Here is a 131,985-nt window from a genome sequence, read left to right as displayed (position 1 = left end):
GCTGGCTGTTACAGGCCCATCCAGGTCCACCAGAGCACAGATCCCATCCCGGTGCCATCAGAGCACAGCTGTGCCCATGGAAGCTGCTCTTTGCAGCACCTTTTAATCCTTTTTGGGTTTCTGCTGTCATATGGAGAGGAATTAGCCTCTCAGCCGGGCACTCTATGGCTGCCTTTCCTCCTCATCCATTTGGGATGGAGCTAAATTCCCATTGGCATTATATTTCTTAATTAGCACAATCACTCAAATTACAGTGGCTTCCCTGCAAGCCACAACGTGTTCAGGACTGTGGCAGGTCTTCATAAATTGTATAAGAAATGTCAGCTATCTTAGCAGTTATAGCTTACAGCTCCCAAGTAGCTTTTTATAGAGAAAAAGACGTGCTAAAAATATAGGTACCAGTCGTGATATTGAAACTCTTTTCTCAGTGCAACTTCCTTTGCCCTTTCATTAGTTTCAAGGGACTGGCTGTCACCTCCTAAAGGAGAAAGGTGTTAACACCAATTCAGAAATGAAGGAAGGGAAGCGATGGGTGTACACATATGTATATGTCTGCATATAATATACGCATATACACGTCTATATATAGTATATGTATATATATTACCCACTGGACTGGGGACAAGGAAAACAAAATTACCTAACTGATGAGAAACAAATGCTATATGAACAGTACTGTACATGTAGTATGCGATATAGATGGTAAGGTTGTGTCACAAGGAAGACAAACAATAAATATTTCTGGCTTTTATTTACAACAGAAGGAGAATGACACAGTCACACCTTAACACCAAATGCTTCACAGATTCAGACTTGTTGAGGTTGGAGGCACGTCTGGAAGTCATCTGGCTGAATCTCCCTGCTCAAGCTGTGTGACTCAAGAGCATGCCCAGGACCACGTCCAGGTGGTTTTTGAAGATCCCCACCGATGGAGACCCCACAGCCTCTCTGTGCCAGTGCTCCATCACCTACACAGCACAGGAGCGCTTCCCGATGCTCAGATGGAGCCTGCTCATGGAAGTGGTGGAGTCACCATCCCTGGAGGTCTTTAAAAGATGTTTTGATGTAGAGCTTAGTGATGTGGTTTAGTGGAGGGCTGGTTAGTGTTAGGTCAGAGGTTGGACTCGGTGACCTTGGTGGTCTCTTCCAACAGAGATGGTTGTGTGGTTCTGTGAAGTATGCCTCTGGCTCTCTTCTGGTGAGGACCCAGCACCGGACCCAGCGCTCCAGGTGTGGGCTAACTGGTGAACTGGTGCTTCTGAATCTATCTGTAACTGTGGAAAACACTGAGGACAAGACATTACAATAACCTTTTTTTTTTTCTTTTTTTAAACTGTAGGATTTAATAATGAGTACCCCAAAAGTGCTAGCAGTTAAGGAAGCCACCGAGCAATCAAAACCAATAGTCGATAAATCCTAACGACTGACGACGCAAGCTCCATAGGATTGGGGAAAAACCCAGCCCTGGGTTTTCACATTTCCGAAAAGCGAGTGGGCGGCCGCGAAGCCTACAGGGGCGGCCCACTCACCCGACAAGAACCCTAAATAAAACCGTGCGACCGCCGACTTTGGGGCAGAATAAGGACAAAAAAAAAAAAAACAAAACCACGGTGTTAATCAGGAGCTGACGAGCACCCTGCCCGCCCCAGAAACCGGATTTGGGGCGAGCGGAGGCACGGAGCGCCTCAGAGCGGGGCCTGCTCCGTGTGCGTGTGGGGACCCAAGCACGGAGCGGGGGCTCCCGGTGCCAAGCAGGGCCCGGCCCGGCCGCGGCCCCGTCCCCGTAGGCCCAGCCCGGTGGCAGTGGCGGCGGTGAGGGAGGGGAGCGGAGGGGGGGGGGGGGGCGGTCTCGCCGTGCCCCGTCCCGGCCCCGCCCCGCCCCCGGCCCCGCCCGCCGCCGCCGCCGCCATGTTGCGGCCGTTGGTGCCCGGTGCGGGGTGAGGCCTGCGCGGGGCCCCGGCGGCTGCTCGGTGGCCGGCGGAGGAGCCGCCTGAGCGGGTGAGTGCCGCCCGCCCGCCCGGCCGCGCTGGGGCCCGCCCTGCCCTTCCCTTCTTTTCCTCTTCCCCTCCCTGCCCTGCTCGCTCGCCCTCCGCCCAGCCCCGCGGCTGCCTCCCGGTGCTGCTGCCGCCCCGCGGGCAGGGCAGGGCGGCCCCACCGCCACCACCGCCACCACAGCCACCGGCAACCGTGGGGCCGCGGTGGCGGTGAGGAGAGGAGGAGGAGGAGGAGAGGAGAGGACAGACGGCTCCCGGCCGGCCTCCGCGGCCCGGCCCCGGCGGGCGAGCAAACTTCGGCGGGGCTCGCCCACGTGTGGGGCCGCGGGGCTGGGCCGCGGCGGGCTGACAGCGCGGCCGGGCTGGGGGAGGAACGGGAGGGAGGGAGAAAGGGAGAGGGAAAGGGGGGGGGGGCGGCCGCCTGCCTGCCTGCCCTTTGTGTCGGGTGGCGGGGCCTGAGCGCTGCCCCCCGGTGCCGGCTGCGGGTTGCAGCCCCCCGGCCGGAGCCTCCGCTGCCTGGCAGAGTTCGCCGAGCTTTGGGCTCGCTGCCTCTTGACAGCCCCTGGCCGGCCCCGCTGCCAGCTGGCGGCTGCTCCCCGCGCTTCCCCGCTCCTGACAGCCCAGCAGAACCCCTGGCAAGCGGTCCCGGCCTGCCTCCGCACCCGCTCCGGGGAAAAGCTGCTTTTTTCCGGGCCTGCCGTCGCAGCAAGAGGTGTTTTTCCGTTGTACCTAACTGTTGTCTTGTAGCTGTATGAATATTTATTGTCTCGAGACACCCAGCCTCGTGTAATTGCGTTTTTGTGCTCTTGTGTTAGGTGGCAAGCCTGAACTTCCTCCTCGAGCAGCATGCTACGCGCTGCTTGGAAGTCTGGAGAAGAGGAGCCGCTGCGGATCTCCCAAAGTCCGCAGGAATAACGCTGCTGGTGAAAGGTTTGTACAGGACGTGTGCGGGAGACACCGGGTACTCAGGTACCTCTGCGGAGTTGGGAAGCTTAAGCCAGAGCAGAAGGCCCTAGGCTTTGCCGTAGCGCCTGCAGCAAGTTCGCGGGGATGGCATGGAGACATCTAGGTTCCCTGCCTCCTGGAGAAACACGCTGTTCTGCGGTTGGCTTTGCACAGTGAAATACATGTGTTTTACTCCGTGAGTCCTTGTTATCTCCGTATGTTACTGATCTAACCCGTTGCTTTGGAAGTCTCAACCTCCATGTCTTTTATAGGCAACCAGAGAGAGAAACTTGGCTTCTGAGCTTTGTTTCTAAGGCAAGTCTTTAGCAATGGAAGGATAGAGTAAGGGTGGAAGTCTTTATTTTCTGCTTTCCTCACAAGCCAGTTCGTGGAAAGTTTGGGCAGAATTTCTTCAATATACTTGTCCCGTTTGTTATCTAAGAGCAGAAATAAGTGGTGTCTAATCAGAGTTTTAAATTTATGTCACTTATAATCTCTTCCATCGGCAAGATGTGTATGCAGTCTTCTCTAGAATTTGTGTCCAACTTTGCTTTTCTGAAGGAATTGTAGCTTTGACAAGTTTAAGATGCGGTTTTGTGTAGAAATGCTTGAATAGAGGCTTCTTCTCATAATAGTAAAGAACACGAACTTGTCTTTTATAGGCCTGAAGACGTACACGAAATCTGAAAATGCAGGGTTTCTTCCAAGAAAAGCTTATTTTGTAATGCTGCGGATACCTTGGATTCATTTTTGCCTCGTGTTTTAAAATACACATCCAGAGATGTGGATAGGTATTTGGGGGCGAGAAGAGAAGGGTCGAGTGATTGGCAAGCTGATTTTTCTGTATATAAAACTTGGGTGTTCCAGGTTACGGAACGAAATGTCTTCCTCGCGTAGGGATTTGTGTGCCAGGAATCTCAGCAGCTGAACGATGCCTAGCTCCTGCCCAACTGGCACAAGTTTTCCCACCCAAAGGAAAGGGAGGTTTCAGGTCTGTGCTCCTTGCCAACTGCAATAATCTGTGATGTTTCTAAACTCATTATCAAGTGCTGGTGATTTGAAGCATATGGGTAATCCTCTGGGCTTTGGGGACTTAAAGCACCGTTGCCCTACCTGGCTGAGGGATGGGACTTGTAAATTACTGCAGAGCCCTGTCTGGACATTCATATTTGTGGTTTAATTTAAGAATGAGAACAAGTTTAAGCTAAACCACAGCGAGCCACTTTTAAGCCAAGTAAATCTCCACAGAAGTGTGTTGGAGTAGATTAACCAAAGCAACACCTCCAGGGCTTGTCTGTAGGCACGGCTGAACTAATGCTCGAAGACCAGTATGCCTCGTTCTGTGCTGCGGTGATTTCTCCTGGCCCAGCTCTAGAAATAGAAATGCTGGTTCCCTCTACCAGCAGTCTGCCAGGAAGAGTTCTGTTTTGTTTGCTTTTAAATGTGGCATTTGATGAACTTTTTTAACCCAGTCACAAATAATAAAAGCAGCCTTCAATTAGCAGCTCCCAGCCTGTTGGGGGAGGTGTCAAACAGCTACTTTCTCTCCCTCTGCCTCATCCCAAGGTCCTTGTTCCTCCCTGCCTGCACCTCTGCTCTCAGCTCTTCCCCCTTCTTTTGGGCTCTTGCCACTCCTTCCGTCTCTCTCACTCGCTGCTGGCTTTGGCAGCACAGATGCAGCCCAAGTCAAGTGAGTGTGGCAGGACTGACTTTGCCTGTGGGTGCTCCTTGCCAAGCAGGAACTGGTGCTCTGCAAGTTTACTTGGTGCTCTTTGGGCCTTTTCCTCCCTGCATACAGCAGTTTGCTTTCAAATGAAACGTGTTAAATGATGGCTCATTAAATGTTTGGGAAGTCTATTTGTCGCACCAACATTTCGGTTAAATGTGGGGGCAAACCCCATACAGCAGTGAGCACAAATGCTCAAGCAATTCTGTGCTGTCAGTTTTCATCATGCATCTCATCAGAGCTTTATTATTGCTGTCGTAGGGCTCTGTGGCTGGTGTCTAAGCCCCACTCCCTTCTGGAGGGCTTGTGAAGAGAGCTGGCTGGGAACGTCACTTCTTGTTATGATTCGGATCTGATCCTTTACTTTGTCTTTGGGCAGTTTGGGCCTGGTGGCATCATTATCTAATTAAGGATTGCCCACTGTTTCAAATAACCCCTGCCTGGTTCGCAGTTTGCTTTGAGCGGCTGTACTGAAATATTTACTGAAGACTTGTATTATTTAAATTGCCCTGCGTAGGGAGTCATCTCAGTTTTCAGGCCTATTTCTCTTGGCCTACCTGTTTACCTCTAGGTTTTTGGCCTTGAAGGAGGATTGAATTCTTCAGAGTATTAGCTCTCAAAAAAAAGAAAAAAAAAAAAACAGTAATGTACTTCTGAATCTTTTAAGTTGAATTTCATGATGACAGTTGTTCTTGGAGGTATCAGGTTGAAACAACATCTTCCGTGTGGGCTCGGTTACATTCAAAAGGTTGTGTTTGGACCAGATGTGAAGGGGATGCCATCTCCCACTGGTTTGCTTGCAACACCGGGAGCAGCTCCGCAGACAACCTGGAGAGGAGAGGTGGTGTTGCAGGACTGTAGATGAACAGCTCCTGTCATTTGTCATCTGTCCCTGTGGCTTGAACAGGATGGAAACTGAGCTTTTGCTGATTGTCCAGGAGCAGTGCAGGTAGAAGAGGTTCATTCCCCACGATTGCCCTCCGAAGCAGCATGGCAGAAGGAGTGAAGATGACAAAAACTGAGAACTGATGCTAGTGGGAGACCCTTGGTGTGGTGAAAATTGCCTGGTGGCCGCAGTTTGAACTGATATTGGTCACTGATGGGCCAGGAGGAGCCAGAGTGGGGTTCCCTTTCCCTAGAGAGCTTGCTTGGCCTGCATATCTTTGTGCCAAGCAAGCTGTGTTTAAAAAAAGGTGGGTCCCGCAGAGCAAATATCTTTGTGTGTCAAAAGTCAATCTTGGAGTAGTTGAAATGGAAGTTGAAGTGTCTGCAGCAGATGTTTCTAGCCTTTGTACCATGCTGCGTTAGTGTTTTGGGTAGTTTGTGCTTTTTGTCACATAAGAGTCATTTGCATCAACATCTTACAAAGTTTGTCCTTGAGAGAAATAATATCTATTGCATTAAAGGGTAAATTTATTGGGGGAGATGTTTAATTCATCCTAAGTCCAGCCACATTCAGAGTACTGAACCATCACGATGACAGATGCACAAATAAAGTAACACACCCTTAATCTAGTCGCGTTCCATGAACTACCACGGCCACGCTTGAGGAGTTTGGTCATGTTCAGTGAGAACTACCATGGCTTGATTAACGAGTAGTGCAATTTATTAAAGCAACAGATGCACAGGTTCTTTGGATTGCTTGTGATAAATTCACTGTCTGCAAAGCACGTGCAAATACCAAGAGTGTGAGTAACACTATCTGGCTACAAACGCATGAAAAGATATAAAGTGACTCTGTAGAGATTTCTGTTTCCCAGAGAGGCGTGGTTACACCTTGGAGGCAAGTAGCTTTTGGGATGGAGGTGTGTTTTGGTATTAGAATGGACAAAGTTCATCAAAAGGACAGCATTTTGTCTAAAACACGGCAGGCAGTTGGCCCGAGGTAGCAAATATGCAGCTTATCGTTTCCGATGTACGTTCATGTTCCCATCTTATCACTGAGCCTGGCTATGGTGTCTCCACTCTGCTCCACCCTCTGTACATTTCCTCTTAGAGTCAGCACACCAGGTTCCTCTGGTGTGGTCAACACCTAAGGTTAGAGGCCTAGGGAACTTCTGTGGAGTGCAGCTACACTCTGCCCTAGAGTCTTCTTCAGTGCTGTACCTTTTCTTTAAAATGTGAATATAAGTTTAATTTCTAAGGCGCCTCTGGCAATTACACCTTAACAATGTATTTTGCTTTTAATTGTAGCTTTCATCATGGGGGACATGAAAACCCCAGACTTTGATGACCTCTTGGCTGCTTTTGACATCCCTGATCCAACAAGCCTTGATGCCAAGGAGACCATCCCGTCAGCTGGGGAGGAGAACGAGAATCACCTGAAGTCATCGGGAATCTGTATAGATGAAAATGTGTCCTTGTCCCACTCTTTGCCTCCCTCCGATGCTCCTGTTGTGAGTGTAATAGTGAAGAACACGAGTCGCCAGGAGTCCTTTGAAGCAGAGAAGGAGGGAAATCACCTGGGGACTGGTCTGCTGCACAACGGGTTTCGTGGCTCTGATCTGCCATCAGAGGCTCATGCTTTAGTGCATAATTATGGGAAGTTTGAGTCGACTTTTATCAATGGCGATAGCTCAAGAAGTTATGCTGAAAAATTGGACCAGTCCAAATCGGAGCCTTTGCCAACGTTTAGTCAGTTTAGCCCGATTTCCAGCCCTGAACCAGAGGATGCGTTCAAAGAGAACAGTATTGGTGATAAACTGAAACATGCCCAAACTCCATATTTTCCACCGCCTTCCATGTATATACCAACAGGAGCCTCAGTACTAGATCATTTTAGGAAGGTACCAGAGCCTGAATTAAGCATGTTTGATCAGTACTGTAAAAAGGATCAAAAGATGGAGATCCACTTCCAGCCAGATAGTAGGCTGGAAATGAGCAGGAGAGACCAAGACAAAGCAGCAGAGAGGTTTGTGGAGTCAAGCAAGGACTTGGTAGATACTAATAGCTTTCTTGGAGAAGGCTTGGTGTTTGGAGATCTCCCTCACAATAATTTAGGAGAAGATAAAGGGTCTGTGCCCGATCTGAACATGTCTTCGTCAGTACCACCTCGCCAGAGGTTAAAGCCAACTCATTCGAAGTTGTCATCCTGCGTGGCTGCGTTAGTAGCTCTTCAGGCCAAAAAGGTTGCCTGTATTCCCAAAGGCGATCAGCCGAATCTTACAAAGGAACCTGGTCCTTTTAAAGATGGGACAAAGGGAAGTCCAAAAATGCCCAAGTCGCCAAAGAGTCCGCGAAGCCCCTTAGAGGTGGTGAGGAAGGCCAGCAAGCAGCCCGAGAGTCCTCGAAGCGTGTGCAGCGACAGCAGTGGGAAAGGCTCGCCTTCCATGGCAGCCGGCTCTCCGCCAGCTATTCCCAAAGTTAGAATAAAGACTATCAAGACATCCTCTGGTGAGATCAAAAGAACTGTTACTAGAATTTTGCCAGAAAATGACGAGCTGGGTAAATCGTTAGAAGAGTCACCTGCAGAAACCTCATCTGCTGAAGAGTTTATCAAATCCTTCCCTTCCCCTGACACTAGTGCAGTTATGGAAAGTGAGGCTAGCAAGAACTCAACCAAAAATGGGGCTGCTTTGGCTATCCAGCTGTCAAACATAGCGAGTCCTTACGCAGATGGTATGAAAACAGATCTTGCTGCAAATAGCACCTCTGCCGTGTCTTTATCTCCTCTGCCAAACTGCAGCGGCGGTGCCATAAAAGTCGGTTTCACTGGGCAGCAGCTGAGCAAGAGGCAGCAGCAGAGTATCGTGGTGCAGCCATCCAGCGTGACCACCTCCAGCCTTCTTCCCAAAGCCGTGCACTTGGCAAATCTCAACCTAGTTCCGCACAGTGTTGCTGCTTCTGTTACGGCGAAGTCATCAGCGCAGAGGCGGAATCAGCCTCAGGTGACTCAAATGTCGGTGCCGCTGGTGCATCAAGTCAAGAAAGCTGCTCCTGTCGTTGTGGAGGCATTTAACAAAGTACTGCACAGTGCCAATCCGGTGCCAATATATACTCCCAACCTTAGCCCTCCACCTGACACCAGTATTAATTTACCTGCCTCTGGGTACTGTTGCCTGGAATGTGGGGATTCGTTTGCCTTAGAGAAAAGCCTGACTCAACACTATAGTAGGCGAAGTGTTCACATTGAAGTCATGTGCACTCAGTGTTCAACTATGCTACTTTTTTTTAATAAGTGTAGCTTGCTTAAACATGCAAGAGATCATAAGAGCAAAGGATTTATCATGCAGTGTTCTCAGCTGTTGATGAAACCGATCTCCTTAGACCAAATGTTTTCACCTTCTACAAGCTCTTCAGCATCTTTGGCTCCTCAGACTTTGCACTCGCCCTCTCCTTCACGTAAACCCAATGCTACTTCAGGAAACGGGGTAGGAATTTCTACAAACACTCAGCCCGCTTTGCCTCTGTACACGGACCCATTGCGACTAATCCGTCAAGGACTCAAGTGTTTAGAATGTAACAAGCAGGCGCAGGATTACGTTGCTTTAGCGGCTCATTACCAGAGAACCTCAGAAGATAATGAGAGACTGGTAAGTCATCATTTTAATGTTGTTAGTTAAATCTGAGTTTAAAGACACTGTCCTCTAGGGAAAGAAGTAGGTGGCGTAGTGGCAAATGAGTTGCTTTGTTTAAAAAAAAAAAAGTGCTTGCAGGGAACATTTGGGATATGTGTGGGCCCGGATGTGTGCATCTGAAGGGATGTCTTGGCATTGCTTGCTTACCTTCTTTTTACCCTTTGCCAGTAAAAAGTGGGGACTGTCTTTAATTATGGGGATGACAAGAAAATAGCTGGAGGGAGGCTATGGAGATCTTCTGAGCATCAAAGGAAGATGGTGTTGGAGATCAGAGATCACCAGCAAGCACATCAAGTGCTGAGAAGTGCCTTCAACAGGCTTTTGTGCTCTAGGCTTGGGTACAGGAAACCTGACAGAGCTTAATTTTACCTTTCCTAGAACTTGTGCCAAAATCTTTGCATTATACTTCGAACTTTTGGTGCTGTTTTTTAACTTTTAGACTGGTAAAGCGTATATTGGGATGGAACTAGCTGAGAGGCCAGCAGCCTCTACTGATGAAGAGGAAGGGGATGCTCTTCGTTACATATCATGATGATACACTTCGGTGTGTGTGTGTGTGTGTGTAGGGTTTTTTTGTTGTGGTTGCTGTTTGTTTTTAATTTATTTTAGAGGATATGGTCAATTCCGTTTAAGTATGAACTGTCCTAAAGTTGAACAGGAGGAGGAATCCTTTTTGCTTACTTCTTTGCATGAAATGAAAGCTTTCCACATCCGTCTGGCTGCCAGCTCCACTCCCAGTGCTCTGCTCCATGAGCTTCGTGAATGAGGACACCGTGCCACCCCGTGACCTTCTGGGGTCTGACCACCATTTTCTGCCATGGCCGTTGCAGTGTCTGCATGCTCCAGAGCCTCCCTTTACTTGTTAAATGTCCACCAGGAGCATTGAGGTTACTAGCATGGGCTTGCAGTGGCCCCGTTTAGATGCTTTGTTATCTTTCTCTTAAATTCATCAGCAGCAAAAAATAGATTATGGCTGAATGGTTGTGTCATGAAAAATAGCGAGGCCGGAAGGGATTGACGTGGCCACATAATCACATTTCTTACCTGAGGCAGACCAGTAAGCACTGCACTCTTATCAATGCCATAACTTGGTTTGGGACTATAATACATTTCTAGGAAATGTCAGCAGTCTGGAATGAAAAGCCTTCAGGTGAGGGGATACAGCGAGTGCTCCTAAGTGAGCTAAAATGTTAATCAGTGGCATTAAAAATGTATTTCCTATTTTTGTTGTGGGATTATCAATTCAAGAGCTCCTTAAAGAGAGAACAAATGTCTGATAGTATTTTTAGACTGTAATCAAATAATTTATTCTGTAACTTAACCAAGAAAAGTTTATGCCTCTCACTTTGAGAGGCATTGGTTTGCTAGACGTGAGATCTCTTTTTGAAGTGTTTTTCTGAATATAGCTGTTGAAAAACTAGAAAAAGAGGGGACATGAGAGCTCGCAAAGCCCTCTCCTCACTGTTTGGTCTTCCCTTGCTTATACTCAAAGGGCTGCGTCCATCCTCTGCAGTGTTGTGTTGGGAGGCCCTTTTCAGCACATCTCCTGTCCCTGCTCCCTATTACCCCCTGGTGCCCTGTGCCCTTCCCAGAATCACAGAATCATTCAGGGTGGAAAAGGTCTCTACGATCACCAAGTCCAACCTTGAGTCTAGTACTGACAAGCCCACCATAAACCACACTGTGAAGTTCTACAGCTACGTGTGTCTTGAAGGCCTCAGCGGGTGGTGACTCAGCCACGTCCCTGGGCAGCCCGTTCCAGAGCTGCACAGCCCCTTCAGTAAAGGCATTTCTCCTAATGCCCAACCTATCCCACAGAACATCCATTTCAGCAAAACTGTTACATTTCTAAAGGAAAAAAGAACTTGGGCCCGTAGGCCCATTACTGTTTGTGTCCAGGTTTAGCAGTAGCTCATGGAAGACGTCCCTCGGCCTTGTAGCAGTACCCAAGGTGTTTTGTGTCACCACTAAGGCCTTCAGCAATCAGTCTGAAATTAGCTGGTCTTGGAGGGGGTCCATACAGGAGATGGGTGCCACGCTCAACTTCTGAGTCATCACAGCAAAAAGGTGCCGACACGGTGTGCTTGGGGCAGGGAGGAGCTGAAGGTTTTACACACCATGGAATGGTTTGGGTTGGAAGGGACCCTAGAGGTCAGCTAATTCCAGCCCCCATGGGCAGGGATTCCACCAGCTCTGCATTTGTTACTGAGGTTTCTACTCTCACATAGTTCAGAGAAAAAAAAAAGAGGAACGTTGGTAGGAGCAGGAGATGACCTAACAGCTAGTTTCACAAGCACTTTCTTAGGTGGTAGAAGCAGCCACAAAATACTCCTGAGATACTTTCTCCCCTCTTGCAGGTAACATAGAAGCCTAAATCTGACATAATTTCCATATTGTGTGCTCCAGTGAATTCAGCACATAGTTGTGTGCCCGTGCTTGATCTGGAGCGTGCTCCTGTTGCGGGACGATGCCAACATGCAGAGGTGGTATAAACAGTTGTGGACAACCTCAGACGTGAACCACATCCCCATGTCTCAAGGGACTGATTATCTAGTGTTTGCTGTAATTTTAAGCATTTGAGCAAAAACTCTTGTGTACTCCTTTCGTCCCTGACGTTCTTCTCAGCCTACTGAGACGTTGGTTTAGAAACAGCTGTCTTTGGGATGGGGAAACATTGTCATCGTTTCTTAACGCTAGCAGAAATCACACTATAGTATTTTGTATTTTTTGGTGTTTTTCAGTATCTTGCTCTATGCCTTCCTCAGGATGCGTGGAGAAGAGCTTGTGTCTGAATTCTGGGACTGAGCGTCTTGCTATTTTCAAAGTAAAGCTGTGGCTCGGCTTACATGTTCTAAAGAGCTTCAGGAAACAGGAAAAAAAAATCCCTTTAACTTTGGTTGTAGCAGAGCAGGTCCCTGTTGTGTTGTTGCCTGAAGTGATTATTCAAGTACCTGCTTCCAGATTATCCCAGGAAAGGGAATTCTTGGGAAAGGTCAGTGGCTGAAGACAAAGGGTGGCAGTGGCATATTTGCTGTTCCCAGGTCTGTACTAAAAGATGGCGACCCCTGACAAATGGAAAGTAAGCTGGGTTGATGTTTGATTGGTGTTCTTTAGAGCTCTTGTGTGACACTAAATTTGGATTATTAACTATGACACATGCACGTCTAATGTGTGCACAATCTGAGAAACAAGAAAATAAGAAGCTTTCTAGCTTGGTATGGAAGAAGAATGTCACCTTGTTTGGAAGGCAGGGAAGATGTCTTATCCAACAGGGTTGTTTGAGAAAAGAAGTAGAAGGCTAATTTTTTCAGTATGATACTTTGCAGTTACCCAGTTTCAGGCTGCAGTGAAATAACTGAAGGATAAGTGAGCTGCAGCGAGAGGCAGGAGTGATTGGATTGGAGAGGGGATGCAGCTTAAGCTGGCTTCACTCCATGAGAAAACTTATCCTGTATCGGTACCTAAGACTTCTCACTTTAATTGGAATTTCTTACCGCGACTGTTTGAATTAGTTAGACATCTTCATGTTTCTTGTATCTGTTCAAAAGGAAACTCAGACAAATTGTGTGTTTATTCCTGCCAGTGGTTTGGAAAATACTGTCTTATCTTTCTGAATGGCCTTGGGTAAAGTCCGTATCAATGGGGCTGATAACAGGTAAACGAGTTCCCTAGGTGAGGCCAAAATGTGAGTGACATCGATGGATCCTGGTCGTTTTGGAGAAGGGAAGAGGAACGTGGATGTGGTCCCGGACAGTCGGGACAGGAGGAGATCAGGAGCAACTACAGGGATGAGAAGGCAATGATGCTGGGAGTGAGAAGGTGGAGCAGAAAGACCTTTAGAGAAATGATTGAGAGCTTGGCTGTAATATTACATTTTGGGCTTCCAGTGGCTACGTGGTTGCAGTTACTCAAAGTACAGCAGGGAAATCCGACTGGACTTCGTTTTGTATAGAATATGCGTAAGATGAAGGCAGCTAAATGGCAAGGTGGGCTCTCTGGCTTTTAGCGAGGATATAGGATTGTAAGTTACAAGTTAATCCATTTCAGAAATAGAACAGGACTTACTGGATGTGTGTTTTAACTGGATCGTATTAATGGATCTCAGTTATTTTTACCTTTTTTTTTTTTTTTTCTGGAGACTTGTGAGGCCATTTTTGCAATCATCACTTGATAGGATTTATTTACTCCTCGGTTGCAGAATCACAAGAAGAAAACAGTGTGTGAGCTTGAATATCTGGTAGGTTGGATTTTGATCACACAGGCTGCCGTGCTGCATGCAGGTATTATCTCCAGCCAGATGTTCCAGAGGTGGAAGCAGATGTCTTGTAACTTCAGGTCTGTTTGGTCTGACTACGTCAGTGTTATATTCTAGAGCAAGTTGTGTTTTTGAGGGGGGGAGTCTGATTAAATAGTTGCTAGATTATGCCAAATTAATCCGATATGCATGTTCTGCAATTTATTTTTGGATTGGAGAACTAGGTAGATCCTAATTGTCCAGATGTTCAGTGAAATGGCTGACAGGAGTGCTGTGTGGGGAACGGCTCTACTGAAGAAGTAAATTTAAGAGGTTGGAGCAGAATCAGGTAAAAGAGGAGGGAACTGCAACGGGGGACAGGTTGCCTGTAGCACTGCCCGAGGGGTGGCTGTATCCAGCTCTAACATCCTAGCTGATGTTTGTGTTAAGGACCTTGGAGGCTGGATGTGTCGGTAAAATTTGTGGAACCAACAGAGTTAGAAGTCATTGGGGGAAAAACTGGCTGTTTTACAGGAGTACCTAGATGGTTGTGAGGACTGCGTAGGAATGGGGTGAAGCAATAGAGAATCAGGATATGTGTTTGGTTGCAGGAAGGCTCTGAACAACCACTTTGTGCGAGGGATTCGAGTCAACCTGCAGCACCAGCCAGGGTCTTGTTAATGCTCCCTGTCGCTGCTAGCAATTACTTACCGGGAGGAACATGCATTGTTCCGCGTGTATCAGGGAGAAGCTGGAATAAATGAAGGCTGGACGACTGGGGAAGTGGAAAGATGATGTTACGAGGGGAAATTAAAAGACCTTTATGAGTTTAGCTTGGCAAAGAACTGAAGCGTTACGATGGGTCTCCTTCAGTACCGCACAAGACACAATATTAAGGTGAGGGTTGTGGCGCTTCCTTCCAGAAATCCAATCTTCAGAAATGAAGTGCTTCCCTTCAGGGATCAGCCCCTGTAGTTTGTCAGCATCAGACAGTTCTTGTAGCCTTTTCGGAACGGAGCTCAAATTCCAGATGAACAAAACCCGTGCAGATCCTCATGCTTTCATTATAGGTCTGCTTTTCCTCACAAAGCGGGTGTGTGAGGCTGCTCTGTGTTCGCTGTGATGTTTACAGAGTGGAGCTTTTTAAACCTACGGGCAACGCTGATGCGAGAACAGACTCATAGATTTACATGGAAAATGAGGAGCTGGTTTGTCATCATCAGAGGAATGAATTCTGGAAGAGGTTTCCCGTAGAAGTAGCGAACGAAGGTTACAAACTGGTTTTGAGGCCGAGCTTACTTGTTTTTTTTGGCAAGGACAGAACAGTGCACAATAATGTGCAAGAATTCGGAGTACTGTCTGACCCTCTTGGGCATAATTGTCCATCTAGTAGTAACCGGCGACATTTCCTACTTTGCTTTTTGTCTTTTTTTGATGTTACCATCCAAAATCCACAGAGGTAGCAAAGACTTGAAGTACAACACGTAAACTAAGGACCTCTGAATTTTCCTCCACCTCTGTGCTTTTGTTCTTCCCCCTCTCTTTCTTCTTCTGTTGTTCTTTATTTGTCCAGTAAGATTTTTCAGTGAGACATGACGTATCCTGTTTATGTACCACCTACACTAGAGTTACTTAAAAGCAATTTTATGGCTGCCTTTTCTGTTTCTTCTTCCTTCCCCCTCTTAAATCAATGTTTTATAATTTATTGGCTTAAACTTGCCAGAAGCTAGTAGGACCACATGCTGCACTGGTAATCTCCCAGCAGTAAAGTAGCAAGTAAGAAAGCAGCTATATCTCTGCTGTTTTTTTCCTTTTTTATTTTATTTTTTTTCCTGCATGTTCATGTTTTAATTTGGAAAACAAGATTAAAAATCAATAAATATTCTCGTGGCCCTGTAGAGTACTGCTTTCTTCCTCTCCCAAGCCAACTGCGATGAATGCAATTCCTAGGTACCAGCAAAAGGCTGACTTTGTTTGGTTTGTTTTTATATGGAGGTTTTCCCTCTGGATTTTATGGAAGCAAAGGGTTGGAGGATGTTATGGTGAAAGCACATGGAGGGAATGAGGCTGCTGGGAGTGCAGACAAAGAGATGAGTGGCAGGATAGGAGCCAGAGCCTGTACCCTGAGGCCAGAACAGCGCGCTGGGCTGAGGAGAGGCTGGGGAGGAAGGAGGCTCGGGTGCAGCTCTGTGGTCCACTTAAATCAGCGTGTGGGCTGCTGCCACACAGGGTGACAATCCCACCCTCGTTTGGTCCCACAGCCCCCAGGGGACGGAGGTCAGCACGCAGGGGAACCAGCATGAGAGCGAGGAGGGGATCGGGGGCAGAGGCAGTCCCTGGCAGGATGGTGCAGGGCAGCTGTGAGGCTGGAAGCTGAGGGCTTCTGGCACCAAGAGGGAAGGCTCCTTCTGCCTTGTTGTTCCTCCATGTGGGCACCAGTGATGCTGACAGTGTCCAGAGCAGAAGGGCTGGGTGGTGGTGGTGGTCTCAAACCCTGCTGGTGCAGGGAAGGGTGCGAGGAGGAGGAGGAGGTGGAGGTGTCCTTCTGGAGTGCCCATGCACCAATGCATGCAGCATGGGGAGTGTACATGAGGAGCTGCAGGTGTGTGTGCAGAAAAAATGGGAAGAACAGACGAGGCCCTGTACAGGCAGCTGGCAGCAGCCTCACACTCACAGGAGCAGGTCCACAAAACATCTGCAGCACCGGAGGGCATGAGCAGGCCAGGAGAGCCCTGGACATCAGTGCCAGCCTCCTGACCCGAGCGCAAGAGGTGCCAGTGCTCTGCTGCACCTCACGTTCACTGACAACGAGGGGCTTGTTGGATGTGTGAAAATCAAAAGCAGCCGTGGCTGTGGTGTCCACGAGGTTGTGGAGCTCAGGATTCTGAGGGCAGGGAGAAGGGTGAAGAAGTTCACAGATCTGGATTTCAGGGATGCAGACTTAAGCCTCCTCAAGGATCTGCTTGAAAGAGTCACAAAATTGTTTGGGCTGGAGGCACCTCAGGGTCCATCTGCCCCAACCCCTGCTCAAGCAGGGACACCTGGAACAAGTTGCCCAGGACCGCGTCCAGGCGGCTTTGGAAGATCTCCAAGGAGGGAGGCTCCACAGCCTCTCTGGGCAGCCCGTGCCAGTGCTCGGTCACCCACACAGTAAAAAAGTACTTCTGATGTTCATTCCATGTTCCAGTTTGTGCCTGGTGCCTCTTGTCCTGGCACTGGGCACCGCTAAGAGCCTGCCTCAGTCCCCTCTACACCCTGCAGCTATGTACAGACACGGGTAAGCTCCCCCTGACCCCCACTGCTCCAGGCTGAGCAGTCCCAGCCTCTCCCAGGAGAGGTGCTCAGCCCCTCTGTCATCTCCATGGCCCTTTGCTGGACTCTCTCCAGTCTGTCCAGCTCTCCCTTGCATCGAGGAGCCCAGCACAGGACCCAGGGCTCCTGGCACGGCCTCCCCAGAGCTGAGCAGGGCAGGATCCATCCCCTCCCTCCAGCCAAGACCGCTGCTTGCCGCCTTCCCAGCAAGGGCGAGCTGCTGGCTCCTGCTTGGCCAGGCTGGTGGCCTTCCCTCGTGGTAGACGAGGAGGGAGCAGTGTGTGCTGCCCAGTTTGGTGTCAGTGCAGCTGTTGTTGCTGTCCTCTTTAGGAACCTCCTAGGAAAGCCGTGAGGTATGGGCTGGATGAGCAGCCAGCGGGGCGGGCTGGAAGCTGGCTGCGGAGCCAGGCCTGGAGGGGTGGTGAGCAAGTGCAAAGGCTGGTTGGAGGCCAGTTAACAGCAGTGTGCAAGGGTCAGGGCTGGGTGCAGGCCTGTCGAACAGCTTCATTAACAGTCTGGGTGATGGGATGTGATGTACCCCTCAGCACCTCTGCAGGTGCCACCAAACTGCTGGCATCCAGAGGGACCTGGGCAGGCTGGAGATGTGGGAGGGCAGGAACCTGAGGAGGTTCACCAAGAGGTGCTAAGTCCTGCCCTGGGGACCACCACCAAAACCCAGCCCCAGGACATGCTGGGGCACCCAGCTGGGAAGCAGCCCAGCAGAAAAGGCCCTGGGGGGTCCTGAGGGACACCAAGGTGACCGTGAACCAGCAAGGTGCCCAAAGAGTAAAATGGTGTCCTGGGCTGGGTCAGGCAAAGCCCTGCAGGTGGAGGGAGGGGATCCTACAAACCTTCCTTCTGTGGAAGGGCTGGGATCTTGTAGTTGGGATTAGCAAATAGTTGGCTGGTGAAATAGGAAGGGAGCCAGTGAAAAAGCAACGTGGTGAAGATCACAGCAAAAATGGAGCGTGAGCTGCCATCCTCCTGTCTGTGATAGGACACGAAGCACGAGGAAATGCAGGGTGAGAAGAAAGAGGCAGAGCTGAGAGGCTAGATGGGCAGCAACCGATGGATGGGTGGAAATCTGCCCTGCTGGGTGGAGGGCAAGCAGAGGGCTTTAACGTTACTGTCATGAGAAAGGAGAAGGAAAAGTGCCATGTCGTCTTTGGGGACGTGCTGGTGACTTGACAGTGGGGATGTGAAAGCCCAGTGTCATTCAGTAAGGGGTTATTTTAGCAACTGGGAGTTCAGGTTTCGAGTCGCAATGCGAGAGGCAGAGTGGTTGGTTGGCGGCTCCGAAGAAAAGATGTGGAAACTGAAATTCTTAAAATGAGGGCTGACGGCAGGAGAAAAGCTCTGAGAACGTTCAGAATTAGGTTGGTTTGATGCAGCATCGTCTGCACATGGGGTACTGGTGTGAAACTTCATTTTGCATTGAAATTCCTTTGTTCCCTACAGCTGGCAATTCCTAGAGCTGCATACTTTGCTGCAAATACAAGAACGTATTTTGTGGTTATGGAAGAGCCTTAACTTCCAGGGAATCAGGTTTTACTTGAACGCCTTAGTTGACTGGGGCTTAATCACCCTGGTGTCTTGGGAATATTTAGGGGTGTGTGTGGAGGGGTCAGTCTTGGGAGGGTGTGAGAAGGACACTGGGTTTGGGAGCATTGGGTGCTGGACAAGGTGCAGGAGCACTGCTGAGAGGGATGCGACACAGAGCAGACGTGGTGGAGAGGGGGGTGAGACGGGGTGAGCAGAAGAGGGGAGAGATGGAGAAGTTCCGCATTGAATTGTAATTAAGTCCTTTAGGCTGACGGCCAAGCAGGTTCCCGTGGTGGCGTTGGCCCTCTGGGCTGACACGTTAAAACAGGCAGCTATAACCAAGGAAACAGAAGTATCTTTGTACTCCGCGAGAGTACGGAGTTAATGAGGTTAAAAGTGTCCACATTAGGGCTGGACTTGCGTGTTCCTTCAAAACTTGAATGCCTTGGTCTCAGGGTATCAGTTTGGATCCAGAATTTTCTTTTAATTAATAACTTCAGGTTTCTCTTGTAGCTTTTCAGATCTTTAAGTTGAACGGGCTAATGAAATGATACCTATTCATTCAAAGAAAGCCAGGGGGAAGGATGCAGTTTGTCTATCACAAAGACCGCAGAAGAAATCCTCTGCTGGCCGCTTCTGCTCGCAGAGGTAAAATTTTGCGTAGCACCGTGACAAACTTTAAGCCATCCGAGTGAAAAATCATCCTCCAGGTGTCTGGTTTGCTCAGAGACGCTGACTGCCGGGTGGGCTGGCAAGAAGCTGTGCCTGCAGGAGGTGTGGAGCTGAAGGTGAGGGCTGGAGCTGCGGGCTGCCGGAGCCGGCGTGCCACCCAGCCGTGCTGAAGGATGCAGCTCGCTGGCATGCAGCCCAGTGAGGCAGTAAGTGAAAGCTAATGCAAAGTTAACGGTTAACTCAAAGTGGTAATTCCCTTCTATTTTTTTTTTTTTTAATAGCAGAAACATCCTGCTAATCTACATTGTGCCGCTCAAACTGCCTGCAGTCCCTTGGCTGCCAGAAGTGTTGGTTGTCCCCTCAGTTCTGCTAAGGCAGGAAAATAAAAGCTATTGAAAGGCTGGATTTGGGAAGGACGGGGGCTTTGGGGCACCTCTGGTGGGGGATTTTTGATATGAATATGTAAAGGACAAGTGCACTTGTGTTCCAGAAATACCAGTTCTCTTCCCCTCTAACTGTTTCACTCTGAGTCCTTAATGACTTTTTTTTTTTTTAACACAGAGGTTGTTAGCCTTATGAAATTTTTCCTCTCTTGTAGCCTTGGTTCCATGCCTTGCAGTCAGCACAACCCCGTGTTTTCAGCTGAAGCTACGCAATGGTCGTGTCAAGGAGTCTGGGGGCTTCTCGTTAAATAGATGTGAATTTTGTCGGCATCCCTTAACCCTGTGTAGCAGCAGAGGGTCTGAACCCAATGTGAAGTGTCTCTGCTTGCACCACAGCTGGTTCCCTTTCGGTTTGTGTCAGAAGTAGTGAAAGCGAAGGGTTTCGTGCCCCGGGTTCAGCCTCCAGCGGGGTGTTAATGGGATGGTGCCCTGGCTGCTTGCAGGCTTTGTCTGTAGCCATCAGGAGGATTGCCCGCCGGGATTTTGTGGTGCTGCCAGTGTGTGAGAAGGGAGATGGCTCTGACTTTGATCCGGTGTGCTGTGCACAGCTGGGCTGGACAAAAACATGCTTATAAACGGACCAAATGCGAGGCAGTCATTTAGTCAATTGTTTTAATGAAGCAGAAGGGTCGTTGATGCTGTCTTTGTGCAGGCACTTCCCACAGCAAAACTGGGCTTTATCCTCAAGTTTCCTGCTTTATGAATACCTTTGTGGCTTCAGGATTGCAGTTAGCGCTCTGAAAGAGTTGGTCTAGCATGTTTTTTTAACCTTAACTCTACTTCAATGAGTATTTAGTTTTTATGTGTTTTTTTTTTTTTTTTCCCTTCTGAAGACGTTAATAAATAGAAATGGGAATAAAATTAAGTATTCTGAAGTGCCTGAGCTTCTGAGCACTTTTCTGTGTGTGTGATTGTGACTTCTGAAAGCAAAGCCTGAATGCTGGGTGGCAGGCGAACCAGAATTAAGTAAAACTTGTAATAAATAACTCTTGATTAAAGTGTAGGTTATGGGAGTATATGAGAAACGCAGACATTACACAACTCAAAATCATATCCTGGTAACACGCTTTAGAAATAACTGACTAATGAATGTCTCAAATTGCTGCCAGACTTCTTTGAAAAGTCATGGAAAACTAGGAGAGAGATAAAAATGTGACATCTGGAACCAAGTTAAAATTTCTCATACAAAGCAGAAGCGTTGCAAAAGAGAACGCCACTTGGGCTCCAAGATGAAGCCTTGGGGACGTGGGGAGCTGAAACGGGGCTGCCCCTTGGCTCCTGCACTGCCTCTGGGCAGCTAAATTGCAGGATTTCTGGCCTCAAGTCCTTTGCAGGCCTTAAGGAAAGGATGAGAATAAGCTTAAAGGCATTAGTTACCGGTTTTATTTTATTCGACTGGACCTTTTTCAGCATTACTGTGTACTTTGGAGTGAAGGAGGTGACCACCACGCATACAGGAGTGAACTGTGGGCATTATGTACAGGGGGGAGATGTTTTCTGTCTCATCCCATGCTGGTTTTTGCTTTTTTTTTTTTATTCATTCCTGACATCTAATTTTTTTTGATTGCTGCAGAACACTGCTGATAAACATCTCAGAAGTGTCTCCTTCCTGTAGTGGCAGTGGTTGGCTTGCAGGTTGTTGCTCTGTGTGTAAAGCTGACTGCTTTTCCCATGTACATCACATTGATTCAATGGCCAAACATAACCTGCTGTGTGCTTACCTGGATACTCAGTCCTCTGTGGTCTTTTTGCTGTTCTTCGTGGCCGGTTCTTATTTATAGTATGCTGAGTTAACCAGGCTATCATCAGCCTTCCTTGCCATTTCACTGTTTGTTCCCCTTCCCAGATATTTTGTGAGTATTTTGAAGAGCCCAAATTCCAGCAGACCTTTCCTAGAGCCCTTCCTCCATGAAAGAGCTGTTTATTTCTGTCTTCTGACCAGTGGTTTATCCATGCGTAAGTCATCTTCGTGTATGCCCTAGCAGCTAGTTCCCTTGAAAGGCTTTAGAGAAGGGCGTTGCAAAACTCTTTTTGGAAATCCAGGTAGACTAACCCATCTGGAGGGCACATCTTCCTTACCTCCCGTGGCTTTGGAGTCCTTTGGAGAACTTGGATGAAGCAGGGAGGGAGAAGCGGTGTTGGCTCTTCCCAAGTACAGTACCAGCAATGCTGGTTAAAGATGAGTTTTCGTTATTCTTACTAATTTGTCCGTGACTCATCGTTCTTCATTTTGTCTGTTTGCTCCCTAAATTCTCGTCTCTTCCATGAGACAATCTGAACTCGGAGGCTTGGTTGTTTTTTTGTTTTGTCCCCACTCTGCAGCATGGTGTCAGCGTGGGAATCCTTCCAGCTCCTGCCACGGCATCCGTAGTCGCAATAAATTCGTTTCTCCTTATCCTCCCCAGACTCTTGCTTTTTATTCCCTATCATGCATGTGCACTCTCTGGCAGCCTTCCTGCTGTTGCAGGGTCTGAGGAAGATAACCGTTAGTGTTGATGCCTCTTGCTAGCTGGCCCCCAAACATTTCTACCCTGTGTCAGCATATTTTGGGTTGTTGACGGCCTTTCATGTCGTGGGGAGGCTCACTGCTTCTGTGTGTAGCCTGCACATCCCCAGGCAGCACTGCCCAGCCACAAAGCCCCTTGAATGCTGCAGGCAGAGGGGTGATTTGGGCACGTTTCAGATCAAGCACAAGCACTCCAGGCAGTGAAGATTCAGGTTTTTCTGTGTGCTGGTTGCCCAGGGGCCAAGGGAGCCTTTGGGGGTGCCAGATAAGGCACATTGGGATGCAAGAGGTGAGCCCAAAACTGCCTCTTCACTTCCTTAAAATCAAAATTTCATCAGCCTCAACAAGGCAGATTTTTGGGTTTGTGGAGAAGGTATTTCTCGCTACAACATGAGGGCAAAGGTGCTTTCTGCTTGTGTTTGTGCTGAGTCTGCTTTAAATACTAGGTGGGGTCAAAGTTGAAGAGTCCTCTTCTGGCAACACCAAAAAGTGACATTTCTCACTGCAAATTGAAACCCGGTTAGAAAAAAGTCTGTAAAAGACAATAAAAAAAAAAAAAAAAAAGCTGAGACTGCCCTCAACATCAGTTTCTCCTTGTAGCTCTTCTTTGTCGATTTGAGAGCGCTTTGGAGAATTGAAGGTTGAGCTCAGCAGTTAAAATATTCCTTGCCTAGAGGTCCTGGGGGTATTTTAATTTCCCATTTTCCCATTGCCATTTATATTTTGTGGGTTCGGACCATGGCTGAGTAGTGCTGTTGTTCCTTGCTGAAATTAGGGCATTTTGGGAAGGGCTGAAATACCCTTGAATGTGGTTTAGGTTTGGGTGTCTGCGTGGGGATTCTACAAAACAGTTCCTTCCAGCCATTCTTCTCTTTCCTATGGAAATCTTTTCTGCTTTAAATTTATTTTGTAACATCTCAAATCACGTCTTTCGGATAGTTCGACAACTTCTGAAGTTTCCTCCTTCCTCAAGGGCCTAATTTTTTATTTTCCCCTCCAAAACAAAACAAAACAAAATTGGATTTGTTGTAGCTGTGCATTTTATTATAAACGATGTTCTCTGATACCTGCAGTACTTTTGACAATTCTCTAACTACATACTGGAGCATCAGAGATGTTCCATGAAGTAGCAATGGTGTAGAAAACGTAGCTGACCCTCACTGCATTTGGTTTTATTTTGCTTTTTGTCAGATTTAGAGAGACTTTGTCAAATCTCCCCCAGCTTTCTTCCCTGGTTGCCAGCAGCGAAGTCTGAAGGACTTAGGCTGGTCCAGTTATGTGTACACGTGCTATGTTAAAAGCTTCACTTGGCCACGAAGATGTACTCCCTTCTTCAGAGCCTTCTTTAACCGGAGTGGAAGAAATGATGCAGTTAAATTATCCAGTTTGATAATGCATAATTGGCTGCTTGCTGTAGCTCATTCTTGAGCTGGAGTTAGGAGCAGAGGAATAATTTTGCATGTGTTTATTAATGACAGAAGAGACTTTAAGCTCCTAGAGGGCTCAGATCAGAAGGTAGGTATCTCTTATGGCTGTTCACACGTACATACTGTTAGGGTACTGAACTCTGTGTCATGTACATGTAAATGATGCTTGTTCTGCAGAGCTGTATTGCTATCAGCTGAGGCCCTTCTAACAGCAGAAAGAAAAAACTGGATTTCGTAAGAGGCACAGAAACAGGGAGATAAAGCGTCTTTGCATCGTTTCCAATACAAGGTTATCAAGCAGCACCTATAAGGATATCATAGCACACGTGGCTCGTGTTCTTTAAAAGCTCAGAGTTGGTCCAGTTAGAAGAAATTTTGCAGGAGGCACAGATGTGGTTTTGGTAGGGAAGGCACGGCAGCACTGTGCTGTGTTCGGTGGCAAGCATTCAGAGCCAGAGTACAGGGGAGTTTGTCTGCGCTCTTGGTGATTTGGGTGCAGGACGTGGGCATGCTCAGGAAAGTGCTTTCCTTCTCAAATGTCTTAAAATGTCCTGAAATGAGGGCAGTAGCTGCATAGGTTTTCAGAGCTAAGAGCTGAAAGTTGGTGTTTTTGTTTCGTAGAAGGAAAAAGGGAAATAAATCACACGGGGCTTGGTTTTAGAACGGATACACACACTTGAAATGGCTAATTAGAAAAGTTGTTAGGTTTGTTGTGGAAAAAGATGACAAAGGCAGGGCACAGTGTGTCGTAGAGCTAATGCCAGGTAGGCAGGGGAATGTGCTGGAGCTTCCCCTAAGCCTGAAAGGTTTCTGGGATGAACTGGGGGAAGGGGGAAGCAAATAGAGAATAAATAAATAAATAACATAACCTTTCTTCCATCAGACTTGCCAAGTGTGCCAGATGATGCTGCCCAACCAGTGCAGCTACTGCGCCCACCAGAGGATCCACGCTCACAAGTCCCCGTACTGCTGCCCGGAGTGCGGGGCCGTCTGCCGCTCTGCCTACTTCCAGACTCACGTCAAGGAGAACTGCCTGCATTACTCCCGCAAAGTCGGCTTCAGGTTTGTGCCAGCTCCACACGTTCTGTGCTGGGGCAGCAAGAGGGAGGGGGAAGTCAGATTTAGGTCTTTGGAAATGTGTCTTGCTTGTGGCGGGAGCAAAAGGGGATGTGTCACAGGACCACGTGGTTCTCTCTGGGACAAAACACATTTGGAACGGGAAATGACTAAAAGAATTTAAGGGGAGGTTTCTGAGCACAGAAATGATTTTGAGGCAGCTTTAAGTTGAAAGATGCTTGTATTAACTTCAAGTTGCAGACGGTCCTCTCAGGATTGATATTTACAGCAAAAAGATTGCAGAACTTAATCCTCTAAATCTCTTTAAGGGTAGAACTTATATATATGTCAGTTATAATGGACTGAGGGATGTGTGCCTTCACAGGAAAGGTACAGATTATTTTATTGTATGTCCCTGAAACTCTGCAAATGCTTCTCATGAGCTGAGAGAAATGGAGGAAGGCTCCCAAGGTGGTGTGTGTGTGTGCTTGTGCTGTCTTTTCTCCAGCCAAATTGATTGCTTTAATAAAAGACATTACTTTTCCCTACAAGCCTTTCCTGCTTTGTATGTGTAGATCACCTCAGCTGCAACACAGCTCATGCTGAGATGCAGATGATTTGCTCAGGAGATGAATGATGGACTAGGTGACCTTTCAAGATTCCTTAAAGTCCTGTTTTTTCTCTGATTACTGTTAAATACTATGAAATTTAGAGTGCATAGGGCAATTTCTGCTCTTGGAGCTGTTCTTTTAAAATTACAAATTCAGGAAGCTTCCGCTGTGTGGCTTCTAAAATCACACTTAAGTTTTCAAGGGCGTTTTCTTTCAACCATGAAGACAAGAGATGTATCCAGCTGATTCTGAATTTAATTAGATAGTTTTTTCATGTGGGATCAGATCTGAGGGTGCACAGCCCACAATGAAGAATTAATTCAATTGCAAATTAAATGGCTCTGATACTGAGGCTGTTCGAAAAATGAATTAATTTGTGAGAAGGATGAAGGAAGAATGCTGGAAAAAGCAAACAAACTTTTCCCTGAGATGGAAAAATGTGAATGGGAGTAGACATCAGAAGACTATCTGTGGTTTTAATGTAGTTGTTTGTACTTTACTGGCACTTGAGAATCCCAAATTTAGGCATAGCTTCATTGTGCTGAGCCACTTGTGTAGCATCCCCATCCCTGGAAATGCCCTGGTCAGTAATGGGTCACAGGGTTACTCTGGCCTGAGCTTGCTTTCTTAGCAAGGATCCAGTGCTAGTCCTTTCTCTTCTGTTTCCCGTTAATGGGCTCACAGTCGACAACAACCAACAGCAGAGGTTGCTCCTGATTCTTAAATGTGTGACATTGTGTTTTTTTTAAACATTATTCATTCCAGATGTATGCAGTAATATCTTTATGATGCCTCCTTAATGCCTGTCAGCAATGCCAGCTTCCATCCATCTGCAGATGTCATAAGCAAATATCTGCTTTCTGTGCTAGGGACAGTAATGAAGATCTAAAACAAGACAGAGCTCGAGAACACTACTTACGGTGTTTGAGCTTTAACCGGTTTCTCTAGCAGTTAAGTTTCTTTAACTTCTCTAATTTGTATCTTCTGAAGTTCATTTTTGAAAACTGAATCCACTGAGTAGGTGAACATCTGGCTGTGCCATCCTCGTTACCCTTCCTGTCCATGCTGCCGGGTTGATGTCATTGCCATTGGTGAAAAGAGAAGAAATAAATTCAAGTTGTGGAACAATATCTAGATAATCCGTGGCATCTGTCCTGTGGTCACTTAGGGACTTCTGTTCTTTCTTTTTGTTTTTGTTACTTGCAGAACTGCAAAGCCAAGGATTTCTTTTAAATCTTCTCCAGGGTCAGTTCAGCTTTTGCTGCTTCATGATAGATATCCTTTTTTCTTGAATTTCTAATACAAATGTTTGGTTTTGTTTTTCTGATCAATCCTTGTTCTGTTTTCTGCTGGTATCCCAATGCATCCAATGAAGTTTGGAGCAGGTTTGGTGGAATTTGAATTTTAAGTGTGGATTACATTGAAGATGAGAAAGGTCTTCTGCAGTTTAGCATTAAAATTAATGAGACTGTCCTAAATGCTGCTTTCCACTTGGCTCCAAGTGTCACCTCCCCCCCTTTCCAGGCACTATCCAGCTGTCCCCATAGATGTGGCACCATGTAGCACCCTTTTTCCTTCTTGGTGCCACCAGGCATGTTCAGGGGCTGGGTGATGACAGCGTAGGAAATACTCAGAAGGTTAAAACAACATCTTGTAGCCTTATCTCCTCTCGCAGGATTCTTTCCAAGACTTGTACGCCACCCTTCCTTGCCCTGAGGCTATCCTGGAGCCTTCTCTTGCAAGCTATTCCCCCGTGCTTGGGATATGATAGCAGAATTTGTAATTTACAGAAATTACATGGCAAGCCTCTGACATCCTCCATCCACTTTGCTCTGCTAATTAGTTTACTTTATCAAAGTTTGTCCTTCTGGCACTGGGATTCTTGATTACAAAGTGGCTTTTGTTTAAACTTCCATTTACTGTAAATTAAATTAACTTGTGATCATTTGACCCCAAGTTAGAACTTATTTCATCCCTAATTCTTTATGAAGTCTTTAGTGCTTGCCAAAACTGAACGTAATGCAGAGCTGTTTCATCTTGATTCAGGAAGTGTTTGTGGAAGAAGCCTGTTGAATATTCCTGGGTGTACCAGCTAGAGCTTACTGGCAGGGTTAGTGCTTTTTCTCCCGTTTGTACTTGGAAATTTATTCTTCCCTAATAATAGGGTTCTTGGTGTTACTACAATAGAAGCCTCTCTCCCTGGCTCACATGATTGAGGATCAGGCTCGAAGGCAGAACTACTTGAGCAGCGCATTTTCATGTTTTCCCAAGGACAATACCAGCTGTTGTCACCGCTTCCCTCTGTAAATTCCAGAAAAGAGTGTTTCTGTGTGTATTTTGGGGGAGAGGGTTCGGCTCCTTTGGGCTGGCTTCTGCCTAAGGAGCTTTTGAAGTACAACTTCAAAGCACAGACTGGTTTCCTAAGCGCTGTCGGGAGGCTCATTTGGAGGGAAGGATAATCAGGCAGCTTGTTTGTTTTTGATACAGGCTTGGAGCTCTTCCAGTTGCTAGATAGCTGGGGTCCATCTGCGGCGGTGCCGCTGGTGTGGCGTTCGTGCCGCGGTGCTGGTGAGCACACGAGCACTAGCAGCACCATGGGCAAACAGCAAACCTCAGAACGAAGGAAAAAAACATTCACAAAGCAGCTTAACTCCAGCCTCGCCGGAGGAATTTACCCCTTACGTGCCTTTCGTATCCTGCCAGCACGAGAGTTGGTCCCACACGTGCCCAGCCGGGTTCCTCATGGGGAAGTTCATTGCTGCGGTCAGGACGCGCAGCGTTTGGCTCGAGCAGAGCTCTGCCACGGCTCGTTTTGACTGAATCTTCTTAGCAGCAGCTATTCTGGTCCACCAGACTGGGTGCTGCCACGGGGATGGTGACCCCTGCAGCTGGCGCAGGCGAGGGCAGGTGCCTGCATCCTCATGTGCCCCTGCAGGGTCAGCGTGTGGCTTCCCAGCAGCGGGGTGGATGCTTGGGAGGAGCACTGAAGCCTAAATGTAGTGTGGCTGCAGGCTGTTGTTGCTATCTCGGGGCAGGCCTGTCACAGGAGCGTGCTGGGTGACCCTGGCCCTCCTCCTGGCCCCAGGGCTTTGTGTTAGGCTGCCAAGAAGAACCCTCTGCTGCTTTGTCGCAGTCCTCCCAGAGCGTCCCCCCAGCTCCCAGACAAGCGATATCCAGACAGCACCTGGGTCTTAATGATTTTAATGAGCCTAATCAGTTTCTGTTGCTGTTTTCAGTATCTTTGCTGTTGCTGTCATCATTTACTGTTGCTTAGTGTAGCATGAGAAAAAGCAGTTGTACAGGGTTACTGAAGATTTCTTAGCTGAATATTCTTCTTTTGTGTGTGTGAGTGTGCTGGGGATTAACTTTATGATGCTTGTTACTACCTGGAGACCTCATCAGATGCTTCTACTTCAGTTCTTCGTTTGCACCTGTAAAAGAATTGGCTTTCAGAGATACAGGGCTGCATTTTGCTGTACCATATCTTCCTTTGTTCTTTCTGCATCGTTGTAGTCTCCAAAGGCTTCTTTTATAGATGCGTTCACTTGCCAATTTGTAAAATCTGCCCAGCTTGTGAGTTCCTGTATCGTATTCCTCCTTGATTCTTCTGCGCTGTTACTGAAGAGACTAAACGAGGACCTGCCATAGCCTGGTGCTTGCCTCCCTCTGTGCTGCTTTCCCTTGGTGTGTGCCTTTTGAAAGCAATATTGCAGCTTTAACTCAGCTTCTTCTTCATGTGTCCCCCAGGTGCATCCATTGTGGTAATGTCTTCATGACCCTCGCATTGCTGAAAGTGCACATTCATGAGAAACACTGCGAAGTCTTCCATAAGTGTTCTTTTTGCCCAATGGCCTTCAAGTCAGCAGACAGCACCACGGCTCACATGACCAGCCAGCACCCAGGAGAGCCTCACAAGACGACTCAGTGAGTATTTTGTTATTATCTGTTCTTTTCCTTTGCTGGGTAGTTCCAGAGCTCCCCCTTTCCATCCCATTTTTTTCATTTTTTTTTTGTTTTCTGTCCTCATATCAGAAAAATAGCTGCCACTGTCTGCTGGCAGAGGTTTGTTCCTAACAACAGGGTGCTCTCCTTGATACGAATGCAGTCTGCTTGGGTAGGAGGAGAGGAGTTGGGGCTCCTGGTTTTGTTTACATCTGTAAAAGGACCTTAATTGTTACGCTTTGTCCATCAGGAGTCAGAGTGGCACCTTGTGGTAGGTATCTCCAGGGTAACTGCTGAATCTGGCACTCAAAAGGAAGAGAAAGCTGTGCCATGCAGTGTTGCCCCAAAAAATCACTGGAGAGAAACCTCCTGTTTTTTCCACTTTGTATCAAGCCCTGAGTTAGTGCCAAAAATGTGTAAGGGAGGGAGCATGGAAAGGCAGGATTGAAAGTAACGTGTAGCAAGTATACTTTTGGGTCTGCTCCCCTCCATCTGCACTTACTGACACAAACGTGTAGGTAGTTACGCATATGCATATAAGTAAACTTATTTTTAGCAGGCTGTGGTATGTGCCTGGGGCATTTTGTAATTCTTCCCAGTTGAGTTAATGGTTTGGTGGTCCACGTGGGTGTATGTTGACAATACATTGGGAGCGCAGCCCTCGTTAGAAGCCCATCCCTTTTTGAAGTTAACTTGCCGAGATAACTTCTTCCGCTGTCTTCTCAAGATAACTAACGAAGAGAGAGTGAGTTTTCTTTTTTAAATTGTTCCAGGGTGATCTACAAATGTTCTTGTGAGACTGTCTTTAACAAGAAGAAGCTGCTCCAAGAGCACTTTCAGCAGAATACCAACAAGTTGTTAGTGGGCGTGTTTAAGTGTCCGCAGTGTCAGCAGGTGTATATGCAGAAACAGCAGTTAATGCAGCACGTTAAGGTAGGTAACTCCCACCACTTACTGATACGAGGTCCTAGTTTTGAGTTCACGGAGAGTTTGTGTCAACTGTTAAAGGAAATTGGTTGAAGAAGTGGAAGGTTCTTGAGCAATAGTGGAAAAATAGACTGCAAAAACTTACAGTATTATCTGGATACACCAGTTGAGCAATTAGTTGGTAATATTGCAGGCAGTTACTCTCATCTATATCTAATTTAGCTTTGTGACAAAGGCTTACTTTCTACACTTAAATCTTTTTGATTGTTAAACTATTCTATATTAAACCAAGGAAGTGATTAAACTTGGTAGGAAGCTTTATCTTTGCTTGGGAGGCAGGGAGAAGTGTTCTCTGCTCACGGTGTTGCTGGCTTTATATAAGAAAAGCTGGATCTTTTCTTTCTGGAACTCAAACAGGGAAAAAAAAAAAAAAAGAGTTTTGGCTCTTTGGCCACTTCCCCAGCTGCTCCACTTGCCTGCAGAATCACAGCAGATCATGAGATGAGAATGACCAAGGCAGAAATAATTGCCCTGGAGTTGCCAGCCTTTGGGATTAGGGTCCCCTGCCTTGTGTGTCCCTGCTGGCACCACTCCATGGCAGGCCCAGCACAGCATGGGATGCTCAAGGAGATGGTCTGAAGATTGATAGTTCTGGGTCAGCCCAAAAACTTGGTGGAAGTGGTGGTCCAGAGAGTGCTCCAAATCTGCACTCCCACAGTAATATCTCATATTGCAATAAGCAATGCAGTAATTTCACTGCCATTCGTAGTTCGGTTATACTGATGGGTGAAGTTGTTATGCCACCATCCATCGTATTTGACAAGTTGTGGCAGTCCAGTGAAGTTCCAGGTGGCTGGAAGAGGAAAACATAACCCCCATTTTTTAAAATGGGACAAAAGGAGGATCCAGGAACTACAGGCCAGTCAGTCTCACCTCTTTGCCCAGCAAGACCATGGAGCAGATCCTCCTGGAAACCGTGCTAAGGCACGTGGAAAACAGGTGATTCGTGACGGCCAACATGACTTCACTAAGTGCAAATCATGCCTGACAAATCTGGTGGCCTTCTACAGCAGGGTTACAGCATTGGTGGGTAAGGGAAGAGCAACTGATGTCATCTACCTGGACTTGTGTAAAGCATTTGGCACTGTCCTCCATGATATCCTTGTCTCTAAGTTGGAGAGACATGGGTTTGATGGATGGACCATTCAGTGGGTAAGGAACTGGCTGGATGGCTGCACTCAAAGAGTTCTGGTCAACAGCTCAGTGTCCAGGTCCAGTGCCCCAGCGTAAGGGCATGGACCTATTGGTGCAAGTCAGAGGAGGCCACGAGGGTGGTCAGAGGCTGGAGCCCCTCTGCTATGGAACCAGGCTAAGGGAGCTGGGGGTGTTTGGCCTGAAGAAAAGAAGGCCCTGGGGAGACCTCACAGCTTCTGCTAGTGCCTGAAGGGGCTGCAGGAGACCTGGGGGGGACTCTGTCGGGGGTAAGGGATAAGACAAGGGGTAACGGCTTTAAACTGAAAGGGTAGATTTAGATTAGATATAAGGAAGAAATTCTTCACTCAGAGGGTGGTGAGGCTATCGCCCAGGCTGCCCAGAGAAGCTGTGGGTGCCCCATCCCTGGCAGTGCCCAAGACCAACCAGGCTGGGTGGGATTTGGGCAGCCTGGGCTGCTGGGGAGGGGTCCCTGCCCATGGCAGGGGGTTGGAACCAGATGGACTTTGAGTCCCTTCCAACCCAAACCATTGTGTGATTCTATGATACGTGTATGAAAAGCATGTTATTGCCCATTTGGTGGTGATTTTTAGCAGGATGCATATGAGGGCTTGCAGATTCGATTATACCATGAATGTGAGCACCACATTTTCCTGTTGTTTCAGTCAGTGTATTTCTGTGCACAGTATCTAACAACACTGGAGTGAAAATTGTCTTGGAAGACTTACTGGTATCATTCTGAAGGAAGAGCTTGCAAAGTCTTATTTCCCTTTGATTAGCAAAAAACAGTGACTTTTTTTTAATTGGTGACTTTTTTTATACTTACACTTAAAATAGCCAGACGATTCCTTAGCTCGCTCCTAAAAGAGAAAAACATTCAAAACTACTACTTTGCTCTCTCCCCCTTTGCCTTTAACGTGCAAATCTGGGAAGTCTTTGCATGTGTTAATGAATTAAAATTTGAAGCCCTCCTGTGAAGTTGATGATTGCTAATCTTCCTGTATTATAGCTGGGGAAACAGAGTTGAGATTAAGGCTGGGACCTTCAAAGAGGCATTCAGCCCCGATGCTGATGGCTGGGCTTGAGTTGAAGTACTCAGCTTGTTGCAGCTCATTTGCAGATGCCAGGCCCAGGGACCTGCCTGCAGCAGTTTGTGCACCAGCACCCTGACATTGACAGTACAAAACTTGTAAAACATTTTAACCACTGTATTTGGCAATCAACATGTCTTTGAGATTTTAATTGAAAAAGGCTTTTTGGCTGTGGCAGGGTAGTAATTGCATTAACCCATCACTTCTACTTGGTCCCAGTCCTTTATGCAATATAGCATTTGTAGGAGGTGTTGTCTGATCTGTGCCCCCATGAAAAACAAAGAAACCATGTGGCTTCTCATCTTTCCTGACTTTCCGTTGTTAAAGGATAAGAGAGGAGTTGGAAGGTCTGGGTCCTGTTATTGATTCTGCAATGAAGTCAGTTCACTTTTCTGTGCTCCTTTCTTTTTCCTCCAGTGGTGTAATAACAGGAGGAATGGAGTAATGGGTGCTAATGTACTCCTTGCTCATAAAACACTCCTGAGAGTTCCAGATGGGGATAAAGGTGAAGTGTTCATGTTACCCTAAATAGCTGGCCATGCTGCGGAGCAGCTGCCATTGCCCTGCGATTGCGTGAAGGAGCTTCTGCGGACAGCAGCTGGATCAGGTGCAAAGCGCAGTCTTCTCAGATGAGATTTTGTGTTTTGAAGTTTGTGTTTGGTGTCTAACCCGAGGAAAGACTTCCAAAGGCCTGGGGCCTTCGTGTGTTGAAACCTTACCCGTTATTAATTACTGTGCACAATTAAACCTCTAAATTATCCTTTTGTGTGGATGAGCTGTTGTTGTTCCTAGGGGAATTTCTTGAGGTTTCTTTGGTATGTTGCTATTTTATTTCCTTTTGCTTTCCCACAGCTCTTCAATTCTGGATTATTTTCTTTATGTTCAATTTTCTTTGTTGAAACAACTTTTTTTGGGGGACAGGGATTTTGGCCTGTTGAACAACCAAAGAGCCTGAAAACATATTCCATATAAGGCTGGTTTCTGGCTTGGTGCTTGCTTTTATTTGTCAGGAGCAAAGTTTTGAACTGTGAAAATGTAAATAGCAGTAGGCATTGTGGAATTAAAGAAAATAGGGTTGGAGAAGCTGAGAGGTTGTCTCTTCCCTTCCCTTGAGCAAAGATCAAGCAGCTTTGGAGCCCCCAAGATAACAGCAAACATTTCGCTCAGCATTTACCAAAGCAATGTGTTTTTAGAGCTTAGGCTCTTGAAATAATGACAATTAGCATTTCTCTCTCATTACATCTTCCCTTTTTAACCAGAGTTCTCAGAGCTCATCCAAAATGTTAAACAGACAGCACCAAGGAGCTGCTGTTGTCACGCAGGAAGCATAAATAGAAGCTTCGTCTTTCTTGGGAAAATCTCTTGTTGGGGAAAGCGCTGCAGCCAGCTTCAAGGGGAAATGGGACAATATACAAGAGTAAGACATTAACATAGCGTTTGGACGGGGGCTTAAATTATTTATTTAGATAATAGGCGTTAGTTATTTATAGATAAAGGTGTATAATACAAATTATATATTAATGTTATGTTTGATTTGATTATTTTTGTTGTCCAGGGTGTTCATGGAGTCCCTCAGAATCCTGAGGAGCTTTTCAGCTTTCGCCAGAAGTCTGAGAAGTCATCAAGGAACCAGGTTCATAACCTACCAAAGGAGCTGTCAGTAGCCAATGGGACGTCCCACTCGTCTCTGCCGAGGAAGGACATGAGGATGGAAGGACACAATCCCGAATCCAAGTCCAGACTGAGAAGAACTGGTTGGACTTGCAAGGAGTGTTCACAGTGGATTCCTGATCGGGAAACCTACGTGTCCCACATGAAGAGAAGTCATGGAAGGGTAAGGACTCATATGGAACGCTTCAGCTAGGTAACACAAAATTTTTAGCAAACCAGACTGATAATATTTGAGGCAAAAAGAAACTGATAATCTGTTTGCCAGCTCATTGAGGAATAAGAGTAGAGCCAGGAGAAAGAACAAGGTAGCCTGTTGTAAGCACACTTTCTGTCCTTGATCATATACTGCACAACCTGTGTACCTTATTGTTGGTTTGGTTTTTTTTTTGTTCCTTCTCTCACTACATCTAATGCCAGGCTTTGTTGTTTGGGTAAGCGGATGGAAAGTCATGTCTTCTCCAGTTGCTGGTTCAACAGTCGGATCTAAACAAAGCTGGAGAAGGACATACAGTTCCTCTCTAGTGACACTATTATTTGGTAGATATCACGGTACATCTAATTGGGGAAGACTCCTGTAACAGATACATGCTGTGTGCAGAGGTATCATTATAGGAACCGTAAATCTCAATTTTGTTGGTTTTATCCAGCTCAGGCCTTGTGTTGCCTTGACCTAGTTCTGTCAAGTTAATTCTTAACTTGCTTGCGGAACACAGGCCAAGATGTCGTGTGTGCCAGATTTTGTAGTACTTTGGCATCAGGACTTCTTGTTTGATGTACTGAATCACCCTGTTTTGAGTCCCATGAGAAGAGGCTGTCAAAATCTGGATCATCGTCTTTGATTCCTTCTAGCTTGACTGGGGGAATGGCATGCTAGGTTGACCACCTGACAAATATCAAGAGAAGAAGATTAGGGCAGGGTGAAGGTGCCATTTGAATTCTATAGGTTTGCCAAATATTTCTGTTCAGTAAATACTTGTATTTATTTAAAAAGTCTAAGGGAAGGGTAGACTTGGTAGATCTGTACTTTGCACTGGGGTCTTGCCTGTTTCTGGGTGAGAATAGACCTTTCCCTGAATTAATTCTGCAGAGGGTCTTGTAATGAAATGAGCCCACAGCAAAAACATCTAATGCAATTCCCATTTAATAATAATAATTTTAAAAAGCATATACTTTAACTAATTCTTTTTTTTATAATTAACTAACTGTTGGGCTGAGTATAAGTGAAACCCCAAAATATCAGTGATCTTTAATAGTGGAAGAGCAGTATTTTGCACGTGAGAGGTAAGGTCCAGATGTACAGCATGGGAAAGTTAGAATCCGGTCAGTACCTTTTGTCTCCCTGTTACTAAAAGATGTTTCTGTTCTTCTGTAGTCTGTGAAGAGGTATCCCTGTCGACAGTGTGAACGCTCATTTAATGCCTCCAACAGTCTGCGTAGACACATCCGCAATAATCACGACACAGCAAAGAAAGTTTACACTTGCTGGTATGTACTAAATACCACGTTTCAAATTTCTACTCAATGGCAGGCTACTCTTTCAAGTTCCAAGCTATTTGTAATAGATCATGTCTGCTCCTATCTACTCCAGGATAGAAATTACTGAGAGAGAGTGAGAAGATTATTTTAGAAATGAGAGCCTTGGTGGCTAAAGTAAGTCCTTGCTTTGGACTGCATAATACCTTTTGGAAACTTAGGGTAAGGTTTGATTTGAGATCTGCAGGTGCAAAGAGAATTATGTTGCATGCCCTTGTGGAACAGCTGATAAAATCTGGGGCCAATCCTTTGCTGCTTCGTGGCTTGTGTAATTGTGCATCACTCATGTGCCTTCCCCCTTGGAAAAAAGGTGTGTAAACTGCTAATGAATCTAGGGTACTAGGTCTTGCCACCACTTTGCACAGGCAGAACTGACTGCACAAACTGCAGGGCGGTGGAGAATTAAGCTTCCTGGGTTTGTTTCAGAAGATGCACCTCAAAATTGGAAAATGGATTTGGAGACCTCAGAGGAACTACGTGAATCAGCAGTGAATGAAAGTTGTTGCCGGTGAACATATTTTAACTGTGAATACAATGTCAGTTAAGGACAGAGCTCAGTGCTTACAAAACTGCCTCTGCAACTGTTCTCATCTACTGTTGCAGAATAAGTCATACAGTGAGCAATCATGCGGACTTGATTCCTGTCTCAGGTTCTCAGATATCCTTCTAAAAAACACGGAATTAAAGTACATTTGTGTATGAAGGGAAGTTTGCAGTGACGTAGGGTACAGGATTTTTTTAAACTAAAATCTTGGCTTAATGCAAGTGTTTCTGAAGAGTGTGCTATTGCTTTACTGCACTTAAATTACTAAAAGCCTATTCTGAGAAGTACATCTCTCATGTACTCTGTCTGTAGATTGCATAGTGAGCCACAGTAGCTTTTTAAAAATGGATGAAGGATTGGTATCACCACAGGGCCTGATAGGAGTAAATTCCCAACCCATTTTCCAGACAGGAATTACAAATTTTCCATTTCTTGTAACTGCACTGTGACTTGCAGCCTCTGGAGGAAATGAAACATTGGCTCCCAGTACTCCCCGAATTCATTCTGCTTTAAGTTTGTGGACGATAGTCTTTGGAGATGGTATTTTTGTACACTTGGTTTGTATAAATCTATTCTCTCTGGATTGGTTGTTTTCCAAGTGGGGTGTATCAGAATCAAAATGAAAATAAGGCCTAGCCAAGAAGGATTTGTGTACAAATAACCTGGGGTGTGCCAACCTACTAGCTTGTACAGACCCTAGAGTCCAGTTTTTCTGTTACTTCTCAGCATGCAGTTGTGGATCCATAGTTTACCCAAGGGTTTGTGGTCATGCCATATTTACAGCAGACACAGCTACGAATTCAAGTGAATTGTGGTTGTATTTAATTCTCAAGTTCGTAGTTGCTCCTTCTCAAAATCTGCTGATGAAGTCGTAACTGGACAGTGGTTGTGTCCTCTTTAATTGTTCTAGTGGAAGACTTAGTGAAATCATAGCACCCTTCACATTAGGTCTCTTCCTTGAAAATCTTATGCCAGAGTCTCCAACAGCTGCTTTTTATTTGGATCCAAGGTCTTCTGGATGGTCTTCCCTTTGTCAGCTAGTTGACCTCAGTGCATCTCTACCAAGCCTCTGTGGCCATGTTCCTCCCTATCTACTTACCCTGTCTTTTTCTGCCCTTGGTGTCTCCTCCAGCTGCCTTCATGCCTGTGTGCCTTAGACCCGAGAACAGCCTCTACACCAGGAGATGCGGAAGACTCTCCGTCCCTTGGTTTTCTTCCAAAACCTGTTTCTGAACTGCTTCAATCCCTTTTAGGTAGTGCAGAGTGCTGTTATAAAAATCACCTTCGTTACTACCACTTGTGATTCCTTCATCTCTTTGAATTCCTCTTTGGCTCCTTTCTGCACTCAAAGGCATCACGTCTCTGCTGCTGCTTTCCTTTTTGCTTGGGTGCTGTTGTTTTTCTTTTTCCTACCAGGCACTTTGTATCAGTCCTGATGCCTTAACTTCACATCATCCTCTAGTCCTGATTTTCCACATGAAGGCCAGGAAGTATGAGTGAAGTTTGTTATTGAATCCATTAGTCAAGTATTTTGGAGACTCCAGTGTGCTGTCTTGTAGTTGTCCTCTGACTTCTAACATTTCAAGCTGTGATTTCCCCTTCTCCCTTGGCCATGCGTAGGCCTCTGCCTTCTGTTAACTTTGTCGGGCAAAATCAGTGCTGGAGGTTTTGATTAAACACCCTCATGCCAAGTTTGTCACTGGAATAATTAGGAAAGCATCTTTTAGCAACTTTTCCCATCTTTTCCCATGAAAAAAAAACTCCAAATTAAAACAAGTTGCAAGATATTCTGATGTTTTATGTATTTTCTTTCATAATGCACTTGGTTATTGTTATCGGAACTTGCTCTGATTTTCCCAGTCTCAAGTACAAACTGTCTGGAATGCTTGATTTTCAACTTGTTTATTTTTGATAAATGCCACTTAATAACCTCTCGTCTTGCCTTCATGAGGGAGAAAAATTCCATCATTATTAAATATTGATTTATCATCCAACCGGTTCCTGTTAAAACAGAAATATTCAGTGAGCACTTCTGTATTTTCATATTGTTACTGACAGTTGTTTAATTTCCATCCAGTAGAGAAGCTGGAAGATCAGTAGGAATCATCCTGTCTGCTGTTAAAAACGTCTTTGTTGCCCAGAGACACTTAATCTCCAATGTGCTGCTTTTCATCCCCTGCTGCCTACATTTCAGCTGCAATTTTGTGCATTTCAGAGAAGTCTGATATTACTTGCCTCATTGCTTGGGTCAATGCATAACTTATGGACCGTCCCTATGTCATGCTGGCAGCCTGCAGAAGAGCACAAAGTCCATCTTGGGTGTCCCAGTTGCTAATCATAATACTCTGCATGCTTGACCGTGCTGCAGAGGGGTGGCTTATGTGCCTGCGAGACCTGGCACTTACTTGCAGTAGACCTTGCTCACCCAGGAGGGTCAGTGAATAGCTGGCTCAACCCTTCCACATCTCCTTGTGAAATGCCACCGTGGTTTCTGGCACCTCTTGAAGCCTTCCAAGTTTTAAGGTGCGGTTACGCATAAATGATGCATTTGTGAGTGTTCCTGACTAGATTCTTGTTATCAAGGCAGGAAGTGCAGAGGTTTTGTAAGAATTTTAAGCGTGCTGTGGTAAATATGGTCTTGTGGATGTGATGCTGCACCGGTGTGTGGGAGTTCTGGGTGCAGGACCTGGTTCTGCTGCAGGGCTCCCCTGTGTTCCGCAAGTCATGAGGTCTCTCAACTGAGAGCTGTTTTTCTCCCATTCTTTTTCCATCTTGATTATTTACCTTGTGCTTGTGTGGCATGTATCACGGTGGGCCTGATCTCCACTCATCCCTGTATTTATTAAGTACTGTACTGTAAATAATGTGTGTCCTACTTTCGTTCTCATTCATACTTACTGTGGTAAGCTCTAAACTGTTCTAGATTCGTCAGGGATAATATTTTATTATTAAAACAGTGATTTGCTGCCTCTTTCGGTAATCTAATAGTACGTTACTCACCAGCTTCTGTCTTCAATGACACCTCTTGGTTTGGCACATAACGAAGAGCTGTTAGGATGAAATGAACAGTTGGGCATCTCCCTTAATAAATTTTCTTCCTTTTTTGTTTCCAAGGTACTGCACAGATGAGAATCAGACATTTCCTCAGCCATTCATGCTGGAGAATCACATCAGCCTCATGCATGGCATCAAAAACCCAGACTTATCCCAGATGGCCAAAGCAAAAGCTCCAGAGAGAGACGCAGCAGAAGTAACTGATATTTTTTTTTTTTTTTTTTTTTTTTTTCAAAGTGTACCTTGCAAGCAGAGCTGTCCACTCAGGGTGTTGTGTCGAGCTGCAGCCTTGTGGCAGTAAAGCCCTCTCACATCCATTGGGCAGATTGCCCTCCTCTTCTGTAAACTCCATACAGTTTGTTGCTTTCTAGAAGTGTTGTGATATGAACTGAAAGCGTAGCTGAGCTGTGGCAGCACCAGGGCAATGTATTTTGCATTTTTCAATTATTTTTGAATGTGTGGCCCTGTCTCTAACTGACCATTTTCCAGGCTGCTTTGTAACCAGAACTAATTTAGGTCTGTGTTTACCCTCATTTTCCCTTGCCATGGTGTTGTTTCATTTAGGTGTATGAGCATGGTGCATTTTTCTGCTTTTGCTCGTTTCTTTCTTTTTTTACTGTATGTTACATATGAGAATGGTGTTCCTCCTCAGTAGGACTATGTAATTTTTTTCAGCAAACATTCAACTGATTTTATTTTGGGTTGATTTGGAGTGCAGGATTGCCTGGCTGGGTTTCTTTGTTCCATTTACTTTAAAAATAGAAGTAGTTTTTCCTTATTACTGCTGTTTGTCATTCATCAGTACCGTAGCACAGAGGGACTGCAACCAAGACTGAGTCCCCTCTGTATTTATGCTGTATTTGTATTGTGGTCACAGGCATAGTGAAAGGGAAATCTGGAACTCACTTCCATGAGCTAGTGGCTGCTTCCCTCCAAGCAGAGCTGATGTGTGTAGGGCAGTTTGCTTCGTACAGCTCTATCTGTGTCTGCAAATACAAGCCTAAGTGTGTGCAAAACAAAGACTGCACAATCCTGCTGGATAAGGAGATAAAAAAATCACATGAAGGGACATATGTGAGCGAGCCATCCTTGTGGGAGGAAAGGCACGCTGTGGGATTATAAGACAGAGGGGATGAGTTAATGAGAGATGGCACAAAGAAAAAGCCCGAGTAGAGGGGAAAATGTTCAAGTTCACCTTCCCATCACGTTTCTGCCCAGCCAGCCCCTCCCAGGGCTCCCATCTCACTTTGCAGGACAGCAGCTGAGATGCTGTGTGTTGGGATGGAGGATGGACTAGGCATTGCAGTAACCCCGAGGTGTTTAGATGGTGTTAGGGAAGACGATGCAAGAAGGGCCTATAGGCATGCCATTATTTAGTTTGTAACAAAAGACATCCATATATTCGCCCTCAGAGGTCTTCAAATGCATGTGTGGAATTTAGCAAGCTAAGACTTATTCTTACATGGTATCGAACAGTAATGTAATGTTTTCCATCTTACTTTTTAAGGCAAGATCTCCAAAGAGGATGGCAACGGATGAGCTGGGTCAGGCAGAGACCACTGCAGGTTCAGACGCGCCGTCAGCCAAAAAACTGAAAGCGCATTGGAAATGTGCTAAATGTGGATTTGCAACAGACATCAGTACTGAGTTTCAGGAACACATACCTCAGCACAAGACAGACAGCTCCACGTATCAGTGCTTGTTCTGCGGCTTGTGTTACACGTCTCACATCTCTCTGAACAGACACCTCTTCATCGTTCACAAAGTAAAAGATGAGGAGGAAGAGGAGGAGGAGGAGGAAGAAGAAGAGGAGGAGGAACAGGAGGAGGAAGAAGAGGAAAGGGAGAAGTTACAGGCAGAGATGAATGAGAACGGACATGAGGGGTATAATGGCGAGATGAACACTACAGTGGAAGAAGAAAACCTGAAATGCAAAGAGTGCAAAACTGACTCAGCTCTTTGTGAACACAGGCAGACGTGTGGTGTGGAGGGTCCTAATAGCACCTCTCAGAACAATCATGCAAAGTCTCTTAAGACTTAAAAACAAAAACAAAATGAAACAAAAACCCTTTTGGTCTGTTGGGGTTTTTTGTTTGGGGGTTTTTACTTAAAATACTGGGTGGGGATGGGGCAAATCTTTGAAATATTCTGTTGATTTCTTGGGATGGACATTGCTTTCCGTTAACTTCCATTTGTAAGGGAAATTTAAAAAGGAAAAAACCCTGCCATTTCATCCTAAGCACTAACTCTCTGCCAGATCAGAGAGGTGAAAAGGGAAAGCAGGGCCAGAATCCTCGCTGGAGCTTGTCCAACTCCTGAGGATCAAGGAGCACTTTCTGCAGCTGCAGTTTCCTAAAGATGAGCTCTCCTCCTTTGAGTGTGCGCTGCCTCAGCCTCTGCCCAGAGCCCCTGCCTTGCCTTCCCTGTCTCGCTTTCTTTCTTCTCCTATTTATGACTTATTTTTCTCTTCCCATCCTGCCTTTGTTATACTCATTTTAATTCATAATGCTGTCTCAGCAGAACACACTCCTCAGAACTGCCCTTGGCCGATCTGAGGTCGTCTGTGTTCCGCAGGACAGGCTCAAGCTGTACCCCAGCTTCCGTTTATTTTACTGCCCTAATAACAACCTTATTTTCCAAAAGGTAACGTAATGAAATGTCACAAATCTTACCCACCCTGAAAGAGTTTCAATCACTGTCATCCAGTGTGAGAGTGGGTGGGCATGGCACTTCGCCTCTGCACCAGGAAGGCGCAATGGGGACGGGGTCTTGTGGTCCCTGGAGCAGAAAATCTTCCCCCCAGGGCTGCCCATGACCGTGGTGTCTCTGGGTGGCCAAGATGCCCGTGTCCTGGTGGCTTCAGTGGGGAGAGGTCCCTGGAGAGGTGCTGGCAGAGCCGGGCTGCCCCTGCTGCCACTCACCCTTGGGCTCAAGCTCCTTCCCTAGCGCTTCTTCCCCCGGCTCAGTGTCATCCATTTTCGGAGGCGATTATTTCCCCGTGGTCATATTGACTCTGTCCCTGCTGTTCCCTCGCTCGTCCCCCTGGCACACACATGCTTTGTGTAATATAATTATCTCCTGTACCATTTTTTTTTATGTTGAGCCAGAATCCTGCTCGTTATTGTTTACTATAACAATGTTTAAATAATTTAAGAACTATTTATCTTATTGCATTCGAATCGCTCACTTTCTTGTCTCAATGTGTTTTGATACGAACAGTTTGGACTCTTTGTATTTTTTGATACTGTGTACATTAGCCTAGGGAATGTTTTACGAGGTAGCCTACGTAGAGTAACGATAGCGGGGGGCACTCCCAAGCCATCACATAACCTATTTAATCCGCAGCGGCGTTTGTGCCTTGCTACGATGTTTACTTCAAAGTATTTCAAATAAAAGCATCCAACAGTGCTCCGTGCTTGCTTGGCGGCGGCGGGGGGAGACCGGGGGGAGCCGGAGGGAGCCGGGGGGAGCCTCGCCCCCGTCCCCGCCTCGTCCGGGGAGGCCCCGGGGCCGCCCCCTCTCTCCTCCCCCCGACGGGGCGGGATCGGAAGCGGCGGGGAGAAGCGGGGGGAAGCGGAAGGGGCGCGGGGCCCGGCGCGGCAGCAGCGATGCTGTCGCTGGACTTCTTGGACGATGTGCGCCGCATGAACCGCCGGCAGGTGCGGGGCCGGGCCGGGATGGGATGGGATGGGATGGGGGGCGCCGGCGGTGGGGGCCGGGCTGACCTCGCTGCCCCTTCTCGCCCCCTCCCCTTCCCCCTTTCCCCCAGCTCTACTACCAGGTGCTGAACTTCGGCATGATCGTCTCGTCCGCGCTGATGATCTGGAAGGGGCTGATGGTGGTGACGGGCAGCGAGAGCCCCATCGTGGTGGTGCTCAGGTACAGCCGCGGGGCTGCTGCGGGAGGCGGCCTGGGCGGCGGGGGGGTGGTCGCGGTCATGGTCATGGGGTGATGGTCATGGCCATGGAGATAGTCATGGTTATTTGTGGTTCTGGTGGTGGGCATGGGCATGGCGGTGGTCGCAGTCATCATCGTTCATGGTTGTGGTCATGGGTACGGTCACAGTCACGGTGGTGGTCATGGCCATGGCCATCGGCATGGGCATGGTCCTGCTCAGGGAGGTCGTGGTTGTGGTCATGGGCATGGTGGTGGTGCTCCAGGCTCTCCAGCCCCCCTGGAGGATGTTATCTGAAGACACACGGCAGTAGCAGACCCTGCCTGCAGCCCAGCCACCAGGCCCTGGCTGGGCAAGAGCCTCTCTAAGAGGGGAGAAGTAACACCCAAAGGGAGGCTGCAGAGAGGTTGGAGCCAGGATCTTCTTGGTGGTGCCCACTGTCAGGACCTCTCAACGTCAGGAAGCACTCCTGTACTGTGTGAGTGACTGAGCACTGGCACAGTTGCCCAGAGAGGTTGTGGAGTCTCTCTCCTTGGATCTTCAAACCCACCTGGATGTGGACCTGGGCGACCTGCTCTTGGTGTCCCTGCTTGAGCAGGGTTTGGACCAGATGGTGTCCAGAAGTCCCTTCCAACCTCAGCCGTTCTGTGGAGTAGGTAGGCAGAACGTGTTGCCTGATGTAAGAATAACATCTTACTTCTCTGCTTCTGTCAGCCGGCAAACGCGTGTGTTACGGGGGTAACCCTCAGGAAGGAGACACAGAAGAAGCCAGAGGACTTCAAAGACATATGGCAGGAGCTCCACCCAGCCGCTTCTGCCGAAACTTGTGGAAAAACGCTCGGCAGTGTGGGTGAAGGCAGATGTGGGGAAGGAAGGCCTTGGAGCAGGGAGCCTGGCACCAGTGACAGAGCCACTGCTTGGGGCATCACCGCTGTATGAAAGCAGAGTTGGTGGTGGAGCTCACGTCTCAGCGAGGCTGGTGGCTGACAGTCCCCCTGGTACAGGCTGTAGCAGTAGGACATCGCAGTGCAGTTACCTCCTGCCTGCTTCTCTTGTTGCTACATGAGTAGCTGAAGTATGTGACAAGTCTGGATTAATGTAAAAAGAGGTTGAAATCTTTGAGGTGCCAGGAAATAAACTGTTACAGTGAGGAGGAGTTTATCTTAGAGTGGGAGCAGGCTTGCTGCTAAAATACCCAGTGAGCGTTGTTAGTGTTGTGTTGCATCCTCACGAGTATCCACTATCTGTCCCTTCATGGCTGCTCATTTTTTTCCCTGGCCTTCTAGTGAGCTGTAGCCATGCCCTCATACATGTGTGGCTGAAAATAAGGGATACCACCATCAGTGAATGTGTTTCAGATATTGCACGTTGCCTCACAAAAGCACGATGCCGTGGGTACTACCGCTGTTATTCGTGTCCTCCTGCTTACTGGGACAAATTCCCGTTGCTGGAGTTCTCAGGCAGCTGTTGGGTGCTGGCACTGTCAGGCGCCGCGTGCGTATTGCACAGGTCGTGTTCTGTCGCTGCCTTGGCCTTTCGGTGCGTTTCTACATCAGCGTTAATTGCGGCGTGCCATTTAGCAAGACTCATACAAATTGAAGGAGGTGGCACTCCTGACGGATCTGTGAAGTTCAGGGGAGACGTTCTGCCCTGCACCTCCCAGTGAGTAGGACGGGGGCCATTAGGTCACGTCCCTTCTTCAGCAATGCGATCTTATCTTCTGAAGAGCAGCTTCTGCACTGTCTTACGATAAAACAGAAGTACACCCGGTACTTTAAAGTTCATCGTTTCCTTTTGTGCTGCATTATTTATTTGGAATTAAGAAGGTTAAGTATTTTGTAACAATTGCCATTTACAAGACAGGAGAAAAATAGCTTGAATAGCAGTGCCTGGGATGAGGCAGTTAAGCAAAGTGATGAATCACAATAACAAATTTTTAGCACACCCGTCTGTTTGTTCCAGATGGGAATATAAATGCCTGCATGTTTTCAGTGCTTTACTCACAAAGATCGTGTATCTACCTGTACAAAAAAATGAACTTTAAAATGCTACCCATCACTGTAGTACTGCCAGTGTAGCACTTCGAGCTGATTGCTCAGAGGCAGAGTTGCTGCTGCTTGTCGTCAGCCCAGTTACTATGAAGAGAGCAGAAGGCTTTTCCTATTTGGTATGTTCTTAACACTGGCTGCTGGTAGTGCTCTTTTCCTAATGAGTCCAAGTTAAGAACCTTGCAAGATCTTTCTTAAAAGACTATAAACTCCAAAGCCTGATTCTGAGTGTTTAAATATTGCTCAATTGCTCCTCTTCTCTTTTGCAGTGGAAGCATGGAGCCTGCGTTTCACAGAGGAGATCTCCTGTTCCTAACGAACCGAATTGAAGATCCCATCAGAGTGGGAGAAATCGTGGTCTTTAGGATAGAAGGAAGGGAAATTCCTATAGTCCATCGTGTCCTGAAAATTCATGAGAAGTATGTCCAAATTTGGTGGCTTTTATTGCAGTTACCTAATTAATTGTATTTTTCCTCATCTCCTTGGCTAAACGAACGGTGAAAGTTCAGTAACAGGTATCCTGCTGTCAGAAGTAACATGGAAGTTTCAGACAGACCAAATCTGGCCTCTGGTTTCCTTATGAAGGTCAGCTGGCAGAATTCACAAGCTGGGGAGTCTGTACTAGTATCCCAAGCTCCCTGTGTCACTTAATGTCTCCTGTGCCATGGTTTCCACCCCAAACTGCTGTGTTGTCTCCTCTAGGTATGGCTGGGTTTGTATGTGTGAAGTGACTCTTGTTTGTAGAGGTAAAACTTTATGGAAGAAGGGCGTTTTGTGTGTAGCATACACTACTATTTCAAAGCTTCTTTTTTGGTCCAGGTTCCTGCTCTCGTATAGAGGCAGGGTGTTTCTGTAGGAATTTTTGCATTGCTATGCTCAGGGCTCCTAGATGCGCTGCACTATCCGTGTACTCTTCATTCTCAAAATGTTTAGCAGGGTGCGTGTCTGAAGGAGTGAAAAACAATGTCATTCCCATTTGGTTTTCCATGCAAGGCTTTCTCTACAGTTGTGAGCCTTCAGGGGCAGTCCAGAGGGATATGAGCCAGCCCCATGAGGGATTCAGGTGAAAACCAAACCTTGAACCAAATCCCTCTTTATTCAAGCAAGCTCTGAGAAGAGGGCAACAACTGGATGGCGTCCCAGCACCTGCTTCTGCTGAGTAAATGCCTGCTGCATTAGGGATGGACTAGAGCTGTACCAGGGCTCAGAGATGTGTTCATAGATTTAGTGAATCACCTGAATCACATGTAAAGGTGGTATTTGAGGGTTGCTGTAGACAGATGAGTTTGATGGGATGGGGAGGTTCTCTCTCCCCAAGCATTCGTAGCAGCCACAGCTAGTGGGATGTGCAGACCACTTGTCTGACCCAATTTCGAGCTCAAACAGCTTCATGCATGTAAATAGTTCAGCTTAAATCTTGGCTAAGAGAGGGTGACATCTCCCCCAGTTGACAGAACAGATTGTTTGCTGTACCGAGTTGTTCTGCACCCAAAACTCGCAATGATGGTTTAGTCACTTTTCAGAGTACTGGTTTTGATACCATTAATTTAAAAATCAAAATAAGGTCGTTATATGTGGTAAATCTGGTATCTAATGCTGCACATGCACTTTTTGAGATGTCTTGGGAATGCTTTTAGGTGAAACGCTACTTTCCTTCTCCCCTATTATATACAAGAACCTCATCTGGGCTCTGGTGCTGCTGCTTGGGCTGATGATTGAAGAGGCGAGAAAAGTCAGGGTCCTCTCTCTGCTCTCAGTGTATGGGAAGGAGGAGCAGAAATCTACACGCAGTGTGACAGTTTCTCTCCAGATAATCACCACCTTTTTTTTTTTTTTTTTTTGCCTGGCTTTATCTCAGCACTAGGTATTAAGGTATCCAGCGCCTTTTTTTTTTTAAATTAAAATGTAACAGGACCATAGTACCAGTCCTAGATGTTATGAAGTCAAGCCATTCTCCTGTATTTTTCCTTTCATTTTAAAATAAGACAAACCCAAAACTAATCCTTGAGTTAGTAAAGATAAAACTGAAAAATGAGTACTGTGACCTGAAGCTGGGCATCAAAAGCAGCTCATACTCTGAGGTATCAGTTGCTTCGCTCACTAATTGAAGAATATTTTTCCGGTGAGAATTTGGAATTCAAGAGTGTCCTCCGAGTAGGCAGAGTCCAGTTTCTTTCTGTAGTCATGGACAGTATAAAAACTGTGAAAATTCTCTTTGAAAGCTAACAGGGGTGTCAAAATGAAGGGAAACAGGACAACCCTGTTGCCCATGATTTTGCGGCAACCTGGGTTCCAGTTCACATCACTATTGTTTCAGTGCAAAAATGTTTTTTACTTGCTAGCCTTTTCTTCATGTTCAGAGTGAAATGGGGTTCATTCGTTATCACTAAGCACAGAGTCTGCAAAGTTATGTACTTAGTGGTTTTGGTGCAGGAAAGCCAGACCAGCTTTCACTTCACCTTTCGGACAGCAGAGCAGCCCTACTGAGAGATTCTCACACTGGTTCGTGATGCAGCATTGAACCTTTCCAGTAAGATGTTGTGCTCCTACACCATTAGTTTTCAGAATTGAAACTACATTATCTGCACCTTTGGGTATCTTCATCTTTTTCCAGACCGTATCTGTAAGCTCCTAGGGTTTTTGCTGTTCCCGCACTGGGAGCCAGATGTGCTTTGAAGAGAGATCTGTCCTTTTTTTTCCTCCTCTTTTTCCCTTCCAAGCTTCTCATGTCAAGTAACACAGATTGGTATTCGGACATGATGAAAACGGTAGGAGCTCTGAAGGTCTGCCTGCTTTCCCGTGCTGTATTTGATCTGTTGTTTCTGTGAGGAAGCCGACAGAATCAAGCGACAGGAATGCTGCCGCTCAGCATCTGCCTTCGGGTGACACAGGGCGATGACAGGGGCCAGCCGATCCGTGAGCAGTGGCACAAGCTGCTGCTTTGACACAAGCATTGCCAGGTGTCCAGCAAGCAGGATGGAAATGCCTGGGGAAGTATGCAAAGCATGGTGTGTAAGGCTAGAGCATAACAGCAGCTGTTTCCGGGTCAGAGCAAAGGTTTGTCTACCACTGGATCCTGTTTCTGACAAGCTAACTAATTCACCTAAGGACAAACTAAAAACTGGAGAGTGTGCAGTGATGATTTCCCTGCTTTCTGCAAATTACGGTTTCGAGCAAGAAGTGATAGATCTGTGTTAATGGCTTACTCCTTTACGTGGGATATCTAGTCACTTTTTGAACTTATGTAATTGTTTGCCATCCAAACTATCCCACCACAGAGAGACGTGGTTTAGTTTGCACTGCGTTAGTTATGCATTGCACCTTCTCTCACTTGTTTTAACTTGTTACCTCTGAGTTTTGTTTGATGTCCTCTAGGTGTTGTATCAGAAGAGGCAGTGAAAAGCTGCTTGATAGTTGCTCATTTGAATTGGACTACCATCATATCTCTCATCAGTCCTGTCTGTTCCAGGCTGAAGAGTCCTGGTCTGTTGCTTCTTGTATGGAAATGGTTCCAGACCTCGTTAACTATTTCTGAACCTTTGCCAGTTTTCCTCTCCATTTCAGAAAAGGATGTAGGGGGTTCAGAACTACACAGAGCATTCAAGATGCAGGCACATCGTGAGTTCATACAGTATCATAATGGTATTGTTTGTTTTGTTCTGTACCCCTTTCTTAATAATTTCTAAGCTTCAGCTTGCTTCTGACTGCTACTGAGTAGAGCTATACCCTTGAACGCCAGAATCACATTTTGGATGGTAGTGCAGAGCCCAGAGTCCAATATATGTATATAAAGCACAAGAAGCATCAACATGAGAGGGGTCAAAAACAGAGAGACAATAGCTGCACCTTCATTAGAAATGGCTCATCCTGCTGGTTCTGATCTTAAACTCTGCAGGAAAGCTTGGCTTGGGCCAGAATTCATTCTTCCATTTGCATTTTTTTCCCCTCAAACAATCTTCTTTCCTCTGCACTCAAGAGTTTCCGTCTTTCATCCTGCTCAAACATCAAAAACACAATTGCTTTAATATCTTTGTGTTAGTCTCAACATGCTTGTTCTAAAGCAGCTCTTGAAAAGTTCTTTTTCTCTGACTTATCTGTCCATCTTATCTTTGCTAGGCAAAACGGTGACATCAAATTTTTGACAAAGGGAGACAATAATGCTGTTGATGACAGAGGGCTGTACAAACGAGGGCAACATTGGCTGGAGAAGAAGGACGTAGTAGGAAGGGCAAGAGGGTAAGTGAAATTGAGGAAGTCGCAGCTTTTTGCATTGCTCTTCCCCAACGCCAGCTGTTAATCCCCCTCTCCCTGAACTCACCCTGCTGGGTTTTTGTGACCGTTTCAAAAAGTACCACCGAGAGCTAAAAGACGAAGGTAATTCAGTTCTGAGCTTGTTTAAGTGAAGGCGTCAAGCTGTGAGCTGCATCCTGAGATTTTGACGTTGAGTGGACACCAGTGCAAAGGCAGTGCATGCTCAGGCATTTAGGCACAATGAGAATTTTTATCAAAATTATTTTGCAAGTCAGAGTCTTTCCAGGGAAGCGAGATCTGAATTTCTAATGTGGAATCCCCTGTGTGCAAGATAAGGTTCTCAATTGGTACAGGTTATCATCAGTTGATGGAGGCCCGAGAGCCTGCTTGATCAGTATTTCTTTCCTCCTTCTCACAGGAGGAAACAACCACCTGTTTCTAATCTCCATGGCTTGCTTGGTCTTTTTGTCTAAGAGTTGTCCTTTTTCCTGAGGACCTTCCTTCAGTTAGACAAAAGAGCTTCAGTACTCACAATATCAACAGAACTTGGTCTTCCTGATAACTGCAGTAAAATTAAAACAAAAACAAACAATAACCAAACCAAACCCCCTCCCCTCACCGTTAAGCTTTTTTCATATTCCAGATCATGCATAAGCATGTCACTTCAGTTAACCATCAAGAGTATTAGAATAATTGGGATTAGATAGCTGACTCAGGGCTGTTTAGATTTTGCTCTTCGCTATAGCAGTCGCTAAGGTTTCTACAAGCTAAACTGTTTTTGTGCCAAATCCATCCATCCCAAGGCAGGTCCACTGTTGTTCGTTTATTTTAAATTGATTCTTTGCAAACCTGATACTAATTATTCCTCCCTCCCTCTTCAGAAAACAAGCTGCTATTACACCCATGTTTTATTTCCAGTGGTTGGCGTTAGGAGCCTGCTGGCACCTGGATGTGGATTTACTGTGTTGAAAGGAGCTGGGGAAATAGGACCAGTGACAAGCTGCAGGTGGTGACTGCTGAACTGGGTTGAATTGCCTTGCAGCACACCACGCATAACGAGCAATTTGATTGACTTTGCCTTGTTCGATCCAAGGGAACCTGCCTTTTGGCCAGGCCTCTGCTCCTTTTACAGTGGCCCTCAGGAAAGCTAGCCTGTTTGAAGATGCAAGCAAGGGAGCACTGGTGATAACCTTTTTCCCAGCAGTACCTCAATAGGTCTGATTGCTTCAAGGTGCCATTGAGCTCTTGAGGGCCAAGAACCTAAAGGGTTGATAGGAAAAAATCACCACTGATGTTAGTAGAGGTAAAGAACCCCATCAGGCAGGAATGAAGGCAGCCTGCTTCTGCACCTCTGCTGAAGAAGGCAGAGGCTAAAACACGCACTGGGGTTGCATATCCACTCAGTGTCTGCTGCTGTGGCTTTCCTGCTTGGCAGGAAGAATCCCAAGATGTTTAACCATTACAGCAAGCACTTCCTTTGTACAGAGCAGTGCCTATTCCGTGTGCAACCTTGAATACTCTCTTACTTATTTCTGTCTTTGTAGGTTTGTGCCCTATATTGGAATAGTGACCATCTTAATGAATGATTATCCAAAATTTAAGGTAAGAGTTCTTTAATCTTTTCCCCGCTTCTCCCACTCCAGCTAAAATTACCTCATGAGAACTTGGTATGCAGAGTGCTGTTTGCCCTGTATGTTTGCTGCTGTTTCTGCATCTTTAGATGTGAGTGCACACTCTTGTCTCTTCTGCTTTCTCTTGCAGTACGCAGTCCTCTTTCTACTGGGTTTATTTGTGCTGGTCCATCGAGAGTAGCCTGTTGCAGTGAAGTACGCAGCGAAGATGCCGTGGATTTTGTAGAGGAACATTTTAAGTAGGTGATGGTCCAATGTGCCGGGAGGAAGAAGAAAACATACATTTCAAAGCTTCTTGCAAGTTTGGGTTTGTTTTGTTTTATACTGCATAAGGGCAAATGTATGTCACAGTATTTCCAATGGTTTGTCACATTTTAGCATTTTTAGTGAGTTTTTATATTAAAAATTTAAGCCAAACTGTTGAGTGTTTGTACTTTGAAGCTGAGCTTCCTCTCCAAGTGCCTACAGGACTGTGTCCTCTAAGTCTGTGCCTCCACTGGGCAAGACCTCTCCCCATGCTGACTGAACTGTCAAATGGTGATGTGTGGAGGTGATTTTTTTTTTCCAATTCAGAACTGGAATAAAGATTTTGCATCTCGCCCAGTATGAGCCCGCCATGTTCGTTGTTATTGCCCAGCTTCCCTGTGCGGGGTTGGGTTTTGTCATCGCATACTGACTCCTAGAGCCCAGTGAACTGACTTGGCCTCTCTTTACAGATCGGCAGCTGCCCCTCTCATTTGTTTTTGGAGAATAAGCAGTCCTGAGCTGTAGATCTCTTCAACTTTTCTGTGTTCCTGTAAATCACACTGAAATAATCTGCTTAAGGACTGCAATGTCTTTTGGGCAGAAGATGACAAAGGATTACTTTGTGCATAAGCACTAAGTAACAGAAGAATTGTGATGGGAAATATCTGTAGCTGTTTAGCAGGGATGATTTAGTAGGATGGAATAGGCTTTTTTTTTTTTTTTTTTTTTACGCTTTCGAAATAGGATTTGGGTCTCCACAGCTGGCCATGTCTTACAGCTCATCTGAAAGCTACTTTCTGGCTGAACCCCAACTGCACAGAGGTTTTATAGAAGAAAACACTCATTGCCACATGCAATTGCTTGTTTTCTGAGCTTCCCAGTCTGGTTAGTGATCCTGCTTGTGTATGTGTGGTGTCAGAGGAGAGTCTGAGGAGGAGGTGTAAAGCAGAGGCTCAATACTTACCTGCTTCTAAGCAAATTTGTGCCACTTGCACAGAGTGTGTGACCATTATCACTTACCTCTGTGCTATCTATACTGACTTATGGAAAGACTTTCCCTTTGTTAGGGCAGATCTTCATGAGAACAGCCACTGGGATCGTGCTGCAATTTCTGCCTCCAGCTCAGGCTGTCTGACCCTGTGTGCAGTTTACTTACCGGCTGCCTTGCTAGACAGCTTCCCCTGGCAGCAGGAGCCTGTCTCCTCCCCACTTGTGCTCTCCCTGGATCAACAGCTCTCTTTTCGATCTTACAAAACCTGCTGAGAGTTCAAAGCAGGTTTTACTTCAGGTGCATTTCACCGCATCCTCTATTTCCCCTTCTTCATGACTGCTCTAGGATTGCACAGCAACAGGGATCAATGAAGATGATTACTGCTGTCACACACACAGCTTGTGTAGGGTAAAAGCAGTCAGGAAGGGTAAGGACAAAACCCAACAGGGCATTTATGGTCTGTTTTCAGATTCCTGCATACGTACCTTGCTAGGCTTGTGCCACCTCTAGGGGTGGATTGTGCTGTTAGCCACAACCACGGGGCCATTTGTTTAACACTCAGTAGCTGTGCTGACCGGTGGTATCCCAAAATGAGTAGAGACAGTTGGTTTAACCACGTGGTTTGTTCCCTGGGTTGGCTGCAGCAAGGAAGTATCTTATATTTTGGACAGTGCTAAGAGTCTACAAAAAGGTCCAGCCACTAGCACTGAGCCTTGGGCCTTGTGGCTCTTTGTTTTTTCTAACTTACGTTACTCAGTAATAAAAATCTATATCTGCCACTCCAGCGTTGGAGTCCTTGAGAAGACAATTTGGACACAGTTTGTCCAAGATGCTGGAGTGAGGGAGGGGATGTTTTGTCAAAGACAAACCCAGGCAGCAGTGAGGGAACATAAAATCTCTCTCTGAGGGCTGCTGAGCACCTTCCAGAGGACTTGGAGCAACGTTTCTGCATTTGCAGGTAGCGTTGAAGCTGAGGCTCTGTTCCCCAGTTTGCCTTTGGCTTGAATTGCTTTGTGCAGAAATTGTTTTAACTTGGTATCATATGAAGGACGGAGTCAAGCTTTTCTGAAGTCTGCTAATCAACACCTCTCCGTGAAAGCCTGCTGAAAGTGCTGCAGGTGCTGTTCCCTGAGTCCTCTCACTTTCACACCTTTTGCAAGAACCTGAGCACACAGGAGCAGTTGTGTTACTGTCACTGAGAATTTAACAATAAAAAACGACAAAAAGCTAAAATGCAAAGGAATTCTGATTGTAAAGGATGTAAGGGTTAGCTCTGAAAGAGCATCTGCAGAACCCCGGCTCTGAGAGATGAGAAGTGGTCACTTCGGTTGTTTGGCAATAACAATGCACCTGTCCTGCTCGTGGCATGGTCACCCCACTGGCGATGCGGGCTGCTGGCAGCAGGTGTCAGCAGTCAGTGTGGCTGAGGACGTGCTCCTTGCAAACGTGGGCGCAAGGCCATGCTCAGGCTCTCGCAGGAAGGTGTGCCTTTCCCAGCCTTGCTCTCGCATGTTGCCACACGGTGTAATTGAGCAGGGAGAGTTTCAAACACGCAGGGTGGCTGGGGTAAGGGTGGAGTATTTCCCACGGCAGCTCCCAGCTTCAGTGCTTGTGGGGGCCATTTGGGAAATTATTCCTCTGGCCCCTTTCTGCCTATTTTCAGCTCAGCGTAGCTGACAACGTGGTTCTGTGTTATCTGCAGTCATGAAATGAAGTGTTGACTCTAATTAGAGTGAGGATAAATAAGCAGTTAATCCACTCACAGCTCAAACTCCCACCGGCTCCCACACTGCCTCCCACATCACATCCCGCATCCGTGTAATGCCTCTCCTGCCTCTGCGAGAAGGGAAGGTGCCGGGAACGAGCCTGCACGGGCTGGAAACTGGGAACGTGGGGGCAGGATGACAAAGAGTTGCTGCTGGCTCTGTCCCCATCTCTTATTCTGCTTTGCTGAGCAGAAAAGCTACGGAGCGTGCAGGATCTCTGGTTCAGCTGGGTGCTAATGCTGAAATGTCTGGTGAGTGCTGTTGTGCTCCTGCAGAGCCAGGGGTTTTGCTGCTAGGACTTGCTGTGTCTTTGTGTTTTATTTCAGTTTTATTTTTCTTTTAAAGGTGAAGCTGCCTGGCCAGTTGCAGCAAAGCCTTTGAGACTTAAGGATCTCAAGGTGGCTTAGGAAACATGGAGACCTTTGTGTCTCAGCAGGAATGGGATTTGTTTGTAAAGTATGTGGGTGTTGAAAGGTCTGGTGTATAAAGACCAAAAAAAATAATAATAATAATAAAAAAATCCACCAGGTCTAAGACTGTCAGAGGCTCTGTTGTGGTTACAGCCAAACAGAGCAGGTTTTCTGGTAGACAATGTCATTGCCTAATTACTGCTCCTTCACATCCGCAGTTCAGGGCACAGGTCTGCAATGTACAGATTCCTTCATGGGCAGGAGCTGCCTCATCAGAACAAAGCAGTGCTGGCGTGTTTTTGATCACTGCTAGAATTCTGTTGGTGAACTCTTTTTTCAAGTCAAAGCTGAATGCTTAAGCAAAAGCACGATGGATGGGAAGTGAGCTGTAAGGAGTAACATGCTGAAAATTGAAGCTCCTCGAGACAAAGGCTGTCTTTGTAGGTTTATGATGCTTGAATGCACAGTTGTCGGTTAAGCAGCGATCAGCTTTGCCCTGTTTTCATCTAGATCTGCCACTGCGTATTGCTTAGCAGGGCGATTCTAGAGGTTGGATTTGTAGTGATCGGTTGCGTGCTTTCTTTAGAAAGACCTGGTGATCTCATGGTGGTTTTACTGCCTTTATAACCAGAAGAGGTCAACCTTATTTCTTCAGAAAAGACTCTGCAAGGCAATGCCTTGTTTGTGTACGGTTAGAAGACAGCTTCCTGCTAGAGAAATGCGTGACCACAAGCTCACCGTGCAGCTCCTGGGACAGGCTAAGCAGAGGTGCCGAGTGAGGAGAGGTGGCTTAGGCAGAGCTCGTCACTCAGAGGTAGCTCCTGTGCCAACGCAGAGCAGATGCGTCCATCTCCCCAGCTGAAGACCCGCACGGTGTGGGTGACTCAGTGGCTGAATCAGATGAGGAATGTCCTGGTTCCAGTCCTCCGACTGCCAGGTGCGCCTGGGTGATGCCAGACAGGCACAGCCTTCGGTTCCCATCCGTGTCAGCAGATCCTGGTGCTGGCTGATGTGTAGTAGATGACTGGTCCGCATGTCTCAGCTCCGGCTGCTGGGAAAAGAGAAACAGCACCTACATTGCGTCTTGGGCCAATTTAATAGCTTCCTGCCTCCTTTACCTTCTGCCCTCCCTTGCAATACTTCCGTCCCTTCTGCCCTAGGCACGCAGCCACTCTGCTTGCTCACCCACCAGAAAACAGCAGATCCGGAGTCAGTGTGTGGGAAGGAGCAAGGCGGATCTTGTTGGATCTCCTTAGCCATAGCCAGGTGGCTGCACCGCTGTTGGTAGCCTGCCCAGCCATGAGGAGCCCCTCGTGTGGCTTTGCTGGTGCTGTGTCCTTGGCCCCACTTGCCTCTCAGGTCCTGCAACAAATGCTCCTTCGTGCACAGTCCCACCTCACCACGGTGCACAGCCTGCCTGTGGGTCCCGCTGGCTGAGCACATCATGTGTTAGCAGTGGAAGCTGTCCCGCTCACAGGGCAGTTCATGCACGTGTTCAATTCCAGCAGGTCTTCTGAATGCTTGATCTAGCAGAGCTCCCTAAACCTTGGGGGAAATCAAATCTCTGCACAGACAGCTGCCTAATTAGGGACAGATTACCCCCTGTGGTCCAGGACTGCGCAGACACACTCGCTACCTCTTGCTCTCTCTGCTGAGCTCCTCATCTCTTGACTTTTCTGCTCATTCTCTTTAATAATTTAAAAGCACTTCCTGGAGCACTTTCTGCTGAGTATCTTGCTATCGCTTTTCCTCTCCAATCTCTCATTCTCCTATAGAAACCAGCCTTGCAGGGCTTTAGTTTCCAGAGAGACAAAAGTAAAAATAATGCAGAGAAAATGAACTTCAATTTAATTTCTCTAAGCCTCACTTCACTCAAACAGGGATGTCAGCCTTCTGCCACGTAATTCTGGTTGGGACGCTTCTGAGCTAGGCCTGGATTTGCCTGCAAGAAAACAAGATTTTCTTCTAAGTCTTCTTGCAAAGCCGTTATTTGTACCATGTCCAGTGGGTGTGGAGTGAGTGGGAAACCTCAGGGAAAACCACAACTCATTTACTGCTTAAATGAAAATTGAAAAAGAGTTGAAAACAAGATGTGCGAGATTTCAAGATTTATCTTTTATAAACAACAGTTGTTGCCTGTGGAAGAATGAATGTAACAGAGGGATTTAATCTTTTGTAAATAAGAGACAAATGCATCAAAACAGACCCTCGGGCATACGACAGGACTTTAAATTTGACCTGGCTTTGGAGAAGCATTGAAGAGGAAGCTGAAAGAATGTCGCTGCTGCTAAGAGTTTTATTGGCACCAGGAGCTCTGAGAGAGACATATAGGAGGATTTGAGGCCTTTACTCTTTGTTTTTTATTAGAGCCATCGGTTTTGAGTATGCATTTGCCTGCCCAGTACATATTTGCAGGGCCTGGGAGCATCTGCGCTGTGTTTCTGGAGCTCTCCAGCTCAGAGTCCCTCCCAGGCCAGACTGGCCACCTCGCTGGGAGATGCATTAGTCAATGCCAAAGTATCAAAGTGTAATTCAATAGCAAAGACACAAAATGGACCTTGCTTTAAACCCTACGAACCATGGCATTTCCAGATTGGTCTATTAAGTTTGCCCGATCTTAGCTCAGTGTTAGCAAGGCCTTCTTAGCTGTGCAGTTTTTGGATACGTTTGTTTTGCATAGCTATGGGAAGGTAGCTGTGCTTTCCCTGGCGAAAACTTGCTTTGTCTTTGGTGCATCTGCAGGATTTTTCACTAGTGCCTGTTTCACAGGTCTGTTAGTACTCACATCAGCCCCTACATAGACAAACATTGCTCTTTGATAAGGAAGGGGACACCCCAGGTGTACTGTGCTGCCACCAGCTTCTGGACACCAGCAGTATAAGAACCTGCAGAAGAAATCAGTGATTGAGAGAATAACAACAAAGACCCAGGCCTGGGACACAGACAAACAAAGACCCAGATGCGACACAAACCTGAAAGTGTCAAGCTATCAGCTGTGGCAAATACCTGTCCTGTAAAACCCACCATGGCACCAGGGGACAGAGAGATGGCTGGGCTGGAGCCACAGGGATCTGCAGGCTATAAACCAGATCTGTGGGCTGGGAAGAAGTAGGACTTCTTGTCAGAGTAAGCTTGGAGCTCATTGAAGGATTCAGGAGGTGTGTGGGCAAGTGAGCCCACTGGGATCATCCACCTGCATTTCTCAAAGGTGTTTGGCAGAGTTCATCAGCAGCGGCTCCTAAAGAAAGGAAGCAGACCTGGAATAGGAGGGAAGGTCTTTAGAGGGAGAAATCGTTTGCTAAAAGGTAAGAAACAAAAGGTAGGAGGAAACAATCTGTTTCTGTAGCAGAAAACACCAGGGAGCTGTGCAGGGACTGCACTCAGCATATTCAAAAATGATCTGCAAAAGAAGGCAAATATTGAAGTTCGGTGCTGATACAAAGTTTTTCAGGGTTGTGTGGATGAAGGCCAACTGTGCGAAGAGACTGGGCAATAAAAAAAGATGAAATTCAAATGTACATAAATATAAAATGGTGCACAAGGGGAAAAAATAATTTTAACTCTATTTATAAAACAACGGGTTCTGAGTTAAGTGTTACCATCTGGAACGCTGGAGTTGTAACAGACTGTGCTATGAAAATGTCATTTCAGTGGTCAGTAGCCATCGAGAAAATAAATCACAAGTGAGAATCATTAGGGAAAAATAGAGAGCAAAACAGACCATCTCTGTTTCCTCCAACTGGAGGCATCAGGGGGAGCCAACGGCGCAAGCTGAAGGATCTTTAGAGCCTTTAGGCTGCTTTGGGTGAGACGGAACAGCTCCTGGAGGTTGTGGGTCCGTGTAAGGCTGCAGAGAGGTGGCTCCAGCCCTGTCCCAGGGGTTAATCCTGCTGGGAAAGGGGATGGTGAGATCTCTGCAGACACACTGCCTCATGGACAAAGCCATCTATCAGAAGTCCAGCGTATGCTGAGTCACCTCTGTCCACCCCAGTTCCATTGCAAGGCACTTGCAGGAAGCTGGTGGCTGACAGGCAACCACCTGCGGAAGCCAGTGTGGTGACCTTTGCTGGCAAAATCAATTTCTAAAATAGAATTTGTACTGCCTTTTTTTAAATATATTAGCTGGGAAGATTTCTTTGGCGGCTGGTAGCAGTTGGTAAAGTGAACTGTTGAGTTGCAGAGAGCAAGCCACGGAGGAGCACTGGGGTGACAATTCCTGCCCAAGTGCTGGAGGTCCCAGCAGGGCCCAGACGAAGGCTGCCCCATCGGCAGGCTCCAGCCCCCACTGCCACCAAGCAGGGGCTGCCTCTCTGCGCAGCGGGGGGGTGTGCAGCCCCTGGGGAGCCCAGCTTTGCACGCTAAAGCTGAGGGAAGGCAGTGGCAGAATATGTATCACAAACCACAGCAGGCTGGTGGCTGGGGACAGGAGTTCGGGTCGCCATGCTGCCACGAATCATACTCCCACGTCCAGCCTGCACCAAGCCCCTGAGCAGCTGTTCCCCGACTTTCCTTTTCCCAGCCTTTCCCAAGCCTGGCTAGAAATGTCGTGCCTTACAGTCTCTCCTCAGTAGCGTGGGGATCAGAAATATCCATTCCTCCTCTCACACCCTGGCTGAGACAACACCTGCAGATGCCGGCTGAAAAAGAGGAAAGATCTGTGTCAGTTTGGTTGTGCATCGAGTTAAAATCAGATCAGAACAAAAGCCTTCACCCTGTTTGAAATGCTGTGCTGATTCCTGCTGCTCGGCAGGTGACAGTCCCTGTCCCTCAGGCTGCCTTCCCCTCCCAGTTAATCTCCCAGGAGCACTGCGCTGCCCTGCAGGAGCAGGACTTAACCCCGTCACACTTGGGTGGGTGCTGTAATTGCCCACGACTCGTTTCTCTGCCCTCTCTGTAATTGGTATCACTTCATCCCCGGCTTCATCCTCTGTAATCCTACAGGTATCTCCTCGTCTCGCTCTAACCCGCTGCTGCTCGCGTGCAGTGACACAGCAGCTAACAGCCTGCAGCTGCTGGTTAAAACAGAGGAAAGTTCTGTGTCAGTTCGGGTACTGTATCCAGTTAAAATCAGACCAGGGTGGGATCACAGGGATCACATCACCCCAGGCAGCCCAAATGCTAGTGAGAGCTTCCCACAAGGCTTGTGAGGAGTGACATGGGACAGCAGAGCCAAAGCTGTGGTCACAGCCACCTAGCTACACCAGGAGAGCAGCCTGAGGGCTTTTTGGCTCTTCCCTCAGCTCACCTGGCGGAGGAGAACATCCAGAGGAGATCTCTGGATGCAAAGGGTCAGGGAAGGAGCACGGGGAGAAAGAGGCACGAGATTCCTGCTGCTGCCCAGGGCCTCCAGCAACACCGGCATGGGACCCACAAGCAGGACATGTCTCCCAGCTGGCCTGCTGGCCCTTCAGCACAGCACACCTCCCCGACAGAAAGGGAGCCCACAAGGACAGCAAAGCCACCTCTGGGGAAGCCTGCACCTCCTGACCAGCCAGCTGGCATCCAGGGACACACACACACAATTGAGAAGTATTCATGCCTTGTGCAGGAGTATTTCATATCATTTGTTTATTTATTTACTTTTTTCTTCTTGTAACATTAAAACTACATTTGCAGTTTTGTCTCTACCCCCTGCTGTGGCAGAGGAATGAATCTCCCCAAGACCTTTTCTCTTTAGCAGCAGTAAAACCCGAGAAGGGCATTGCTAATAAGCCTCCCCTGTGCCACCTCCCAGGAGAACTGGGTCATCTCAGGCGTCTCCTCCCCCACAAGCCAGCACCTCCCTGCAAAGTGGTGAAGCTGCAAATTTGGCAGAATCTCTCGGGGGCCTGAGGGCACTGATAGATGTTAATGGGCCCCACCTGGGCTCATGGCCCCAGGAACTGATTTAAGCTCAGCCCTGGGTCTTCATTCTCTCCTTAAGTTATGTAGTGGAGGTGCTGACCTCCAGCTCAGCAGTGCCTGGCCATGGACTGACTTCTGGGCTTGCTCTCAGCCCTGCCTTATTGCTAGGTTGACCTGAGACTTGCCTCCTTGCTGTGAACCTGCCTGATGATCTGAGCTCTTGTCCGAACCTGGTGGCCATCTCTGCCTGCATTGCTCCCCTCTCAGTGGGACTGGGCCCTGGGGGGCCAACAGGTCCTGCTCAGCCCCATCCCTTCAGACCTTTTGCTCCCTGGCACTGGTCTCTGTGTGCTGCACAGAAGAGGAATAATTCAAAATTCAGCATGCCAGGTGAGTTTTCTGGGCACTGTAACTTATCTTTGGACTTAAAGGTTGCTCTTGCACCTTGCTATTCACTGAGAACACCTCAGCGTGAGTGAGGAACCTGGAGGATCCTTAAAATCCCTGTGGGTTGCAGAAGAAACCAAGCACAGTCTGTGTCTCAGGGTCCTGTTTGACCAAGTTTTATGTGGATTTCACTGTGTTCAGCAGTCACTGCTTCAGGCCCTTACCGTCACTGCTCCCGGCATGGCAGGGTGTGCACAACCTCAGCCATGGTGTTGCTGGGTATGCACGGCTGTGTCCTATTCATGCAAAAAAGACAAATTTGGGGGGGAATGTGATAATCTATGGCAGGTGTGGCTGTGGTGGTAAGGTCCTCAAGATCCTGAAGTGGCTTAAAAAGGCAAGCAGCCACCCTTTGCTTTGGGAAACAGATCTGCTTCCCATAGGAGGCCACAGGCCAAAAGGGTGAAGGAACTCAGGAGAGCTGGTAGGTTTAAGGACAGAACCTTACAAAGCCATCCCAATAACCAGGTAAAAATGTACTGGGAGATGTCCTGGCTAAGCTGGGAGCTTGTGACTGAGCTCCAACATCCGCAGGCTATATGTGGAAGGTGGAAGCAGGGACAGGGCATGGGGATTTGAAAATATGTGGACATGTAGGGATAATGATTGGAAACTCGGAGCTCAGTTTGTTGAGCCACATCAGGTCTTCTGCTGCTACTTTACTTGTAACAGGCTGAGCAGGGAAACTGGGATCTGGCTCCGCAGGGGCCGCCCCGCTGAGGGGACGCCGAGGGCGGGAAGCGGGCGGCTGAGGGGGGAGCGCGAGGAGCCCAACGGTCGCGGGGGGGGGCGTCGCGGGGGGGGGCGTGGCGGGAAGCCCACGCGCTGAGGTGGAGGGGGCGTGGCTAAGCGAGGCCCCGCCCCCCGGGGTATATAAAGCGGGGCGGCGGCAGCGGAGGCGCCAGGCGGGAGAGGGTCCCGCCGAGGCGGCCATGGCGGCGCTGCGCTGCCTCCTGCTGCTGCTGTGCGGAGCCGCGCTGGGGCCCGCCGTGCACCTCGACTTCGCCGAGCACCGCAGCCAGGCGGCCAAGATCAAGGTCAACCCCCGCGGAAACCTCTGGGCCACAGGTAACGCGGGTCCCCCTGGGGCAGAGCGGCTGGGGGTGAGGGGGTGGGAGCGGGGGTGCGGGGTGCAGGGTGGGGGGGAGGGTCCCGGGGTGGTTCCCGTTCACGAGGAGGTTTGGGGGGGGGGGGGGTCTCTGGTTGTGCTGTCATTTGGGGTGGTGGCATGGGACGTGTGGTCCCTGCCCACAGAATGTGGCTGGAGAGCCTGAGGGTGGAGGTGATGCTCCCTGGTGAAGCAGGTGACATCTCCTGGGGGTGGTAATTCCAGTCCCCTGAGGTCTGGTGAGGAACGAGGACCTGGGATCTCCGGGTTTCTCTGCATTGTATCCAGCTGTTTTAGACATCAGGGTTGCTTGGTGCATCTCACAGAGTGGTGTCAGCATGCGGTAGCAGATAACAGCTCAATGTCATACAGCCGGAGTCTCTGCCGCTCTCCAGCCCTTTGTGTAGCCACACAAGCGCGTTGTGTTGCAGGACACTTCATGGGGAAGAAGAGCGTCACGGGCACCCCGCGCCTGGAGTCACCCGAAGAGCCCGCAGTGCCGATGGTTTTTGGTCCATCGCTCAGAGCCTTGCTGGAGGACATGATGGAACTGCTCACCCGTGAGCTCCTGAAAATACTCTTGCAAGAAAGACTTTTGGATGAGAACCAAGGAAAATATGACCTTGCTGATCAGGTGAATATTGACTAATATGGGAGGAGATGCCCAGAGCAGGGAGGTGGTCGTGATGTTAATCTGCAACAGCCAGCCTTGCTGGGAACACCTGTACAGCTGCTATAGGTTTATTTCCCCTCTTGCTCCCTTTAACCTGCCTTAAATTACTTCCCTAGAGCAGCCACAAAGGAGCAGATAAATCTGTCAAGGCTTGCATCCAGTTGGACAGCAGCTGGTGGTCCCAAATGTTTGGGAAGGGTGTGAGGCTGGGCAGGGGATGTCACGATCTCCAGCCCAGGGGTTGTTAATGAGCATCTGGGTCCTCCTCAATGCAGAGGAGGACAGCTGGCTACTGCAGCTCTCATAAAGAAATGTCTCCTTACCCAGCCACCGCAAGGACCTGGAAATCCTGCCTCCCCTTGCTTTCTGTAGAGAAAGGCAAAGAGGGACATGGCTTTGTATGTACAGGGAAAAGTCTGCCCTACAGAGAGGTCTTGGGCTTCTGATTCCCCTTTCTGGGGTGGTTGTGTTGCTGTGCTCAGGATGCCTCATTACAGAAGGGGCATGTATCAATGTTAGCTTGGTTTGCAGAGGGAAGGTGTGAACAATTCTGCCACAGAGTGGGTATCAGGCAGCAGGCAAGTGCTCTGTCTGCAGCGGGAGCTCCATCAGTTATGTCAGCAGGTCCTCAGCCTCCTCTTTTAGCTCCTTGGTGTGGCTTTTGCCTGAGAGCTCACCCAACTCCTAGTAGAAAATTAAGCCTCTGGGAGCAAAGCGAGCCCAGATCTTCTCTTAAAACATGGAGATGGAATTGCTTGGTCCATGTGGTTCTGCCCATTTGCTGCCTCATGTATGCTTCCCTGGTGTCTTGCCATTTCTATTCACAGCAGGAAGTAATGGAGAGCCTTGAAGGGATGAAATCCACTTAGGTGGGTCCTGAGTGTGCTGTACCACTGAGCTGCTTGCTTGAGGAGCTTATCCAGTAACAGTGAATACAGGTAAAGCTGCTTCTGTCGTACAGGTTTAGAAAGTGCTTGCTCCTATTATTTGCTTTTTTGTAGGGAAGGCACAAGTGAAGCAGAGCTGCAGGGAGGTCAGCCTGAGTGGTATATTCGAGCACCTTCCTGACTTGATTCCTTCAGATTAAGGTAAACTGAGGCTCTCCTAGGGAACTAGTCCCAGTGGGATAGAGAGGGATAGAAGCTGGATGTGGCCGAAGACATCCTGCTCTCCTCATGTTGTGCTGTCCACTGCAGTGCTGCAGCTTGCACTCCTTAGATGCAGCTGCAAGGGAGGAGAAAGCTCTGCAGGTCCTGGACTTTTCATCAACCAGCCTTGGGGAGCCTTTGAGGAGGAGGAGGAGGATATTTGCTGCATTAGCTAACTGAGATGTGAGAGCTGGATGTGTGATCCTCGTGGATCTCCTCCATGTAGGTAAGTCGTGCTGTCACTGCTCTGTCACAGGTGCACTTGGGTGGATGTTTCCTCAAACAGTGGTCCCGTGGCTTAGGCTGCCAGCTGGAGGTGCCTGTGCTCTGCCAGCCACAACTGTGCTCATTCTCAGTGCTCAAAAGCAGGTCCTGGCCAGGGTTAGCACCCACTGTTAAACATTCACCTTTGGTGTGTGATCTGGGTGTCAAAGCTCCATTGCTGGAGAGCAATTTGGCTCTGCATGAAGCAGACGCTTGCCAGCTGCCTGCCTCATTGCTCTGATGCCTCTGGTGGCTGCGTGAGAGGTGGTGTTGCAGCTTAGGTGCCTGGTGTGCTGCTGGCTCCTGTCCCTTACAGTTTCTTCCCAGAACCTCTTGCCTCTCCTGCCTTGATCTGGTGGGTACCAGCCATCCTGGTGGCAGCAGGACCTTGCTCTTTGCAGGCATTACGCCTGGTTGTGTCTTTCAACCACCTCTGAGCACCTCACTGGACTCAGTTCCTGCCTTCCTCCTCCTGCCTTCTCACCCTCTGGGGTGTCCTTGCCTCAGAGCTGCTGGTTGATGTTTCTTTTCCTTGGTGCCTTTGAGCACTGCTCTTGTTACGCTTTTCTGTAGGACTATACTTCTTGCTCCTGTGGGTGACACATTGCCAGTGCAAATTTCTGCCACTTTTACTGCTTTCTCCCTCACTCTGACTGTTGTTGGACACCTGGCGTCAGCAGCCAGTGTGTGCCTGAACTGATCTGTGGGCAGTGTTTGCTGCCTGCCTACGACGATGCTTAAGAGCTTTATGTCATGAAACTCTCCATGTGCCCTCTACTTGGGGTTTGTCATTTCCATCTTGACATGGTTTAGAAAAGCCAAGATGCTTCTCCCTTCACTGGGACCTGCTGGTCAGCAGGACAAGAATTGACATGCTATGTGTTGCTCTGCTGCTCCAGCACACAAGCTGTCCTTTGTAGCAGGATAGCTGTCAAGGGAATGCAGACTTAATGAAAAAACAAGTGGACCTTTCCCTTCCTGAGGCTGTTGCTAATCATTCGCAGAACGGCTCTTCCTTTCTGTGGGGCTCCTCTAAACATTAAACAAGTCCCAGGGCTTAGTATTTTTGTTTTTCCTACCTTGCCAGTGGGATTTATCCCAAGATGTCCCTTCCCAAAGCAGGAGCACGTATTTCATGGTTAGTGATGCAAGAAGTCTCACAGAGCAGAAGGGGCTTGCAAACATTTTTTTATTTTTTATTTTTAATCTTTTCAACTAAATGCAATAGGCAAGGCTTGTGCTCAGGGGGTTCCTGGTGCTGCCCCAGTGCTACGTGTGACGAATCTTTGGGAGGGGAGGATCCTCAGTGGGGGTGGGAAGGGCTGGCATCTCCTTGTGTGTACGGCAATATTTCTTCTGGAGGCGACCACGGTGAGACCTGTGTGTGGAATGAGATGACTCCAGGGTAGGGGGAGAGCTCCTCTGGGTGGAAAACAAATGCTGCTCTGTGTAGCTCTGGGCAGTATGCAATCCCTCAAAAAATCCATCTACAACTTCTCTCTGCTGTGTTTTGTGTGTTTTATGCCTTCTCATGTAGCTCCCTGCTGGATTGGGCCCTGCAGCTGCTCTCACCCCTGAAATCCAACGCAGCGGTGACCGTCTCAGTGTCAGCACAGCTCACCTCCGATGTCAGCTGTGATCCAGCTGCTGAGCCCCATGCTGCCCAGGCAGCTGATGCCAACCAAGGCTGTGTATGGGACCAGTTGTTCACTGTTGTGCCTTTTCTTGCAGGAGACTGGGCTTTTGACAAAGGTGCTGGAGAAGTATTTTTCAAACTGAAGGAGCAGAGCAGTGGAGGATGGAGTCTGTAGGCTTGGCCATGCACGGCAAACGGAGGAGATCATAATCCTTGTGGGTTACTGTAGCAACATCACTTTTTATTTATTCTTTCTGTAATACTGTTAATAGTGATTGCTTGTATGAAAAGCAGAGCCACCCTGTATATTTCCTGTATGTTTTCTGCTTTCTTGATATCTGACGTGCCCCTGCAAATAAAATTAGCTCTTTGCAAACAGCAGCTTAGACTTTATTTGGGGGTGGAAAGGTTGAACCCATGGCTTGTGAAGGAAGAATGGGAAATGGAGGGAGACTCTTGGATCTCAGCAACCAGAAGGCAAAAGGATATGCTCCCTGCTGTTCCTGCTCACTGCTGTTGGATAAAAGTGTGAGCGTGGGTAAGTTTTTACAGCACTGTCCTACTGAAGCACCCTATAAACCTTCCTTGCTGGAGAGATTATTAGCGTGTTCCTGTGAAAACAAAAAAGCATTTTGCCTATATCACGGTGATTTCTGGTTGGAGCAGAACCCCAGGGTTTACTACATTCCTCTGCTGTCCTTCAGAGTGCAGGCTGTGAGCAGCTTCTCATCATGAGTGTTCCCAGTCACCCTGGGCACATGCTGATGTGTGCAGAGGGAGGGGAAAGCTGTGGCGGGAATCTTCAGTCTTGGGGTTTGGAGCCTGTTGTGGGTGCAACCAGTCCAGGTGCATTTGCACTGATCATGTTTGCAGAAAATGAGCCTGCCAGCAAATGCACACCAAATACAGGTTTTAGACCAATAAAAGAGCATCTTTTCTCCCACTTACAGCCCTGATTTTGAGCTGTTGGAGTTCTCTCATCTATTTGAAGGTTGGTTTTGGCAGATGAAAACCAAATGTCCTGTAACTGGTTTGCCCCCAGCATTGTCTCCAAATCTTGGAGCTCCCTATCAAACACCCCAACAGTAGGGTACTTTGTACTTGGGGGAGATGTTTTCTGGGAGGCACCTTTCTTCAGTTAATTTTTTATTTTTTCCCCAACCTCGTTGCTGTGTGCTGGGATGTGGGTGACCCCCAGCTTGCCTCCTGTTAGCTGTATCAAAGCCTTGTCTTATAAGCTAATTATGAGCAAGAGAAATAATGACATAGCTTATCGTGTTTGATGCTGGAGCAGACCAGATGCCTCTCAGACGGCAGTGTGATGGAGTGACAGTCTTATGGGATTCCTGACCTGATGCTCAGCTGTCTCATGATGTGCCATGGAGTCGAACTGCAGCTCACAGCTTGCTAAGGGGAAGGTAGGCAGGTTTCTGGATGCCGCAGCAGAAACCTGCTATGAGGCACCAAGGTGAGAGCCTCCCTCTCCCAGCAGGAACCTCTCTGTTTTACCTGTCTGTCTGTCCACTGTCTGCCCCAGACCCCAAGATAAAGGTGAATTGGTTGCTTAGCAATTATTATCACAGGAAAAACAGGCTCGATTGAGGGGAAATTGATGTATTATTTGGGGAGCTTAATGTATTGCCAGTTAACGTAATATAAGTATTTGAATACTGATTCAGGTGCTGAGCACCTAGGAAAGGTGGTTGTCTGAGCAGAGCCTCTCTGAATGCAGATCAGCTAGAAGGAACAGGTAATTCTTGCCAGACCTATTCATCTCTTGAGCATGAGGTGGCAGAGGATGCATACATCTTCATATGTAGTGCACCAGGGCTGCAGGTAAGACACAAGAGGTCTCTGTTGGGTAGAGGATCCAAAGATCCAGGCCACGTTGAGCTGCCATGTAAGACCACTGGAGCTGGGTTGGCCCTGCAGAGCCCTGTGTTGCACAGAAAGAAGCCTGCCTTGGGCACCATCCTAGGAGCACAGGATAATTTGGGGTGGAGAGGACCTGAGCAGGTCTCTAGTCCAGCCACCTGCTCAAAGGAGGGCCAGCTCTGGGGTCAGAGCAGGTTGCTCAGGGCTTTGTCTTGTCGGGTCTTGAAAACCTCTGGGGATGAAGGCTGCATAGCCCAGTACTGGGCCTGCTACTCCACCACTTAGCTGTTTCATTGTTTCTTGCTCTCTCATACTGAAAGGCAAACAATCAACCCCAAACCCCCAGTCCTTCTTCAGTTGGTGATAAGGTGATAAGCCACTGTCACCCCGGCATTTGTTTCTATTCAGTTGTGGGACTGCCCCGTGAGGAGGAGCTGGCTCAGAGCTATGTGGTTGAAGGTTCACTACTACCACTTGGTGTCATTAGTGTCCCAGGCTTAGCGAACTGCTCCCTGTCATGCTCAGTTGCATGGGACTGGCTCTCCTCCATCCTCAGCAAAGGTGTCAGGCCTCAGGTTGGTCTGCTCCTTCCTCTGCAGTGTTTTGAGACCCCTTTTCAATGGGAGACCAAGAAACCAGGCAATGAAGAGGAGGGAGAAAGGGGCAGAAAGGAAATCAGCTTGTCATCAGGAGGCAAAAATGATCTTCATCTTCTAAACACCATTGACACCCCCCGCCCCCCATGCATCTCCAGGGAAGACCCTCTCTTCCTGATATGGCCACCTAAATCTGACCCGAACAAGTTAAACCCAATTAATCCAAATGCTGAGACAGCTTCAGAAAGTGGGTGTCCAGTGCTTGGCACACCTATTGTCTTGAAAATGATTTCCAGGGAGCAGGGCATCCTGCTGCAGAGGAGCCAAGGCAAAATGCAGAGTAGGATTGCAAGCCATCTGGGTAGCTCCATCAAGGGTGTGATGGTAGGACAACGAGAAGTGCCCAGAGGGATCTCGCCAAATGGCAAAGAGCAGAGAGCAAGGATTTGTACCCTGAATCCAGCACTGTTTTCTTCAAAGTAGTCCAGCCCCGTCATCGGAGCACATGTGGCCAGCGTTCCTTGGTCAGCTTTTGGGACTGAGGATGGGCTCACCTGGGAGGTGAAGAGAAGGGAGATTTAAGCCATGTACCAGCTCTTCCCATCTGTCTGGAGCACGGCAGAAGCACTTTGGAAAAAAACAGGTATGGGACCCTGATGTGGATTTAGCACTGCATTGCATCTGGTCCTTCCACCTGAGGCCCCCAGGAAGAGAGTCAGCTGAAGAGGAGCAGGGGATGTGTTCTGGCCTGACAGAGATCTACCTGAAAGTCCAAGGCAAACAGCACAGCTTGTTCTGGATTTGGGTAGTCTGTGGATAAGCAACTGAAACAAGGACATCATAAAACACGGTGTCTGGAAATCTGGTGATTTCTGCAGCTCTTTGCACTGAGGGAATTGCATCTCTCTGCTAGTTTGGGAGGCTTTGGGCCATCTCAGGGCTGTGTCTCACCCAAGGTCCCCTATGTGAAGCGCTCAGGACAGTCTCACAATGTCCATGCAGCAGATGTTGCTGCCCAAGGCTAGAGGGAGATAGAGACTGTCCCAGCTACAGATCCACAAAAACTTTTTACAGGCTTTCTTTGCAGCATTTGTTCCTGGCAGAAAGAAGTCAGTCTTCAACGGATGGAAAAGGTTCTGGAGCAGCAGGGGCAAAACCAGCCACACGGCCAGGTAAGAGCCTTCCTGCAGCCAGCAGGCCCCAAAACCCATCAGGGTGATGATGTGTGGAGGGGGGGAGGTCTGTCATAATGTCATTTCCACTTTCTATATACTTATGCCACAGTTTTAATTTCTGCATGGTGATAATAACCAGGAATAAGAATAAAATAATCATGTATTAATTGTTTTTTCAAGCTCGCGGTTTATAAAATATGTTGAGAGGGATAAACTTGATGTAGCACACGGGAGTTGCTTTGTGCAGCACTGTTCCTATAGCATGTGTTCCCTCCTTCTTCCAGATCTGCTCTAGGAAAAATGAATTTAGGACATTCCTTGCTCTCAATTTTCCTCCACCAGGATAAGGACAAACAAAGCTCCCAGTAAACTTTGGGAAGTTTCCTTTCCACAGTCCCTCCAGAAATCTGTAGCAGTTCCAGCTGCAGTCAGCACTATTTGCAGCTATTTGTTGCGTCTAAGCTAAGGCAACCTTCTCTCTGCTTGCAGACTACCTTGATCCTATTGATGATGATTATTATTATTATTTAAATATTAAGCAAGCAGTTGGTTGCAAGTTATTTTACAATACTTCTACCCACACACTGCAGAGCAGCCCTCAGGGCTTTCCACCTCTTCGGAATGGTTTCCTATCACACCATGTGCTATTGGCCTTTTTGCCTGGATGGAGGATGCAGATATTCTGATGATCTTCTACCCACAGGTAGGGTATGGGGTGTACAGTGCTTGTGTGTGCTCAGACACAGACCTGAATCCTAGGTGGGGTAGCACAGCTCTGTTCATCAATTTTGGGGCTGTTGTGGTGATGCTAAACACAGGAGTTCCATGGAAAAATGGGTATCGCTTTAATTAGGCCTCTAACAGCAGGGATTATGAGGGAAAGCTTCTCTCTAAATTGCAACCTGGGCTGAAAGTGCTAATTACCACATAGTGCATCGTCAACAAGCCCCAGCAAAGCTTGGAAAGGGGCAGCTCCCTCTTTGCTACGTCAAACTGACAGGAAGGGCTGTTATCTCCAGGAAGGGGTTATCCAAGCTGTGGTGGTGAAATCCATGATGAAATGTGTCCCAAAGCCTCATGCCTTTGTCACCTCCTTCTGGGAGGATGAAGGCTCCTGCTGAGCTCCATCTCCCTGTTAGCCCTCCTGTGTCTCCACCACAAGACACTAATCCCTGGCCTGTAGCTGCAACCCAGCACCCAGCAATGATCCTACCCACTGGCAGCCTGATCCCATCCCTCACCCCATGCTGCAGCCTGGCCACCAAGCTCACTCCTGATGCTCCTTGGAGCAAACCAACCGCACAGGAAGATCTTGGTGCAATGGTTGGCTTTTGCCAGGGCGAGGTCAAGCAGCATGCTGGCCTTGGAAGCGAAGATCACAGTAGCTCTGCCTCCTTCTAATTAGCCATGTGTGTGCAAGGACAAGTCTTTGAGCTTTTATACCTGTTGAGCAGTGTGGACTGGCACAGGATTGTGCTCTTGCTTTCAGGGTTTTGCACTAGGATGAAGCATGAAATAAACCAGGTTGGCCTGTTTAGCTTATGGCATTCTAGGCAGCCCCAGCCCATGGGTCTGCGTTTGCTGGTAGAGAATGGGCCAAGTCTATCATATCTCTGGATAAGGGAGGTGGAGAAACTTCAACCCAGGCAGTTTGGGGCATTTCTCCACTCCCTGTCCAGTGAAGGTACTCACACTGCTAAGGCCGGGCGGTAGCGGGCCTGGCAGGAGCTGTGGCTGGTGGAAGAGATGGGTCAGAGCTGCTCCCCGTGTCCCCAGCACCGCTCCCCAGGAAGCAGGCGGGCAGGGACGTGATGCACGGCGTGACACACGTCGGAGGTGTGACCAGCCTGCTGCCCAGGCCTGGCTGCTGGGATGAGCCTGCCGTGGATGGCGGCCACGAGTCAGGAGCTGAGACAGGCAGCAGTCACAGGGAGGGGAGAGGAGCCATGCCGTGCCCTGGCCTCTTGGCCGGTCTTGTTTTGCAGGTCTCACATGCTGAGATGCCTGGCCTTTTCCTCTTGTGTTTGGCTCCACAGCAGCCGCAAGCACCTGCCCCTTGTCACCTTCATGGTGATCACCTTTGTGGCTCCATGGGCACCATGCCGCTGCCTACCTGGTGGGCACCCTCTGCTGGGGAGATCCCAGCAGGTTTCCCTTGGGCTGGCCAACAGGAGGCCTTTCCCTCTGACACCCAGACCTTTCCCTCTGACACCCAGACCTCTTCCAGTGATGGGATGTTGGATAGGGGATGTTAGATGGGCTGCACCACAACAGACCTGCTGCCTTGCCCCAGCTGAGGTGTCCGTGTCCATGCTTGGGACCAGGAATGGGGATGGCCAGGGTGACACCTGGATGCAAATGCCACATCTACAGGCCAAGCAGAAATCCCTTGTGGTGGCCTCCTGGGCTCCTGATGTGTCCCCAAAGCCACCTCCCTGGCTAAGCACATCCCCACGCTGTCCCCGCCTTGGCTCCCAGCACTGCGAGAAATGGTGAGGCAGCTTGCACAAGAGGGGCTGCTCCCACCGCCCCACTCCCTGCCGTGGCCTGGATGGGGTGACTCACCCTCATCCATCACTGCAAACAGGGCGAAGCAGAAGCAGCTTGATAAAAGATGTCTCTCAAACTGTGGGCAGGGTGCTCACGGCAGGAGCAGTGCCCTGGGCATGTGGCTGTAGGCTTCTGCACCTAAAACTCACCCCTAGACCTGTTCCCTGGAAGGTGTCTGGAGAATGGCATGACTGCACCACCATTGTCCCTCAGAAAATAGGAGAAATACCCAGAAAATTGAAAGGAGAGGGGAAAAAAAAAAAAAAAGTTTGAGCTATCATTGTGGCCTTAGGCTTCCCATAAGACCTTTCTGTGGATGCAGAGTGCTGGGGAAAGGCAAAGCCAGCCATATGCCAATGACCCCACCAGCAGCTCAGAGATGTGCAGCATCCCCTCGCCAATGCCACACCACGGTCCCATTGCCACTGGGGCGGGGGTCTCTGGGGAAGGATGGCAGCTCCAACTTGCAGGGCTCTTCTCCAGGGAGAAGTACAACTGTGCTGTGCATGAACCATCAGCTCCCACTCCATGGAGAAAAAGGGTTGTGTGGAAATTCAGTGAAATCCTTTCTCTGGGAAGTGGGATTCTAACAGCTGGACCGGGCATCTCCTTGGTTGTCCCTCTCCCACACTTCTCCAGGCGGCCCAAAGCCACAAACTCTAGTGATCACCCCAAAGCACCTGCCCCATTTGCTCTGAAGCCCACATCTCCCTTGCTTTGCAGATGCTTCTGGATCTGGAGCTGACTCCACATCCAGGCATTGCCTGAGCCAGCAGATGCGCCCGCAGCACAGTTCTGCACATGTTTCCCAGCCACGTCACCTTTGCCACCCCTTTGTTCATCTTTTTTTTTTTTTTTTTTTTTTTTAAACAACCCCCAGGGAGGGATTCAGTGTTCAGATAGAGTAGCAACAGTCTGGGACTTGAGGGAAAATGGCAAAGTCTGACCGGGAATGCCTCATTTCCTGCTGGGCATGAACTTGGTAAAAAACAAGACGTGGTTTTACCCTCCCTCTGCCGAGGGGGTTGGAAGCACAAGAAAACTGCTGGGAGAAACACGCCAGGCTGGCTTCTTGCCTGCAGCCCTGGGAGGCAGCGTGGGCAGGCGGGGAGGCAGCACCTCTGAGCAGCAGCCGGCCCTGGGGATCGGCGGGCGCTCCGGCATCGCCGCGGCAGAGGTAGGCTCGGCATGGGGAAGGGGTGCGGGTGCTTCTGCAGGTGCTGCTCAGATGGTCCCCACTACCCAGGGGTGTCCGGCAGAGTCTTGGCCAAATGCTTTGGCCAAAACCATGACAGCATGCTTGTTTTCCAAGTTCTCTGCTTGCTGTGGCATGGTGCTGCCGCCAGCCAGCTCTGAGGATGCGGGGTTGGAAGTAGTGACATGGGGCAGCTTCTCTGTTGCCTCTGGGTTAATCCTGCTCCCTTGGGGTTGCCTCCATCTGGGGCTTGGGGAGGAGCAGCCCCGATATATGGAGTGCCTCCTGCACACAAGCAGAAGCTGGATTTTTTGATTAGAAGCCAGCCCAAGGCAGGGTGGAAGCCCAGACAAAAGACCAGGGGTGGAGAACAAGCAAGAGGAGCAAGCAGGAGGTCCAGCCATGTGTGTGCACCTTGCTGCCAGTTCTGGGGACACACTTAGGCATTGCAGCTGAAACTCCTGCAGCTCTGAGCCTGCTTTTCTCTGGGATGTGGCCAGGGGAGGTGGAGGGGGTCCCATGGGGGTTGCCTGAATGCACTCCCAGATGCGAGGTGGTGATGCTCATAGTGGGGGATCCAGGCGCCAATTTCCAACCCCCCAGGCAGCAGGATGACGCTGTGGAATGGCTCCTTCCCCTTCTACGCTGGCACCAATGCTTGCTTCCCCTTCAACACCACCTCGGCCGTCATCGCCTCCGTCTTCCTCTCTGCTCTGGCCACTTCCATCATCATCCTGCCGGGCATCCGAGGAAAGGGGGTAAGTGGAGGGGCTGGGAGGGCCCAGCCCCATGCTGGGTGCACCCCATGTGCTGCCCCCTTCCCTGCCTCTACAGCAGACCCTGGAGCAAATGTGGCCCCGGGGTAGGGGCCTGCTGATGGCCAGGGCTGTGGGATCTCCAGCGAGCCCCGAGGACGAGCTCCAGCCCAGCTCCCATGCCGGACTCCACCACCCCAAATTTACAGGCAGCCCAGATCTGAGCTTGGCAGGTTCTCGGTTAGATTTAGCCTGAATGATTTCACTGGGTGAGGCACAAAGAACTTGCTCCACCTTCCTGAATCCCCAAAAAAACAGGCGGTGTGCGCTATGCATGCCTCAGCACTGCCAGACAAGCCCGGGGGGATGTGTGGCAAACCCACTTTGCCGTGACCCCACTGCTCGCACATCACAAGCCTGCAGAAAGGTGTTTCCCACCCAGCCAACCCACCACCCCACTGTTTTTGTCTCCAGCTGTGGCCAGCTGCCAACACATAAAAACTTGCAAGCTTTGGATAAGTGTGAAAACTTCCACTCGGGACTATGAAAGGGAGTGGCTCCATCTTTCTCAGAAAGGGAAAGGCACGGTTTTCCCAAATGGAAAGAAGGTCAAAACAGGTTTTGACCTTCTTACCCTGCCTCGACCTCCCTTCTGCCTTCTCCCCCCAGGTTTCCCCATGCCATGGAAGGGAAGCCCATGGGTCCTTCCCCTTTCCTACCAACTCACAGAGCCTGTGGGGTGGCTCCCCAGGCTAAGGATGGCCCCATTTCTGGTGGGACATGCTTGGAGCTGAGATCCAGGTCACAAAATCTGAGACCTCTGCTTCCCACTTGCAGCGACTCTTCTGGCTCCTGCGGGTAATGATGGGACTCTTCATCGGAGCCGTGGTCCTCAGTGAGTACAGGGGTCCAGGGGCACTTGGAGCCAGGTGGGGAAGAGCAAGGATGTCCAAGATGTGTGGCATGGAGGAGTGAGGTGTGGGGGGATGAAATGAATGGAGCAGCCAAGCCCAGCCTGCAGGATGAGCTCACAGGGAAGACCAACCCATTTCTGTGCCCAGCACCTGGCTCACTCAGGGCAATCAGCAAGTGGTGGGAGCCATCTCCTCTAAAGGTTGGTGGTCAGATGCACAGAGCATCTCTAGCATGGACAATGGAAGTCTGATGCCGTCTGCCAGGGGACCCAGACAAACTGGCAGGCATTTAGATGAGGACCAAAGTCTGGAGGGTGCCCACAAGCCAGCCCCATTACCAGTAGGTCTGGGGGTCTGAGCTGGGAGAAAATATCCCAAATGGGGCTCCAGAGCTCATGTGTAGGTGTTGGAGAGATGACACGCAAGCACATGTACCTTCTGCTCACAAGCCAGGCTTACAACCTAGGCCTCACCCTTGGGATGGTGTTCAGGCCATGGTGGCAGTCCCAGCAGGTCCTCCCACGGACATTGTCACTAGATGTCTGGCCACCAGGCCGTGGCTAACCTGTCCTTACAGCCATGCAGTTCACCAGGGACTGGGAGAGCGGCTGGGTGACAGCAAACACCTCCTACAAGTCCTTCAGCAGTGCCGTGGTGAAGGCGGACATCGGGCTGCACATCGGCCTGGCGGGGGTGAACGTCACGCTGGTGGGTGAGTGCATATCGCAAACGGAAGGGATTGGGCACAAGCTTGGCTACCCTGCATGTACCGGGAAACCTTGGAGCTGTCTCTAAGGCTGAGAGAAGACCTAAGTCTTCCTCCTCTGGCAGGAAATCCGGTGAATCAGGTCAATGAGACCATCAACTACAACGAGCACTTTGCCTGGAGCTTCGATGCAGACTACGACCACAGCTACAGCGAAGGCCTGGAGAAGGGGCTGCCCAGCCCCATCCTCTACGTGGCGGAGAAGTTCACCACAGAAAGCCCCTGCAACATGCACAGGCAGTACCGCATCTCCGGCCGCTACGCGTCCATCACGCTGTGGTAAGGTGGAGCAGGAGGTCAGTTCCAGGGCTTAGTCGGGAAGTAGGAAGAACCGAGTAGAGCCAAGAGTGCTTGTTGGAGCTGCTCTCTTCCTTGGAAGTCCACAAAAAAAGCCTTGGCTGGTCTCAGGGACCCTCCCTTCTGAAGAATTAGAGATTCCAGCATGGCTCACGCCCATGCTTGGTCATCTCCCCTGTAGTCCTTATCTAACCCCCGCACCCTAATGCAGCAAGGTGGTGAAAATATTCTGCATTATCTAAAGGAAAGCACAGGAAGCTTCGTGTGGTGATTTTACCTTCCTGGCCTGATGAACTCCACCACAGCTGTTCTCTCACCTCCCCTCCTCAGAAGAGTGTGAGAAGGAAGTATGTTGGAAAAAAAAAAAAAAAAAAAAAAAAAGGCTCAAAGGTTGAGATAAAGATAATTTAATTAAAGGGAAATGGAAGAGGAAAAAATTAAAAAAAAAAAAGAGAGAGAGAGAAAGGGAAAAACAAAACAAAACAAAACAAACAAACAAACAAACAAAAAACAACAAGCAAAGTCTGTGCTAAAGCACAAGGAGAGGAAAAAAAAATTCTCTACTTCCCATCATTGATTGATGTTCTGCCATGTCCTGGAAAGCAGGACCTCAGTATGCATAGCAGTTGTCTGGGGGGACAGATGTCTTCATAACGAGACATTCTCCTCTTCCCCACATTTAATTGCTGGGTGTGACACCATGCAGTATGGAATATCCCTTTGGCCAGTTTAAGTCAGCTGCCCCTGTGATATCCCCTCCCCACCTCTTGCCCACTGCCTACCTACTGGTTTTGGGTGGCCTTTGAAGGAGTCCCAATGCTGTGCCAGCACTGCTCAGCAGCAGACACAACACTGGTGTGATACCAGAGTTGTTCTAGCTACAAGTGCAGGCACAGCATTGTATGGGCTGCAAGGAAAGTTAACTCCATCCCAGCCAGACCCAGCGCACTTCGTGAGGCTTCTGGCACAAGGTCCTCTCCCAGGCCACCTGGCTGAAGATGCAGAGCCCTGCTGAGACCATGGGGGTTCCTCCAGCAAGCTGGAGCAGGCGTGAGACCTGCTGGGGGGGAGCAGGAGGGAACATTGAGAGGGTGCTCAGGGGCTGTTTTTGGCATAAAATGGGGATCCTTTGTGTGTGCCATGACTGCAGGGTCTCAGAGCATCCCCACATGTCTCAGATCATAAGAAAGGCTGCAGAGACAAGTGCCTTGTGATTCCTTGCAAGGGTGCCAGCACCCAGCCCCAGCTCACGTACCCTTCTTCATTCTCAGAAGTAACTGGCCATGCCTAAACCTCCTTGCTTTTGAGAAGGGAGTCATTTCAAGGCAGGGGAGTTGATGTAAAAGTATTCTTCTTTATTGTTCTTGGAATCATAACAATTTCTCACCTCCCCATGAGATAAACGCAAAAACCACGCACAGGGCAGGGCTGGGAGCTGGGTTCACTCCAGCTGCTGAATCAGAGGCGGGCAGGGCTTCTTGTTTGGTTCTTCCTACAAAGCTCTTCCTTGCTGCCATCCTCCCTTTGAATAGGTGGGAAATACCTGTAGTTGGCCAGAGAAAGGCTTAATTTGGAAGGGACTTCTGGAGGTCCCCAGATGAGCCCCCACTTCAGAGCAGGGCTCGTGTCAAAGCCAAATCAGGGTGCTCGGGGCCTTGTGCAGCTTAGTGTTGGATACCCCTGGGTGTGGAGAGGCCCCTCTACCACCACAGGAATTTTCATGTCCAAGTGTGACGCGTGCAGCTCAGTTTTGTGGTCCTTTCACAGGATGGCCTTATGCACCTGGCTCATTTCCATCCTGCTCTTCTCCATGCCCATCCTCCTTTATGGTGGCTACATGCTCCTGCTCACTGCTGCGCTGATGCTCTTCTCACTGCTCTTCTTCATCACTGCGAGGAACACCCCAAAGTGTCCCATCCAGTTTGGACCAGCCTCCCTGAAAACAGACTACGGTGGATCCTTTTGGCTGACATTAGCAACAGGTGGGTGCTCAGCTTGCTACTGGGGCTTTTGTTGCTCATCCCTGCAGCAATGATGCCCCAAAAGTACTTTGTCCACACTCATCTGAGTGACCCCAGTTACCTGTGTGGAGGCGTGCCCTGGGAAGTGCTATAGAAGTCCTGAATCACTTGCCCAGAGCAGGGTTAACCACAAAGACACATCAGATTGTCTAGGGCCTTGTTTGGTCTGGTGGTGGATATCCCCATGGTCAGAGACCCTCTCTGCCTTTCAGAACCTGTCCCATGGCTGTTCCACTCATGGAGAGCATTTTTTTCCCTTATATCAAGGTGGAATTTCTCCTGTTGCCCCTGTGCACCTCTGAGAAGAGACTGGCTCTTGTTCAGCAGAGGTTCCCCTGAAGACTCCTCTTTACCTGGCTAAACAAGCCCAGCTCCTCTAGACATTCCCCATACATGGTGGGCTCCAGCCCCATCTATTTTGGCCTTCTGCCCAAGTTTATTGGCTAGTTTCTTGTACTGGAGAGCCCAAATGGACGGCAGTGTCTAGATATGGAGGTGCAGTAGGAAGGTGAGAAGGGAAATAACCCATCCCTTGACCTCCCAGGTGATGCTGGCCTCCATCTCCAGGTCTGGCTCTGGGTCTGGGTCTGGGTCTCCATCCCCAGGTCTGGGTCTGGATGGGATGGGACATGTTAGGAGGAAGCACAGGGGCCAACACTTGTCTTCACTCTGTGTGTTTCAGGGCTGCTGTGCCTGCTGCTGGGCCTGGGCGTGATCATCCTCAACTCCGTGCGACCACAGAAGCTGAAGCTTGTCTTTAACCTGGATGAGGGAAAAGGAGAAAAAGCAGAGGGGTGGGACAAGCCCCACCTGCCAGATGAGTCCAGCTCCTCTGACCAGGATGTACTGATGGTCCCCCTAAATGAGCTTTGCGAGGTGACGACCACCCAGCTGTAAGACACAGTTGGGCGGGGACAGGAGAAGGAGGATAAAGACAGAGGACATCATCCCCCCGAATACATGTTCAGGTCCAAACCCCCAGAAGCCCAGGTGAGAAGAGACACATCAACAGCTGACTGAAAAGAATATCCAAATCTGGAAAGATTCCTCAAAAACAATAGTTGTATTCCTGCCCCTATGATTTAGTGCCATGTTGGATGTCCCAAACCCTGATGGTGTCCTGAATGTTGGAGGAACCAATTTCTGGAGGCATCCTGGATTTCAGATGCATCCAAGCACCCCACTGCTGAGGCTCGTGGACAGTGGGTCAGGGAGCTGCTGGGCTGCACACTATGCTGGAAGCAGAGCAGTCAGAGTTGGTCGGTAGGCTCCTGCTTCTTACACTGCTTATGAACACCCCAAACCACAATTCCGTGAGCAGCCTTGGAGGCTGGATCACAAAGGAGCATCAAACCACCAGGCAGTCTGCCTGCCCTACAAAGAGCCAGGAGGGGACCAAGGGCCATCTCACCCCGCTCCCCTCCCCTGGCTCTGCACAAAGCTCTGGATGCAGTTTCATTCACATTCAGTGTAAAAGGCTGTGGAAATGAACTTGTCATGGGGTATGCAAAGCTGGAATCCTGCAAATCCAGGGTGGATGTGGCCACCCAATGCTTTTTGTTTAGTTTTGTTTGTTTGTTTGTTTTCCCCCTGTGTTGTATTCACTTGCTGTTCTTAGTAAAATATGTTGGACTCAGTCTTCATCTTGTCTGTCAATAAAGGAGTCCCTCTGAGGGCTGGAGATGCTGTTCCTTTCACATGGCCATCATAGGATAGGGGAGAAGTCACAGGCAAAGCCTTTTATGTGGTAAAGAGGCATTTACAAAGAGGTTGGAGCTGAACTCCTTTGGTTTGGGAGACCTCAGCCAGGACATTCCCAAAGGTGTCTACTAGGAGACGCTTCAGCCTAAAGATGCAAGGTGTAACAAAACGCTTTTACTTATCTAATTAAAATTGAAGCATGTTCCCCCTTGCAGCCCATCCTAGGGGCAAGGTAGCAGGCAGCTCTGGTGAAAGCTAGGTGACATGATGGCTGCATGTCCTGGGGCACTGACTACCTCCAGGCACAGGGACCATGGTCCTTACAGAGCCCCAGAAGCTGTGCTCTCCAAGTTGCTTAATGGTGTTTGCTCTGCCTGTTGGCACTGGGTCTCTGGTGAGATGCCAGGTTCTGCCCAGCCATCAAACCTCATCTGGGCAGCGTAGGGCCAGAAGCAGCCTGGGCTGAGAACCAGGGCTTTGTTGGCAATCACTTTACATCTTGTTGTCCAACAGCAGCCTGGCACCGCCAGGAAACTGAGGAAAGATCTGTGTTGTATGGAGGAGGTAGGGCCTGCAGCAGCACAAGCAGGGGCTGTACAACTACAGCTCTCATGATGCATGTGAACAAACACATGACATTACATAGTGAGGCAAAATAATCATCCCTGAGCAAAACAGAAACGTGCTCAGTGCTGCAGTGCTCAGGAGGGTGCCAGACGCAGTGGCAGGACAGATAGGAAGCCCCCCAGCCTCCTGTGCTTCAGGGACACACGATCTGTCCCACACCAGTCTCGATAACTTGTGTTTGGTTGCAGCATCTTCCCGCAATGCCTCCAGACCTGATATGTCTGCACTCAAGAATGAAAGACCTGAGAAAGCAGCTTCCTTTTCTTGAGGGAGTTTTCTTGTTTTATGGTTTTCATCCTGCTATTCAACTAATTAAAATCTTTTTGAGGGTCTCCTACAGCACTGTAACATGCTGCTTCTGATGACAAGTGTTTCTCAGGGGCCCACCTTGAGCCAAGCCAATGAGTCTCATCCTTCCTGCGGGTGCCTCTGCCAGGGCAACCCCAATAGAAAGGATGCCACCGCAGCAAGCTCACAAGCATTTGCCTGCAGACAAGACCCACAGCCCCCACAGAAGAAAACAGCCCCAGAAAATAACCAACACGTTTCCAAGAAGTACTTTTAAATAAAAATTTATTAAAAGTAACAATTCTTGTCAGTAACAAATCACACTAAAGCGACACAATCTTCATGTCAAAGGAATAAGTAGTCTAACTTAACAGCAAGAATCTTTTCTCAGGAAGAAAAGAGTCAAAATACTGAAATTGTCTCCTTCACAATTAACTGGATTAAAGCTCTTCAGGTAACCAGCATCCAGATATGACTATCACCTTGCACATGCCAGTGGACACCTTGTGAGGCTGGTGGATTTGGTTCCAGAGCTCATCTTTTATTTGTAATTACACAACTTGATGCACTTCATTTCTCACCTCATCTACAAGCAGGCTGGGTCTGACTCAGGGTTGCATTTCGTGGTAAGCCCAGCCAGTACAAGTGTGCTCCAGCTGGACGGGTATAATTTCATTCTTCCCGCCCCTGTGGCATCTTTTTGGCCCACGTTAGGCTACAGTTCTTATCTCGTAAAGCCCAAGTTTGAAAGTGAAAACAATCACATCACCACATTCCCCCTGGCAAGCTCCATGGTATGTTTACTCAGTCTTTATTTTTGGAGCAGCTTTCTTACTCTAGCTCATGCAGCATCCAGCCCGGGGGAGTCTGGGTCTGTGCCTGGCCTTCCTAGGTACATGTCAAGTTCTACACAGTCTACATAGTGCTTGGGAAAGAAAAACTGAACAGGTTTGATCGCTGGCTTTTGGAGTCACGGGTGCTCCCCATGAGAAATCTCACCAGAAAGCTCAGTTTCTGGTATGGGAACTGGCCACCACAGACTCCCTGCACCAAGCTGTAGCAGGAATGGGCACTTCTCCTTGGGACAGATCCCCAGGTGAGCATATGGCTCAACTTGCTGGGGATCTGAGCTACTCAGATTGCAGCCTGCTGGCTCGTTGCAAAGCCTGCCCTTTCCCCAGAGAGGACAATCAGGGAAAGAGAATCTGCAAAGGTACTTCTGAGCAAGTCCCCATCCCATCATGGGCTCATGCACATTTTAGAGGCAGATGGACAGGGATATGGGTGTTGGGAGACACCAAGAAGGGTTTGTGCTCTGCCCTCTTGGGCCTGCCTTCAGGGAAGGAATAGGAAAAGCTTTCTTCTACATGCCGCTGGAGATAATTCTGGAGGGCTGAGGAGGAGATTGTGTGTTGCTCATGAACTGAGGGTTGATGTACACTTCAGTCATTTCTTGGCAGTCCTCAGTTCTGACCTCATGGAGGTCAAAGAAAGTTTTCAGTAGGTCTGGGTTGAAGTAGTGCAGTACGACAATAGCGATCCCAGCCACAAAACAGAGCAAGCCTGAAAGACAATGTGCTCTGTGAGAGCAATCCTGTAAACACCAACACATTTCCCTCCCCATATCCTACCCTGATGGCCCCCTACTGAGGGACAATACCTTCTCCTATATAAGACGGCATACTACTGTATAAGGTCACTTCAGCTTCTGTGCTGAGCATCATAAAAAACAAGTATGGGTCTTAAATTCCAGGCTTATGGTCCCCAATTCCTTGCACTGCTGCAATTTAGGGACTAAAAACCCCTCCACCACCCTCAAGACAGGGACTGTGCTCCCAGTTTTGCCAGCCCTCTCCATACCTCTGCTGGGAGCTGTTGTGCCAAGGCACAGGGCGAGCCTCCACTGGGCTGCACTCCCCAAGCTCTCTTGCCTCCATTTATGAGGAAAAAAAAAACACAGAACTCTTGCAAACCCAGACTCTGTGGTGAGTCCTGATGTAGCTTGTACTTACCAATCACTAGTGTGAGCCAGAAAGATCCCCCATAGTCTATGAGCAGGGATGCAGTCCCAAATTGGATCGGGCATATCAGGGAGTTCCTCACAGTAGAGAAGGAAAGCAATGAAAAGATCATGAAAGCCCCTGTGGTCAGGACCATGTAGCCTCCATAGATTAGGACGGGCATGGAGAAGAGCATGTTGGAGATGAGCCACGTGCAGAAGGCCACCCTGGAAACAAGAGAAGACCAGTGGATAAGATGTGCAAGTGCCATAGCCTAGGTGGATCTATGTGAGCATCTCCACGTGGGAGCAGAGATTCGTGGTCATCATGCCCCATCCCTGGAGGTGTTCAAGACCATGCTGGATGGGGCCCTGGGTGACTTGATCTAGTGGGTGATGTCCCTGCCCATGGCAGAGGGGGTGGAACTGGGTGGTCTTTAAGGTCCCTTTCTAACTTGAGCCATTCTATGATTGTTTCCCATGTCCTTGTATCTCCCCTGCAGAGAAGAGCTCACCAGAGAGTGGCCGACGCGTAGTGGCCGGAGATGCGGTACTGCCTGTGCATGTTGCAGGGGCTTTCTGTGGTGAACTTCTCCGCCACGTAGAGGATGGGGCTGGGCAGCCCCTTCTCCAGGCCTTCGCTGTAGCTGTGGTCGTAGTCTGCATCGAAGCTCCAGGCAAAGTGCTCGTTGTAGTCGATGGTCTCATTGACCTGATTCACCGGGTCTCCTGCCAGAGGAGGGAGACTATGTATGGTCTTGCTGTGGCCCAGCAGGCTGGGCATTGCCAGCCAGGAGCACAGGCAACCCAGCAATGACATCGGCCCAGAAGCCTCCAGTAAAAGCAAGGCCGTCCACAAAGCACTTGGAGACCTCCCATGGCCGTGACCCCCAGAACTACAGGCAGGGACATCAGACTCACCCAACAGCGTGACGTTCACCCCCGCCAGGCCAACGTGCAGCCCGATGTCCGCCTTCACCATGACACTGCTGAAGGACTTGTAGGAGGTGTTTGCTGTCACCCAGCCGCTCTCCCAGTCCCCCGTGAACTGGACAGCTGCCAGAAAAAATTGAAGGGCGGTTAAAGAAGGGTTGGTCCCAGACCTTGCTGTACTCAAGGTGGGCCTGAGATGAGCTCAAGCTGCCGCCTTCCTTCTGTGGCACTGCAAGGGAGTGTATGAAGGGCAGGAGAAATGAGTCAGCCATAAGGACGTGCCTCAACCAGCTCCCACGCCCTGGCAGAGCTCTTGTCCTCCTCTTGCTGAGCATCCACTCCCTCAGTCCTGGAGGGGGGGAGCTCAGATTCCCAGGAACGAACCCCAGGACCTGATTTCTCCTTGGACATTCTCTTCAGGACTTCCCTGCAAGCTCCCCACCATGGCAAGCACCACAGCCCCCAAGGACAGGGCTCAGAAATGAGCCCATTCCTCAGCCTCAGGAACAGGGGTGAGTTTCATTGCCATTATTAAGCTCCTTATGAAGCAGCACATAGCACTAAGAGTGAATAGCAGAAATTCACTAGAATTTTTGTCAAATAGAGGTGGTTGAGAGGGGTGGTAAGCACCATTGCAGCTTTTGCTGGTCATTTCAGTTGGGGGAAGAAGAAAAACTTGAACCATTTTTAGTATACTTTTTTTTTTTTTGAAAAAAAGCTTGTTTTTCTGAAACACTTTCACTTTGCTGTGGATTTAATTTTCCAGCAATAATACAAGCTGAATGTAAAGACAATGATTGAATCTCAGGCCACACAAAACCTTTCAAACCTGCCTAAAAATAAGTTCAGCTGCTGAATCAACTTGTGAGAGCACTGATCCGGTTGCAGCTTTGTCGGAACATTTTCTAGCTGCAGGGTTGAGTGTGCCCAACTGAAGACAGAAATCCTGACGCTGGCTTTACAACAATTAATTCCTCTTGTGTGCCCAAGCAGCACCTGGCTGCATCCTTGTACTGAGAACAGCACTGGATGGCTCTCCAGAGTTGAGTGAGTGCTGAACTGGTTCAGGCTGTGGAGCAAGCCACGATCTCCTCCCCTCCTCCAGCTGCAGCCTGGCACTGTGTTTCCTGGCAGCGCTGGTGGCATCTCCCAGCACTTAGACACCCCCAGGTGGAGGGCGACCACCACATGCCAGGCTGGGCCCCATAACCCATGTGTCAGGTAGCAGAATCAAGCAGCTGGTCACAGCCTGGCTATCCACAGGTCTTTACCCCCTGCTTTCATCCTGACTATGCTTTAGTTTGTCCTGCTCTCTACATCCCTTTCACCCTCCAGTTTTTCCTGGCCACAGCCTGAGCTACTTATCTGTGCTCCCGTGGCACCAGGTGGCTCAGGAAGGCTCGTGCAGCTGGAGGAACATGGGGCTCTTTGACCTCCTCGGTGCAATTAGAGCAAGCAAAGTGCCCTCCCGACTCAGAAGTGAGCTCGGGCACCTCCCAGAACTCTCAGCCCCTGTGCGAGTGGTGGGGGAGCCCAGCTGAGAAGCTGCACGGCTGCTTTGCGTAGTAAGGGAAGGGCAACCAGCCTCTGCCAAGCCGCGGCTGTGCTCACCGGCTCATACTCCCCAGACACAGACCCTGCCCCCGGGGTCAAATCCTGCCCCGTGCCCGCCCTCGAAAGGGGTGCGCAGCACTTACCAACAATCACCACTCCCACCACCAGGCTGAGGAGAACTCGGAATATCCAGTACAGCCTCTGCATGGAGAGAGGTGGGATGTCAGGCATGGAGGAACAGCCCCTGGCTGTCCTCCTGCCTCGCCCCAGCATCCAAAACGTGGGCAGTGGATGCTTTATCCCCAGGAGGAAGGGTCACGCACCGCCCGTCCACGGATGCCTGGGATGATGAGCAGGAAGGTGGCAGCGAACGTCAGGAAGACAATAATCACTATGATGGTGCTGACATCGAACACAAAGTGCTTCCTCTGCTGCAGGTAGAAGGGGTAGATGCCGTTGAAGAGAGTCATTGTGCACCTCCAGGAGCCCGGGGGAGAGAGGCAGTCACAGCAGAGGCTCAGACTGCCTCGTTCGCTTCTTGAGCCTGAGGTCCAACTCAGCTGAGCTCCAACTCAGCTCTGGAATAACCAGCTGCGGGAGGTCCACCTCAGAACTCAAGGAAATGACGCTGCAAGGAAATAGACACGATGAAATACTCCCCAGAAGAGAAACATGCCACCCAAAGCCCTCAGGGGAGGAGAGGAAGTGCCTGGGCAAGGGCTTAGCCAGCCTGAGGGGTTTGTGGCCGCGCGGGGAACCACAAGGTGCTGTCCTGCTGCAGCTTGAGGAAGAGCCCAGACCCAGAAACCTGCCGAGCAGCTCCTCCCCGGACAGAGCCAGGTTTTTCCCTCCAGCAGATGTGGCCAGGGCTTTCCACTTTGTGGTGTGCCCTTCGAGGAAGTCTGCAAGCCAGCAACCACCGCTCCTCCAAAGTGGCACATGCAGACTTCCTCCAAAATGACAATGAACCTCTGAGAACATTGACTTCACAAAAGCAAAATTATACCAGCCAGGGGCACCATCACCAGTCAAAGCCCACTACCTCTATTGCCACCCCCTCTCCTCGGAGAGGTTTTTCCCCAGGAACTGTAAAGTCTTAGGAGTAGCAAAGTACAATCTCTTTCTATGCTCGGTCCAGAGCAGCCCCAAAGGAACAGAAGAAACCCGTGGACCTCAGATGTTGGTCCAAGAATGGAGCACTGGCGCATATAAGCATCAGGGGTGAATCTTTATGGGACACTAAGCTATACAAAATCAAATGGCAAAGTGTGCAGTTCCAAAAGATTGCTTTGAACTCCCACCAACACTTTAGTTCTGGCAATTACAGAAATTCACCCATTTCTGGGCTAGATATTTTCTACCAAAACTGATTACATGCTTAGTCCTTTCATTTTGCTTATTTAATAGCATCTCTGCATGTAACTACCCTGGGAAGTCTTCAAAAGTCAAGGAGTGCCAGAGCTAACATGACTCACAGCCAAATATAATTTCATTCTATCCTTGCATGAAGGAGTTGATTTTATTCTTATTTTCTGAAAACAGTAATAATCATATTTTTAGATAAGATCCAAACCAAAGCAATTCAGCCGCAAAAGCGCAGGTCTCAAATCCCTAGAAGTGGGTGATGATTATAGTAAGTATCTTAAAACAATTTACCGAGGCAGCTGAAGTCACTTTTCAATCCATAAAGCAATATTTTGTTTGAGAATAAATCTCTGTCAAGAAACCCAGATCATTACAGCAAACAGTTTAACAGACATGGGGTTTTACAAGGAAATTGTCTGGCTCACAACTGATCTAGCTCTCATCTTATCTAGACTCTCTGTTCCAGAATAACAGAGCTATCAAGTATACTTATAAATCTTGTTTCATATTGTTTTGTTGTAATTATTCCTGCGGATTTCCAAGGACAGCCAAGCACAGAGCAGTACAGCCTTCAATCACCATTTCTACTAGGATTACCTGATGAGCAGGAGCTGTAATTGAGTCCCAATGTTACAATATCAGACTGAAGTCCAGGGTTCCCAGATCAGCAAATGTGCTCACAGTCTGAGAGGCTGTAAGAGAAGGAATAAACAACCAGTTTAGACTAGAACTAGTTAACTCTTGTTGTCTTGAATTTCGCTGTTTTCATAGTATATTTATCTAAACTTCAGAAGATGGAAACGCGTGGAAGGGGATGCTTTCCAAGTCTGCATTCGCTAAAATTCACCTCTTTGCAGCTTAAAAGGGTCATCAAAAGACCAGTGATATATAAGAATTGAAAACACAGAACATAACATGGAAAATGTTTCCTTTTTAAAGCTAATCTAACTTTCAGACAATATCAAGGGATGTTTACATTTTGTCTACAATATAATTTGTAAGAATAATTTTGGGGAGAATTCCTAGAGAAACAGTGCTTTCTGTTGCTTCCTGTCCAATCTTTCTTTGAGTTTCCTGCACGGAAGACCAGTTCCTTGGCATTTTCACAGCTTTGAAGTGGAAAGCTGGGGGCCGCAGCTCAGGACAGAAGAACTTGAAGTTGTTGCACCTTGGAAAGCATCCTCCATGCAGGAGCAAGTATGTAGCCCTCGAGCCCTTGTCATCTCCTCTATCGATGTATGGAGACGGAAAGTCTAGAGACATCTTCAAGGAAAGGTTCAGTAATTTAGTAGAAATGGACATAAAAGTTTATATTTCATTTAAAATATTCCGGATTGACAATCTTGTTTTCCTGTCATTGGATGAGTCAGGCTGGAAGGGAACTTTCAGAGGACTCCATCCCAAACCTCGCAGTAGAGCCAACAGCAACCCTTGATTGGGTTGCTGCGGGCTCCAGATTGATATTTCCCATCAAAATTTCCAAGGGCAATCTCTTGGAAGTTGAAAGGTGTGGGGACCCCCTGTACTATCCCACCCCTGAAGAAAAAATTAAATAATAAAAAAAAAAAGTCAAATCCATTTAAATAAAAACTTCTGCGTTAGTTCAGGATGGAGCTCCATCCTTTTCTCCCCAACCTCACCCATCCAGGACCCCTTAAGCAGCGAGCACCGGGTGGTGGTGGTGAGGGGGGCTGCTCCCCGGAGCTCGCTAAGGGCTGGAGCGGCAGCGGGGCGCCCCGCTGCGAGGCGGCGGCTGCGGGCAGCGGGGCTCGGGCGAGCCGGTGCGGGGGGCGGCGGCGCTGTCCCAGGCACCTACCTGCTGGCGGCGGCGGCGGCGCTCGGGTGGTACCGGCCCGGCAGCGCTCTTATAGGCGGCGGCGGGCGCGGAGCCCTATGTAAATGCCGGCACCGCCCGCCCCAGCGCACAGCCCGCAGCACCGCCGCCACGGTGAGTGCCGCGGCTCGGGGGATCGCGGCCACGCGTGTCCTGCCCCGCGTGGGGGTGATTGGGGGGGGGGATGTCGGGGAGCGCCGTGGATCGGTTCCACGCGTGTTCCCTTGACTGTATGGGTGGAGGGGCTGTGGGTCGGCTCCACGCGTGTTCCCTGCCTGCGTGGGGGGGCTGCGGGTCGGTCCCACGCGTGTCCGCTTCTGCGCGGGGGTGATGGGGGTCGGAGCTGTACGTGTTGCTGTTTGGCTGGGGGGGCGCTGGGGTCAGCACTGTGCGTGTCCCTGCTGAGTGTGGGGTGCGTGGGGTAATGGGGTCAGAGCCACGAGCCTCCCCGACTGGGTGGGAGGTGCCAGGGGATCGCTTGTTATGGAGTCAGGGGGGTCGGGGCCACGCTTGTGTCCCCTCCCCGCGTGGGGGAGCAGGAGCTAGGGCTGCACATGTTGCTGCCTGCCGAGGCGTGCCGCGGGTTTTGCTGTGCGTGTTGTTGCCCGTGGGGGGAGCAGGGGGTTGTGCTACTCCTCTCTGACACGAGGGGCAAAGGGCGATGGGGCCATACACGTCCCTGGCTGGGTGGTGTGTGGAAGGGGCTGGGACATACGTTTCCCACCTGTGTGAGGTATGGGGTGAGATAAGGTTGTATGTCTCTGCGTCCATGGGAAACATGCAGCTGGGCCACTGGTGTCCCTGCCTGCTTGGGGCATGCACTTGTACAGGGTACTAGGAGGGTGGGACCACCCATGTCCCTGTGGGCATGGAGAACTGTGTGAGAGCAGAGTGGGATGAGGTCACACACGTCCCCCTCCTGCAGGGTGCAACGGAGCCCTGCACATCCCTGCCTGGCAGGGTTTGGAGCCATAGGGCAAGGTGGGCTGACACCGTGGTGATGCTGGAGCACCTGGCTCCAGGGGAGTCCTGGGGTGGACAAGCTGGAGGTGCTGCGGGTCCCTGTGTCATCACTGTCCATAGTGTGTGCCCAGCTGTGGGTTTTTGTGGTCAACATCCAAGGCTGGAGAGATGCAGTCTGTTCTCAAACACCAAGACTGGCTGGTGGGGGAAGGTGGCAGTGTCCCAACCTGTCCCACCAAGACTGGGGTGGTGGTGGGGGGGAGAGAAGAAAGCTGTGACTAACAGGGGCCATAAGGACAAGGAGCCTTGAGTCTGCTTTACCTGTATGGTCACCCTCAGCTCAGCCACAGCACTGCCACTCCTCCGGTGTGCTGACGGGGTTCACAGTCCAAGCTGACACATGCCTCTGGGGAGAGCTCAGGAGATGTTTGAAGGATGAAGCCTTAACTCTGGGGGAGCCAAATCTGCTGAGATGAGTTAAGCTGGAGGTCCTGGCTCTGGGGGAAGCCACCTGCATGTACCCTCTGCAGCAGGGTTTCAACTTACTCAGGGATGTAAAAAGCCCAGGTTTAAGATAGGGCACAGGTTTGCTCTCTAATGGGAAAAGACAGGTCTTGGGAAGCTGGTACATCCTTCCACTAGGAGCAGATGGAGGGAGTGACTTTCCCAAGGTATCACAGGAATCTGTGGAACAGCAAAGCCTTGAGGGCTAATCAGACCTTACAAACTTCCAGGTAAACTGATAAGACTATCAAGCTAATCCAAGCTTGCAAAACTTTCAATTGACAAGCTGCACCATGGGCTTCCAAGGTCAGCCACATTTCGTTATGCCAGGGAAGCTCCTGGGTAGATTGGCAGGTTTGGAGGCAGATCTGAGAGCAGAAGGCTCTTTCTGGAGAAGCCAGGTGATGGGTCCTCAAAACACAGAGAACACACTGGAGAGAGTGAAGCTGGAGCTCTCAGCTGCAGCATGGCAAGGCATCCTGTAGGACAGCTGAGTGCTGCTCATGGGATGCCTGTCTTCCCTGGGCATGGGGCCCCAAGCTCAGATGTGCATCTTCCCCTTCTTGAGAGTGTCTTGTAAGGATTCATGTTACTCAGCCTTGCCTTTGAGGAAGTTCCCAGGAATGGCTGGAGAAAGTCTGATAGACGGGGGAGATGTAGGGTCATGTTTCCCCATGCCTGCACAGTCCAAATACTGCCATGAAAAAGTGCTCCTGGAAAAGGGAGATGGCTCGACGTTTGGTTGAGAGAGACATTCTGCAGATATGCCAAATAAGTCATGGGAAGACATAAAGGTAATGGAAAGATATGGAAGAGAAGGAAGATATGGAAGATTCAACATGGGTGGAAAATAATCTATGTTTCAGGAGTCTGTAGTCCAACCTACTGCTTGGAGCAATAACACCACTGTCTCCAGCCTTGCAGCCCTTTGCACTGATTTCAGCAGGGAAGAGGAAAGATCTCCCTGGTACAAAAGCCCTGTGTGGTGATGGTGGCTGGGCGCTGCCACTCCTGGCAGAGGTCTCAAGCGTCATGGCATTTCACCCATCGGACAAACTTCTGAGTTCCTCCTATGGTTCCCGCCAGCTACAGCCTCTGATGGCATCCTTAGCAGCTCCGAGGCTTGCAGCAGTCCCTAGCACAGCACAGACCTGCTGTGAGCCCTGTGGCACAGCTGAGGAACTGTGCATGAGCTGTTTGCTGGGTGCATGCTGCAGAGGAGCTGCAGGATAACCTAGCACCACACAGCCACCCTGGCACATTGTGCTGCTGTGAAACTGTAGGCTTTGCTGGTGAGAAAGAGCCTCCTCAGGGCATGCGGCTCTTTGCAGGTGTCCCACAAAGGTTTCCCATAGAGCCAGGTGTGGGCTGGATGCCTCACTCCTATGCAGGTGGAGGCGAGAACAGAACTGAAAATGCAGTCAGTGCAGAGGTATTTCTACAGTGGTTTAGTTTTAAAATCCGTGTTATGAAAAGATAATAGAGTGGTTTGTAAGAACATTCTGTCTCTTGTATAAAGAAGGTGAGCTGTTGTGAAGGAGGAGGAGCAGGGAAATGTTACTCATTGAGAAACACCCCACTTTCTAATGTAAAAGGACAAAAGTACAGCAATCTTTGATGGGAGTGGGTTAACGTGGTTCATATGATATGCGCACAACCTGGCAATGAACATCCAGTTTTACAAATGCAATAAACTGTGAGCACAAATGATAACATTTAAATCTCAAACCACTTCGTTTCTGAAGTGGATAATGTGTTTAGTTACCTGTACGCTGTAATTTGCACCACTGATAATTATCAGTGATAAATCCCCATTGTGATTCCCAGGTAATCAAAAATAAAACCTACAGAACTACTGGCAACCTGTAAGCCTTACTGAAACCAGTGTTTCTTAAGGTTTAATTAGAACAATGACAAAAAGAAGCTAAAAGGATGCCTTGTGACAGAGCAATGTAGGAAGAAGGGATGTTTGACACAGAGAAACCTGTGCATCTCTGCATTTCTCGTCAATGCAGCTCATCCAAAATGATGTTAGTCCTTGGATATGCCTCTACAGTTCTGTTACTTAGCCATAGTATTGGCACAAGTGGGCAAAGACCATGTTTAGCATTTCTGTACATGGAAGGCCGGTGGCAGCTTTATAGCATTTGTGACCGAAAAATGTAACCTTTGCTTTTTATGGCCGGGAATCTCTCTGTTCAGTTATGTGTTGGCTGGGGATCTGAAGGTTCAGGTCCCACTGATGACATTTGCTCTGGATTCAGGGTCTTTGTGGAAAGTAAGATAATAAAACATCATGAGAATGGCTAGTCTCTAGTCAGTGGTGTTGGGCACTTGCTTGGAGATAACCAGGGATGACCAAGAGATCTTTACTGCAGTACTGGCACATTTGGGGGCACCTGGCTGCATGCTGAGGGTGTTCCCTTCATGTTCACAGCTGGATTTTCTTTGGATGGGACAATGTGCGTGCAGAGAAGCTGCCGGTTTAAACGTGTCTGTTTCTGTAAGGAAGAGCATACTTCTCTTAACTGAGCTGGCAGGGCTTAACATCTTCCTGCCGTAGATGATGAATTGTGAACCTACATCTGAAGCTACCCCGAGGCAGGGGTGCTGGTCCTGCCTCATCAGAAAGGCCATCTCAGGCCAGATGGTGCCTCCTGACAGAGCTTTCCCAGGGTGATGGGCTCCCGTATGGCCCCTGCCACCATCCCGCAGCCCAAGTCGGGCGATGCTGCTGATGGGTGGCTGTGGAGGTTTCACTGGGCAGTAGAAACCACAAGAGGGAGCTGACATCGTGGTCTGTCGATGTTCCCAGACTGCTGGAACAGCCCCGCTCCAGCTCACTCCTTGTCCTCTTTATTTGCAGGTTGTTTCTTCCAAGGACCCAGTGGCCAATGCAGCCCCCAGGGATGATGTTGTGTTTGACTGTGGTTCTACTGGTGACATGGACCTTGGGGGGTAAGGACAGTTCCTGGGAAGGGGGTCCAAGAATAAATCCTGGATCCAAAGTAGTCTCATGGGGTATCATATTAGAGGTGGGGATGATTCTTTTTGTGAGGAGATAAGAAAAATGAGCAAAATCCTGAGTGTGGGGGATTCCCCTGGCGTGCTTCGTGTGTGTACACAGCTTGTAACCAGGAAATGGAGCTTCTTTCTAGCCTTATAATGGCATAAATAAAAATTAACAGAAAGGAAACAAGACAAATAGTTATTGACAAAGGTTTGCTCTTAAAGCACAGTGCAAATAGAGGAGCATAACCTCAGTGTCAAGGTCTTCACTTGACTCACATAGGTAATATGGGGGTGAGAAGTAAGGGAATACCTCTGACACAGAGGAGAAAATGAAGATCCTTTCGGAATAGACTGGTGGAAGCCAGAAACCTTATACACTGATTTGGGAATATAAGGATCACAAGCATGAATTTCTTATCTTAGACACTCCTTATCCTTCAAAAGAAGGGTAAAAGTTCTCTAAATACCTGTTTGGACAGAAGATTTCAGAAAGAATATCGGAAAATATAACAGTCCAATATAATTCTGTAATGGAGATACTCTTTTCATGCGTGTTTTGTGCTGCTCACCAGATGGATCTGGTCTTTTCCAGGTGCCCAGGAAAACATCTTCTGGGAGGTCCAGCGCTATGACGGCTGGTACAACAACCTGCTGCACCACGGCCGTGGCTCGGTGGGTGAGTGCCAGGTGGGGATGGGGGTGGTGGGATGGGGGGAGCTGGCACTTTGATATCTGGACTGAGAGAGGAACCTTTTCCCACTTGAGTCCAAACCCAGGAGGTAACCAGGTAATTCCTGCTGCTCATGGTAGATCCCTAAATGCACCTGCCGTGGCTGTGTCACTCTTCCCTTCTGCACAGGCACCGTCTGCGGGCTGTGCTGGGGCTGGATTATGCCAGAGTAGAGCCACTGTGGGCCAGTTCAAAATATCTGAGGTAGGGTAGACACAGCTGTTCCCAGCAGGCATTTCACTGCCGGTCAGGGATCCCAGAGCCAGGAAAAGGTATCTTGAGCCAAAACCAGCATTCTGTTTGAGCAGCGTTCAACACCAAGTCAGAGACAGACAAGTTCACGGTCCAGGCATTGTGCAGACCATTCTTGTGACATGAAAGCCCATCAGGGAGTTCCAGTGGGTCCTGACAAACAAGATTTCTCTCTACTAGAGCACACAGGTCAACCCTTAATATTTCAAAACAAACCTAAACCTGAAACTAAACCAGTAAATTCATGATTTCCCCCAGTTTTAGGGACCCCCTTCAATAGAGATGCCCACTGCACAGTTTTTTGAAATGAAGAGTCTTTTGAAAGTCTTTTTGAAGAGTCTTTTATAAAAAAATTTGCTCATCTGTCCCCATCTCCCAGCTTTTTAGTTATGGGTCAAGCAGTGGGTGCCAAATCAGGGTGCTCTTCTCCTTTATCTCTGCACCTCTGTGGCCGTTACCTCTCCCATTTCCTACAATGTTGGCAATTGCCATATTTACACACGATTGTATAAAGAATACTGGCAGCTCAACACCACTCCAGTTACCACCTGGAGCACACCACTGAGCTCCCCAGGCCCCCAGAAAGCAAAGGGGATGCAGAGGGAGAGGAGAAGAACAACCACAAAGGATCCCTCATTTTAAGAGCACTGATCCCTGTGCTGTAAGAATTTTGGGGAGTTGGTATCAGCACCAAAACTTGCATGTCCTTGGCCACGATAAGTGCCTCCAGTCTCTTTTATACCTTCACACACACTGGTGCACGCTGCTGCTACCATGGCCCCATGTTTCATGTGCCACTGGCCCCACACCGTGTTGTTCTGGTGCCCCAGGTGCCCGGCTGCTGCGTCTCCTGCCGGCCAACTACGCGGATGGCGTCTACCAGGCTCTGCAGGAGCCCCACGTGCCCAACGCTCGCCAGCTCAGCAATGTGGTGGCACGGGGACCCTCTGGACTGCCCTCCGGGAGGAACACAACCGTGCTGGCCGTCTTCTTCGGTAAGAGCTGGGGGCTGCCAACAGGAGGAGGATGTAGGTTTCCTATGCCCCCAGGCTGCACATCAGAGCAGTCCTCACATCCAAAAGATAAAGCCTTGCATATTGCCAGCCACAGTGGTGTTCAGCATGAATTTTGGTGACCTTTGACAGTTGCCCCAAATGCTGATATTTGTCATTTGGAAACTTCCGCGTTTGTTTTAGCGGAAGAGTCATCTCATTGCAAAACGTCCAACAGACTTGATAAGAGCCACACGGTGAGTGATTGCTAGGCAGCATTGCTACAATTCAGAGCAGTTTCTGCTGTTGCTCAGAAAGCTGGAGGGGTCTTTGGTCACTGGGAAATACTGCTGGCTCATTGAGGAAACAGGTTGAATTTGTCAAAGATGTGGAGCATAAAGTTCTTACACGTCCCCAGATGCCCCAAGGTGGGCCCTGCTCATGGTGTCTGGCTAGGAGCAGCAGGAGCACTATCTGCTCCAGGTGCCAGTGACCATCCTCCCAAAAGCTGCCCCTGTTTGGCTCTCTGGCAGGTTTCCACGTTCTCTCAGAGATCCTGGCGACGGAGAAACCTGGCTGTCCCGCTGAGTTCCTGAACATCCGCATCCCGTCTGGGGACCTCGTGTTTGACCCTAAAGGAACTGGCGCCGTGGTCCTGCCCTTCCAGCGCATCCACTGGGCGCTGGAAACAGGGCAGAGCCCCAACAGCCCCCGAGAGCAGGTAGGAGATTGCACGTCCTCTGCTCTTCCTCTTTTGGATAAATTCCTCTTCACCAGATGTTTGGAATTACAGAAGCTGAGATAGCATTTCCAAAGAAAAGGAGAGCACTGCTATTTCTTTAAAAAGATAATTCTCTCAAGTGTTTAACTGTTTACAGATGAGCCCAAAGCACAGCCTCCCAAGGTGTTGCTTTGCATGGAGCAACAGCTGTTGTTGCTCAAGATGAGTACCTTTTTTTTTTTGGGGGGGGGAGGAAAGACTCTAGATCTGCTCATGCCACTTACCTTAATGCACATTTGAGTATCTGGCATGGTTTAGCAAGAGCAGAAGAGAAAATGTAAAGGAACAGTTCACAGTCTTCCTTGGCTGCCAGAGTTTTTATTGCTTCAATCAAGATGAGCAAAGATAAGTCCGCTGGTACTGGATAAGAAACTGGTGAAACAAGCGATAGCCAGGACCTTTTTATGGCACATGTAAAGAACTTCATTAACAGACTCTTACATTTGTACCACTCCAGAAGATCAGTAATTAAGACATATCTATTAGGCAACTTTGTTCTTTAAAATATATCATGAAACTGAGTTGGTACTGTCATAAAGTTGTAAAGCCTCTTGATTTCCACGTCTCCATACTTTGTTGTGCCGAGGTTGGATGTGTTCCAAAGTCAAATGTGCTGTTTCTTTTAATTCTGGGAAGTTTCCCAGCCAAAATTGCTGAAGCAAATCCACTCTGCCCCAAACCTTTCACATGACAAAGCGTGATGAGACCAGATTAGCAGGTCACATTTTTAGCAGTATTTTTCAAACCTTAGAAAGTGAAAACTCCAGCATGCTTTCAAAAGAAAAATTATGTTTTCAAGGAAATATTTGGCAGAGGAGATACTTCAACATGCTGCCAGGGTGGTAGGACTGCCAGCTGCGAGGACAGGAATCCCCAGAGGGCACAACCCCAGTGTTCCCAGTATCCCCAGAAATGAATTTAGCCCCTTTCCAGCCCTGCCTTGCCTACGTAGGGATTCACTGACATCCAGTTCTGGGTACAGCCAAAAATAATCGGGGAAAATATATATGTGTCTATATAAGTATTATTATTTATATTACTTATTATTATATAATATATAAGAGCATATAAATGTACTTTTGAAAACCCTATGATGGTCTTTTCCCATACTTGTCACTAACTCCTAGTCAGTCCACCGGGTTGCACAGACGTTGGCCGTGTTCGTACTTTCACCCTGATAGCTTGCCCTAAAAAGAGGGGATGGGGTGGCTTGCAAGACCAGACAGGTCAGGATGGGACTTTTCAGATGTTTTGCATCTTTTGACGCTCGTTCTCTAGACCAACGAGGTGACAGGCTGGCTGGATGGCAGCTCCATCTACGGCCCCTCACACTCCTGGAGCGATGCCCTGCGGAGCTTCTCGGGGGGACAGCTGGCGGCAGGGCCCAGCGGGCAGTTACCCAAGGAGACGGATGGGAGGGTCCCCATGTGGAAAGCTCTGGATCCATCCACCGGACAGGGTGGTCCTCGTGGGATCTACGGTAAGGGACAACCTGCAGCTTCCCTGGTGGTTTCCTCACGTTCGCCCCAGCTGAGTGATTCAGTGGAAGCTTTCCCCATCTCGGGGTGGGATGAGTCAAGGAAGAGGTCACCCAGTGCTGCCTTGCAGCATCCTCCCCCTCACCTTGGCAGGGAGCCATGGCCATTAATGAGCATGGCCAGGGAAATGCCTGAAGGTGACCCAAGAACAGGGTGGGGGTTGCGGGAACCCCATGGGACAGAAGGCAGCGTCCTAGCCCCAGGGGGAGGAAGATGCGTGTCTGGCAAAGATGCACGGTGAGCTGGAGGTGCTGTGTCCCCAGAAGGCATTGAGTCATTTCCCAGCATGTGCACGGAGGCTGGCGGGTGCTCGTGCCTTGGATCCAAGGCAATCTCCTCTTGGGAAAGAGGATGCAGATGATAAAAACCAGCTCAGCTTGCTTTGAATTCCTTATCTGCCTGACCTTCGGTCAGTGCTTGGGGCTTGTGCTGCCTCTTCCTTGCTCAGGTTGCTCACCTCCCCATCGAGAAATGGTGAGGTTAAAAGGGCATGGGGCTGGGGGCCTCTTGAACCATGAGCATGGAAAACCCTTGGATGGGGAGCAAGAGACAGAGGCAGGAGCTGCCCAAGTCTCCACCCACGGCTGTGTCTCCTTCTGATGTCCCTGGTGGCTCTTGCAGACCTGGGGAACGCCTGGGGGAATGAGAACCGCTTCCTGCAGGCCGAGAGCATCGCTTGGTTTCGGTACCACAACCACCTGGCCACGGAGCTGGCCCAGGCGCAACCCAGCTGGTCCGATGAGGACATCTTCCAGCACACTCGCAAGAAGGTCATCGCCACCTTCCAGGTAAGGGCCGTGACCCCATGCTCCCCAGCATTCTTCCTGGTCACGTCCCTGACCTGGCTCCCTGTGCCCTAGAGCATCGTGCTGTACGAGTGGCTGCCCACGCTGCTGGGGAGAGCTGTCCCGGAGTACACAGGTGAGAGTCAGGGCGGCAATGGGACCGTGGGGTGTGTAGGGACTGGGGGAGCTTGGGGTCAGGGCTTGGTCCCCTTTCCTTCCATCCTGGGTGCTGGATTCAGCCGCTGCTGCCACCCTGCAGGTTACCAGCAGCACATGGACCCCAGCCTTTCACCGGAGTTCGTGGCAGCAGCGGAACTTTTTCTGGCCACCATGGTGCCGCCGGGTGTCTACAAGAGGTAGGAACATCTCAGCTGGGCAGCAGGAGCACGATGCCAGGGAAGGGGATGCCTGAGACTGGGGTCGGGGCTGGGGATGGTCCCTGCCTGGCCCCAGCTTGGGAACATCCCTGGCCAGGGGCTATGTGTCCAGCACTTCTCTGTTGTCGCAGGGACCTCAGCTGCCAGTTCCAGAATGTGTCCAGCCCTGGTGGCACCTTCCCAGCAATGCGGCTCTGCAACAACTACTGGAGCAGAGAGGTACGAAGACGGGAGCAACTACACGCAGTGGAAGCTCCATTTCTCCCCAAATTGTCTTTTCATTGGGATGATCCCTCTGAGGATCCCACAAAGAGATGGGATCATCATTCCTTCAGCTGATGAGGTCAGGGATGTGAGGACAAAATCTCTCTGCTGGGAGCAGAAACAAAACAGTTACTGCTGTGGGAAGTGCTGGTCCAAAGAGCAGCTCTACCCTCCTATCCCCTGCCTTGGGGTTATTTTCCAGCTTGGTCCAGGTTGGGTCGCTCTTGTCCCCATGGCTGGTGGTGGTGGCAGGACCACTTTCATGCCAAAAGCCCTGTGTGGTGCAGCTCCTGATCCAGCTGTGTCCCCAGGCTCTGCAGGACACATGTGCCATGGCCAGGAAAGTCCAGTGGTCACTTGGGTCCGTGGTGGATGTGCCCTGCTTGGGCAGTCTGTATTCAAGCTGGCAGAATGACCGGGGGGCTTCATTCAGTGCTTTACATTATGGAGGACCACAGAGGGGGCTGAAAAAGAAACTGGGTGCAGAGCGTGATGGCCAAACACAGTGTGAGAACCCCCTCATCCAGAAATACCTTCTTCAGCCACGATGGCCTTAAGACCTCAAAGTTGAGGTGACATAGAAGAGATGAGCCTGGAAGACCCATGGGTTCCCTTTGCCTGCAGCCTGTACCTCTTTGGGCACTGGTTCAAGGGTGTGGGGCAGCCCCACATCCTTTGTCTTGTCCTTGTCTTCCCATTTCCCCTCAGAGCACTGGGGTGCAGGCAGAAGACGTGGATGGCCTCCTGCTGGGGATGAGCTCACAGATTGCTGAGCGGGAGGACAACATTTTGGTGGAAGATCTCCAAGGTCTGTGCTCCCCCAAACCTCATCTGGCTTTTTTTTTTGGGGGGGGAACCCTCTCTCCTGGGGCTATGCGGGGGACAAGGAGGGGAGGCAGGTCCCATCCTGCTGTCAGCACCCAACCACTTGCTCGAAGCAGCTTCAGCCCTGTTAACAGAGGTGCAGAGAAGCCACAGGACATGTGAAGCACGTCCCTGGGGCCATCCTCACAAGGGCATGGAGGTGTTCTCTATGTTCAGCAAGGCCCGTGGCAGGGCGACAAGGCCAGCTAGGCATCCAGAACAGCTGGGGTTGCCGTTTCAGCTCTTCCTTACCATCACGGTGGCTTTGGTTCAACCTGCAGATTACTGGTACGGGCCTCTGAAGTACTCCCGCACCGACTTCATGGCCAGCTGGCTGCAGCGCGGGCGCGACCTTGGCCTGCCCACCTACAACCAAGCCCGGGAGCGGTTTGGTTTGCAGCCTCTCCAGGACTGGATGGACCTTGCCCCACACCTGGAGCAAGAGGTAACAGGAAAATGGCCCAGCATGGAAACCGTGCATGTCGGGGCATCTTGGGGCAGTCCAAGAGGTAGCTGGCCTCTCCTGCAGTGTGTGGAGAGGGAAGTCAGTGCGCATCCTGCTCCAGCTCACTCCTGTGCCCTTGGGGCTGCTGCACTGGGGTTACATGGCAGGAATAAATCTGTCATGCCCTGGTGCTGAGCTCCTGTGCTGCTGTGTGCTCTGCTCCTCCTGGGGCAGATGTTTAGTTGCTCAAGTCCAAGCTATGAGCTCAAGGCTGCATGGGGCTGAGCAACCTCCCAGCCCACAGACGTGATGCCTGGCAAGTGCACTTTCCTTGCTCCTTCTGAGGCTTGCCAGGACTTTGTGAAGCCCTGACAAAATCCCCTCTGTTCACATGTGTGTGATGTGGGTTTCTGGCCAGGTCCTGAAGAACGTTGCTGACCTGTATGCCAACAACACGGCCAGGCTGGAGATGCTCCCCGGAGGCATGCTGGAGGCTGAGAGCCCCCTCTTCAGTGCCATCATCCTGGACCAGTTTGTGCGCCTGCGCGACGGCGACAGGTTCTGGTTTGAGAACACCAAGAATGGGTAAATGCCTCTTCTCCATCGGGTGGGCAGAGCAGGCTCCCTTGGTTCCTAATGCAGCATGGGGAGCAAACCCCAGCTCCCCAGGTCTCTGGGCTGAGCCGCGGCACCCCGGGGCCACCGCTTGGCTCCGCCACTGTTTCCCCAGGCTCTTCACAGAGGCAGAAGCCAGGGAGATCCGTAACACCACATTCCGTGACGTCCTGGCTGCAGTCACCTCTGGAAACCTTACAGACTTCCAGAGCAACGTGTTCGTCTGGAGGCAGGGTGAGTGCTGCTTGCAGTGCCAGGGCGAGGGGGCGAACAACACCAGGCTGCGATGCATGACAGTGAGGAGCATGCAAAATGCACGGGTTGCACGAGTTGAAAGTAGGCTGAAGTCCAGGCATCTGCATTGCACGAGTCCTGGAAGGATCCCCAGGTACAAAAGATGCAACGATGCCCCGGGAGGTTGTGCTGGGGTTAAGGCTTGGCCTCTGCCTACCCCGTGCTGTGTCATGCTCCTCACTGACGTGTCCTTTTTCTGCTTCCATATACATGCACACACAGGTCTGCAGGTTAAACGTGAGCAACCTGAAACACAAAGAAGTTCTGTAGATGACTTAAGCCTTGCGTACCATAGCTGTGTAACTCTGCCTGCTTCTGCCTTTCATCAGCTGCCCGGGGTTGGTTAACCGGGGCTGCTGGGAGGGTGGCCAGGCTTTCCTGCAACTGTGCTTGCAACAACACCGTGAACTGCACCAGCCAGATTTCAGCCCGCTGAGGGCTCAGGGCTTGCATTCCTGTGCAGTTTTGATTTCCCACCAGGCTAGGAGCAGCCTTAAAGCCCCAAGTCCCACACTTATGCAGTCCATCACCTGGGTTACCTCCTGTGCTGTCCTTGCAATGAGGTTTTCTCTCCCCACTGAGACCCAGAGAGTCCTGGCACTATCCACAGCCCGTCTTTTCCTCTTGGGATTTAGCCACACCTTTCCCATGTACTGAAAGCCTTTTATCCAGCACACATTCCAGCCCTTGCAAGGCATTTTGGTTCCCTTGGCAGTGCACCAGGAGGACTCCCTGGATTTGCAGCACCCAGCTGGCAGCCCAGACAAGCAGAGGCCCTGAGCCCCAGCTTGCCATGGCCCAAGGTGCTTCTTACTCACTGGAGAGGTGATGGTGCTGAGCTCCACAGAGCCCAGTTCTGCACGTGGTTTGGTGTGGCATGCAAAGGCTCAGCCTGAAAACAAGGCTTGTCTCCTGAAGATCTCAAGCAGCCCCATTTGCAGGGTTTCCTGGGTCACTTGGCAATGAACCTCACCAGCACTTCAGTCGCAGTGGTTCCTGGAGATAGTGGAGGTGAGAAGGGTAAAAGTCCTGTGACGTTCACTGCCTGTCTCCCCCCATGCAGGAGACCCGTGCCCCCAGCCCCAGCAGCTGACAGCTGAACTCCTGGCCAACTGCACGCCCATGACCATCCTGGACTACTTTGAAGGCAGTGGCGCAGGCTTCGGGATCATCATTGTTATTCTCTTCTGCCTGCCTTTAGGTTTGCCTCCCCATTTCTTTACCCATCTCCTCTCCTGCTGGAGAAAGGGGCTGAGTGCCCATGGGCCCCTCTCTGCCTTGATCAAACAAGTGATGCTGCCAAAGCAGGAAGGGGCTTTGGGGTATCTCATGCATCCTCCTCCCGTGTGTCCCCAGTGAGTCTGTTTGCTGCCTGGATCGTTGCCGTTCTCCGCAAGAGAGATTTCAAGAAGCTGGACAAGAAGAAGGCCAGCGTGCGGCGGGAGGTGGCCAGCGAGGCGATACACGGTGAGGTGGCACTGTGAATCCCGTGGTGGTGCCTGGTGATGCTCCTGAAGGCAGGGCACATATCCAGGCATCACAGCTATTGGGCTTGGATCTTATAGCTAAACTGGATATATTCCAACCCAATCCATCCTGTGACCCAGATCACTCCTTACCTGAAGAAAATCCATGTAGGCAATTGCACTAGTAGCTACAGAACAGGGTCTGTATCAATTTGCTCTGGACATGAAAAAATTCACCTCCCTGCTCCATGAGCTGTACATGAGCTCTGTGCCCATGCACATGAGGTCTGTGTTTGGGAGAGCATCATTTTAATATGAGTTTGGTCTCCTGGCAGATGCTCAGCCAGCAGTTAGAGAATAAATAAAACTGAGAACTGCTAGTCTAAATTTTCAGAAATCGGATGGGAGAGCTTACCCCTGACACTTGTGCATGCTTGTACCATTGCACCAACAATGGCACAGTTATTGCAGCAAAGGCAGGCTGTGCAGTAGCAATCCAGGTGGCCCCCAGAGTGTTTTCTGTGCTGTTTGTACTGGCAGGGAAGGAATGAAGGGTTGCCAGCCCTAGGTCGCAAGCTGAATGCAATCTCTCACAAGCCACGTTGGGGTGAAGGAGGTGCTGGGATGAACAGAAGCGCAGGTGCCCCTTTCTGACTGCGTGCTGTGCTCTGTCCCCTCAGCCATGGAGTGGCACGGTCCCAAGACAGACAGCTCTCCTGTCTACATTCAGCTCCAAGCTGACAAAGTGCTCAAAGTGCTGGATGGGAGAGGGTCGGTGCTGCGAAGCATCAGCCTGAAAGCCCATGGAAGGGTGGAGGTGATCCTCTCCAACAACAAAGGGAACAAGGCTCTGCTGCTGAAGAGCCCCAAGGAGTACGACCTGGTGAGTACCATGACACCTGGAGAGGGCCTCCTCTGGACCCTCCACCATCCTCTGCTGCTGCTCATGGCACCATTCAGACCTGGGCTCTGGGATCCCAGGGCAGGGTAGGTCCCTGAAGGGTGGCTGTGACCTCCTGAGAGCCACCAGCTTGTACCATGGAGCATCCACTGTGGTGAACAGCAGCAATTTGTACCGAGCTGGGGGAGGTGGATTTGGTAGGGGAGGTCAGGCCACTAAAACATACTGAGGAGAGCATGGGCTTTTGGCTGGCTGGGCGTGATGTCCAGCCCCAGCCTGGCTGAGCCTCTGCCACTCACAGCTTTTGGTGGGGCTTCGGGCAGGTGCTGCTGTTCAACGAGGAGGCAGAGAGGAGCAACTTCATGGGGAAGCTACGAGAATACTTGAGAAAGAGCTGCCTTGATCTCCTTGTGTCCGAGACGAAGGAGCAGAGCCTGCTGAAACGGGCAGTCACCCAGGAGCAGAGGAAACAAATTCTGGAGACTTTCTTCAGGCACCTGTTTGCTCAGGTATGTTTGGGTGTGGCAGGCTCTGATGCATGGAAGAAGGTATTTCTGTATTGACTGAGCAATGAATGTTGCTGCTGTTGGGCTCTGTAAGAGCTGTTAAGCCACGCACAAGGAAGCTGCTAACATTTTCAGGACCAAGGGACCTTTTCCCTTGTAGAAAACAAAGGGATTTCTGCTGTGGTGATATGAGTGGTTAAAGTTGCAAAGAGACTTTTGTGTGATGCAGCCACAGCCTCTGTAATGGTCAGTGGTGCACAATACAGCATAAAAACTGTATTGTGCAGGAGAAACACAAGACTTCCCCGTGGCATCTGCCACGAATTCTGTGCCAAGAGAACCTCCAGTCCTTGTGCAATAGATTTTCCATGCAAGCACCAACCTGCTGCTCTGCCAGCACTCACGGGATTTGTTTTGTGGGACACAACCTGCAGGTGCTGGACATCGACGAGTCCGATGCTGGAGAGCTCAACTTTGAGTCCTCACAGAAGGCAAAGGAGTCTCTGACATGTGAGCTGAGCAGGGCTGAGTTCGCCGAGGCCCTTGGGCTCAAAGCCCACTCCATGTTCGTGGACTCCATGTTCTCCTTGGCGGACAAGGACGGCAATGGCTACATCTCCTTCAGGGAGTTCCTGGACATCTTGGTGGTCTTCATGAAAGGTGGGAACTGCTGGGGGTTAGGGTCTTCATCTGTTGCCCTGAGCCCCATTTCCAGGCTGTGACAATGCCACCAGCAGAGTGAAGGACAAGATCCACCCAGCAGGTCAATCTGTAGGCACTTCTACAGCTTACAGTGCCCTTCAAGGGGCAGTGACAATGTAATGATTTCTGTGAGGCTGTTCATGAGGGGAGCTATCTCAGAGCAGTGATTTACTGATCAGTGATCTTCCACGTGCAACTCTGCCCTACCTCCTGAATGTACCATGCAGCTATCCTTGGCAGCTGATAACAGCCATATCTGGTATCAGTTCTCGTCATCCCTAATGATCACTGGAAAGACAGATTCACAGGTGGAGGTGGTGAATGCCAGATTCAATCACAGCAGTTCCCAGAAAATTTCTTTGCTATGCAAAAGTGCATCATGAGTTTGCAAAATAATGCCCAACAACGGATGTGTGTTTACCCAACCTTGCACTTGGGAAAGTCAAGCAGAAGGGCAGCACAGGGCTCTGAAAGCAAATTCAGCTGCCATTCAGACTGTGATCAGCAGTGTGGTTTCAGACTGTTGAGAGCTGTGTGGCTTCACTGATGCAGGTCCAGGGTCTCAAAGACATGTCTGAAAACACCTTTGTTGGTGAAACTAGAATCTTGTTGTTATTTTACCTCTTTCCCTTGCCACCAGGGTCCTCAGAGGAGAAATCCAAGGTGATGTTCAGGATGTATGACATTGATGAGAATGGGTTCCTCTCCAAGGAGGAGTTTCTGAGGATGCTCAGGTACTTCTCTTCAGCCTGCTAAGCATTTTCACAATATCTGAAGTTAAAAGTGTCTTCACAAGCAATTCCCAGCTTCTGTGCCTCAGACCCCAAGGAAGTTACACGAGAGCCCCTGGGCTCAGCACTGACAACCAGGAGCCCATTTCTCCCGTGAAACTTGTCTGGGGCTCTGCCCTGTGTTATTTCAAGGTCTCAAGCTATGGTCCTCTGAAGTTCTCGTCTCTCCTCCTTGCTCCAGGTCCTTCATTGAGATCTCCAACAACTGCCTGTCAAGGGAGCAGGCAGAGCAGGTGACCGAGTCCATGTTCCGGGCCTCAGGGTTTCAGGACAGGGATGAGCTGACGTGGGAGGATTTCCACTACATGCTGCGGGACCACGACAGCGAGCTTCGTTTCACCCAGCTCTGCATCAAAGGTCAGCGGGAAATGGGCAGGAGCTCTGGGTTGCCCCAGGGCCTGCAGGACTTGGGGGGGGGGAACAGCAGCACCCATACCTAGCTCCCCAGTCTTGTCCTATCAATCTTTCCAATCCCAATTCTCCATGGGGAAGTAAGTGGGCATGGGCTGTCGCTCCTCGCACGACACATTTTGCTCCGTGCAGAGCCTCTCCCCGACACAGCCCTGCTCAGCAGAGGTGCCAACACCTCGTTCACCGTATCACCCCTCTGTAAATGGCTGTTTTGTCCTTTTATCTCCTGAAAGGTGTCCCCGAGGTGTTCAAGAAAAACCTGCACAACCGTGTCTCCTTCATAAAGAAAGAGCCCAGAGGGTAAGTGCTCTCACTCATGCAATTATTATTTTTTCTCCTCCTTCTGCCCTTATGCACACCCATCCTTCACCACAGCTTCTCCAGCAAATGCTCCTCCCAGGCTTTTGCACCCCCAGCTCTGGGGATGGGGGGGTTACCATGTGGGGTCATGCCTGTGAGCAAGCCACCACTGCAGGGCTGCTGCCCTTTGCCCTCCCGTGGCTCCTGCAGAGCCCCCGCTGCATCTCCTGCACGGCTGGGGTGTCTCGGAGCAGCGGGGGGAGTCCGGCCTCTCCTGTCAGAGGGACAGCGGGTTATCTTGGAGGGAACCCACCCCGTGTGCCGAGCAGTTAGGGTTCACACCAGCAGGACACCTTGGCAGCTGAGCCTGAGATGGAAAGTGTTCATGGGGTGGCAGTAGGGAAAATTTTGGCGAGGCCAGGCTGGCTGCTGGCTGTGCACAGACAGTTTAGGTGAGACATACCCCTCTTTCTGGCAGAACTGTCTCAGATGGGGAGAGAGACCCAAACCTGGAGACGGTGGCCCACTACAGGGATCAAGAAGGGCAGGAGCTGAGGAAGAGAACAGGCAGAAAGTGAGTATGCTCCTCTCCTCCTCGGGTTTCTTGCGTCTGTTCACACCATAGGCCAAGTGGCACGGCTGCAGGGAGGGGATGCCAGCCCCAGCCCCAGCAGGCACATCAAGCGCTTGCTGAGCACCTACTGTGGGGACAGCAAAGAGCTGGCCCCTTTCCTGCTGTAGCTGGAGAGGCGTTGGTGTTTCTCCGATGACAAAACCAAATAATAACAAAGCGGTCAGCTCTGGAGAACATGACTACTTTTTGGGGTGTATGCCTTACGCATGGAGAGAGACATCTCATGGCAAGTCCTACCTTCACTCCTCTGCCCCTTGGGACTCTGCTAATTCACGTGTGGGCTGCCTGCAAGAGCTGCAGGAGAGGCTCCTGTCCTCACCGCTGTGTCACTGCCAAATACTTAAATAAGAAAGCAGTTAACTGGCTGTTTTTCATGGCCAGAAGTAATATACTTTTTATAATAACCTGGTTTGCCTTGACAGTTCCAAGTACCTTACCTGACCCCAGGATATTTTTGAAGGTTTGAATATTACAACAAGAATCATCTTTTATGGTTCTTATCTGTGGTTTCATTTGTGAGTCATTATGTGATGATTTGTTATGATCTTTCACGTAGACCAGCTGATGGCCTGAGATCATCGCTGGTACTGTGTGTGGTCACTGCAGTGGCTGCCGTGCAGAGGTGGTTGCAGTGCTGCAGAGGGAGGAAGATGCATTAATCTGGACCCTGCAGCCCACCACATGGATCAGGAGGACCCCGAGCCATGCCCTTCTGGTTGAACCTCAAAATGACGCCGGTCTTCCTGTTTTTGCCAGGGCAAATCAGTACCAGCTGCATTTGTACACCGAAGCACAGCGGAAGAAGTACCAGCGAAACAAAGTTCAGCAGAAGATCCAGGAGTTCAAGCGTTTCATTGAGAATTACCGGCGCCACATCGTCTGCGTGGTCCTGTTCTCAGCCATCACCGCCGGCTTGTTTGTGGAGAGGGCATACTGTGAGTGTCCCCCCAGCCCCTTTGGAGGAGCTGCTCGCTGCGTGGGGCACACTGGGGTGCAAAAGGTCCCGGCACAGCTTTGAACAACAGCATTGGTCTTCCCCTGGCATAACCAAAGAATTCCAGTTTCAAAGCCACACCAGGCTGCCATCTAGAGAGGGCTTCAAGAGCTGTTGGGTTGGAGATCTCACCGCCTTGCCAGGCCTGTGCCAGTGTTTGGTCATCTTCCCTGTGAAGTGTTTTTATTTTACATCTAACTTGAATTTCCCTCTGTGAGAGTCACGTTGTTGCCTCTCATCCTCTCACTGTGCAGCTCTGAAAAAGAGCATGGCTCCTTCCCCTCTGTAACACCCACTACGTGGTGGCACGCAGCACTGTGCTCCCTGCCCCATCTTCTCCAGCCTGACCAAGCCCACTTCCCTCACCCTCTGCCCTGTGGGACGTGTCCCAGCTCCCACCCATCCCACACAGCGCCATCCAAATGATGTTTTCTTGGTGGAGCCACACAAACGGCTGTCCCCTGATCCTCACCACCAGGTACATGACGTGCGCTCTGCTCTCTTCCCCCCAGACTACGCCTTTGCATCCCCCAGCACTGGAATTGCCCAGACCACCTTTGTCGGGATCATCATCTCCCGAGGATCAGCCGCCTGCGTCTCCTTCATGTACTCCTACATCCTGCTCACCATGTGCCGCAACCTCATCACCGTCCTGCGGGAGACGTTCCTCAATCACTACATCCCCTTTGATGCCGCCGTGGACTTCCACCGCTGGATTGCCATGGCAGCCCTGATTTTCTCAGGTGGGCGAGCTGCTGGCAGGGGGAATCACCATGTCCCTGGCACAACAGCAGTGTTGCCAGGTCTCCACTCACTGCAGTGGTGATGCTTTTCTCTCATGGCTTCTGTCTCCTACAGTGCTCCACACCGCGGGTCACATAGTCAACGTCTACATCTTCTCAGTCACGCCTCTCAGCGTCTTGTCCTGCCTCTTTTCCAGCGTCTTTATGAACGATGGGTAGGTGAAGTTTAAAGCAGAGCATGTTAGGCATAGATGGGAGTGAAAGTGGAAGCCAGGAGCTTGGTTTCTCCCAGGTCTGCCGACTCCCTGGTGCAATTTTTTGTCCCTCCTCTAGGTCACAGCTCCCTCAGAAGTATTACTGGTGGGTCTTCCAGTCCATTCCAGGTGAGGATGGCAGGCAGTCCTCTGCCCTGCTCCAGGGGAGCCCCATGAGGGATCCCAGATTCCCACCAGCACCTCCCAACCCCTTTCACAGGCATGACAGGAGTGCTGCTGCTCATCATCCTGGCCGTCATGTACGTGTTCGCCACCCACCACTTCCGACGTGTCAGCTTCCAGGCCTTCTGGATCACCCACCACCTCTACGTGCTGCTCTACGTCCTGGTAAAGCCTATGGGACGGGGAGGGAGGGACAGGGTCGATGTACCACAAGCCCATGGGAGCTCCCAAGGGACCCAGTGGCCCCAGTCCTAGCACCCCACTGCTCCTGAGCTGCCACAGAACCGGCAAAGGCTGTGCCAAGCCCTGTGCTGATGAGGGCTCCCCCCTGCCCTTGCCCAGGTCATCATCCACGGCAGCTACGCTCTGGTCCAGCAGCCCCGCTTCCACATCTACTTCATCATCCCAGCTCTCATCTACGGCGCAGACAAGCTGCTCAGCCTGAGCAGGAAGAAGGTGGAGATCAATGTGGTGAAAGCCGAGCTCCTGCCCTCAGGTACTGCATCCCTCTGGCCGCACAGTGCCAGGTCAGCCCAGCACAGCCTCTCCAGCATGCTGAGCTCTGTGCCTGGCTCCACCATTTGTCCTCAAGCTCTGTCCCAGCCATCACTAGGCCAGCTCTAGTGTTCTGTCTTTCCTTGAGCCTTTCCACCACTCAACACCTCCACCTTAACGACAGAGGTAACGAGGTCCCTGTCCCCCCTCCAGGCGTCACCCACCTGCGGTTCCAGCGGCCGCAGGACTTTGACTACAAGTCCGGGCAGTGGGTGCGCATCGCCTGCATGGCCCTGGGCACCACCGAGTACCACCCCTTCACCCTCACCTCGGCACCCCACGAGGACACTCTGAGCCTGCACATCCGTGCCGTGGGGCCCTGGACCACCCGCCTGCGGGAGCTCTATGCCCCGGAGAGCCTGGCTGTCCTCGGCAAGCTGCCCAAGGTGAGGCGTCCCTCCGGGGATGGGAACACCCAAGCCAAGAGCATCTCGGTGCCGGCTTGTGCCTGGCCCAAAACACCTCTCTAGCCCTGAAGGTGACCGAGCCCTGGGCAAGCAGAGGGAGGTTCTCTGCTGATGGCTGGCTCCTTTCTAGCTCTATCTGGACGGGCCCTTCGGGGAGGGCCACCAGGAGTGGCACAAGTTTGAGGTGTCGGTGTTGGTGGGAGGAGGCATCGGGGTGACGCCCTTCGCATCCATCCTCAAGGACCTGGTCTTCAAGTCGTCCATCAACTCCAAGCTGATGTGTAAGAAGGTAAGGGGAAGCATCTGGAGGACAAGAGCCCTCCTGAGATGAAATCCCCCGTTACCCAGCTGAGAAGAGCCCCGCAGATCTATGGAGGGCTCCCAGCCCTATGCAGAGCCTCATCCCTCTTTTTTGCAGATCTATTTCATCTGGGTGACACGCACACAGCGGCAGTTCGAGTGGCTGGCAGACATCATCCGCGAGGTGGAGGAGGCAGACAAGAACGAGCTGGTCTCCGTGCACATCTACATCACGCAGCTGGCCGAGAAGTTCGACCTGCGCACCACCATGCTGGTGAGCCCTGTGCCAGGCCCACCCGCGGGGAGGCCGCCAGGCCCTGCTGGGCCGCCTGACGTGTGCTGATCTCTCTTCCAGTACATCTGCGAGCGGCACTTCCAGAAGGTGCTGAACAAGAGCCTGTTCACGGGGCTGCGCTCCATCACCCATTTTGGGCGCCCGCCGTTCGTACCCTTCTTCGACTCGCTGCAGGAGGTGCACCCTGAGGTTTGTGCCACCGATCTGCTTGGGGACAGGGGGGGACACCCACCTGTAGGTGTGGAGGACACTGGAGGCACCACTCCCAGCCTTTCCTCAAGGTCCATAAACCCTCCTTTCCCTCCGGTGCTGGGATGAGCCGTGAGGGTCAACAATGTCCCACCACAGCCACATGTGCCCCTCCAGTGCCTGGAGCTGGCACAGGACCCAGGGCTCCAAGCCTGAGGTCCTCATCCTTCCCCCTGTAACTCCCCAGGGAGGTGACAACCTCCCCAAGAGCCCCCTCAGGCTGGTGTCTGTGCCTGAAGCTTCCAGAGCAGGCTGACCCCTTTGTCTGCCCTCCTCCCCCAGGTGCACAAGATCGGGGTGTTCAGCTGTGGTCCGCCTGGAATGACGAAGAGCGTGGAGAAGGCGTGCCAGCAGCTGAACAAGAAGGACCAGGCCTACTTTGCACATCACTACGAGAACTTCTAACCCTACCCACATTTTACTCCTGTGGACTGCAGTCGCCATGGGAAATGTGTGTTTGACCCCAGCACCCATGCAGCGAGGCTTTGGGGGTGGTTGTGGTCCCAGGCTCCCATCTTCTGCCATCCCTGGAAGAAACCCACCCATGACCACGAGCAGCCTGGCACACACAGGAGCCGAGACCCGGTGCTTGGTGCACCAGCAGAACACTGCTCTCCTGGCATTGCCCTGCGTGAGCCCCACGTGCTGGCGGCTTGTCTGTCTCAATGCAGGAACCCAAAATTTGGTTCAAGCCCAGCTCCGCCACCTTGATCCTGCAAGCTGGAGGCCGTGGGGTCACAGGGGAATGGCTCTGAAGCACTTCAGGAAAGGGGCTTGGTGCCTGCACAACCCCAATTCACAGCTTTGCCCACAGACCTGGGCAGGGGACACGCACATGGGGTGAGGAGGCAGTGAGCTCCCCACTGCCCCTCTCCTGCAAACGGGCTCAGCTTCGCTACTGTGCCTGCTCATCAGTGCTCTGAGCCTTCCCTGGGTTTGCTTAGGGCCTTAGCAGTGTTTGTGTTGGCTTCTTTCAGCAGCATCCCCATCACTTTGATCAGGGATCATTTGTGCTTGTTTAACTAATGCCTGGCTATGCATCGCTGGGCTGCTGCTCTCGCGGGCTGTGATTGAGCAACAGGATTTTATCTTTGCTTAAATAAAGCTGACTGAAGTTTTCAATCACTTTTTGAGTTCTGTGCTGCGTCTGTCACCTGCAGGCTTGCAATAGTTGTAGCATCACATGGGTCTTGCTCCCATTACAGAGCATTTGCACCATCCCACTGGGAAACACATTAAACAGGAGCAAGTTTCCCCTCCACTGGTAATATAGAAGGGCTGGGGGTGGGAGGGATAAGGACTTGAGCCCCATCAACTGTGTCCTAGCATCCCCAGCAACACCCCCGCAGTGGCAATGCCCCCAGTGAAACCTTGCTCAGGATGACACATTAACCCAGTTAATCTGAGCGGTACTTTGACCACTTCTACAATGACTAAGGGAAGTCTGCCCAGGCTATACCAGCCCCATAAAACACAGCATGACCTTGCAGGCTTTTCTTCTGCCTAATCACCTTTGACACCTCTGCCATCAGCTCTGATGCATAAGCACTTGGGTCATTTAAGGTTTCGCTGAGCTCACCCACAGCCTGCTGAGACTGAGCAGCCCAGGTGCTACACACAAGGTCACAGACCCCTTCAAACCACCCACCCCACACACTTCAGAGGACACAGAGACACCAGGTAGGTAGCATTTATTGTGGAAAGTCCAGTACCGGCCCAAGAAAGGGATCTCAGATTGATCTCCTAGTATTAAAATTAGCATGACTGTAATCTAAAATTATGTTTTATCTGTAACCTGTCCCCTCGCTTAGTACCTCATTCATGGCTCACTAACTCAGCAGGAAGGGCTGATACACCCGAGGAGTTACAATTCCTTCATAGTGGTAAAACCTTTGAGTGATGCGCTCCTACTGCATGTCCCCCCATGCTAAAAGCAAGCTGTGGCCCCCACCAGCAGCCCCTCCTTGGGAGCCACGTTAGGACCAGGATCTGGTCTCCAAGCCAAAGACAGGGCAGTGTCCATGCAAACACTCCAGACCGCTCTGTAGCAGTCCTTTCTGCCCCACAGGGAGCTGCTGGGGGGGGACTACACAGCAGATATGGTCCCAGCTGGCCTCCAGCCTAGCTTCTCCTTGAAAAAGCCCTGGGCTTTTGGGGCCTGCAGTTTGCTGTTTGTAAAGAGCATGGGGAGAACGACCTGAATGTACAGATGCACCCTGCCAAGACAGGCTGGCTGGGTTTTGTTCCACAGGCTGTTACAGTCCCTGAGGTGTGCTCACACAAGGCCATCCCCTGCCCAGGGATTGCCACATGGGAAGGGCTGCAGCAAGCACCTCTGTCCTTGCTTCACCCATGCAGCTGGTGCCAGCCTCCCGCAGTCTGTCTGTGCAGACAAACCCGTGGCCACGCGGGAGGCTGTGTGGCACATGCAGAGAGACCCAAACTCACCCACACGTGTGGTCTGCTGGAGAAGAGCCGTCTGCGTGACCCATCTAATCGAAGAGCAGTGTTTTGATTCAAGCTAGTTCCTATTAGTTCTCCATTTGTATCTGCCTGCTAATACTCAAATCATGCACCCCTCAGTGCCCCTCATTATCATTTGATTTTTTAGCTCTATTACAAAGCACTGCCTGCATAAGGTGACTGGAAACATGCATCAGCCATACATCAGCCTCCTGTGGCTTCATGCTTCTCATCTCAGGCAGGCGGTGTGATGGGGAGAGGGCCGGGCACCGCGGCGTATCAGGGGTTGTGGTCAGTGGGGTCGCACTTCAGCATAACTTTTACCCCCTCGCCCCTCTTCGTGGCCTCAAACGCCTCAAGAGCCTTTTCCAGGGGGAAGCGGTGTGTGACCAAGGGCTTGACATTGATCCGCTTGGATGCCAGCAAGGCAATTGCCACGGGCCACCTGCAAGGGAAACAGCGAGCAGAAGATGAGAGCAGTCACCAGCTTGGAGCCATAAGGAAAGAGCACAGAGGAGCCTGGCTTCATTACAGTAATTTCCTCAGCCCAAGCAACCAAGGGAGTTTTGCCTGGAAATGATCTTCTGGAGAAGGAACCTCAAGCATCAGGTACGTGAGCTGGGACACGCCAGCTGCTTCGGGCTGTCAAGCACCATAAAGGCAGGCAGGGCTATATGCAAACAGCTGGCTGTGCTTCACCCTGGGGTGGTTTTACCATGCTGGACAGCTGAAGTCCACCACAGCCACTCTCACTTCCCCCTCCTTAGAGGTAAAAGGGGGAGAAAATATGATGAAAAGGGCTCAAAGGTTGAGATAAGGACAGGGAGATCACTCAGCAATTATCACCATGGGCAAACAGACACAGCATAGGGAGATTATGTCATTTATTGTCCATCACTAGCAGACTAGAGCAATGAGAAACTAAAAACAAACTGAAAACACCTTCCCTCACCCACCCTCTCCTACATCCTCCTCCTGAGCAGCACAGGGGACAGAGGAATGGGGGCTGAGGTCAGTCCCTAACACTTCATCTCTGCCGCTCCTTCACGGACCCTCCCTGCCCCTGATCCAAGTGGGGTCCCTCCCAAGGGGGCTGCCCACAAGAAGCAGCTCTTCAAGAACTGCTCCCACACAGCTCTGTACCACAGGGTCCATCCCCCAGAAGCAAACAGGTCCCCCACGGGTGGGGGCAGCTCCCCCCAGACTCCCTGCTCCTGCATGGGCTCCTCTCCACGGGCTGCAGCTCTGGCCCGGGGCCTGCTCCTGCGGGGGCTCTCCATGGGCCTCAGCCTCCTCCAGGCCACATCCACCTGCTCCACCAGGGGCTCCTCCACCCATGGGGGGGCTGCAGCATGGAGATCTGCTCCATGGGGCACCCATGGGCTGCAGGGGGACAGCCTGCTCCACCAGGGGCCTCTCCACAGGACGCAGGGGAACTTGGAGCACCTCCTGCCATCCTGCTGCACTCACCTTGGCTTGGTTCTCACTCTGTATTTTTTGTTGTTTTTTTTTTTGCTTTTTCCCCTTTCTTAAATCTGCTCTCATAGAGGCGCAACCAGCATCGCTCATGGCTCAGCTCTGGCCAGCAGCAGGTCCCTTTTTGAACCATCTGGAGCTGGCTCTGATCTGACATGGGGCAGCTGCTGGGCTTTTCTCACAGACGCCACCCCTACAGCCCCCCTGCTACCAAGTCCTTGCCACGTAAAACCAATACACATCCTCAGGAGGCTGAGCAAGTGAAAATCATGGGAAAAAAATGTATATTGGAAGTACTGAATTAAAAACAATTGCTGCACGCTGCTCGTCTCTTGCTCTGCCTCCTTGCTAGCAGAATGATTGCTGTGGAGTTCAGACTCACCAACTCAGTGCAGGGAGAAGAAAAGAGAATCCTGTCAGCTTCCAACCTCTTCTTTGGCAGAGACTCACTCAATTTGATTGCCTTGCCATTCCATTTCAATGGGCCAAATTAGAGTGATGGGAGATGCAGCAGCTAATCCAATTCCCAAACTGCATACTTGAAGACATTTCTCATTTTAAGAAGGAGCTTGGCAGTGGCTAAGACTAAATCCTATAAAGCTTTCCTGGAAATCAACCTCTAGAGACTAGGCAATGATTCTTGCTCAGCTAGCAAGAAACTGAAGCTCTGAGCACAGCAGAAGCCAGGCTGCAAATGTGCGATGCTGTGTCTCAAGCCCTGTAACAAAACCAAAGAGGACAGCTGGGCTTCTCCTGCCTTCAGTGCTAGGCCAACTTTCAGTATGCTCAAAGACCTGCTTGTTTGCAAGCTGTGCAGTTCAGTTCTCCGTAGAGTGCATATGCCTTCAAACTGGCTGGTGACATATCTTCAGCTCCAGCAAAATATGAAGACTAAACATGGCCCTTGCTCATGCAAGTATGCACTGATCTCCACCAAGACTGATCTGGTTTCCTTCCATGACGAGCAAGGCGAGCAGAGCCAGGCACCACCAGCAAGGCTGGGTATGCATGACTTGGCACAGGATGTGGCATTTGGGACTCTGACTCTTTGCCCAGAATTAAGATTCCCCATATCCTTTGCCTCAAAATGGACAATACAACACCTAGGAAGGCAGATACCAGCATGCAGACAGCTTTTCACAAAGCAGTGTGAAAGGCCAGTACCAGGCCACGATGCTGCTTAAACACCTCCCAGCACAAAGGGTTGAAAGCAGCTAAAAGCTGTGTTGCTCTCAGGCAGTCTTCTCAATGAGTCAGCTCACTTGTGGACAAGTCAGTCTCATTCAAAACACCTCTAGTACCTCGACTTTCCTTTCTACAGGGCACAAATGTTAAGTATGGGTGTTTTTTTTTTTCATTTTGGCCTGCTTGCTTGCAGCAGAGTAAGGGTTTTTTGTGTCTGTACCTTTCTCTGTGCCAAATGATGTGTGAAATGGGACAGTAGGCGGGCTGGTTGTTGTGGTCAAGTCTACAGTGAAGGGCTCTACCCAGAACCAAGGGATAAAATGCAAGACGTATCAGGCAGACTGTCTGCACTGCAGACAGATTTCAGAGTGAGTGAAATGAGGTTTAACCAACTGTATGGAAAAACAGCCTTTTCCATGCCCTTTCTCTTTGTGGAGAGCAAGAATTTCTAAAGGACATCGAGGATGAAAGACTCAGAGACACATCAGCCCACCCAGCCCTGCACAAGACTCACGTGTTGCAGTAGCGGAATATCCCCCGGATATCCACCTCCCGCACAGCAGCGTTCACGATGGGCACGGTCACCATCTCAGGCCCCAGCCCAACCAGAACCAGTGTCCCACCAGAACGAGTGGCCTGAAGAAAAGACACACAAATGCATTACATTTTGCAAAATGCAATTAGTTGCCAGAGCCTGCTCAGCTGTCTGTAAAAAAAAAAAAAAAAATAAAGCTGTTCTTGTATGATGGACTGCCTGGGGCACGGTGGAGAAGCTGGGGAGAGGCAGGATGCTGTCAGGAGGCTGTAAGTGTGAAACATGAGATAAACAAGGCTTAAAAAACAATCTTTCGAAAATCCCTGAAGGATTTTGGTATCTAAATCTCATTCTGAAAAATGACTGGCACTTAGAAGTACAATAAGTACCTCTGGGTTTCAGTAGCAGAGATTTAAAACATCTAAGGGGCTGATGTTTCACTGGAATTTTTGTTCTGGCAGCCTGTCCCATTTGTCTCTTGCCCTTTCATTGCCAGCCTCTGAGAAGAGTCTTATCCACATCCTCCCTTTATGCAGTTCATGACAACAAAATATCCTGTCCTTAACTGCTTTCTCCACCTGATGGAATTAATTTTCTTAATTATTCTCCTTATTGGGACATAATGAAAGATGCTGTCCTATTTGTACCAGCTCCCTGGCACTGCTGCGTTGCCATGCTTTGGTCTGGGGTGTTAGTGTGGTCTCTTCGGTAAGCAGCAAATCAGACAATTATCTGCACTCTGTCTGCAAAGACCAAATTTTTTGAATCACCTCTCCTGGTTTGTCGTCTAACAAGCATCTTCTCTCCCCTGCACTAAACACACTGAAGTAAGCACAGGGGTAGTGTAACAAGCATCACTCACCACTGCAGACCAGAAAGAGAAAGCAAAAGCCAGCACTGCTCTCGCCTGGGGACGAGGGGTACTCACGTAAATGCCGGCCTGGATGCAGGCTTGCACTCCTGTGCACTCCACAGTTATCTCAGGCATGCAGCCAAGCAGACTTTCCACTTTGGAGGCCACCTCCTGAGGGGACTCGTTCTTTACCTGAATGATGAAATCTGCCCCCACCTCCTTGGCTTTTTGCAGGCGGGAGGCAGATAAATCTGAAAGACAAAATGTCACGAACTGGAGCGTGATACAAACCAGAGGGGAAGCAAGGACCTCAGCTTGCAGTCTGCTTCCTGCCCATCCAACATCTCAGCAGAGTGACCTCGTTCGGTGACCAGCTGTCAAGTACCTCAAGATAGTTCTCAAGAACTTACGTAGCCCACCCAGACCAAAGAGCTTCCAGCCTTGATGTAAGTCGATGACCTCCATCAAGGAGCCCTGCTGGAAGCATATTTCTCTGCAGTCTGAACGTGGGTTCACAGGGCAGCACACAACTAGGAAAGGAAACAGTCTGTCTACATTTCCTCCCTGAAACTCACTCAGGCTTCAATGAGGAGGTAAAGAGGAGACCTGTTCATTTTTTTGGGAAAGCGGAGAAGTATGAGCAATGAGGACACCTGAAAGACCTAGGAGATGCCAGAATCCTTCCAGCTACAGGGGAGGGTGTTCTTCCTTAGTGCAGGAAAAGGCAAAAGGCAGTACAGGAACAACGCTCACCCTGTTTGAACAGTGCTGCTCCGTTGCTCACTGCCTCTTGGCAATCACTCTTTCATGAGGCAGTTTCACTAATTCACATGGGACCTCAGTCCACTAGTGAAAAGGGACGGTATGAAAAACAGTGCACACGCTCAGCAAGTTAATCTGAAACATCCCAACACTCACTTCTTTTGCATTTTCCTTCCCTGGCTCTCAAGGTGCTTGGCTATTGCTGATACCATCAAGTACATCTCTCTCAAGGGCACCTGCAGACTAAGACATGGTCACTTTGACTTTGCTCCGCAATGCCCACAGATATGCTGCGTGTCCTTTCTTTCACATGATGCTAGGACCCAAAACACCAGGCAGCACTGGTGACAGGGACATCTCCGGAGATGAGGAGGTGGACAGCAGAAAAGAAGCAGCATTTCTCAAGCACAGATGATCTCTTTGCCAAAGCAGTTGTCTAGAGGGGCGTGTGTGTTTGCACTAGAAAAGAAGTCTGGATCGAAGGTGGAAACTGGGCTATAGCAGCCAAGATTTCCTAGACACAAGGTTGAGGGGTTGGCAATGTCTCCTGTCAGAGGTCCTAGGCTTGAAGACAGAGAAAATCATGCCTTTCCCAGAGGAATATTTCTCTCCAGGACTCACAGCACACCCGCCACAAAGAGTAAAACACCCTTCTCACCAGGACACAGCACCTCGTCCAGCTTCAGAGAAGTCAGAGATGGGGCTGGAGTGGGGAAAACTATTAAGGGAGAAGAGAAGGAGAACTGGAGACAGAGCTACAGCCGTGGTGAGCCTGGTGCTCTGACATGAGCCGCTCTGACTCAGCCCCAGCACTGGAAGGAAGCAAGGCCAGAGGATCTGCCCAGCTCCTCGTGTGGGGAACGTGATGTTCCTGCCAGGGCGGGCGATGGACGTGTCCCTGCCGGCAGCGAGAGGGCTCCGGAGGCCGGCTACAGGCACACCCACCGAGATGAGCACCCAGGAAAGCCGCGGAGGGAGTTTCAAGAAGGAAGAACAAAGGGTAATAAAAAGCAGACGATGTAGGAAAACCCAAGGATGGAAACTAAGCGCAGCATCACCCTGGAAGCCCTGCAGTGAGCTTCCTCTCCTGTGGCAGCAGCAGGCATTAGTCACCTCTGCCCTTCCCAAGCTCCGAGCATTGGGCCCCGGGCCACGTGCGTGGTCACGCTTGACATGGAGCTGCACCCAGAGACCTCCCGAACAGCAAGAGCTGCTATGTTTGAAGCACTTGAAGAGCTAAGGAGCAGTTCTGCCTGGCATGGCTGGTGTCTCTCAAATCTCACAGTACAGCAAGGATGCTCCCTGTGAAGCACCCCAGCCTGCAGCACACATAGCTGGATCCAACTGTTTGCTACCCATTTGCTAATGTATTTTATGCTGTCTTTTTGGCAGAAATACACCCAGAGGCAGTGTCCTGCAGCACAGGAAGAGACAGCCCACCCTGCCAGCCAATGCATTTCAAACTGACCACAAAAGGAGCTCCCAGGCAGCAAAGTCTCTGGAGAAAACCCAAACTTCAGCAGTTGGCATCTAGTTTTCTGACCCACTCATGAAGGAAGTCTTTGCATTGGAGAGGAATGCAGGACACAGCAACAATACCATCAGACTCAGTCAGGACTCTGGTAACATCTTTGTGCACTCGGCCTAAGTGAATCACTGTTCAGCACTTCCTAAAGCTGCCAGATCTGCACATTGTCAAATGAGAAGGCTATTGTATTGTCTCGGACACTTGTGAGATTTTAGAAGGACAGAGTCGTTCAGGTTCTAAACGTTACTGTGGCAGAACCCCAAAGAGCTCTTGGGTAACTGGTCAATTACAGAATTAAAGGGTTGCATCTTGCCTTCAGGCAGAAATTTGTTTTCACTTCCTGGCTGCTGGAACTAATTAACGTTTTCACTGCCAGACTAAGTAGCCCAGTCTTGTGTCTCTACTCCCCCAGAAGTTATCAAATCACACTTAAGCCAATGAGTAAATTTAACCAGCAAATATCCTTGAAGCTCTTACATGTTCTGTGTCAATCATCCTTCATAAAGGAGCTGAATTCAGTCCAGTTATTCATCTTCCGTAACATTGACTTCCAGGATTTTCAGAGGCATTGGCACCCAGGACTTCAGATTTATACAGCACAAGGGGAATAATTTTCCTTAATTAGGAAATGCTAATTGTACTTTAAGTGACAGAGCAAAGCAAGACAGCCTGATACTGTCATACAAATACCCAAACTGTCACTTCACTTGCTGGGTATAAGGCTGCTCTTTTACATGCCTTTAAGGAGAAAAGCAGCTTTTCAGAGCAACAACAATGTCCACAGCAAGGCAGAAGGACAGGAGAAGGTTGTCCATAAATATCAAGCACACCCTTAGCAACGGAGTGGAGAAAGTTGTAGATCTTAGGGAACAGGAAACAAGGAGCCATGAATAAATTCAGCTTCAGCACCCAACATGTCATTAAATACATCAAAAGCCCCCCAAAAAGGAAAAATGTCAGCCTGCTGGGGTTAAAGCACTTCTGGGAGAAGAGCACAAGTTATCAGAAGAACTAATATTTGTACCAGGTAAGCTGCCATAGCTGGTAAGAAAACAAGTTCTGGTTCACAAAAGCCTTTGGGAAAGGTATGGCCAAGTGTTAAGCCTCTTGGAAAAGCCAGCCTTTCTTAAGGAGTCACAGAGAAGGGACCCGACCCCTCAGCAGCGATGCAGCTTTCTCAAATTCACTGAATCCAGCTATGCCAAAGGCACTCAATACAGTCATAGGAGGTGAGTTCTCCCCAGCTCAGAAGAAAACTCTTCTAGCTGTTTCTACATTTGCATGTAATTTTTCAAAACAAACACGAACATTTAAAGTAATGATCTTTCAGTGTGCTGCATAGACAAAATTCTTCACAGACAGACACATCATAAAAGCTCTGTGCGGTGAATTAAAACAATTTGATAGCAAAGGACAAGAGAACCTTTGTGAGCAGACAGTCACCGCAGAGGTATGGGTTCCTGAAGCTGACGCAAAAAGCAGTTCCTTGAGAAGCGCAGCAAATTCCCCGGAGGCAAGAAGCCAAACTAAACTCTTTTCTCAGCTCGTGTAATGTACAAATATTTGACTAGAGACAGCACCTACATGCGTGTCTTCGAGCATCTCAGCCTGTCAGGTGGGGGATGTGGAGATGCCTACAGGTCCAGATCATTGCCAAGATGAAGGCTCAACGATAAAAAGGGGTTAATTCACGTAGCCAAGCTTGCTCACCCTACAAACCAGGTACCAGGAACAGTACCTGGTTTCTTATGGCCGCCTGGAGCCTGGTGGCACACACTGTTCAGACCTGACCACCAAAGGCCCCAGAAGCAGTTCACAAACTGAGGCAACAGCAGCTCCCTGCACTGCAGGGAAGAATATGCCCGGACAGGAGCAGGGCTGCGGCAGCAGGGTGAGCCAGCAGCCCCACCACCCCCTGCCAGCTCACCAGGCCCTTCCCCACCCAAGGACTGGGTCACCCACCAGCCCCAGCACCAGCTCAGCTCTGCAGCAAGGCTCCTCAGATGTGATTCAAGAGGTAGAGCTGATATTCCTGCTATAGCAACCATCATCCTCAGATGACAACACTTAGCAAAATGTAAAGCCTGGACTGATTACATCCACTAAGCACGCCCCAGCAGGGTGGGGCCAGCAGAGCAAAATATGCCCCAGACTTGGCAGCAAGAGGATTTGGGGAGGAGAAGGCAACAATCTGCCTTAGGTTTTGACACGAGTGACTACTGAGGGATGCTTCCGCAAAGGCAAGAGGGTGGAACCTGAATTCTGTCTCTCAACCTGAAGACCGGGAAACAGTAACTGAGAGGTCAAAGTAAGCCTCGTTAAAAGCAGAAAGATTGAAGAACAGCCTTCTGAAAGGCCAGGTTGGGACTTCAGACTATGAACGCATTTCAGTTGCTGCAGAAAATAAAAAGGGAAAGAGCCACAAATTGCAGTCTGGGAGGTTCAGAATGGACCCCAGGAAAAGCTTCTTCATTAGGAGGTGGTGCAGTCCTGGAACAGGTACCCAGACAGGTGGGATCCCCGACTCCAGAGGTTACCCAGACCGAGCCAAACAAAAACATGTCTGCAAACACTAGTTGGACTAGATATCTCCAGGACACGGGATTTCTGAAATGCAGGGAGCCTGAAAAGGTCATTTTGATCACTGTAGATATTCAGTGGAAAATAAACCCCCGAGCAGGACAGCAGCAAGAACAGCAAAGGAGGACTGGAGGGGGACAATGTGGCTGGACACAGAACGGACGGTGAGAATACTATGTAGAGGCCAGCACTTAGCATAACAAGCGATAAGACTCTGCTCGTAGCAAAGTTCCAAGAATAGCACCAAGCAGGGTATACAACATGCTGGATCTGCCTGCCTTATCAAGGTGAAGATTAGAAGCAGATAAAATTAATGTTTATAGGCATGACATAGAAGAGGAAATATAATAAGCAAGAAAAACGGACCTATGAGTCAAAGGCACAACACAAACCAAAACCTGAAAACTGAGGTCAAGAAGAGCTCAAAACAGAAATGAAAACAGCCAGTGACCAGAGGCACCAGGAGCAAGAAGAGCATCTGTAACTACAAGGCCTGTCATACAGATGCATTGCCTCTTCTCAACAGGCCTCCTCAAAGGCTGACAGAAGTCTAGGGCTTGAGCCAAGGACCGCTCACTAGCCCCTGGTTTATTCTTAAAGCACTGCAGCAACTCCACCTGCACAACCTGTCTCTACTAGAAAGCAGAAGTAATTAGCCTGGTCTGCTGACCTAGCAGAGAAATACCAGTTGCAACCTGTATGTTTTATAGATTCCAATTAATGCAAAGATCAATGTCTTCTCCTGGGAAATGGGATGTGCTCGTGATGCCCGATGGAATAATAAGGAACTATTCAAAGTGTTTGCTGTATTATGGAAAAAAGGCACTCCAGTAAGTGTTTAAAGAACTTACCTGTAACTACCACAGTTGCTGCACCCATCATCTTGGCAACAATCACATTAACAAGGCCAATTGGTCCTGGATACAAAGGGGAGAAAAAGAACACATACAGCTGTCAGACAGCACCAGCCATAAGCTCTGAAGGTGCCCAGAGCTCGCCACGTTCCTGGGCTAAAGGAAGCTCTGAAAGTGTTTCCAGGTGGGCAGCTCGGGGATCACAGCATCACCTCAATCCCAGGGTAGTGAGACAAAGTATTGCTACAAGAGGGACTCTGCAGTGAAAATACCACCCACTTCTCTGCTCCCTCAAGGTGGAAGGAGCAGTATGCCCCTCGTACTGTGTTTGGGCTGCTCAATATGCAGTGTTACAGCACAGCATGAGCAAGAACAGACTTGAGGCCCCCTGGCATCCCCGTAATCTGCCATGACCCACATTTACAGCTGAGCCTAGAAGCACAGCTTGCACCCTGACCATCGCCCCCCACACCACAGCTGGCAGAGAACCCAAGGACTGAGTGTGTTCGACCTTACCAGCGCCACACACGAAGACTTTGCTTCCCAGAGTGACTCCCGCTCTTTTGCAAGCATGGATTCCCACCGAAAGGGGCTCAATAAGGGCCCCTTCTTCAAAGGTGACATTATCTGGAAGCCTGCAAGAGCCAGACACAAAACAACAGCCACCAATGAGGTTTATGAAGGCGATGAGGAAAACACTGATACCTGAAAACCAAACATAGATGTAAATCACAGCTGCAAAATACACTCTTACCCACGGCCTGAGAAGTGCAGGGCTGGAAGGCTCTCCAAGTTATGTTTTCTTTTTTCCCCTGCTCTGTAGTACTATCAAGTACATTTCAGCCATTTACCAGTGAGGTCTGCCTAAGCACCAAACAGAGGGACCCACAAACTTCCCCATACCATCTGTCCGGGGCTCGGCAAGTCAACTCTAAAACTCTTCTGCTGCTCCTTCCGTTTGGAAAAAACCACGCAGCTGCAAATGCATCACCCCAAATGCTGCCCTACAGCTGGGACCCACCGGTGAGATCCCAGCCCCCTCATTTGGGCCAAGTCATCTACCTCCAGAGATCAGCAAACATCTTGCTGCCTGACAAGCCAATGGCAATGACACATAAAGCAAAGGCAGCCAGAACCAGCTCTCGTCATTGTGCCCTGGATATAATGCATTAAGTGTTTCAAACAGTGGACTGGTTCCAGCTGTGCACCCTCCCAGCAACCAGGGTAAATGTGTACAGAAGGGATCAAAACACCTTTTGGACGGAAACAGCAGTGTAATGCAGCAAGCAGAAGTGACAGAAAAAAAGCAGTGGTGTGAAACCCTTCTGAGCTGACATTTTATGAGAAATAAATCGCAGACTTCCAGAAAACCACCAGTGTGGGCTCTCACACAGCAGGTGCCAGGACAGCCGAGGGAAGCTTGATGTCAGAGATCAGCCAGGCCAAAAGAAGCCAAAGTAATGTAAACGACAGTTATGGGAAGGCAGCTGTAAGACATCCATACGTCCCTTATCTCCAGGAGGCTGACTCCAAGAGTTTGGTTGCCTGAGAGTCTGGCATCACATCCTGCAGAAGGTCAGACAATACCTGCCCAAATGTGCAAAAGCCCACTGAGCTCCGCCATCAACTTTTCTTGGAAAATCTGTGCAGAACAACTTCCTGCTCTTGATGCTCTGCATCAGATGGCCATGGCATTGCTGAGCTGAGCCCAGGAGTGCCAGGCTTTGTGTTTCACAGCTTAAGCAAAAACGTTTAGCTACGTAATATCCCCAATTATTCACACTGGGGAAAGAACAAACAAACAAACAAACAAACAACAGATCTTTCCCTAGAAGACAGCTACAAACTAGCCAGTTACTCCCAGAAACTTGTGATATGTTGTTAGCAAATGTTATTTTACTGAAACACAAGAACCAGTGATAGCAGGCCTGGGCAGCAAGAAGTTGAGCCCATGCAGACCAGCATCTCGTTCTGCCAGCAGATGCCTGTGACCCACTTGGAAAGGAGCTTCCTGCCTGAAGACTCTCATGAGAAGCAAAACAATTCAAATGCCTCCTTCAGAATAACTTGATCCTGAACACTACCTCTGCAGACACCAAAGACAAATCCTGGAGATGTTCGAGGAGCTGTTCTTCCCTTCCTTCTCATGCTCCACATAGTCTGAGAAACAAAAGCTCCAGAGGGAGACCAGTCTCACAGGACCAGTACCTTACACTATTTTTAACTCCCTGTGTAAATGCATTTAGGTGGGTACAACATTGCAGAGGCTTATGCAAATTTCTAACATATTAATTTGCCAGAGGACTTAAGCACGCACTTGTGTTTAAGCAAATGTGTCAGTCCTGGCACAATTAAAAGCACACTCAAGTTTAATCAACTGCATATGAAAACTGATGTGTGATGCTGGCAGCTTAGTGGAGCCTCTCAGGGGCACATAAAAGATCAGCTTAGCAAAGACATGGTTTTCTCCTCCTCTGGTGCTGTAACTAGGATGACTTTGTTTCAAATGCCAGAGTGAAGTGTCAGCAGTTGATAGGGTGCTTCCTAAGAAGCAACAATACAGCCAGCTCAGCTCAAACAATCAAAGATCTTCAGGCAGCGGTGTAAGAAGGCAAAGATATAAAAAGACAACAGAAAAGAAATCAAAAGCAGGGACCAAATAAGGAAAGGAAAGTAATTATAGGGTAAAACAACAGCAACATCCCAAGAAACATGCTTGAAATGTCTGCTTATGTCTGGCACCAGGGGGGAATAGCTACACCTGCCTGATAAACCCTTTGCAAAGTGGTTTGCAACGTGGCTACCATCCAAGCCTTATACGTGTTAGTCACAGATCAGAAAGCAATAAAAATGTTGTGTTCAAGTAAAGAACGCTCACTGTGACACTCAAAAGGGCCAAGGGCAATTGCTTCAGCTATTCCCCCCGGGGAGTATCTATTGCTCCGCAGAGGGCGCAGCGACTGACTTGTAGCAGTAGCTGGCACTGTGCTTGTAGTAGCGGCACAAGTTCCCATCGTCGGGAGGCGTCGCGCAGAAAAAGATGGTTGGGGACAGGTTATAGCGGCCAGTTTTGCAGAACTCATCCGTTTCTCTTGGGACGCCGGGCTCGATAGCCACTCGATCACCTGCCAGGATGAAAGGAGACGGTCACTCAGAGAGAAGGTGGGCATGCAGGTACACGTAGCTGAGAACAACCACAAAAGAGAGCATGAAACCCTGGCACAGAAGCATGAGGGACATCTGGTAACTGAGAAAGATCACACAGCACACAGCAGGCAAGTTCCTAACACTTCCTTTACAGTGGCCTCACCACCAAGATCTTCACAGTTACATGAAAAGAGTTGGTGTTTTGCAGGCACAGACACTGAGCAGATGGAGGCTCAGTCACACACAAACCCCTCCCCAGCTGCCATGCACTCAATCCTAGCAGATGAAAAGGCAGCCCTCACCCCAAGCAATCACACAGCACTCACATTTTGTTCAGAATCTCTAGTCAGAACAGGAAATAATTATGCCAGAGCAGGGGATCTCTGCTGGCCACCAAGCTGCCAGCTGGAAGGACCCGTTCCTTGGCAAGGGAACTCAAGATGCAGAAGTGGTGCCCAGGAACCAGGCAGAGCTCAACAGGGAACAGAGATATCTTGATGCTACAGTAGTGTGCTTCCAGCCACCTGGACTACACTTCTTGCAGGACAAAGAATAATTATTTAATTGCAGAACGGACTAAGGCAAACAACCATGGGACCACATTGCAACCTGCAAGTACACAAGGGACACAAGACAGCCCTTTTTATTTGGCAGAGGAAGCCAGCCAATGCCAAATCTCTCAGTATACCTCTCCACCAGGCTCCTAATCAGGCACAGTGACAAACAAGAGGATGGATCAAAGAAAAGATCCATTCTAGCCCACTACACCGTCAGAGATATGGCACACAGGGAACATCCAGTAGGAAGAGGAGCAGGATATGCTGAATCTTCTCCCAGCCTTGTTATATTCACTTCTAGGGAATCGCAAACATGTGGTTTCTCTGTATTTAGTAACCATCAACAACACCTCTGTCAACTTCCACCATGTAATCTTTCAGCATCTATTATGATCCTTTGCCAAGGAGACAGGTAGGTCTGCTACATCTTAGGTGCACACCACACCCAGATTCTATTGTCCTTTGCTCTTATGCTGGAAGAACCAGAGAAAATGTGATCTTTATTATATTTAAGATAATATTTATAATATTTAGATAACAAAGGTTGTTTAACATTACAACCCTCTCCCTGTCCTCCATCAGCTTTCAGACCTCTGTCATGTAACCTGGAGCTGTCCATTTAGCTCCTAGCTTGAGTTCCTAGCTTAGTCAGTTGTCATAGATCTGCTGGTCCACCTTGCTGTCCTCTGAATCTTTTTCACTTCTTTTACGTTGCTATGGAAAGGAGGAGAAGAGACCTGCATGCAGAGCTCCAGATGTGGGGATGCACACAGAGGTGCGATGATGTGCTCTGAGCCTTTCCTAATGCTGATTTGCATTTTTCTCCCTTACTGAGCCAACATTCCCACACACTGAGTCAGAGCCAACAGCCTCACTCATCAGCAGTGATGGTCAGCCCGTCATTTTAGGTACGAAGCTGGTTTGGTTTCTTCTGCCATGGGCACCTTTATGTTTATCTGCATTGAATTTCATCTGCACCCCATTGCCCAGGCACCCTTAAAGTCCCTCTGCAATGCCTACCAACTCTCCCTTGTCCTCTTCACTCTGCCTAACTTGCAGTCATCAGCAAACTGCAAAATTCCATTTTCTAGGACATTCATGAGCACAGCAAACTGTAGAGGTCACAACTGAGAGGTCTCTCCACTGCAGGAGGTCCATTGCTCCTTCACAAACACACCCAGTGAAAAAACATTAACAGCAGGTTGTTGGCAAGAGTACGTGGTTCCTGAAGCTTCCTCTAGCTTGTTCAAAAGGCACCTTTTATCGTTGTGCGCTCTGACCTGCATTAAAATAAGATCAGAGCAGCTCAAGATATAATAAGATATCAAGATACTCCTAAAAAATACCATAAGCCATAAGTCACTGCAGCCAAGTTGGGTGATGCATAGCACTGTAGCACTCCTGGAAGGAGAAGGTCAGATCGTGCAACTCACAGCTCGTAACACCAGATAACTTAATACCATGGAAAGGCACAGCCTGATATCTCCGCGTTCACAGGAACTGATTAGCAGGAAAACAAATAAAAAAGAGAAATTTGATACTTATCACCTGGTTTCAGATGAGTTACTCCTGATCCCACTTTGACGACAGTCCCGGAAGCTTCATGCCCCAACACCATAGGATCCTTTACAACAAAATCTCCAATTCGACCATGCTGCCAGTAGTGCACATCAGATCCGCAGATCCCAACAGAATGCATCCGCAGGAGGACCTCTGCCAGAACAGGATGAAAAGTACCTTGTAGAAAAACTTACCTTCTTGAGCACTGGGAGAGAGTCATGTTTGCTGTCCCTGCACCCCAGAACCATGGCCAAACCAGCGGTGAAACATCCACATTTACCAGCACTGAATAAACGTGCCAGAACCACACAAATACACTTTAGGACAGATGGCATATCCATGAGACGCCTGCTGAAATATAAAACTACAGAAGGATTTGCACCTCAGGAAAGCTTAAAATATGGGAAGACCCCTGTCAATGAAAGCTAATACAATCTAGGAGGGACACGACTATTATTGGAGCAAAAAGAAAAGAGCAAGCCCATTTAATTTCTCCCTAAGCTACAATTTCATCCCTAGAGAGAGTTAGTGAATCAAATTTCTATTAGCCCATACACCTGGCCTACTAATATTTAGTCCTACAATTAGATCACTTGACCAGTCTCAAGAGCTGTGTAATGTCAAATACATGAACTGAAGAAACAGGATGCAAAAAAAAGCTGCAGAATGGGATATATCTGTGGCTGCTCCAGCAATTCTTTACAAAGGGAAACAAAGCATTATCTGTTTCAGCTGAAGATTTTTTTCTTGGATTACTTTATACTTTCTCAGAAATATTTTATGTTTATTGCACCATGGAGAGACAAAAGAGAGTGAGAAAACAGACTGGCAAAGGCAGCAGGCAGAAGCAGTCAGCTCTAGACCTACCATTGGGACCCGGTTCTGGGATCGGACGGTTTTCCTGTGGACAAACAGAAAAAGAAAGGGATTCAGGTGCTTGTGCACAGCAACGGGAAAACCTTGTGGAAAGCCAGTCCAGGGTACATCAGTCAAGTCCACATGCTGATCGGGCTTTTGGTTCTGCCTGCTTGGTAAGACACTGCTGTGGAACAAGGCAGGATATCAATGTGCAGCCCACACTTCCTCGCTAAGCTCACCTCACTTTTCTTGCACAGAGGCGTAACGTGAGCATGCAAGAACGAGCACACAGTCAGTTTGTAAACCTACTCTCTAACTTCGCAGTAACTCCCGCTTCCCTGCACAGACAAGAGTCACGTACTAAACTTTCCTGCCCTGGCACAGCCTCAAGTTTCAGCTGAAGCCCTCACCCCACGCACTGAGAAAAGAAAATAAAAAATCAATCTTACGTAATCGGGAAGATTCCGAGCTATGTGTGTCTGTGAAGTGGTAATATTTCAATGTCTGTAATATTATAAATAACAGAAAATATTTTTTACCATGGAATAACAACTAGTTGTATAAAACAATTGTAAATATACTGTAAACCGCATTTAAAGTCATGTCTTCTTCTTGTAATTGGCATGACAGATCTGCATGGGATAAATGATAAATGTCGGCTTATAGAAATAGTTGCAGAGGGCTGGCTGTTGGTCACAAGTTATCCTTCCACCCCAAAGGTCTAAAAAACATTTTTTCTTCACTGAACTCCCCCAGCTACTTCAAAAGACAAAAGGATAATTTTGTTGGGTTTTACAACATCAAGACAGCACGATGCAATGTTGCACCACTGCACATAGCGCTTCCAAACACCTCTGAAGGTTGGGGTGAAGGAACTACTGCAACACAGAAAGGACACAAAAAATTTCCCAGCTTTAAACAGGCTCAGCCATACATTTCTTCCTAAACTCAAGAAAGAAAATGGGAACACATTCCATTTGTTTACAAACCCACAAGAAATCCACCTGAAACCCACCCCTACGGTCACATCTCTAAGAAAGTCCCCACCAAAGTTTGCTGTGCTGACCACGAATTCATTAGAACCCACTTGCTGCTCACATCTTCATTTATCCTAGCACCCTTTGCCCACAGCCCAAAACTGAGCCCAAGACCTTTGAGCAGACCTCTTATTGACAGGGCTCCTGTTTAAAACCTGCAGCTAATAGGGAGAATTTGGTGGATATCACAACAGTGAGCCCATGGCTGGCAATCTTCTCTTGCGGTGTTACCTCTGGCTGTATCTTTCTGCAAGAGCATCTTAGCAAGGAAATTGATCTCTGGATTCATGAGATGAACAATCACTTTGTAGCTGCTAACTACACCAATTAGAAGCTGCCACACAACAACATGAGATTTTCTGTTGCTCTACTGCAGAGAAAGTGGGGTACTCCCCCCTGCTTTTGAGGAGTGCTGTTTTGCATTTAAGCTAATTAAATTGCATTCTCAACCCCAGCGGTATTTCTCAACCCATTCTTTCTACCTCACTAATCTAAGTATCAGAAAAGTAAAAAAAAAAAAAAAAAAAATCTAGAAAATTAAAATCCCAGCAACAAATTTAAATTTAATGAGTGCAAAAACAGACAGAACAATTCTGAAGCTCATGTATTACCAAGACCACAACCCCACTGACTGATTACACGGGGACTACATCACAACTGAGAACCAGGGGACACATCAGTGGGGCAAGGAAGGGAAAGCTGGACAAAACCTGATGCATACATGCAGCTCACACAGTGCAGCTCTATTAAAACAGTGCTGCCTGTGGTCAGCATGGCCCAAATTCTGTTGACTAGAACATAAACCGAAGCACAGCCCAACCTACTGAAATTTTCAATGCTTAGAACTGCCCTTATTTTTGTGGGGGATGTTTGTGTTGTCCCACCAATGGCACAGCACAGTTTTAAAAGAAGTTGATCTCGATGTAGCCCCTTATGTGGAAAATGTCTGATGTGTGTGCAGTCTGGTAACACATCAAAGGCACAGACCGCCTCAGATATCTCAAAGAGATCAAACAGAACAGTCCATGGCTAGAGATCTAAAAAAAAAAAAAAAAAAACACAAAAAACCACAACTTTTAACTGAAAATGTATACGTGGCATTTCACAGCTCCCCCTTCCAAAAAGAAGAAAAAATAAATGTTTATTTCTTCAGTAATATCTGTACTGAAAACAAGCTGTTTTGGTGGACAGTGAATCTTCCAGTCTGATTTGTAAAATATTGAGTGACCCAGCTGGAAGCATTTTCTGGACACACATTCTGTTTGCTGTCCACTGTTCATGGAGAAGTTCAGAGACAGCACCAGGTGTGAGGATGTAAGGGAGATGCAGCAAGTGTTCTCTGTGAAAGGAGGCACATTTCGTGAAGATATGGTAAATTCATACGAAACAATACAACCTGAAGTGGCAGCAAATGAGAGCCCATTGCAACTGCAGAAGATGGAGAGGAGAATTACCGAAACAGCTGCCAATACACTTTCAGGTAACACAGAGCAGCTGCTGAGTGACTCACGGTGACTCCAATGGCAAACAGGTCCCCGAGACTGAAGAAGGGCCTGGGGTGGGCGTTACAGGAAAGATGATCTCACCTAACTTGAGCTATCAATAATGCACATGAAAAGCTCAGAGTTTACTGCCTGAACTCCTTATGTGATCAGTGGGGCGAGCAGTGAGGGCCGTTCACACTGTGGGAGAGAAACCTGGAGCAGCCTGAGAGGATCACAGCTCGGAAGGGCAGCGCCAGGGGTGCACTGATGCCCACCTCTGATGTCTCTAGCAGTGAGAAAACCCCAAATAAAATTCCCATCTGGAAAAAAAAAAAATTCCCATCCAAAAAAAAAAAAAACAAAACCCTGTCGCTGGTTGCCCTCGCAAACCGAGCCGCCGAGGCACGCCGCCGCCCCCCGGCTCGCCCCCTCCGGGCCCGCCTTTGCTCGGGGGGTGCCCTCGGGGAGCACGGCTCCGGCCCCGGCTCCGGCTCCGGCCCCGGCCGCCACCTCCCGCAGCCCCGGGGGCCCCGGCGAGGCCTCGCCGCCTCCCCCCGACCCCCGCGGGCCCGGCCGCGGCGCTGCGGAGCCGTCCCCGGCTGCCGGGTCCCGCCGAGCCGAACCGAGCCGAGCCCCGGGCCCGTTCCCATCCCCGCCCCGGCCCGTACCAGGCGCAGGTCCCCGGCTCGGTGCACCACCACGGCCAGGTTCTGCCCCGGCGCCGCCATGGCTCGGCTCGGCTCGGCTCGGCTCGGCTGGGCTCGGAGCCCGGGTCCAAGGGCCGGCGGCGGGGCCTCCGCCGGTGGGGGCCGCCCTCTGCCCCCGGCCGCCCTCCGCGCAGGGCCCGGCGCCGCCCCCAGGCCCCGCGGGCTCGGTGCCTGCAGCCCCGGGCCTGCCTCGGGCCTCGTCCCCCCCCCCTCCTTCTCCCCGGGGCACCCCCCGAAATTGGGCTTTAAGGCAGCAAAATGCGGGCCCGAGGCCTGGTCTGCGCTGCGGGGAGTGCTCTCTGAGCACGGTTTGAACGAGGAGAGCTCGGTGGCAGGGATCGCTTTTTGGGGAAAAAGCTTGGTCTTTCAGGAAGTTTCAGCGATAAGGTGCTTTGCATCCGAGATGTTTTGCCAGCAGCATTGGCAGATGTATCAAGGAATTCGCTCACCCCGGTGTCCCCAAGCGGCTT

The 131,985-nt window shown here is 49.5% G+C and overlaps 7 protein-coding genes across 11 annotated transcripts; 5 read left to right on the top strand and 2 right to left on the bottom strand.

Moving 5' to 3' along the window:
• The first annotated feature begins 1,844 nt into the window (after window positions 1-1,844).
• ZNF592 (zinc finger protein 592) lies at window positions 1,845-42,427 on the top strand. 2 transcript variants are annotated; one of them, XM_027465905.3, is made up of 10 exons: window positions 1,845-1,998; window positions 2,810-2,924; window positions 6,859-9,197; window positions 24,262-24,440; window positions 28,793-28,969; window positions 29,761-29,920; window positions 33,773-34,051; window positions 35,261-35,373; window positions 39,080-39,215; window positions 40,527-42,427. In XM_027465905.3, exons 3-10 carry the CDS (start codon window positions 6,867-6,869, stop codon window positions 41,058-41,060), a joined length of 3,909 nt encoding a protein of 1,302 aa, XP_027321706.3. In that variant the 5' UTR covers window positions 1,845-1,998; window positions 2,810-2,924; window positions 6,859-6,866; the 3' UTR covers window positions 41,061-42,427. The 2 variants fall into 2 exon arrangements, with proteins under 2 accessions (XP_027321706.3, XP_005017265.4); XM_005017208.6 differs by lacking the exon at window positions 1,845-1,998 and adding an exon at window positions 2,388-2,706.
• Window positions 42,428-42,508: 81 nt separating this feature from the next.
• Window positions 42,509-51,261, top strand: SEC11A (SEC11 homolog A, signal peptidase complex subunit). Its single transcript, XM_027466184.3, has 6 exons — window positions 42,509-42,678; window positions 42,789-42,898; window positions 45,232-45,381; window positions 49,079-49,198; window positions 50,758-50,815; window positions 50,975-51,261. Exons 1-6 carry the CDS (start codon window positions 42,628-42,630, stop codon window positions 51,023-51,025), a joined length of 540 nt encoding a protein of 179 aa, XP_027321985.1. The 5' UTR covers window positions 42,509-42,627; the 3' UTR covers window positions 51,026-51,261.
• A 10,162-nt stretch (window positions 51,262-61,423) lies between these two features.
• Window positions 61,424-65,755, top strand: NMB (neuromedin B). The gene is made up of 3 exons (XM_027466185.3): window positions 61,424-61,616; window positions 62,088-62,290; window positions 65,473-65,755. The coding sequence occupies exons 1-3, from the start codon at window positions 61,481-61,483 to the stop codon at window positions 65,518-65,520; spliced, it is 387 nt and encodes a 128-aa protein (XP_027321986.1). The 5' UTR covers window positions 61,424-61,480; the 3' UTR covers window positions 65,521-65,755.
• Window positions 65,756-72,439: 6,684 nt separating this feature from the next.
• DUOXA1 (dual oxidase maturation factor 1) lies at window positions 72,440-79,189 on the top strand. Its single transcript, XM_027466463.3, has 7 exons — window positions 72,440-72,750; window positions 73,372-73,526; window positions 74,361-74,418; window positions 75,015-75,149; window positions 75,269-75,482; window positions 77,268-77,482; window positions 78,204-79,189. The coding sequence occupies exons 2-7, from the start codon at window positions 73,380-73,382 to the stop codon at window positions 78,416-78,418; spliced, it is 984 nt and encodes a 327-aa protein (XP_027322264.3). The 5' UTR covers window positions 72,440-72,750; window positions 73,372-73,379; the 3' UTR covers window positions 78,419-79,189.
• A 1,216-nt stretch (window positions 79,190-80,405) lies between these two features.
• DUOXA2 (dual oxidase maturation factor 2) lies at window positions 80,406-87,845 on the bottom strand. Of its 3 annotated transcripts, none has more exons than XM_005017233.6 (8): window positions 87,805-87,845; window positions 86,586-86,680; window positions 84,947-85,251; window positions 84,767-84,824; window positions 83,058-83,192; window positions 82,652-82,865; window positions 82,150-82,364; window positions 80,406-81,700 (listed from the first exon to the last, which is right to left on the bottom strand). In XM_005017233.6, the coding sequence occupies exons 3-8, from the start codon at window positions 85,091-85,093 to the stop codon at window positions 81,501-81,503; spliced, it is 969 nt and encodes a 322-aa protein (XP_005017290.3). In that variant the 5' UTR covers window positions 85,094-85,251; window positions 86,586-86,680; window positions 87,805-87,845; the 3' UTR covers window positions 80,406-81,500. The 3 variants fall into 3 exon arrangements, with proteins under 3 accessions (XP_005017290.3, XP_071899369.1, XP_071899368.1); XM_072043268.1 differs by lacking the exon at window positions 87,805-87,845 and adding an exon at window positions 87,157-87,177; XM_072043267.1 differs by lacking the exon at window positions 87,805-87,845 and adding an exon at window positions 86,965-87,040.
• DUOX2 (dual oxidase 2) lies at window positions 83,430-111,054 on the top strand. Of its 2 annotated transcripts, none has more exons than XM_072043266.1 (34): window positions 83,430-83,581; window positions 92,156-92,247; window positions 92,894-92,977; window positions 94,114-94,278; window positions 94,809-94,996; window positions 96,335-96,536; window positions 97,216-97,382; window positions 97,455-97,515; window positions 97,639-97,735; window positions 97,888-97,975; window positions 98,729-98,828; window positions 99,166-99,329; window positions 99,748-99,914; window positions 100,060-100,178; window positions 101,302-101,439; window positions 101,595-101,705; window positions 102,385-102,587; window positions 102,929-103,114; window positions 103,546-103,771; window positions 104,454-104,547; window positions 104,786-104,961; window positions 105,249-105,315; window positions 105,794-105,889; window positions 106,706-106,884; window positions 107,456-107,686; window positions 107,802-107,901; window positions 108,020-108,069; window positions 108,161-108,288; window positions 108,466-108,619; window positions 108,832-109,064; window positions 109,216-109,374; window positions 109,504-109,659; window positions 109,741-109,869; window positions 110,212-111,054. In XM_072043266.1, exons 2-34 carry the CDS (start codon window positions 92,184-92,186, stop codon window positions 110,332-110,334), a joined length of 4,605 nt encoding a protein of 1,534 aa, XP_071899367.1. In that variant the 5' UTR covers window positions 83,430-83,581; window positions 92,156-92,183; the 3' UTR covers window positions 110,335-111,054. The 2 variants fall into 2 exon arrangements, with proteins under 2 accessions (XP_071899367.1, XP_027322238.3); XM_027466437.3 differs by lacking the exon at window positions 83,430-83,581 and adding an exon at window positions 87,836-87,936.
• A 549-nt stretch (window positions 111,055-111,603) lies between these two features.
• Window positions 111,604-131,634, bottom strand: SORD (sorbitol dehydrogenase). Its single transcript, XM_027466126.3, has 9 exons — window positions 131,477-131,634; window positions 128,297-128,330; window positions 127,418-127,582; window positions 125,131-125,290; window positions 122,682-122,800; window positions 122,163-122,228; window positions 116,517-116,692; window positions 115,568-115,689; window positions 111,604-112,837 (listed from the first exon to the last, which is right to left on the bottom strand). Exons 1-9 carry the CDS (start codon window positions 131,534-131,536, stop codon window positions 112,672-112,674), a joined length of 1,068 nt encoding a protein of 355 aa, XP_027321927.1. The 5' UTR covers window positions 131,537-131,634; the 3' UTR covers window positions 111,604-112,671.
• Window positions 131,635-131,985: the final 351 nt, after the last annotated feature.

This window comes from Anas platyrhynchos, chromosome 11 (genome assembly GCF_047663525.1).
Source record: "Anas platyrhynchos isolate ZD024472 breed Pekin duck chromosome 11, IASCAAS_PekinDuck_T2T, whole genome shotgun sequence".
Taxonomy (NCBI): domain Eukaryota; kingdom Metazoa; phylum Chordata; class Aves; order Anseriformes; family Anatidae; genus Anas; species Anas platyrhynchos.
The sequence above is the reverse complement of the archived record's forward strand: the minus strand, read 5'-3'. Positions and strand labels throughout refer to the sequence as shown.

Coding starts and splice junctions, on each gene's coding strand:
- ZNF592 (XM_027465905.3), top strand. CDS start 6,867: ATGGGGGACATGAAAACCCCAGACTTTGATGACCTCTTGGCTGCTTTT. Junction 9,198..24,261: donor CAGAAGATAATGAGAGACTG/GTAAGTCATCAT, acceptor TTCTTCCATCAG/ACTTGCCAAGTGTGCCAGAT. Junction 35,374..39,079: donor AAGAAAGTTTACACTTGCTG/GTATGTACTAAA, acceptor TTTGTTTCCAAG/GTACTGCACAGATGAGAATC.
- SEC11A (XM_027466184.3), top strand. CDS start 42,628: ATGCTGTCGCTGGACTTCTTGGACGATGTGCGCCGCATGAACCGCCGG. Junction 42,679..42,788: donor GCCGCATGAACCGCCGGCAG/GTGCGGGGCCGG, acceptor CCTTTCCCCCAG/CTCTACTACCAGGTGCTGAA. Junction 45,382..49,078: donor GTCCTGAAAATTCATGAGAA/GTATGTCCAAAT, acceptor TATCTTTGCTAG/GCAAAACGGTGACATCAAAT.
- NMB (XM_027466185.3), top strand. CDS start 61,481: ATGGCGGCGCTGCGCTGCCTCCTGCTGCTGCTGTGCGGAGCCGCGCTG. Junction 61,617..62,087: donor CGGAAACCTCTGGGCCACAG/GTAACGCGGGTC, acceptor GTTGTGTTGCAG/GACACTTCATGGGGAAGAAG. Junction 62,291..65,472: donor AATATGACCTTGCTGATCAG/GTGAATATTGAC, acceptor CTTTTCTTGCAG/GAGACTGGGCTTTTGACAAA.
- DUOXA1 (XM_027466463.3), top strand. CDS start 73,380: ATGACGCTGTGGAATGGCTCCTTCCCCTTCTACGCTGGCACCAATGCT. Junction 74,419..75,014: donor CATCGGAGCCGTGGTCCTCA/GTGAGTACAGGG, acceptor CTGTCCTTACAG/CCATGCAGTTCACCAGGGAC. Junction 77,483..78,203: donor TTGGCTGACATTAGCAACAG/GTGGGTGCTCAG, acceptor TGTGTGTTTCAG/GGCTGCTGTGCCTGCTGCTG.
- DUOXA2 (XM_005017233.6), bottom strand. CDS start 85,093: ATGACTCTCTTCAACGGCATCTACCCCTTCTACCTGCAGCAGAGGAAG. Junction 84,825..84,946: donor CAGGCATCCGTGGACGGGCG/GTGCGTGACCCT, acceptor CTCTCCATGCAG/AGGCTGTACTGGATATTCCG. Junction 83,193..84,766: donor GGTGGGAGTGGTGATTGTTG/GTAAGTGCTGCG, acceptor TTTTTCTGGCAG/CTGTCCAGTTCACGGGGGAC.
- DUOX2 (XM_072043266.1), top strand. CDS start 92,184: ATGCAGCCCCCAGGGATGATGTTGTGTTTGACTGTGGTTCTACTGGTG. Junction 94,997..96,334: donor CCAACAGCCCCCGAGAGCAG/GTAGGAGATTGC, acceptor CTCGTTCTCTAG/ACCAACGAGGTGACAGGCTG. Junction 98,829..99,165: donor TTTGGTGGAAGATCTCCAAG/GTCTGTGCTCCC, acceptor TTCAACCTGCAG/ATTACTGGTACGGGCCTCTG.
- SORD (XM_027466126.3), bottom strand. CDS start 131,536: ATGGCGGCGCCGGGGCAGAACCTGGCCGTGGTGGTGCACCGAGCCGGG. Junction 122,229..122,681: donor AGTCTTCGTGTGTGGCGCTG/GTAAGGTCGAAC, acceptor CTTTGTATCCAG/GACCAATTGGCCTTGTTAAT. Junction 112,838..115,567: donor ATATTCCGCTACTGCAACAC/GTGAGTCTTGTG, acceptor TTTCCCTTGCAG/GTGGCCCGTGGCAATTGCCT.